This window comes from Lepidochelys kempii, chromosome 1, assembly GCF_965140285.1.
Source record: "Lepidochelys kempii isolate rLepKem1 chromosome 1, rLepKem1.hap1, whole genome shotgun sequence".
Classification (NCBI taxonomy): Eukaryota; Metazoa; Chordata; order Testudines; family Cheloniidae; genus Lepidochelys; species Lepidochelys kempii.
In genome coordinates, this window is record NC_136380.1 from 259,649,469 (window position 1) to 259,791,057 (window position 141,589).

The window sequence follows — 141,589 nt, forward strand, 5'->3', positions numbered from 1 at the left end:
TCAGGCTTTAACTCTCCCCAATTTGCAGTGTGGCTGCAGGCTAGTTAACTCAAGTGCTGCTAGTCCTCCAAAGCCTTCCCATAATTCCCCAGGACTGTATTTTCCTACCCTTATATCAACTCTCTTCTTCTGCACTAGAAGTCACCTACCAGTTTATATACATTGGCTCGACCTCTAAACCCCACAGTCCATGCGGCATGCTCCATTTCTCCACAGCGCTTGAGCAGAGAGGCAGTCCAGGAGTTCCTCATCCCAGCTAGCTGGCCAGAGGCTTACACCCACATTCTGGTGGACCTCCAGTGTGAAATCACTAAGGCCCACAATTTGGAGAGATGTACAACCCACAATCAACCCCTTGGAGAACATCTCCAAGAGGCTGACAGAGGAGGAGATTCCGTGCAGGGAAAGAATCCAAAACCTCAAGACCACGTAGCACAATGCAAACAACTCCAACGGCCAGTTTGTCAACTCCGCATCAACCTGCCCCTATGATAAGGCATTTCCCCGAGTGCTTGGCACTGTCCTGAGCATGGAGCCTCATTAGTGCTGAATTAGCTTTTGAAACCAGATGGCTGAACGGGGGGGCTGATAGGCAGGAGGAGCCAGAAGAGACCACACAGGCAGATAAACTGGAAGAGCCAGGACAGATACTTGGTGCTGCTGAAAAAATCGGATTTAATATAGCGCAGAATAATTCAGTAAAATGACATAAGCAGATCCCTTACTTTACCTTTACCTTTAAGACTGTGACTGAAAGAGAGAGCCAGCCAACAGCCCCTTAGTGGGAGCGGACTAGGAATATGCACACAATCCTCATTTTGACCAGGCTAGGTTGTAAATTATTTTACAACAATGTAATTTTAAAGAGGCTTAAAACCCCCTGGGAGCTTTCACCTTCCTCTACAGCATGGGGCACAGGTCACTTACACATTTAAACTATTGTAAATGGTGGATCCTATGTAACTTGAAGTTTTTGAGGACTTCAGTAACTCAGCCAGAGGTTGTGGTCTATTACAGGAGTGGTTGGGTGAGGTTCTGTGGCCTGCAGTGTGCCGAAGGTCACACTAGGTGATCATGATGATCCCTGTCGACCTTAGTCTATGAGGCTTTTATTAAATGCTAACATCAGCACCTGTGGTGCACTTTTTTTACCTTCCAATTTTCTGATAAAAAGAACTGGTGATCTCCCATGACCTTAATTTATTCATCTTTGAGGCCGCATATCCAATGCAGAAGAAATTAATATTGTTTGCATAAGTTGTTAGTCTGGTGAGGGAGATGCCAGTTGGTTGCTGTTTTCTTCACTGTAATGGGCAGTTCCTAATGGATAAGTGCATCAGATTTTGAAGTCCTAGCTCAAAGCGGGATCTGTTTCAAGACTCTCGCTCAAAAGGGCATTAAAATGGCTGAAATCCCAGAAGAAAAACTGATGACCTTTTGGTGAGCACCAACAGCAAGGTCAATGGTGGAAGTCCAGCTTTGGGATTTTAACTGACCTCAGAAGCCCCCAATGAATGAGTTATCCCACTTCAAGATTCTAGCTCTGGGGGACCCAGGGCTTAGCCAGACACCCCGTTACGAGGGGCTGGTATTATGTTAGGTGGTTCAATAGCCATTTTACAGGGAAGGGTGGATTATTCCACTTCCCAAGTTAAGGGACCTGCATAGGCATGAGCTCTGTGCAAACAAAATATAGGGGCCAGCTCCATGGGGGTACAAAACCGCACTCAGCACCCTTGAGGAGGGGGAGGTGTGACAGTTCTCTGTGAGTCACCTTGTTACCCCCTGCCTCCAAGATGAGGGATCCTTGCTTTTGGTACCTGGGTGTTTGCTCCCTAATACAATCAGCCTATTAGCCACTCGAGCACTCTAATCTGGGCTATGCCAGCCCTGTCTTCGCCGTGCAGTTTAACGCTAGGTGCACCCCAGCCCCTGAGACCCTGTGAATCGTTCCCCTGTGCTAGTCAGCCCCTGACGCTGGCAGAGTCTCTGCCACCAAAGAAGCAGTGTACCCCAATTAGTTCGTTTTACCGTAAACCACCACTCCTGTAGCAGGCACAGCACTTGCAATAAAACAAAAGAAGGTTAATTTAAACTGGATAGAGATTCTACTAGAAACGAGAGAATGATGGAAACAAAGGGTTACAATACAAAACAAAATCATAAAATGTGAACTAGGGCCTACACATATTATTATTACCTTTCCTATCTCATAAAGTAGGTTTTCCCTTCCAAGTTCAGACTGTTGCGGAGTTGGCTGGCTTTAGAGCAACCAGGATCCAAACTTTCACAAAAAGCACCCCCTGCTCCACAAAATGTTTCCTCAGTGAATTAATCCAGATTCTTTCCCCTCTCCATTATGTTGAAACAGTATTTTGTCTTTACTCATAGGCAGGGTGAGTCTCTGTCTGTTATAATGTTCCTTATTTTTTTGAATGTTTGCAATTGTCTCTGATGGTTTTCCATTGAAAGTCTTGGGAAAGAGCAAGGCTAGGTTATGGAGCCTTGCTTGCATCACGGGCTAACCAGTATGGCGTGACAACTCCCTCCTACTTGAATGGGCCATCATCGAGACATATTAGCTCCTGGTGACTACTCCAAGTCCACAAAGCACACTTTCCATATAGTTACATTATTTCTTAACTATTACCCATCCATACATCTCTCAATGATAATGAGTCTTGATAAGTTATGAGCTTTTTGTAGATATCTTACATGTTACCCATTATGGATAAATACCCCGCAATACATGTGTTTGGTGTAGTGAGTTTGTCCAATCTGAGACAAGAGGTGTTTGCAAAGAACAGGGAACCCTTTACCAGGGAGTCTTTGTGTCACAGGAGGGCTAGGTGACTCTCCACTCTTGATCTTTGGAGGGAGTGTCAAAGCTGCTCTAACTTGTACCGGCAGTATTCGCTTTTGATCACTAGGGTTCAGTGTGCTTCAGTAACATTCTCAAATGTCTCCTACATGGGGGGAATGGTGGCAGGAGAAGAGGCTATGCCATGGAAACAGTGAGGTCTACACCATCAGGCCATTCCCCATTCTATCACTTTTGCATCCTTCTGGCAGCACGAAAGGAACTGAGTGGGGCCACAGAATTGGCTCTCAGACTCCACAACTAATATAAAAAAGCAAATTAATATTCAAAGACTTGCACCAGGCAGGGGGTCTCTCATTGATGAAGAGATGGACAATGTCTAGTGATGGTGGGGCTCCAAAATGCTACAGTGCTAACAACAGGAGAGAGAGAAAGGCCCTGAAAGAATGATGCAGACCTGATGAATGCTTGTTTAAACTTCTGTCAGGAATTTGCCTTATTTAGCTATGCTGTTACTCAGTGTGTTCAAGATGAACAGGCTTGTCTACACTGGGGTGGGGGTGGATATCGATCTAAGTTATGCAACTTCAGCTAGGTGAATAACGTAGCTGAAGTTGACATACTTAGATCTACTTACTGCGGTGTGTCACTCTCCCGTCGATTCCCCTTGTATTTCTCGTAGAGGTGGAGTACTGGAGTTGACGCTAGAGTGATCGGTGGTCAATTTATCGTGTCTATATTAGACACGATAAATTGACCCCCACTGGATCGATCTCTGCCCGTCGATCCGGCAGGTAATGTAGACAAGCCCAAAGAAAATCAACTTCTGCTCTCTGGGGAGGGGCAGATGGGGGTTGTCATGGGATAAGAGGGAAGGTCCTTTCATGAATTGGTAACTGGTTAACTAAAAAGAAACAAAGGGTAGGAATAAATGGTCAGTTTTCAGAATGGAGAGAGGTAAATAGTGGTGTCCCTCAAGGGTCTGCACTGTGATCACTCCAATTCAACATATTCATAAATGATCTGGAAAAAGGGGTAAACAGTGAGGTGGCAAAATTTGCAGATGATACAAAATTACTCAAAATAGTTAAATACCAAGCAGACTGCAAAGAACTCCAAAGTATCTCACAGAACAGAGTGACTGGGCAACAAAATGGCAGATGAAATACAATGTGGATAGTTCTCTGAAAACATCCACTCAATGTGCAGCAGGAGTCAAAAAAGCAAACAGAATGTTGGGAATAATTAAGAAAGGGATAGATAAGACAGAAAATATCATACTGCCTCTATATAAAGCCCTGATATGCCCACAGCTTGAATACTGCATGCAGATGTGGTCACCCCATCTCAAAAAAGATATATTGGAATTGGGAAAGGTTCAGAAAAGGGCAACAAAAACTATTAGGAGTATGAAACGGCTTCCGTATGAAGTGAGATTAATAAGACTGGGACTTTTCAGCTTGGAAAAGAGACGACTAAGGGGGGATATGATTAAGGTCTATAAAATCATGACTGGTGTGGAGAAAGTAAATAAGGAAGTGTTATTTACTCCTTCCCATAATATAAGAACTAGGGGGGGTCACCAAATTAAATGAATAGGCAGCAGATTTAAAACAAACACAAAAGGAAGTATTTTTTCACACAACGCACAGTCTACCTGTGGAACTCCTTGCCAGAGGATTTTGTGAAGACCAAGACTATAAAAGGGTTAAAAGAAGAAAGGCCCATCAATGGCTATTAGCCAGGATGGGCAGGGATGGTGTTCCTAGCCTCTATTTACTAGAAGCTGGAGATGGGCGACAAGGAATGGATCACTTGATGATTATCTGTTCTGTTCATTCCCTCTGGGGCACCTGGCATTGGCCACTCTCAGAAGACAGGATACTAGGCTAGATGGACCTTTGGTCTGACCCAGTATGGCCATTCTTATGGCTTAAGAGACACATCTGATCTGTAGCACTCAGTCAAAATGAAAAGTCCATATCTGTGACTAAGGTCTGTAAAGCACAGGGGGAAATCTTGAGAGAGAGGATTGTGCAGTGATAAGATTACTAGCCTGAGACTTGGCTGTAATTCTCTCCTCTACTACTGACTTCCTGACTGTAGTAGGAAGAGAGCCTGAGACATAAGCCACAGAGGTCTGGTATGAGGCAGGACCTGCTCACAGAATCTGGCACGAACTGACCCCAAAGTGTGACTAGTATTACCAGGGAATTTGTTTACCCAATTTGTAGTTACTATGTAACTTAATTTTTTTACCAGTTTGTTTTTTGTGGGGATTTGCAGGGAGGGGTTAAGGGGGTTCCCTAGCTCATGGATTTCTGTCATGTTACATTGCGTTTCCAAAAGAGGACAGCTTGCTTACTTACCAGATCAGTAGTCGGGGGTCACCGGTGAAGTTAGATGTTTGGCTGCATATATATATATGTGTGTGTGTGTGTGTGTTCGTTCTCCCTGTGTGCTGTCCCAGCTCTGCACAGACAGCCTGCACAGCAGACCTCAAGTAAACTGTCCAATGACCACAAGATCTGTTAAGGTGCAAAGGTGCCTGGTCAGGTTTATTGTCAACAAACCACGGTAATAGCACCTGGAAGACTCTACGAGGTTACTAAGACATGTATGCCAGTGACAATGGACACCGCTCAGTGAATGGCGGGATTTTCCTTTCCCCCCCCGGCTAGACAAAGATACCCCCTCTGAGATACCTCTTTATATCCTGATATAAACAAGTTACGTACTGCCTCTGACATAGTTAGTTACTGCACCTGACGTGGCTAGTTATCACCCATCACCTTGAACATGTTGATCAGAACATCTCTATTACGAACGGTCATCCTGACCTTATCTTTTAGAAGGGGTCAGTGTGTTCCTGTTATCCTTGGGGAATGTTTTGTACCATCCTTAATATTGGGATGTTCTGGTACCACTTGATGTCGGGATGTGTTTGCGTGAGTACTCTGTGCTTAGCACTTCTTAGAAATGTGTATTTCTGCAATATCAACCCTGTTTTTGCCAGATTCTGTGAGCAGGTCCTGCCTTATACCAGGCCTCTGTGGCTTTTGTCTCAGGCTCTCTTCCTACTACAACCTTCAACAAGCCATGTAGATTCTCTGTGCTGTAGTCCCCCATATGTAAAACAGGGATAGTAGCACGGGGGTATTGTGGGGATAAACGTATGCAGATTGTGAGGCACTCAGATGCTCTGGTAATGGGGACCAGGTAAGTACAATAGAGAGATAGTCTAGTGACTATGAGGGAATGATGGGAAAAGGGAGCCCATGAGGATGATTACTAGGAGCCTGGGACCACATGAATTTCTGAGTAAGGTCCTGCTGAATGTGAGTTAAAGGTAACAGAATCTGGCTCAAAGTCTTTTCTCCCTTCAGGAGATTTTAAACAAACACCTGAACCACCCACCCCACCCACAGCCTTTCCAAATGCAATAGGATATATTTCTGTCTCAAATGTTGTGGCTGGCTTTAATGTCCATAAAAGTTTGTAGTCTGGAAAGTAGTCTTGTTCTGTACATTGTTGATCTTCAGCCAGTCAGAGGATAGGATTCTGCATGCACACATCTCCAAAACAGGTTTCAGAGTAACAGCCGTGTTAGTCTGTCTTCGCAATAAGAAAAGGAGTACTTGTGGCACCTTAGAGACTAACCAATTTATTTGAGCATGAGCTTTCGTGAGCTACAGCTCACTTCATCGGATGCATACCGTGGAAACTGCAGAAGACATTATATACACACAGAGACCATGAAACAATACCTCCTCCCACCCCACTCTCCTGCTGGTAATAGCCCATCCAAAGTGACCACTCTCTTCACAATGTGTGTGATAATCAAGGTGGGCCATTTCCTGCACAAATCCAGGTTCTCTCACCCGCTCACCCCCCTCCAAAAACCACACACACAAACTCACTCTCCTGCTGGTAATAGCTTATCCAAAGTGACCACTCTCCCTACAATGTGCATGATAATCAAGGTGGGCCATTTCCAGCACAAATCTAGGCTTTCTCACCCCCCCTCCGCCCCCGGAAACACACACACACACGAACTCACTCTCCTGCTGGCAATAGCTCATCCAAACTGACCACTCTCTAAGTTTAAATCCAAGTTTAACCAGAACGTCTGGGGAGGGGGTTGGAAAAAACAGGGGGAAATAGGCTACCTTGCATAATGACTTAGCCACTCCCAGTCTCTATTTAAGCCTAAATTAATAGTATCCAATTTGCAAATGAATTCCAATTCAGCAGTTTCTCGCTGGAGTCTGGATTTGAAGTTTTTTTTGTTGTAAGATAGCGACCTTCATGTCTGTAATTGCGTGACCAGAGAGATTGAAGTGTTTTCCGACTGGTTTACGAATGTTATAATTCTTGACATCTGATTTGTGTCCATTTATTCTTTTACGTAGAGACTGTCCAGTTTGACCAATGTAAATGGCAGAGGGGCATTGCTGGCACATGATGGCATATATCACATTGGTGGATGTGCAGGTGAACGAGCCTCTGATAGTGTGGCTGATGTTATTAGGCCCTGTGATGGTGTCCCCTGAATAGATATGTGGGCACAGTTGGCAACGGGCTTTGTTGCAAGGATAGGTTCCTGGGTTAGTGGTTCTGTTGTGTGGTATGTGGTTGTTGGTGAGTATTTGCTTCAGGTTGCGGGGCTGTCTGTAGGCAAGGACTGGCCTGTCTCCCAAGATTTGTGAGAGTGTTGGGTCATCCTTCAGGATAGGTTGTAGATCCTTGCGTTGCGTTGGAGGGGTTTTAGTTGGGGGCTGAAGGTTATGGGTAGTGGCGTTCTGTTATTTTCTTTGTTAGGCCTGTCCTGTAGTAGGTGACTTCTGGGAACTCTTCTGGCTCTATCAATCTGTTTCTGATGCCGCTGTCATGCGAGCATGAGTGTCAAGGCGTCACTTCATTTATGTCCTACTGATGGGATCCATCAATTTTTCCCACCACCAATCACAGCCATCCATCACAGAAAAGTTTGAGGTTGGATGGCTCTGAGGATTGGGGACGGGACACAGAGCCTTACACCTGCAGGTTGTCTGTTGCAGTCTATCCCCAAGTTAATAGTAATTCATGAATGCCACCACCTGATGGGCATTCACTGGCCTATGTGAAATGAATTTGTGCTCTCTGTCCATTCCTACTGGGATTTATATTTGCATAGCTGAAATCACCAACATGAGCAGGACTAACTGGTATCACTCTTTAGCAAAAGAGCAATCGAGGATTGAATGAAAGGACCATGAAAACTGACTCCCCTCTGTCTTCCTAGAGGAGGTGATTCCTCCAAGCCAAAGACTGAAGCTCTGAGCTCAGAGTCCATGTGTGTTGAAAGTTTGCACTCCTGCTACCCATGACGTATCAGTGCTGTGCATGAAGGACCAAATCCTCCGTCAATAAAATTATATCAGTTTACCACCATTGCTTGAGGGTCTCACCCAGAGATTCCAGCCACAAGACCTGTCAACCCAACACCTTTCAGCAGCACCAATTCACTTAACACGAAGCAGCATATTTCCAGATGGAGGGTTTTTAAGGCTTTTTCTTTTTTTTCCCCCTCCCCCGCTTCAAGTATTCCCTCTAAGCAAAGGCTCTTTGTTTTTCAGTTCATCCACTTTGTGATTAAGTGTTTTAATATTCTGGAAGATTTGTGTCAATATGGCATTGTATTCTGCTACAGTATTACCTAAATAATATTATATTCAATTATATATAATCATAAATATTACCTAAATGCAGTTCTAATTCCTGGAGATCACTTTCTCCCTTTCTCTTTTGTAACACTTTAAAGACATCTTTAACTAAGTTTCTTTTGTATCTGTTTACTGTAATCACCACAGCCAGGTGGGTGAGGTTGTCACCCTTTCACTGTATATTGTCCCTTTATCTATCTGCAATCTGAGACTCTCTAGATCTTGCCTTTAAATCTCTGGCTCCTAACTGCATTTCTCTGGGAAGCATTTTGTGATGCTGGGTATGAAGGATGTTCCATAAAAAGCCTGTCTTATTTATCATCAGAACAAAACTGGCTCATGGGTCTTTTTATCTATTTAGTAACTTCCCAAGAAAACAGGAGCAGGTAGTTCACCAAATTCAGCCTTGTCTCTCCCGCTTTCTTTTTTTTTTTCTTTTTTCCCCCCCAAACACTTTCTCTTCCCCCCACCCCCTTAACAATAAGGAGGGTGTTTGACATTAGTGCCTTGTTTTATTTTTCAGGTACTGTTTATCTAAAGTACTGTAAAACGGTAGAGGACGAATGTGCCCTTGTTTTCTCCAAAGTTCACTTTCACCTGACCTTTAACTATTTTTCAGTTGCAAGAGGCAAGATTCTATTCTTACATTTCTGCTTTTTTGGGTCTCCCCCTCCCCCTCCCCCTCCCAAAAAAGTCACCATGACAAGGAAGAAAAGAGATAAACACAAGATTCTCCTTTCTCTTTCCACTTTTAAGTCACAAGACTGCAAGTCAGCACAGCAGGTTCTATTTGTCATAAGCTTCTTGTTTACCGTGGGCCAAGTCACTTAGCTTATGTTTCATCTTACCCCTCTGTAAAATGGAAATAATAATCCAGTATATGATAACAATAACCTCCTTACAGAGACCTAATTCATTAGGGGTCTATGAAAGGAGGATGCCTTAAAAGCAGAGAGTATTATTATACTGCATGGGAAATTGTTGGCTTGTTTGGATTCCGAGTGATCTGCGTTTCATGGATTCTACTTAGGTGAACAACTCCTTTGGGGGGGGGGGGGCAAGGACTCTCTTTTCATTGTTTATCTGCACAATGCCTAGCACTGTGCAACCCTGATTCCTGCCTGGGCCTTGTAGTGCTACTGCAAAACAAGTAATACAAACTCACTGCATTTAGAGCTGATGAAGCCCTACCAGGTCATTTCCCACCCCTTCCTCGCCCCCTGCCAGCACCAGATGGTTCCCTATAGTATATTCCCGGTCCAGGCAGGTGCCCTGAGACAGCGGCTGCCCCCATCGCCCCAACCGCTTTTCCTGGGGGTTGTGCTGGGTGTATTCCCTCGGCTTGTACCAAGGGCTGCTCATTTAAGACACTCCCCAAAGCCCACCCATCAGTCTCCTCCTCCCACCCCTCCCAGCTCCAAGCACAAGGCATTCCTTTGTATTCCCTTCCATTGCAGAGGGAGAAGGGGGGAGAGACACCGCAAAGCTCTCTCCCATTGCTGGGGGTGGGCGGGCTTTGTTCACACGCAAAGCCCGCCCCCACAAGGAGCTGCCGCTACCTGTAGTTTTAATCTCCACCTCCCGCCCCCCCCCCCGCCCCGCGGCCCCCCAGCTCGAGGGCCGCGTGCGCTGGTGATGGCCGTGCCTAGGTGACTTCACTCCACCTCCGCCGCCCCGCTCCGGTCTTCACCCCCTCTGGGGCGGCGGCCGGGTGGGGAGGCGGGTTGGCTGGTGCTTTTGGTGCCGGAGCCGGGGACCGGGAGCCCCGCGGGCAGGGGCGCTGCTGCCACACACATGAACGACTTGCCGCAGACCTGCCAAATGTTGCCAGCAGAGGGAAGGAGAGACGCTGTCCCCAGGCTGATCTCTGCGGCGCACCAGGGCTCGGATCCCTCCCTGTGGCCGCAGGGCTGATTCAGGGGGCGGGGGGGGAGGGGTGTTATTATTATTATTATTTATTTATCATCCATTTTATTTTCTTGGCTGGCCGCCGCTGGCTCCCTCTGCTCTCCTGTCCCCGCTCAGCTTCCCCCGCCCCAACCAGCGCCGCCCCCCCGCCCCCCAGCCCCAGCCGCGCGTCCTCCTGCTCTTCCTGGGCTGCCCCCTGCACAGGGAAGCGGCGGCGGCTGCCGCTGGGGGTGGCGGGTAGCCGCGATCGCAGGCAGCGAGAGAGGGGGCGCGGGCGGGGGGGGGTGTGGGGGGGGGGGGCTGGAGGCCGGGGCTGAGCCATGCCGGGGGGCGGCTGCTGGAACCAGGGATGGGGCGAGAGGCTGCCGCAGATCTCAGCATCTCCCCGCCGGGGGCCCAGGAAGCCGAAGAGCCGCCGCCGCTGCTGAGAGCCAGCAAAGGGGGGCGATGGGTGAGTGAGAGAGACGCCCCCCCCCGACTCTCCCCCACCCCCCAACTTGCCTAACCTCCCCCGGCTTCCCATCGCCTCTCCTTCCCATGCCCACTATCCTCCGCCTCCCTCTCCTAGCTGCCCTCTCCTCTCCCCTTTGCCCAGCATCCGTCCTCCCTCTTTCCCTCTCCTCATCTGCCCTGTCACCTTCTCCTACATCCCTCTCCTTCCCCATCCCGCCCACTCCCCTGTTCCCCCTCTGTCATCCCTTCCCTCCTTACCCTCTTCCCTGCTCCTCTCATCTCTCCTTTTCCCCCTCTCTCTCCTCCTGACCTCCTGCATCCCCTCTGGCCCTCCGCACCCACCCCCAATCTGCCCCTTCCCCCCCCCCACGTGTGTGTATGTGTTGCCAGGAGCTGGGGGGAAAGTTTAAAGGGCTGATCTTGAAAAAATGAGCAATTTAGAGCAGGGGGAAAAGGGGCTGGGAAGTTGTTTGTTCACATGGGGGCTGAGAGGTTACTGGCCTCCTCTCTGTCCAAATTGGGCCAGCTCCTCCTTTCAGCATCCCTGCTCCCTCCTCACTACCCCTGCAGGAGTCGCAGGGTGGAGGGGAGGGTTTTAAAATCCCTCTGGCTCCCCTATGAGTCTTTCATTTTCTTTCCCTTTATGTGTGTGGCCTACAGCCCCTACCCCAAGAACAGCTGTAGCTTCTGCAAGGGGAAGGAGGAAATCTCAGCTCCCCCCTCCCCAAGCATCCATAGACGCAAAGCAACCTGTGTCTGCAAGAATGTACGGTGATAATGTCTTATATAGGCTGCCAGGGAGAGAGATGCTTCCCCTTCAAACACCCGATCATCCCAGCTTCCCACACAACAAAGTGTCGGTCCTGGGGAGGCAGAAGAATATGTCACAACTCCCCTAGCCATCTCTCTGCCACCCCCGCAAAACACAGCCTGAGCCACACCAAGCGAGGAGGGGAGCCTGCAACCCAGTCATTTTGCAGCAGGAGGCCCATCTGCTGCCCGCGCTCTCCGTGCCAGGAGGGTACTGACTGTATACGTGTGCCAGCCCTGCAGCATTCTATAGGGAGGAAAAGGAGTATCTGCACGGGGGCTGGGAAGGAATATAAAATACAGATAATCAGACATCGTCTCCCTTCAGTCCCCATGTCAGATTGATATAATCCCCCATCAAGGGCTGGGCACAAAGGGACGTGGGCTCTGCGTCCCTCCCCAATTCTGTAGGGCTGCTGGTAATGCCTAGGGAGTTGTTAGCTATAAATATCTCTATATTTGTTCTAAAGCAGTGTGTGTGTGTGTGTGTGTGTGCAATTTTGCCATCGCGAGATCTGTTTCTCCACACAAGCGTGACAAAGGTGATGGGGGGGGACAGAGTGTGTGCTGCAGCTGCAGACCTGCTTAGACAGCTCGCAGAGATGAGAGAGAGACAGAAAGAGAGGCAAAGCAGGAGGGATGGAGACAGTACTGAGCTCTCTCAGCCTGTGTTTTTATCAAGGGATGTCTGGTGACAACGCTCGAGAGCAGAACTTGGGTCACCAGAAAGTCCTTCCACATCTCCCAGAGCAGAACTCAGGTTACCAGGACCTCACCCATGTGAGCAGAGCTTGGGTCAGCAGGAAAACTGACCCCCAAAAGGGCAAAGCTTTGGTCACTGAGACACCCCTTCAGAGAATGGCACTCCGGTCACCAGCAAACCCCACCACCAGAGCGTGAATTCAAATCACCCCAAACGCCCACCACTACTGCCGCGAGGAGCACCGCTTGAATCACCAGGAACCACCCAGTCATGCGAGCAAATCTCCAGTTGCCACAGACTCCCACCCTGGCCTGCAGAGCTTGAGTCATCACAAACCCGCACCCCCAGTAATGGAGCTGAAGTCACCTTAGCTGGAACTCCCACTCCCCTCCCCTCCCCCCCACCCCAAGACAAGAATTCGTGTTATCTGGGTCCCTCCCTCAAACCTGGTGCTTGAGTCAATTCTGAGCACCTCTCCCATCCCCCAAGAAAAATCACTTGTAATTCCCTGTGGATGGAGCTTGAGTCACTACCAGCTTCTAAGAGCAGAGCTCAAGGTAACCTAGGACCCAAAATTAGAGCTCAAGCCAGCTGAGAACCACAGCCTGTGAGGGGAGCTCAAGGCAATGGAAACCTCACTCAAGAGCGCACCTCCAGAGTCCCCACTCCTGAAACAGAAAATAGTGAGTGTGGGGGACATGTTTTTAAACCAGGATTGGACAAAAGCAGTCCTCTGGGTCTGTTTCTGGGAATCCCTTGATTTTCCCCTCCTTTACATCCTTACAAACATCCTTTAGGCACTGAAGTAGTCCCTGTCCTTATAAACAACGGACAGGGAATGAAACCTTGAGTCTAACGGCTGGGCATCACAGAACTCCTGCTCCAATCTTTGGTCCTGCCTCTCCACCCTGAGATGGTTCTGCAGTAGTGACAAGAAATCAGCTGCAGGTGTGAGGTTCCCTCCTGCAAGGATGCTCTGCTGTACCTGCATAGCTGGGTGTTAATCCTTTGGATGTACAAGAGACCCTTCTGGAGACAGAATGCCCATCGTCAACAGAGGTGAAATATCCTGACCTGGGGTTGTGGAGAGGGGGCAGATGAATGCCTGAAGGCCGGTTCCTAATGTGGTGACTGAGCTGCTGCCTCTGACGTGTCTGGAGACACACAATGCCTTTGGTCCATGATGCTCTTGAAGCCTGCCCAAGTCTGCTGTCCGGAACACTTTGAGCCATTTTGACTGCAGTTTCAAAGCTGAGCCATGGCCTCTTCCTCACAGCAAACGTCAGTAAGGTTGGAAGAAGAAATAGTTCCCTGTGCTGTATGAACAGACTTTCTGAGCAATGCAATCAAGAAGAGTTGGTCTAAACTGGGGAGGAGGGGCGGGGTGTGTGTCAGGGCAGGCCCACAGTCATTTGGGGTCTGCCAGGAGTTTTGAAATGGGGGCCCTTGTGCCCTGCACAGGACTTTGAAAACTACACCAACTTTATGGCACTTCTGCTGAAGATCCCTGTGGAACTGAATCTTCCCTGCGGCTGCAGAGTCAGTGGACACCTATTACTAGCCAGGTGTGCATGGGTGAGTGTGACTGGACTGGTCACTTGTGCGGACAGTGTACATGTGAGGTTGAGTTCATTGTGCGTGTGTGGTATTGTGTCTTTGTGAGCACTTGTGCCTGTTTGTGTAGTGGGTGCATGCATTGTGCCTTTGTGCATGTCTGGGTGTGTATTGCGGGCCGGGGGCAGGTATGTATGGGCAAAGACTGGGAGTGTCCAATAATGCATGCATTTACTGTGTGTTTTCATGTTCAGGGTGTGCATTTGTATGTACAGTTTAAGTCTGCAAGCCCATGTGGTGTCTCTGTGTGGCTGAGCGTACGGCACGTGTTCACGATTGCGTGTAAAGGTGTAGTTGTGCATAGGCAGTGTGTGAAGCACACACGGGTACACACTCTCTCTTTCTCTCTCCCACTCCTGCATTAATTTGTTAGCCAGGCAATAAACTCTGCATTGGGTCAGGGTTCTCAGCACCCTGTGCCTGGATTTCTTGCTATTCTGAGAATACCAGCTTTAAGATAAATGCACTTTCCCTCCTCCCCTCCCCAAATGATGTCTGTCTTCTCCCGCACATCAGAGCAGAGAGAGAGAGGGAGGGAGGGGAGCGTGGTGGTGGTGGGCAGGGTGAGGGAGCTCGTGCCAGCATTCACCAGGGCTGGTTAGATTGGAGATAGGGTTATTTGCTCTGAAATGAGCCCTTTGTACATTGTTGGAATCTATGACCCAATCAGAAAGGGATGTGGCTGGAGGAGGAGGAGGAGGAAGTGCTGAAGAAGACTGGTACAGCTGACATTAACTCCAGGGCAGGAAGCGGAGGGGAAGATAGGGAGTTACCAACTGGCGCAAGAACCTGGGTCATTTCTCTGAATCAGTCCAGGTACCTCAAAGGGCCTGTCTACATTTCGAGCTTCCTGAGGTCACTGCATGGAGGGGAGATAGGCGAGCCCCTCTCCACCCCCAGCTTGGCTGGCCCCTTACCCCATCCCTGGCACTATTCATCCTGCTCACAGGGTGCAGTCTCCGGATGGCTGGAGGCTCAGCAGGGTGCATCTAGCAATGAGAGGGTTATTCTGAAGTCAGGGAATGTGCGGGGGGGGGGGGGGGAGAGGTGCAATGCAGCTACCTATGCAGGTGTGTGCTAAATGTTTTCCATCTTGCATTCACTTTGGAGGCTGGTGGCACTGACAGAACCATTCAGCGTGGGGTGGGGAAGGAGTCCCCTTCAGGATGGGACCAGCAGGCAGTGCTGAGGAACGCTGACAGAACGGCAGGGAGGGGTTACACAGGAACCACGGGCAGCGTTCCAGGTTAGGGTTGTGGTGCATTGATAGAGAGCAGCATGAGAGTGCCTGTAGGAGGAGGTGCTGCAGGCCGGGATTGTGGTGCATTGGCAGAGCTGTGTAGCAGCCCAGGACTAGAAGAGCAGTGGTTGCTGGAGGGCAGGATTGTGGTGCATTGGAAGAGCTGTGTAGCGGCCCAGGACTAGAAGAGCAGTGGTTGCTGGAGGGCAGGATTGTGGTGCATTGGCAGAGCTGTGTAGCGGCCCAGGACTAGAAGAGCAGTGGTTGCTGGAGGGCAGGATTGTGGTGCATTGGCAGAGCTGTGTAGCAGCCCAGGACTAGAAGAGCAGTGGTTGCTGGAGGGCAGGATTGTGGTGCATTGGCAGAGCTGTGTAGCGGCCCAGGACTAGAAGAGCAGTGGTTGCTGGAGGGCAGGATTGTGGTGCATTGGAAGAGCTGTGTAGTGGCCCAGGACTAGAAGAGCAGTGGTTGCTGGAGGGCAGGATTGTGGTGCATTGGCAGAGCTGTGTAGCGGCCCAGGACTAGAAGAGCAGTGGTTGCTGGAGGGCAGGATTGTGGTGCATTGGCAGAGCTGTGTAGCAGCCCAGGACTAGAAGAGCAGTGGTTGCTGGAGGGCAGGATTGTGGTGCATTGGCAGAGCTGTGTAGCAGCCCAGGACTAGAAGAGCAGTGGTTGCTGGAGGGCAGGATTGTGGTGCATTGGCAGAGCTGTGTAGCGGCCCAGGACTAGAAGAGCAGTGGTTGCTGGAGGGCAGGATTGTGGTGCATTGGAAGAGCTGTGTAGCGGCCCAGGACCAGAAGAGCAGTGGTTGACAGAGCTGTGACGGCCCCCCTCCCTATGGCAGAAGGAGATGGGTTTGTATTGGAATTGTGGTGTAGTGATACACTCCCTGAGAAGATAGAACTGGATTTCTGCCCCTCCCCTCCCATTGGACTCTGGCTGCAGCTCTCAGGAAACAGGACCTTGACTCCACAGATCTCATCAGACTCCCTGATACCACTTTGTAATGCTAACCCTTTGTTTCCCTCAAGCCTTTCCTGAGAGCAACAGGTGCCTCTTTGGCTGCAACGCCCCCTCCCCAGCCCTGAAGCAAAGGGGATAATTTTGCCCAGACACTTGCCCAATTGAGTACCCCCCCAGGAGGAGGCACAGCACTCTAGTCCTGGCTTTTCCTTTGATGTCTCCCCACTGAAGCATATAGCCTTGGGCAGGCAGAGGAAATCAGCATGAGGAAAATCAGTTTCCCTGTGGGTGGGGAGGGGTTTGTTGCATCTGGGTAATGCACTAAACAGCCACCCCAACCCAGGGTGGGATCAGCCACTGATGCAGGACTTCCTGCTGAGGCAGCTGACTCTGCACACAAAGACACTCACCTCCTGTGCTCAGCAGTATGGGGAGCCCAATTAATCAGTTGCTTGCTTCCTTGGCTGGCTCTGGGCTAAGGAGTACCCAGCCCTGTATCTGTCTGTCTGTCTAGGATTTTCTCTGTTACCCATCACTGTAGTATTTGAGCACCTTCCTTCTTTCTGCAGCAGCCCCCAGGCTGGGAGGATAGCGCTTGTCTTACTAGCTTTGGTTGGATGTGGGGAGGGGTGATTGTCCAGGGGGCAAAGGTGACTGGGGAAGTACCCAGGTGTCCTTTGTAATAATCATCACAATACTTAGCACTTCTCTGGCAAGTTTCACCTCATGATCTCAAAGGGCTTTACCAAGCATTAACTGATTTAGCCTCATTAACTAAGATACTCACCTCCCTCTGATTAATTAAGGGAAATAAGTCCTGTGAGACAGTTGTGTTATCCCTATTTTACAACAGAGGAAACTGAGGCACAGAGAGGTAGTGACTTGCCTAAAGTCTCTCCCACGTAGTGTTGGTAGCAGAGCGAGGAATAGAACTCCCTGGTCCTGACTGCTTCCTCATGAATGGTTTCATCAGTGGCCCAGAAGACACCTGCATGATTGGTGCCGCTGTGTTGATTCTGAACTGTTTTACCAGATCAAGATTCCAGCCCCCAGTCCCGCCCTCCCCTCATCTATCACCAGATCTGTTCCCCCATATTGGCTTCCCCATCAGTGCTATTTTTTCTAATTATGTAAATCCCTACAGGATAGGCCAGGACTAGTGGGGTTGGAATCAGAACCCTGAATGTATTTGGGGCTGTGGTGTAACTTTAAGTAGACTTTTTCTTTTCATAATGGCAGTTTTGTAAACCTCAGCAAGCAAACTTGAGATGCATAGAGGAAAAAATGCAAATTAGTCATGCTTCAAAAACTCTCTTGCTTCTGTGAAACCAGTGATCTATACACAGACACCTGTTGTGTTGACTCTAGCCACATTCTGGTACCTTGTTGTGGCATTAAAGCTATTGGAATTGAGCTGCAAGCGAGAGAGACAGCAGGCCTGAGAGAGAAGAATGAAAAGGAGACCCCCTTTTGGATGCCACTCCCTTTGAGAGAGGAGCTGAAGTTATGCTGCATTGTTCAGAGGCAGGAGAGAAGGTTAGGGCAGTGCTTTCTGTTTCTCTCCCACAGCCACCACCAGTGAGGCATCCAGCTGGGCAGCAGGTGAGAGGAAGTAGTTCATAGAGACTGAGTGTTTTGGGGTGGAGGAGTCTTGGATCCTCTGGCAGTTTGGTTTCCAGCAAGGGCAGCTCTTTGAAGGGAGGCTGAGCATAGCATTTGTGGTAATGACCGTGTGCTTGGTGCTGCACAGAGTAAGAAGAAACCCACATCCTGCCCTCAAGGAGCTCACAATGAGAAAGAATGAAAACATTGAGGGTGTCAGGCATCTAATCCTTCCCTTTTAGGATAAGCCTTGATACCTGTGTGCCTTGAAGGGAACATTGTGGATCATGCTTGGTTATTTAATGACCCTATTGCTTGAGAGAACATTTCCTTGTCCCTGCCCAACATTTCCCCAGGATGTATGCATTTCTGTAAGGTGGGGGTTTGCTGCAGGGAGGGGGGTAGAAGACACACCTCCTGCCTTCAGACCATCCTCCCTGCTCTCTCCGCATGCTGCTCTGCCTCTCCATTGCCTCCAATATGAATATGTCCAGCCAACCCCTTCATGTTCCAACTGCCTCCTCCTTTCATTCTCCCTGTGCCAGGGCCAAACGAACTGGGACCTCCTGCTAGCTCCCCTACTGCTTCGTGCAGGTGTGCAGATAAGAAAAAGAGATGCCATCACACCTGGCTCCAAGGAGACACTATCTGCTCCCTAAACCCCAGGGGTTAATATTGAGATTCTCTGAGCATTTTGGGGCTGGGGAGAAGTTTCCCACCTCTGTCATCCTCCTGCTGTTTGCTGCATGACTGTAGATTTGTCTGTGCATGCTCAGATACATACAATCCATACGCAGAAATGTGGTCTTGAATCCTTGTCTAACAGCAGCTTCTGGAGCTATGAGTGACGGCACCTGCATTCAGCATGGCCTGGGGAATGATGGGATTGCTTCTGCATAATTTAACAGCCTTCTGAATAATTCATAGTGCAGTTGTGCTATGGAACAGTCTTCTAGTTTCCTGTAAGTGCTGGAGGTAGCTTCCATCCAGCACAGGAAATTATTGCTCAGTGATGAGGAAGCTGTGCTTGTATTCCTATCTGTCTCTGCAGCAGCGAAAACATTGAAAGAACTCTCCAGCAGAGCACACCCAGGACTCCTATCCTAGCTCAGGCATGCTGTGCTGCAAAGTATTCTGGGGACTAGGGATGGATGGGGTGGGAGGCTCCATTGTTGGAGCTGTGTGTATGTAATAGCAGGGCGGGATGAAGCTTGGGATAGGATATATAGAGACTAAATTCCCTTCTAACCCCTAACAGAGGGAGGTTGCCATAGGCCAGATTTGGGCTCCAATTGTGGGGGGATGCAAGAGTGGCTATCTTAAAAATTCTGATTGCTAGTTCAAGGCCAGGGTACGAATAAGTTCACCATCCTGAAAGCAGTTGCTGGCCCACCAGAGTGTTTCCTGCCTTGGCAGTTCATAGAATCGTAGAACTGGAAGGGAACTTGAGAGGTCATCTAGTCCAGTTCCCTGCACTCGGGGCAGGGCTAAGTATTATCTAGACCATCCCTGACAGGTGTTTGTCCAACGTGCTCTTAAAAATCTCCAGTGATGGAGATTCCACAACCTCCCTAGGCAGTTTACCTTCATGATACAGCAGACTTTAGAGTCATCTCTTTCTCTGGTAGAATCTAAGTCAGTGACACAGAATATCTTTTAACTGGCCCTCACTCACCTTGTGTCTCTAATATTCTGGGACCAACACAGCAAATCACACAGGTAGTGTCTGAAAGTTCTCAGATTTGCTCAGTGGCCTGTATGAAATGACTGGGGGAAATTTCAGTCGTGTTCCCAGTGAACAGGAGTCCACATCACAAATATCACCATTACAACTAGTTGGTGGGGAACTCCCGCATGGGCCATGGCAGCAGAGGATGAGCCAGGCAAGCAGAATTACCTTCTTACCCCTGCAGGTGGCCACCCAGCACAGGACAAGGCACACTAGCTAGGCAATGTGAATGCAGATTGCACTGCTTGTGCTCTACAGGTGTTATAGAGAGGAGACTTCAGTTTCCAAGGATGTCAGGCCGTTATCGTTCAGCAGTCGTACAAACTTGCGTGCGCACACACGCTTCATTACCCTCTTGGGTTTGGTTTTCTTCTTCCTTCACTTCATTTCCGCTCGGGCTTCAGTAGCTGAGATCTCACAAATGGCTGGAGTTAGAGATGAACATGTTTACAACATTTAAAAGCTGATGGGGGGTGGGGGGCAGAGGGAGGAACCAAGCTGGTCATCAGAAATATAGAACTGTAAAGGTCCAATAGCTCCAGTCCATCAGGGCTAGCTACACACGTAGTACTGAGAATGAAAGCTGGCCTCTGTGTTTTTCAGCTGTGTTGGGTTAGTTTGTAGCTTTGGTGCTTTGTGAGAGATCACAAACCCTCATTGGTTCCTTGGTCTGGCAGTGCCACTCTTTTTCCTTCCTCCTCGCACTGGTCCAGGACTAAATATAGAAAATTCAGAATTTTGGACTAGAGTGAGTTTCATCCCATGCAGGGAAAGTCCATGATTCAAATCCCTCAGGGCTAGGGATGGATGGGGTGGGAAGCTCTATTGTTGGAGCTGTGTGTATGTAATAGCAGGGCGGGATGAAGCTTGGGATAGGATATATAGAGACTAAATTCCCTTCTAACCCCTAACAGAGGGAGGTTGCCATAGGCCAGATTTGGGCTCCAATTGTGGGGGGATGCAAGAGTGGCTATCTTAAAAATTCTGATTGCTAGTTCAAGGCCAGGGTACGAATAAGTTCACCATCCTGAAAGCAGTTGCTGGCCCACCAGAGTGTTTCCTGCCTTGGCAGTTCATAGAATCGTAGAACTGGAAGGGAACTTGAGAGGTCATCTAGTCCAGTTCCCTGCACTCGGGGCAGGGCTAAGTATTATCTAGACCATCCCTGACAGGTGTTTGTCCAACGTGCTCTTAAAAATCTCCAGTGATGGAGATTCCACAACCTCCCTAGGCAGTTTACCTTCATGATACAGCAGACTTTAGAGTCATCTCTTTCTCTGGTAGAATCTAAGTCAGTGACACAGAATATCTTTTAACTGGCCCTCACTCACCTTGTGTCTCTAATATTCTGGGACCAACACAGCAAACCACACAGGTAGTGTCTGAAAGTTCTCAGATTTGCTCAGTGGGCTGTATGAAATGACTGGGGGAAGTTTCATTCGTGTTCCCAGTGAACAGGGTGTTACCATACACACTGTAAGGAGAGTGATCAGGTAAGGTGAGCTATTACCAGCAAGGCGGGGGACTTTTGAAGTGATAATCAAGGTGGGCCATTTCCAGCACTTGACAAGAACGTCTGAGGAACAGGGAAAGGGGGGGGAATAGTTTTATTTTGTGTAATGACCACTCCCAGTCTCTATTCAAGCCTAAGTTAATTGTATCCAGTTTGCAAATTAATTCCAATTCAGCAGTCTCTCATTGGAGTCTGTTTTTGAAGTTTTTTTGTTGAAGAATTGCCACTTTTAGGTCTGTAATCGAGTGACCAGAGAGATTGAAGTGTTCTCCGACTGGTTTTTGAATGTTATAATTCTTGACGTCTGATTTGTGTCCATTTATTCTTTTACGTAGAGACTGTCCAATTTGACCAATGTACATGGCAGAGGGGCATTGCTGGCACATGATGGCATATATCACATTGGTAGATGTGCAGGTGAACGAGCCTTTGATAGTGTGGCTGATGTGATTAGGCCCTATGGTGTCCCCTGAATAGATATGTGGACACAGTTGGCAACGGGCTTTGTTGCAAGGATAGGTTCCTGGGTTAGTGGTTCTGTTGTGTGGTTGCTAGTGAGTATTTGTTTCAGGTTGGGGGGCTGTCTGTAAGCAAGGACTGGCCTGTCTCCCAAGATCTGTGAGAGTGATGGGTCGTCCTTCAGGATAAGTTGTAGATCCTTGATGATGCGTTGGAGAGGTTTTAGATGGGGGCTGAAGGTGATGGCTAGTGGCGTTCTGTTATTTTCTTTTTTGGGCCTGTCCTGTAGTAGGTGACTTCTGGATACTCTCCTGGCTCTGTCAATCTGTTTTTTCACTTCAGCAGGTGAGTATTGTAGTTGTAAGAATGCTTGATAGAGATCTTGTAGGAGTTTGTCTCTTTCTGAGGGGTTGGAGCAAATGCGGTTGTATCGTAGAGCTTGGCTGTAGACAATAGATAGTGTGGTGTGGTCTGGGTGAAAACTGGAGGCATGTAGGTAGGAATAGCGGTCAGTAGGCTTCTGGTATAGGGTGGTGTTTATGTGACCATCGCTTATGAGCACCGTAGTGTCCAGGAAGTGGATCTCTTGTGTGGACTGGTCCAGGCTGAGGTTGATGGTGGGGCGGAAATTGTTGAAATCATGGTGGAATTCCTCAAGGGCTTCTTTTCCATGGGTCCAGATGATGAAGATGTCATCAATGTAGTGCAAGTAGAGAAGGGGCATTAGGGGACGAGAGCTGAGGAAGCGTTGTTCTAAGTCAGCCATAAAAATGTTGGCATACTGTGGGGCCATGCGGGTACCCATAGCAGTGCCGCTGATTTGAAGGTATACATTGTCCCCAAATGTGAAATAGTTATGGGTGAGGACAAAGTCACAAAGTTCAGCCACCAGGTTTGCCGTGACATTATTGGGGATACTATTCCTGTCAGCTTGTAGTCCATCTTTGTGTGGAATGTTGGTGTAGAGGGCTTCTACATCTATAGTGGCGAGGATGGTGTTTTCAGGAAGATCACCGATGGATTGTAGTTTCCTCAGGAAGTCAGTGGTGTCTCGAAGGTAGCTGGGAGTGCTGGTAGCGTAGGGCCGGAGGAGGGAGTCTACATAGCTAGACAATCCTGCTATCAGGGTGCCAATGCCTAAGATGATGGGGCGCCCAGGATTTCCAGGTTTATGGATCTTGGGTAGCAGATAGAATACCGCAGGTCGGGGTTCCAGGGGTGTGTCTGTGCAGATTTGTTCTTGTGCTTTTTCAGGGAGTTTCTTAAGCAAATGTTGTAGTTTCTTTTGGTAACTCTCAGTGGGATCAGAGGGTAATGGCTTGTAGAAAGTGGTGCTGGAGAGCTGCCGAGCAGCCTCTTGTTTATATTCCGACGTATTCATGATGACGACAGCACCTCCTTTGTCAGCCTTTTTGATTATGATGTCAGAGTTGTTTCTGAGGCTGTGGATGGCATTGCGTTCTGCATGGCTGAGGTTATGGGGCAAGTGATGCTGCTTTTCCACAATTTCAGCCCGTGCACGTCGGCGGAAGCACTCTATGTAGAAGTCCAGTCTGTTGTTTCAACCTTCAGGAGGAGTGCACCCAGAATCCTTCTTTTTGCAGTCTTGGTAGGAGGGTCTCTGTGGGTTAGTATGTTGTTCAGAGGTGTGTTGGAAATATTCCTTGAGTCGGAGACGTCGAAAATAGTACAAATGGTTTTCCCTCCTCCCCCCCCCGCTCTCCTGCTGGTAATAGCTCATCTTAAGTGATCACTCTCGTTACAGTGTGTATGGTAACACCCATTGTTTCATGTTCTCTATGTATATAAATCTCCCCGCTGTATTTTCCACTGAATGCATCCGATGAAGTGAGCGGTAGCTCACGAAAGCTTATGCTCAGATAAATTTGTTAGTCTCTAAGGTGCCACAAGTACTCCTTTTCTTTTTGAATTAAGTATGTTAGGCTTGTTTTTTTCATACTGGAAAACTGCCCCTTTTCAGGATACCATATGTTTATCACCAGTGTGGACCAGCCACTGGAGATCTGCTCAATAGGGACCTTATTTTTAGGGGTATGGCACTGCAACCCAAAGGCTTGGTTAGCAGGGGCCTTGTCAATAAGAAATGCCTGCAAACCAGAGCAAGACTAGGTCTGCAGAGCCCATGACACTCTAACCGAGCCTTCATTTGTCATTCTAGTGCCAGCCTGGGACATTTCAAGATAAGATACCAAGGAGCTCTTCCTACTGTATTTCTTTCCAAAAGTAATAAATAAGTGAAATTACATAATAGTGCGGCTGGGATTACATTGTCAGGGTTTTGTTTAAACCCTGAAAGGGGAAATGGAGAACAAAGGAAAAATAAATAAGGCCTGTTCTTGGTCCAAGTAAAATTTCCATGAACACACACAACCCTTTCCGGAAGGAATAGCACTCTCTGTGCTGGAGGTAGCTTCTGAAAAAGAGAGAGGGAGAGAGGCAGAGGGGGGCTTGAGAGAGAGAGACTGACAGAACCCTAGAGGAAATGTCTCAGCATGGAGTCAGGTTTCTCTCTTTCCCATGAAGAAGGGGGTAATGCTTTTTGCATCAGATTGGCTGATTGCTAGACATTTACAGCAGAGGAGGGGGATCTGTAGGCTGCCAAACAGGACTCCTGAGGACTGAAAGAGAGAGAGAGAGAAAAAGGAGGAGGCGGCGGCTGGGAAATTTATTCCAAGCAGTAATAGATTGGCTACTGTGGGAACGTGAGTATGCTGCCAAGCCTCAAGTGGGGCAGTGATGGACGGGGCCGGGGTTGGAGGGCCAGCCTCTCCTTTCCTTGGCTGCTCTAATCCCACCAGTATTCCTTTTTATTTCATGGCCTCTCTTGATTGTATGTATGTATTTATTTATTTGAATTGTCTTGGAGGTTTTATTATTTCCCTCCTTAGAGATCTTTTATCTGATAGATGAAAAAGCAACTGACAGCACCTCCAAAAAAACTATGGCAGCTGGAGGCAATCCTGCTTCTCTCTGTCTAGGTTTCCATGCTATGCCCATCACCCTGGTATCTGAGCTGCTTCTTCAAGTATATGTCCGTATGGATTCCATACTGTGCTTCCTGGGTGTGAGAGCGGAGTCATTTTGAATGGCAATGTCCATTAGGAGCCCTATGCCTACTCTTGCTTCAGTGTGAGGGCCTAAAGGTCAGAGTAGCTGCAACCCTCCTTCAGTTACCACTTAGCGTCTGTGGCAATGAGAGGCAACCTGGACTGTCCAACCTGCTGCTGTTCCTTGAGCTTCAAACTTAACCTTTTTGTGAAGAAATCGCTCATCAATTTCTTATTACTCATTTATTCATTGCTCCTTCTTTTTTTGTGTGGAACATCCAAGGAAAAGTAGAGGAGCCCCCTTGTCCACCCCCTGTATGTCCCCCCACCCACCCTCCACAGCAGGTCAAGACACGTCACACCAGTCACTGGCATGCAGACTCTAAACCCACAAGGCTTAAATGCTGCCCATTGTGTGACAGTCTTATGCCTGGAATTGATGGGCACAGCAAATGTCTGTTCTGCCTGGTGGAAGGATGTAACCCCAACAATTGCTCTGTCTGCTGCTCCTTCTCATCCCACACCCCAAAACAGAGAGATGTGGCTCAAATTACATCTCAGAGCAATCCATGAAGATAGTGTCTGATCCCAGAAAAGACATCCTCCAAACCAGAGTTGAGGAGGCTAGTTACAGCATGCACCCCAGTAAATGGCCACCATGCCTCTGGTTCCAGCAGGAGGAAGAAATCTGAAAGGGTGACAAGACTGCTGGTATTGGCGCCAGGATCCTGGGTGCCAATCACCCAGGTAACAGTGGTACACAGCCTCCGTGTTGAGCGCACTGGTCTGACTCTGGAGCAAGGAGACCTGGCACATGCGCTATCCCCTTCAAGCACTGAGTGACAGAGCCCCACTGTGCATGAACGCAGTTCAGAGTGTGCAGTGTGCATACCCCACAAGGAGGGCCTGAAGCAATTTTCCAAAGGCAAGTCCTCCAAATCCTCATAGTCAAAGGACAGGAGCAAGGCACTGGCTGCGAAAGAGGCTTGGGAGACCACAGTGCCAGCACCAGAGTTGATACCGAGACCAGCCCCGGTACCAGTGCCAACCATTGAACCCTTCCCCAGACCAAGATACAACTTTGGGAAGCTGCTTTCACCCCTCCTTTTGGCACCAGAACCAACACCGGCACTGGCAAGATCAGCCCCAAACCCACAACTAGTGGTACCCCTATTCCTGGAGATGAACTTCTCCTCGCCATCTTCAAGCCAGTCCTTCTTCCCAACTGCAAGCAGGGAATCCTCTCCATTAGACCAAAATGGTACGTAAGGGGAGGTCTGGAGGTGCCCTGTACTGGGCCCTATACGTGACTGGCAGTGGATGGGCCAACCACAATCTAACCAATACCTGTATAATTTACCATAGTGGACTTACTGGGCCCACCTTCCTACGGATCTCAGAGTGGAGCCCATGGCAGGTGCCAGGGAAAGGAAGGTGGTTTATATCACCATTGGAATCAATGCCTAGTAGCCCCCCCAACCAGAATCAGATGAGCCCCCTTGTGAGGGAGCGGAGGCGACTCTGGAAATTCTCCTCCCCACCTACAGGCGTCTTCTCCTCTCTGGATGAGGCCATTGTCTTGATCCCAACACTGGCCATCGGTGACTTCAGAGCCTCCCAAGACCTGCTTTCAAGAATAGCTGAAACCTTGGACTGGGAGACAGCAGTGAGCCAAGAAAAATATGCACAAGCGTCTCAACAGCCTCACTGCTAACAAGAATTGCCCTACTGATCAGTGAGGCATATTGGACCATGGCACAACCCAGCCTCGTTCCTGACTGCTTCAAAGCAAATAGAACAGTGCTATCAAGTCCCTCCCAAGGGCTTCTAATTTTTATGTGCACCCGACACTGCATGTCGTATCTGCAGTCCAGGATAAGACCAGGGCTACTAAGGGGACTCCAAAAGATGATAACCCCAAAACACTGGACCTTTTGGGCCAAAGTCTTACTCGCCAGCCTCCGTCCAATTCTGCACCATAGAAGCAGGACCTGTTTGAGGAACACAGTTTTCTGATGTAAGAGAGGGTGACCCCTTCCTATAAGGTTCCTCCAGGACTGCAGGAAGGACCTAAGAGATAGGATCTGGGGCAGGAGGGGGGAAATGAAAGTGAAAACAGGGCTACAGGTAGCAATGAACAAGTCTGATATCACCACTCGATCCATGACTATGGCAGTCACAATGCACTGGTCCTCCTGATTACAGGCATCTGGGATTCTAATAGAAGTCCAGGTAACAATGGAGGACCTACCCTTTGAGGACATAAAGCTCTTCAGCAGCTGAATGGACAAGGTGTTCTGTTCCCTCCAGGATTCAAGGGCAATGCTAGGCTCTTTAAAGATCTACACTCCGGTGCCGTACCACAAGCACGTCTGGTACCAGTCCCTGCAAAGACAAAGACAACCATCTTGTTCCCACAGTTGTCAACTGGAATAGCCATCCAGAAAGTAGCCCTGTTATACCAGGAGGTACATGTCACCCTCCTCCTCTATCCCTCCCCAGGCTTCCTCTCAGAGGCAGCAGATTTAATGGCGGTGTTGAGAGCCACGCTAAAACCATCTCAGAGCTTATCTTTGGGAATCACCTTGCCCCTCCCACTGGGCATGGTCAGAGATTACAATGACAAATGGGTGCTAGACACTGGTATGTTGAAAACTGTGTACAAATTTCAAGCTGTCACTTTAAATCGTAAAGATTTTCCTGGTCCTGCTCGCAGGCTATGAGGCTTTATAGGGAAACGTGCAATCAGAGTGGGTGTGCAGAGAGTCAGCCAAGAGTAAGGTGGGGTAAGTTGTGCCTCTCTACTTTAGGGAGCATCCTGCCTTGTGTGTCTCTGGTTTTGGGGTTCTTGTATGTTATTCCGAATTCTAAGTAATAAAATAGTGTTACGCTACAACTTTCCAGCAAAAGTATTTATGTTTTTATCTAACTTCCCGATGTGTATGCCGTGAACATACCAGACATCACCACCCATGGTTACGCTATCCTATTCCTTTCCTTACCCTCCCCGCTTCCCTGTCCCTCTTCAAGGATCCTTCTCACAAGAGCCATTATAGAACAAAATGGCCTTCTAGCTCCAAGTAGGAGCGATGGAAGAGATTCCTCAAGAGAGCAAATCAAGAGGTTTCTGCTCTTGATATGTCCTTATCCTGAAGGAGACAAGGAGCCTTTGTCCTAGCCTAGGCCAGAGGAGGCTGAACAAATACATAGAGGTGCTTTGAGTCAGGATGGGAACTCTTGCCTCCATTATTCCATTGCTTCAGGCTCAGGACTAGTTTGTGGCCTCTTGATTCTTACAGGATGAAGACTTCCAAATAGCCATCCACCTAGGCCACTGGAAGTACCGGAGATTTACAGTAGATCCAAATGATTACCAGTACCTTTTGGACTCTCTATGGCATTGAGAGTCTTTACGACATATCCATCCCTGTTTCTCACTGAGTCATCCAACAACCCCTTTGCTCTGCCTGCTATACCACTCTCAACTGTCCATTTCTCTGCTTCGCTCAGAATCAGTGTTTTGCCTTCTTCCATGCAGCATCTTCTGCCTGGAACGCCATCCCTGAACGGCCCTGTAAAGCCACTGCCCTTTTCTCTTCCACATCCCACCTTGAGACCCACTTCCTCCAGGATGCCCACAAGAAGTTCACTAGCTAACATTAGGGCCATTTGAAAATTGGTGATGTTTATTTAGCCCACGATCTTCAAAAATGGCCCCTGATTTTGAGTACCTCAGTTAGTGTGTGTCCAACTTGTGATCCCTTGTGCTGATTTTTCAGAGCACCTGTAGCTCACATGGACCTCAACTGGAGTTGTGGGTGCTCAGCATCTCTGAAAATCAGGCCCTAGGTAGCTGTAAAAGAATTGGGAACTGTCAAAACCCAGGTTTTGTTCTTGCTGAGTCAGCTGACTCCTTAGGTTAGTTCTGCCTGAGCTTTTTCAAGGAAGGAAGGGAAGTGGTTTCCAGCAGGATTAGTTGTTTTATTTTAAGGCTTCGTAATAAGAAGATCAAAATCTTGCAGGCTCTTCTCTCAATCTGTGCAGGCCAAGTAGTCCCTTCCCCAAGTCTGTTCCTCACATCAGTAACCAAAATTTCCTGGCTCTTTCCTCAGAGCCTCAGCAATCAAGGACTTCACACAGTCTCCCTCCTGTCTATTTGGTTTCTGGAGCAATCCTTCTCTGCAGTAGCTCTAGTCCTAGTAGTGGTCCATGAGCATGGCCCCTGGCACCTCAGCTTTCTGGAGGAGGTTGCAATACCCCCACCCCTTTCTACTGCCCTCTTTTATAAGGGTCAGCTAATTAAGTTCCAGTTCTCTCTCAGGTGCAGTGGGTGTGGCTAATCAGCCAGCTGCAAGCCTCTGACCCCAGAGGAATGGCATCCTTGATACCTTCACAGTATCTCAAGTTGGACATCCCAAAATGGAAGCACCCTAAATCAGCAGCCACTTCTGAACACAATGTCTTTGTTTTAAAGACACAAGGTATCTCTTCTCCCTGTGTATCTTGCCCCGCTTCTGCACCCTTTGTATGTGGCTTATCATGTCAGACTGTAAGGTCTTCAGAGAGGTGTTTGAACACTGCCTAGTATACTGTGTATAGTCCCAGAATACTGGCGTTAAAGTCAGCGGGAGTGTGTAGAAGTGCTGCTCCCCTTCCTCTGCTAACAGCAGAAGGACAGGTCCTGGGAAGTCAGTGAGCTCCCCCTCCTCCTGCCTCTTTACTGGCTGGGGAAATGAGCATAGGGGCTGGAACTAGGGGTGCTGTTGCACCCCCTGGCTCTTGAAGTGGTTTCCATCATATCCAGGGTTTACAGTTTGGTTCAGTGGCTCTCAGCACCCCCCACTGTACAAATTGTTCCAACACCCCTGGAAATGAGGACTCATCCGGCGAGAGAATCTGAAGTGAGAGCACCAGGAGCAGCTGGTGTCTGGGTTTATGACTTGGGACTCTGAGCCCGTGGAGCAGCACCAGCGCACAATGGTCGGGGTGTCAATCAAGATGGGAGTCACCTATCTGCTTCACTCCTGGTCCACAGGATGCTCCTTCTCCTTGCTGGTTCCTTGTTCCCTGCAGATGGGGTGGGGAGGAGGGAAAGTCTGCCACCTTCAGCCCTCCCTCCCCTGGAGGGGAGGAAAGGAGATGCCGCCTCACTTTCCTAGCCAGAATCCAGGGGAAAGAAAATGGGCCTGCCCATTCCCTCTGCAACCCCTCGAGAACCCCTCTGCAACCCCTCGAGGGTGGTTAGGAGCACATCAGTTGTTTCCCTATGCAGCACACCTACATGCACGCACACTTTGGGCAGCTTTGGGGCCTTTTTGGGGCTGTGGACTCCTTTCAGCTACGTTTATTCAGTTGTCCCCATTCTCTTCTGTGCCTTCTCTCATCACCCAGCAGGATACAGTGGAACTTCACTACGTCCTGCCAGCACTTGTCCCAAAATAAAAACAAAGTGGCAAGCTTCTCCTCCTTTGGTGATCTACTTTAACCAGTACGGAAGACACATAATAAGTAACTATAATAATAATTTTTCATTGGAAACTGGAGCCAGGTGTCTTTGAGTTTGCTTGCTTTTTTCTGTACGTGATGTCAGCCTCTTCTGTGGCATAATAACCATCCTCATGGGAACCGGATGTCATGAGCAGACACTGACTTGGGTTGGGGGAGCCCATTCTAGATGGTCATTCAGACTCTTTTTTTTCTAGGACTTCAGGTGTTGGTAGAGGGAGAGGCAGAAGGTGGGAATGGGAAAGACTGTGGGAAGATGGAATTAGAGTACTGGCTTCTTGCTCTTGGATGATCAGAGAGAACCAAGCAAGAAAACTAAGGTTTGTTTGGGGAGAGGTGAGGAGTTATACAGGAGCACAGTGGATCTGCTTACACCTATGTCTTATACGTTTCTCTCTGCCAATTAAGACCCAGACTTTATGTCTAATCCACACTTCCACTATCTGTAAGGGGAAAGCTACTGTGGATGGGGGATTTGTCTGAGAGGTTGGGAAGGTCTCATATTGGCAATAAGGGAGCATGAAAACTGAGAAATAGTTATGACCAACTTGCTTTGTGCCACTTTCAAACACAAAAGGGGGCCTTTCCTTATCTTAGTACATGACAAATAAAGAGAAGAACCTTATTTGATTCCAGTGGGGCTTTAAAATCCATTTTAAGGTTTTCCATAGCACCCATCAATGTATCACTGTGGTGTCTAAATGCTTCCCAGGTAAATTAAATCTGCATAGCAAGGTCCCCAGTGGATTTGTATTGAGTTTTCTGCTCTTCTACAGCCCTGGTTTAAAAGACAATCTGCTTGGAGAATTACATAATACTAATATCACTATTATTAGTTTTAACCTAGTTATAAGATTAAGTGTAGTTATCAAAGAGAAGGGACTTGTAATGAACGCTGAAGTTGGTCACACTCAGGGTTAGACTGATGACCTCTAGAAGATCATTCCACAGCCCCTCAACCTCCAGTTCTACCAAGACTGCTTTATCTCCAGTGTTTTGTACTGGGTGTTGGGAGCTGCATTGTCCCAGAGTAATACAACTATCTTGCTGGATCCTGGATGGGGAGGTGGTTGCTAAAGTAGCTGACTCCTGACCCACTCATGACTTTGAAGATCATGGCCAAGACTTTTTTAAAAAGACAATAGAAATCAACTGGGAGACGGTGGAGCGGCTAGAATACAGAGGTGATGTGCTCACAGAAGCTCATCCCATTGAGGAAGGCTGGCAGACATATTGTATACAAGATGGAGTCTCTGCATTGCATCTATCTTAGTCCCGATATACAGCAAGATACAGTAATCTAGTCTGGAGGAGATCAACACATGTCGCTGTGGTCAGATCCTCGTCCAGGAGGGAGGAGTGGAGTTTCCTAGTAAGATGCAGGTGGAAGAAGGCATTTTGTCACCACTGCGACTACTTGGTTGTCTAGGCTTGGTGATGAACAGAACCCCATGCTCTCACTAGTTTGACAAACGGAAGGCAGCTGCCTTCAGTGGACGGGGAGGACAGCATCTTCGAAGAGTTTCTCCCCTTCCAGACAGCATCACCTCAGGCTTGCCTATGACCAATGTAAGACAGTTATTTTTCACCCAGGTGCTGATTTCTTGTGACATCCTGGTGATGGTGTTCATTGTAACTAGGGAAAATCAGATAGTTGAATGCTGCACTGTCTGCTCCAGGTGTCTCATGTTGGTAGTGAGTCAGTGACACTTTGAGGTCAGAGGTGTCAAAGTTGCAGGGAGGATGAATGACATGAGGTTTGTTGCCTTGAAGGAGGCTTTGATAGTTTCCATTAGCAGTGGAAAACAGTTGCTCTTTGCTTATTGTCACCAGCCAGGAGAGTCATAGATGGACTTTCAATTCAGTCCCTGAATGAAGGGGAACCTGATCAGAATCTGTGTGCAGCCTTGTACTGTGATCCCCCCCAGAATGTCCCTGCTAGGGTCCTAGCCACACATAGTCATTAAAGATATCATGGCATTTTTCATAAGAGCAAGAGTGTTGAATATAGTGCCCTGAATAAGTTTGTACTGGGACAATTACATTCCGTTTCCTTACATTTTTTCCCCTGCAATTTCAATTTGATAGTGTATTCTTCACTTCCTGTTCTAAAATAGCGTGTAGTGCTGCCATGGCCTATCAAACTGTAGTTGTCCACCCTAGTGATGGCTTCCTTTCAGTTGCTCTGAAGAGATCCCTTTTATATTCCTTGCCTACTTAAAAAGATGTTTTCTGGGGCACAGTTTATTCAGGGTTTGAAAGTGCTTTGAGACCCTGTGTGTGCAAATGCCATTATTCTCTCTTTGTCCCCTGAATGGACTCTGGGTGCAGTGCCTGAGATGAGGAGAACCTGTTCTAGATTTGTGTCCACCTGGTATGGACTCAACATTTAGCCTGCCCAGGACGGGGAAGAAAATGCTGAATTGGATTTCTGTGCTCCATGGAATAGATTCTGGGCAAAGTCTCTGAACTTGTTCCAGTTTGTGAGCTGCTGTTTAAGTGTCTGGGGGACATGTGGGTGAGTGGATGTGCACTAGGGCTGTTGGTGCCAAGATTAGGGGTATCATACACCTGGCTGCATGCTCTGCCTCCTCTTCCCAGTGACCTTCAGAGCAAAATCTGGTGAATTGCCAGCCCATAAACTTTGTGCATTTTTCTTCCTTGTGATCCAGGATGTGATTCCAGGATGACATAAATCAACTGATCATTTGATATTTCCCAGGGCACAGTAAAATGTAGCAAGCAACTGGGGATGTTGCGGGTGCACCACACTCCCAGCTGTTCGTTACTGCAGAGGACGCTGGCTATAGGTCCAGGCTTATCCCTGGGACCTCAGGCATGGAAACATCCTTGAGGCCCCCTCTTAAAAGAAAACAAACCCCTTGTTCTGCTGCTGGGGATTGGAGGATGGGCTGGGAGATGCTGCTGTGATGTCTCAAGTAGTTACTCAGACCTCTCTCCCCACCTAACTTTCAGAACAAATGTAACCTTTCTACCTGGTTTAACCAGCTGTGTTCTTTGTTTGCTGGGTGCCGTTGCCAGTCCCTACCGAGTCAAGTTCACTCCCAAAAAATTGTCAGGGGAGAGGAGGCTCGGTGTTCCAGTGTCCCTGGTAACTGATCATTGCTTTGTGAGGAGCAGCTAGCTGGTGTTCTGTGCAGGAACCTGAGAACCTGTCCCTAGTAGATTATTAGATATTTCCCTTTCAAATTTCTACCATGCACAAGGTGTTTTGAATAGGAAGGGTGGGGAGAAATGTCCTCCTCACCTTATGACCTGTGGCCTTAGCTGCAATTCCGAGGTGTATCTCACACTTCAAAGCTGACCTGAGGAAAGGGAAAGGAAAAGAGCACAGACATTTTTTGTCTCAGCCCACCAAGGGCAAAGAGGCTGCTCCACTCCCAGTCAGAGGAATCCCTGGTATGTGAGGAAGGAGTTGATTTGGGGGAGGGGTTTTCATACTGGCATATCTGCACTTCTCAATTTGCCTCCTTTAGAGATGTTTCGGGAAATGAGTTTGACAGTTCTCAGCACCAGGATCCCAACAAAAGGCAAAGATGAGCAGGAAAAATTGTCTTACAGGAAATGTCAGGGCTGGAAGAGAAGAGGGTACTGCAGGTTAAGATTGGGCTAACAAAGCTGCTGACAGTGGCTGTGTGCCCTGGCAGAGCTATGGGGGGGTCTCAGGACTGGAATAGCAGTGAGTGTTACAGGTCAAAATCGGAGTACATTGGCTGAGACTTGCGGACATAGGAGAGCTGGAGAGGAAATTCAAGTATGCAATTTTAGGGAGCAAAATACACTTTAATTTCTGAAAGCCTGTATCCGGGAAGGTCAGCTAGTTTCCATGAGCTATTCAAACCTTGGTCTGTTTACTGAGCCTACCACCAGGCAGGCCAGCTGTGGTGGGAGTACTTACCCAGTAGGAACTGGAATGAAATTCATAACAAGCATCACACAGACCAACCAACAGCAGCTGGATAAGAACATAGGAATTGCCACAGGGATTATGCCAAAGGTCCATCTAATTCAGTATTCTGCCTTTGATACTGAGCAGGAGGAGGTGTAGTCTTGTGCTTCCACAGAGACCTTGTACTGCATTATTATGTAGTTTGATCTACCTGTAGGACAAGTTCCTTCCTAACTGTAGGTTCTACTGACCTGGGGCTAGACTGGAGCCAGTAACCTAGAAGCCAAAGGCTCACTTTTTTCCCAGACCTAGAGCCAGAGTTTAACTGGTGTCGTATAGATGAAAGGCTCTGAATAACCCTCCTCATTCCGTGCATAAGCCTATCACCCTGTCACTCCATAATTACAGGGCTTGAAAAATCTACTCATCCAGGACAAGTAGGTATGTTTCTTGGCTATGTCCCATCCACTGCTATAGTACCTATGTTTTCATTTTAAAAACATCTAGCCTAAAGGAAACCTTCCAAATGTAAGCAAAGCAGAATGGCTTCCTATAAGACCACTCCAGTGCTTCCACTGATGGGAGGAGAGAGAGAATGGGACGCTGGTACTGTTGGCCATAGGGTGGCCTGATGGGGGTGCCACTCTCTAGAGCAGGGGGCCCTGGTAGGGTTGTCAACTTTCTAATTGCACAAAACTAAACACCCTCGCCCTGCTTCTGTCCCGCCCCTTCCCCGAGGCCCTGCCCCTGCCCCACCCCTTCTCTGAAGCCCCGCCTCTCGGTCACTCCATCCCCTCCACCCCCCCAATCATTCACTGTCCCCCCACCCTCACTCACTTTCACCAGGCCGGGGCAAGGGCTCCAGCTGGGGGTGTGGGCTCTAGGGTGGGGCCGGGAATGAGGGGTTTGGGATGCAGGTGGGAGCTCCGGGCTGGAGCCGAGGGGTTCAGAGTGCAGGAGGGTGTGAGGGGTTCGGGCTCTGGGATAGAGTTTGGGTATGGGACAGGGCTCAGGGCTGGGGCAGGGGGTTGAGGTGTGGGAGGGGGGTTGGGATGCGGGTTCAGGGAGGGGGCTCAGGGCTGGGGCAGGAGGTTGGGGTGCAGGGGCCAGAATGAAGCAGCCAGAATGTCCCTGTGGCCCCCTAGATGCAGGGGTGACCAGCATGCTGCCCTTGCCTGCAGGTGCCATCCTTGTGGTTCCCGGCCAATGGGAGCTGTGGAGCCGATGCTTGGGGAGGGGCCGGTGCACGGAGCCTCCCTGGCCCCTGCGCCTAGGGGCTGCAGGGAGATGGGAGCTGCACAAAGCAAGGGCAGGCAGGGCGCCTGCCTTAGCCCTGCTGCGCCACCGACCGGACTTTTAACGACCCAGTCGGTGGTGCTGACTGGAGCCACCAGAGTCCCTTTTCAACTGGTTGTTCCTGGCAACCCTAGGCCCTGGAGATCACCACCACCCCAGCAGAGGGCTCTGTGTGGGGACAGGGCCTACTACTAGCAGCACCCCTTCAGCAGAGGTCAGAAGTGTGCCCCACCCATCCACACACCCATACAGTGCCTTTTGCTTGGTGTGCTGGTGTGAGCAGGGGCCCCCTACTGAGTTGGCATGCACAGGTATTCAGGCAGGCTGGGGCCGCCCTGCTCCTTAATCCGCTCCTCCATTTCTGGCAACCTGCCCCCACCTCAGCAGAGAGCTCTGTGCATGAGGCAAGTATACATGGATTTTTTGAGCAGAGGGCTGGGGATTCCCAGCACTGACCTATTGGTGCAGCATTGATTTATTTGTGTGTGGGGGTGGGGGGTTACCATTAATTGATGACACACAGTTCATCCAGCAGGAGAATAGGCTCTTTGGGCCCAGGCAGTGGGAGTTGCCTGGCCAATAGGAGATTGGACAGGCGGGTCTGTGGCTTGGGAAATCAGTGCATTTGAGCCTGAGGAGCAGGCTAAGTCCTTGGGCGAGGTCAGTGGTTTTCAACCTGTGGTCCATGGACCCCTGGGGGCCTGCAGACTATGCCTAAGATTTCCAAAGGGGTCCACACCACTCTTGGAAATTTTTTAGGGGTCAGGAAATGAAAAAAGGTTGAAAACCACTGGGCTAGTGGATGTTGGGTACATTTTTCAAGCCTTGCGTAATTAACCCCTCATGTGGGATACTGTCAGCCTGATTCTCTTCTTGCACCAATGTCAGCCAGGAGCTGTATAAATCATGTCAGGCCTAGAAAATCATGAGGTATTAAAAATAATAATTTGGGAGTGGGGGGATTTCTTCTGGTTTTGAGCTTCTAGGGTTCCGGTTTGCCAGTTTCCTCTCTTCCCTCCCCCCTCCCAAAAAAACAAAACAAAACAAAAACCTGAGGTCTAAAAACTTAACTTTTTTTTTTTTTTAAAAAATGAGATTCTTGTGGGTTCCAGGGCTCCATGAGCTGAAGCTCTAAGAAATACACCAAATATTGGAGAATCGCAATAAAATCACAAGCATCGACAATACAGCAGGAGGAATTTCACTGGTGCTAATGGGGTCAAACTCCATGAGCTAGGCTGATTTACACCAGCTGAGGATTTGGCCCAATGGAATTCTACTGGTGTCAAACCAGTGCAAGCAAGAGCAGAATCAGGACAATTGTGTCAGATTTTGGAACTCTTAAGAACGTAAGAACAGCCATACTGGGTCAGACCAAAGGTCCATCTAGCCCAATATCCTGTCTTCTGACAGTGGCCAATGCCAGGTGCCCCAGAGAAAATGAACAGCACAGGTAATCATCAAGTGATCCATTCCTTGTCACCCATTTCCAGCTTCTAGTAAACAGAAGCTAGGGACACTATCCCTGCCCATCCTGGCTAATAGCCATTGATGGACCTATCCTCCATGAATTTATCTACTTCTTTTTTTAACTCTGTTACAGTCTTGGCCTTCACAAAATCCTCTGGCAAGGAGTTCCACAGGTTGACTGTGCGTTGTGTGAAAAAATACTTCCTTTTGTTTGTTTTAAACCTGCTGCCTATTACTTTCATTTGGTGACCCTTAGCTCTTGTGTTATGAGAAGGAGTAAATAACACTTCCTTACTTACTTTCCCCACACCAGTCATGATTTTATAGACCTCTGTCATATACCCCCTTAGTCATCTCTTTTCCAAGCTGAAAAGTCCCAGTCTTATTAATCTCTCCTCATACAGAAGCCGTTCCATACCCCTAATAATTTTTGTTGCCCTTTTCTGAACCTTTCCCAATTCCAATATTTTTTTTTTTTTTTGAGATGGGGCGACCACATGTGCACGCAGTATTCAAGATTTGGGCATACCAGGGATTTCTATAAGGGCAATATGATATGATGATTTCTGTCTTAACACTTCTGTCTTCTGAAGTGTTCTTAATCCTGCACACCCTCCCCCCACTCAGGCTTCCTGTGTCTGTAATGATATTTGTGCATGGCCGTAAATCATTCCGCCTCAAAGATCTTTGAAGTTAATGATCAACTGAATGCTTCACAAACATAAACAAACTGGATCAGCGCCCTTCTTCTTTCCCTGACAACCCCTAGAACCTTAGTAAGCTGGCATCTTGATGCAGATACTCTTTGTCCTGTGAGGCAAAATAACTGCACTTCTTTTTGTCTTTGCATGGTTTTACTATGCAGTGATACAGTGTCTGCTCATATCTGCTTCACAGCCTGGTGAGGCCCTTAATAAATACACCAGGCTCTTTAACTTCCTTGCCCAGCACATGCGGGACAGATGGATGAAAATTCTGAACTGCTCTGTGAGTTTTGAGAATGGTAGCGAACATGGTGCCAGTCACAACTGTTTGAGGTGTGAATACTCAAGGAGTATCCCAGGATCATTCTTGGAGACTGAAGATGTACTGTTAGGAATGGGGGATTTGAAGTCTTTGGGGGGCTCCTGAAAACCCCATAGGGCTTGCTTGATATAGGCTCTGAGGGGTAGGGGCTGGGGGGAATCCACCTAAATATATGGAATAAGACAGCTGTCTGCTCTGAGGGACCATAAAGGGTCCAGATCCATTTAAATACTGACATATAAGATAACACAGTCAATGAAATAGCCACCTAAAACTTTTATTCCAACCTAGGTGCACGCCCTCCTCTCCTTCCTTCCTTCCGCCTCAGCTTCAGTCTATGTATTTTGTGTTCCTCGTTGCCGTAGTAGTGGAACTCTGGACTTTGCATTTGACCGTGACTGCAGTAAGATCAGTGCTCCTTCTTGCCTCTAGCAGAAGTGCCTTCCATAGTCTAGGGCAGTCTTCTGCACGATTGGGTGAGTCTCACTGGTTCATGTAGCTGTGGCAGGGGAAGAGGTGCTCTCTCACGTGGTGGTCTCAGGTAGGGCTTTCACTGCTTAGACACAGAGATTTAATTGCACTCAGTATTCCAAGGAGGAGCCAGTGTAAACCGTGGAGCAGCAAGATGATGTGCTTGTGGCGGTTTACAGTAATGCTCCAGCTTGTCTGCTCACCTTTGTGTGAGTTGAAGTTTTTGTAGATGGTTTGGTTTTGTTTTCCTTAGAGCCTGAGTTTCAGAGGTAGAGGCGATCCCTCCTCCACCCCCAGTCCCACCCTGGTGTTCATCTAGTGGGGTATGTGCTTTTGCATAGAATTTCATGCTGTAACGAGGGGTCCAGTCCCTTTATCATGATGGCAGGTGGTCTGCTCCTGGCCCATGTTCCCAGCCCCCCCCAAACCTGCTGACCCTTGGGGATAGGACATGTCTACGTTACCGGCTGGATCAACAGGCAGTAATCGATCCAGCGCAGTTCGATTTATCACGTCTAGTCTAGTCTAGGCACGATAAATCGACTGCTGAGCGCTCTCCCGTCGACTCTGGTACTCCACCAGGGCGAGAGGCACAGCTGGAGTGGATGGGGAAGCATCAGCTATCAACTTACCACAGTGAAGACACCACGGTAAGTAGATCTAAGTACATCAACTTCAGCTACATTATTCACGTAGCTGAAGTTGCATAACTTAGATCGATTTCCCCCACACACACTGTAGACCAGGCCCTCGCAAGAGTGAATGCCTTTTCCTGTGTGGAATGGTGGGGTAGGGATGGAGGAGAGGTGGGAGCTCATATCTTTTGTCTGGATTTTGCTCCTTACTACTTTCCCATCTGACAACAGCTCTCCTGTCCCACTCTTAGACGGGGAGACTAGCAGCTGGATAAATGGGATGGACAACATATTTTCTATTGCCTGGAGAGAGGGAGTGAGCACTTCAAGGTTCCTTTGTGGTCTGTCTTTTAGTCTCTTGGACCCATCACCTTGACACGATGGTTCTAGCTGTGATAGCTGTTTTTATTTTTACATTGCCTTGTGTCAAGCTTCCTTCCCCACTCTGAACTCTAGGGTACAGATATTGGGACCTGCATGAAAGACCCCCTAAGCTTATTTTTACCAACTTAGGTTAAAACTTCCCCAAGGTACAAACTGTTTTACCTTTTGTCCCTGGACCTTATGCTGCCACCACCAAAGTGTCTAACAAAAAAAAACAGGGGAAGTGCCCACTTGGAAACGTCTCCCCCCGAAAAATATCCCCCCAAGCACTACACCCCCTTTCCTGGGAAAGGCTTGATAAAAATCCTCACCAATTTGCATAGGTGAACGCAGACCCAGACCCTTGGATCTTAAGAACAATGAAAAAGCAATCAGGTTCTTAAAAGAGAATTTTAATTAAAGAAAAGTAAAAGAAAAACCTCTGTAAAATCAGGAAGGGACAGAGTAGTCAGATTCAAAACATAGAGAATCCCTCTAGGCAAAACCTTAAGTTACAAAAAGACACAAAAACAGGAATATACATTCCATTCAGCACAACTTATTTTATCAGCCATTTAAACAAAACAGAATCTAACGCATATCTAACCAGATTGCTTACTAACTCTTTACAGGAGTTCTGACCTGCATTCCTGCTCTGGTCCCAGCAAAAGCATCACACACTCAGAGAGGACCCTTTGTTTTTCCGCCCCCCTCCAGCTTTGAAAGTATCTTGTTTCCTCATTGGTCATTTTGGTCAGGTGCCAGCGAGGTTATCTTAGCTTCTTAACCCTTTACAGGTGAAAGGGTTTTTCCTCTGGCCAGGAGGGATTTAAAGGTGGTTAGCCTTCCCTTTATATTTATGACACCTTGGTCCAGAGGCAACATGTTCAGCCCCTAACACGTAGGGGATGGAAGGCAAAGCAGTTGAGTAACAGTCCAGTAGCCCAATGGACTTTAGATGGACGGGAGAGAAAAGGTGAGGCCAGAATAATTTTTGAGACTCTCCCTGCTCAGCATTAAGTAGCTTTTCCTGGGAGTGAGAGGATTTCTTTAGGACATATGTTGTGGATGATCCTCCAAATGGTTTTGGGGATTCAGGTATCTCCCATACCCCAGAAATTGAGATTATTAGCTAAATGTTTTTATGGCCCCTTCTCCCATACACTCCACTCCAATCACGTCTTCTTTTCAGCCTCTACCTTCTATTCTCCTTGCCCCTCATCCCAACCACTCTCTAGCTCCCCCTTCCAGCAGTCCCCTAACCTTTTGGTGATATACCATATGAGTGAGCTCTCTGTATTTTGTCCCCACCTTGCCATCTGCTCTAATTAAATCTGCTGAGCTTGGAGACTTCATTGGATCAGAGGTGCCCAGAATTCTACTATGCTTCCCATCCCCTTACCTGGACACTAATGGCATGTTCTAGAATATATCAGGTCTAAAGACAGTGCCCAGGCCTGGAGAGGTCAGATTTTCTGAACTCCAAGAGGGAACTCAGCAAAGGTGGCAGGCCTGGTGAGAATGGGAGGGAGGGAATTGGTTTGGATTAGATTTGAGGGAAAGATTCCAACTGGAGCCTATTCTATCTGAGTTTGGACCTCGCTCTGGTTATATCCTAGGCTTCACACAATATTCTTTTCCTCAGTGGTCCAGGAACCTTTTGCAGCCAACTAATAACTGAATGTTACTTTTCCCTTTGGCTTTTCTTCAGGATGAAGATGAGACGCCACAAGCTCTTTCTGACTCTGTGCATGGCTGGTCTCTGCCTCATCTCCTTCCTGCACTTCCTCAAGGCCCTCTCTTACGTCACTTTTCCCCGGGAGCTGGCTTCGCTCAGCCCCAACCTTGTCTACAGCTTCTTCTGGAACAATGCGCCTGTCACTCCGCAGGTTAGCCCTGAGCCAGGAGGGCCGGAGTTTCTCCGTACGCCGCTGTACTCCCATTCACCCCTGCTTCAGCCCCTACCACCCAGCAGGGCCAGCGAGGAGCTGCACAAAGCTGAGTTTGTACTGCAGGAAGACACGTCAGAATATTTTGTCCATACCAAAGCTGGCGGCGTCTGCTTCAAGCCAGGCACCAGGATGTTGGAGAAGCCACCAGCGGGCCGAACGGACGAAAGAGAAGATGGCGCTGCTTCGGGGCACCCAGCTCGCAAGCCGCTGAGCACCAGCGGCACAAAGCGGCGCAAGTGGGTGGAGTGCGTGTGCCTGGCTGGCTGGCATGGCCCTAGCTGTGGGGTGCCCACTGTGGTCCAGTACTCAAACCTGCCCACCAAGGATCGGCTGGCACCACGTGAGGTACCCCGGCGGGTCATCAATGCCATCAACATCAACCATGAGTTCGACCTCCTGGACGCCCGTTTCCATGAGCTGGGTGATGTAGTGGATGCCTTCATAGTCTGCGAGTCGAACTTCACGGCTTATGGCGAGCCGCGCCCGCTAAAGTTCCGTGAGATGCTCCTCAATGGCTCCTTCGACTACATCCGCCACAAGGTGCTCTACGTCTTCCTTGACCATTTCCCTCCCGGCGGGCGCCAGGACGGCTGGATTGCCGATGACTACCTGCGCACCTTCCTGACACGGGACGGCACCTCCCGCCTACGCAACCTGCGCCTGGATGATGTCTTCATCATCGATGACGCGGATGAGATCCCGGCCCGCGACGGCGTGCTGTTCCTCAAGCTCTACGATGGCTGGACAGAGCCTTTCGCCTTCCACATGCGCAAGTCCCTCTATGGCTTCTTCTGGAAGCAGCCCGGCACTCTGGAGGTGGTTTCTGGCTGCACAGTGGGGATGTTGCATGCTGTCTATGCCACGGACGGGATCCGCCTCCGCCGCAGAGAGTACTACACCATGCCCGGCTTCCGGCAGTACGAGAACAGCACAGGCCACATCCTGGTGCAGTGGTCACTGGGCAGCCCCCTCCATTTTGCTGGCTGGCACTGCTCCTGGTGCTTCACCCCAGAGGGTATCTACTTCAAACTGGTGTCAGCCCAGAACGGGGACTTCCCCCGCTGGGGCGACTATGAGGACAAGCGGGACCTCAACTACATCCGGGAACTGATCCGGACTGGTGGCTGGTTCGACGGCAACACCCAGGAGTACCCCCCTGCTGACCCCAAGGAACAAATGTATGCCCCAAAGTACCTGCTACAGAACTACCAGCGATTCCACTACCTGCTGGAGAATCCCTACCGGAGGGCGGAAGGGGCTGGGTGGCGGGAGCGGGACTTGCATGGGAAATGGGAACGTCAGCGCAAAGGGGAAAAGTGAGGTGTGTCTTTTATTTTCCTTTTTCATTTTGTTTCCAGCCAAGGTGCGTAGTTTCTCTGCATTCTCTGCCCTTCCGGGAGTGAGACTTGGGGTGGGATTCCCAGTCATGCTAATGAGAGCCAGAGGGAAGAAGAGGAAATGGGAACTGGCCCTGTAGAAGGCAAAAAGGCTGTGGCGCACCCCTTCAACCTCGCCTGCAGGGTGGGGAGATCTTATCCAGGGGGCAGATTTTCCTATATAAGGGAGGGTGGAGGGAGCAGCTGCTCCCACCGTGGAACAGGTTGCATGCACATGTGCATCTGGACTTGTCAATGAGCATGTGAGTGGGCGGGCGAATGTATGGTCATGTGCATGTGAGTGGATGTGTGTGTCACGTGTGTTCATATGAGTTTGTGTGTACATGTGCAAAAGCATCTCTATAGGCATTTATTTTTTTACCTCGGTAGTCTTTAAAATACAGCCTCTCCCTACCAACCTCGTGTCAATGCGTCTCTGATGGGCTCCCCTCTTTGTCTGACGTGCTGCCAGTCCTGGAGCTTGCAGATAAGAGAAGAGGGGTGGAACACAAGTGCTTGTACTCCTTCCCTACCCCCACCTCACTGTCGCTCTGCACCCCACACCTTAGCTCTGCCCACAAAGCCTCAGGCTGTGTCCCGGCAACCTGCTTTCATCAGGGGAGCAAGCTGCAGGGGTCTTCACTAGTTTGATTGTGTGTTGTGTTCACAAGTGTGTGGATTAGTGTGTGCACGAGTGTTAATGTGCATGGATTTGGCAGGTGTGTGGCAGAGTGCGTGTGTGTGAGAGAGAGAGAGGTAGGAGCGTGGCAGGATTCAGAAGCTCTGCTATCTACTTCGGGGTTAAGGATATTCAGGGAACCCTCTACAAGCCTGCTGGGTATAGGGGGAGGCCAGGAAGCTGTAGGCTCAGCGTGCCAGTGCTCCATAAATGGGCCTGTTCAGAACCAGCTCTGGATAGGGGGGTAAGAATAGGGACAACCTTAGGGAGGAGCTGCTGGCAGTATCTGTGGCAGGGAGCCTCCCTCCCCAGTATAAGAATACTCCACAAATGCCGGTTAATCCTCTTCTCCCTGGAGTAAAAGGGAGGGGAAGGGGAAATCGCAACCCCCTAGAGCCTAGCCTGGGTGTTGGGGCCAGTGGGATACAGGCTGCATCCAGGCACAGCACCCACCCCAGGGACAGGGAGAATCAGCTGGGGGATTACTTCTGGAACGCTGCCGCCTTGTGGCTGGGAGGATGCGTGAGCCAGACTCCTTGTCTGGACTGTGTGGAGAGTCATGCAGTGAGGAGGGGAAGTGACAGTACTGGATTTAGGAGCCGAACCAATCGCAGCCAGCGAGCTAAGCTCTCCGTCCCTGTTGTCCCTGCACTGGGTTTTTAATGACAGGGCTTGCTTCTTTCCTCGGCTGTCTTGGTTCTTTGGGGCGACAGCCACCTTCCCCCTCTCCTAGTTTGAGCAAATAGCTCTGTAGTGTGTGTGGAGCCCGATCTGTAGCATGTAGCAGGGTGAAGTACAGTGGGAACCTATGTTATTCTTCCAGCTGAGAGAGTACGCTAAAGAGAGAAATGATGGAAGCATGATTCCACACCCCCTTGTTTGGAATAAGCATGGGGGAGAAAAGGGAATGTTCCCTATAAGGAATGATCCCCCGCCAGCCAGGCCAGCCGTGCTGAAGAGAGGGGGCTTTCTTTGCCAATGGGAGTGTAAATCACCCTGACCATCAGGGCTCACCACCCTTGGTTTTTTGCCTGGATTCCCATTTCTGCTACTCTCTTTTCCCTGTATGCTCCCTCCTCCATCTGTCTGGGGGAAAGTGACAGGTCCTAGGGCTCAGTTCTCAGGTCGTGGCTTCCTCCTGATCCTATAAGTATTTCTAAGGTTCTTATCACCTTGGAATCTATTCCTGTAGCACTTTGAACTAACTGAATTCCTTTTTTCAAGCAGCTGTGGGTCCAAAGTAGATAGAATGACATAATGCACCAAGATTGGAACCCCTTGGTTCTTGACAGATCTGAGCTATGTTTAATCCTATCTCACTCCTAGTCCCCATGACACCTGCTCAAAAGAGGCTAAGCATCAGTTTGCTTTATACCCAACTGCTACCATCACCCACTACAGTCTGCTCCATGAGATCATTCAAGGCTGGCACATGGAATAGGAGAAGGTGAACTTTCCACCCTCACCCCTGGGAGAAAGCTGTGGCTGAGCGTCAGAGGCATGACCCATCAGCTAGGGTGTGAAGGAGGCGTGGTTCAGGCCGAGGGGTGGTACCTCACAGGGCAAGGTCTACAGGCCCATCGGCCACAGAGAGTTCATGACTATGGTGAAGGAACTCTCGTGACTTACAAGAACTGGAAGGTGATTGCAAAAGGAGGGGCATACGTTAGAGGAGAAGGTCTTTGCAGCAGTGGGCATAGCACAGCTGGGCAGTACTACAGGCCCAGGTGGAGGCAGAGGGAGAGCACCGTGCATCAGTACAAGGGCCTGGTGCAGGATACTGCGGAGAGGTACAAAGGTGCCCACACATTGCTCATTTTCTTTCATTCTTGAAGAAATAGTGAGAGCCCAGAACCTGCCCTCAGACCCTCTGCTTTGACTCCGCCTTTCCACAGGAACAACAAAACAACCCAAAGTCCAGTCCCTGCTGACTGGAGGGGAGAGAGACACACGCTATATATATATATCTTTGTCTGCAAACTCCATAATGCTGGGAGGTGCTCAGCTACCTTGATGGCAGGCACCATATAGCTAGAACTTGAGTCCCTTCCTTGCAGCACAGTCCTAGCCACTAGCCTGGGGTGGACTGAGGACATCCGGTTAATGCCAGCAATCTTTCTGGATAGGAAGCGATGTGGGACCAAGCCGACCACAATACATCCACAGTACTGTACCACCTCCCCTGGCAGAGCACCTTTTCCCCATTTGCCCCTCCCCTCTTCCACTCTCTGGGCTCTCTGGGGTTTGCATTGCACTGCAGGGCGTGCTTGCCTTGTCTGGGGTTTTGCAGTTTCCTGTTGTGAATTTCTAATGCACCTATTGCTGCAGTAGCTAGGCCTGATCTAGTACAGAGATATAGTCTGCTCGTTCCCCTTCCCTCCCTTACTTCCTCACTGGCCCTCTTCCCTCTCTTGCTTTCATTTCCCTCTTCTCTAACAGCCCCTCCCCTGCCCGCCAGGCATGAGGAACAGATCCCACTATAACTGGGTACGAATTGAGCTCCTTTGGGGACTCCGAGAGGGCAAGCTGTTCCAGAGTCCCCCTCCTCACTAGTTAGTTAGAAATGAAACTTGAAACAGGCTTCTGTGTTGAGGGACTTTCAGGAGAAACGTGTTCAGTTTTACTCTTCATATGAATTATTTTTGTAATTGTTCAGTTTAAAGCCAAACCAGTTTATATTATGGTATTTACCTTGCGTGGCTAATCCTCTCCCGATTGGGTTTAGAGAAATTGACCTCTTGTGGATTTATCATCTTCCACTTTCATCGTCCCTTGCAGGCTGCTGGGTGGGATTTTGGGGAACTAGCTCTTGCTGGTTGATTTCTCAGGCCAGCAGTCCACCCCAGCCAGGCCCTGAAGGAATGGGAAGCAGAGGTTATATATGTAATTTGATCAGATGGCTGGATGGGTGCCTGTAGGAGGAAGACAGAGATTAAGCTTGAACAAGGAACAACACAAAAGTGCAGGGTCTCAAATTGTGGCAAGGGAGAAATGGGTGTGATGATAAGGATTGCTCCAGAGCCCTCATTCCCACAAACCATTGGTATGAGCAATACCAATTTGATCGTGTCTTGATCTGGCACTGAAGATGTTGCAATGGAGTCTATGCAATGGAATATATCTGGGGCATGGTTAATGACAAGAGGGAACGGCTAGGAAGAGATCACAGCTGGGTTATGTGCTATTTGTTGCAGCAATCATAACTGAGAATGAGTAGTACAGCTCACTTCCTCCTTTGCCAACAAACTCTTCTTTGACAGCTGCTGCTTCGCTTATGGTTAAGTGTCTTTTCACCTTTAACCCCTCACTACCCTTCTTAATTTGAACCACGGATAAGGCAGCCTCTGCAATTTCTGGGGCTTACACTCTGCTGTGTGTCTGTTTCAGTCTGTTGTGTTAATGTCCCCTGCTCCTTTGTAGTTTTCAAGGCTCTCTCCTCCCATCTACCCACATTAAATCCTGAGAGGCGGGCTATTTCCAGGTTATTTATAAGCGAGGATGAGGACATGGTGTTGGAGCAGGTGGGTCCCCCTTACGGGACAGACTAGCTTGAAGGTGCTTCTCCCTATCCCATCAGTGGAGCTTGTGGAAAACCTTGGTGATGCTCAGAGCCAGATTGAGTATGATATCCCTAGGGGAACAAGAGACAAAGGATGGGATTGTTTTTATGGCTCTGTGTTTATTATGAAAAGGAAAACATCACAGTTCTCTACTTAGTGCTCTTTCCTCCAATATTTGCAGTATGTCCCTGGGGCTGAGGTATTCCCTAGAACTCCTGTTTGCCTCCAACTGGGGGACACACCGCAACATATCATTTATACGCTGAGCGTGGGCAAATGAAGAAGCTCTGATTCATCCCATTAATGTGGCAAGGCTGGGGGAGCTCAGAGCAGCATTTTCCCCAGTTATCCTCAAGCAAGGTATCCTCCTGAGACCATAGCTTCTTCTCACACCCTGGAACCATCCCACCTTATGTCCCTTTGTCACCCCCTTTCTTCATTAACTTTCATGGCTGCTGCAGATCTGCACTGTGAGGAGCCTGGAGCTGGGCATTCCTGGTCCTGTTAGTAAACACTGGTTAGGAAGGCAGTGGGCAAGGGAAAGGTCATCCTGGATTTACAGACCTAAAACTGGGGAGGAGGGGGCAGAAGGGGAAGGGACCCCAAATCCCTTAGTCTTTGTGTTCAGAGCTCAAAAAAAAACCCAAACCCCAACCTTCAGTCTCTCTGAGAAGTTGGAGGAGCTCACCCTTAATGTGAAAATAGAGGAGTATAAATGTGGGCTGGAAAAAAATGGGAGGGGTTTTACCCCCAAATGCCAAGAAAAGGGAGGAGAGTACACATACACTGGGAATATCAGAGCTGCAACCAATGATATAGAAAGGAGGAATTAAAGGCCAAAAGCCAAACTGAGAATTCAAACCACTGTCCATTCTCATTCCTGCAGGAATGATCAAGCAGTATCCTCCATGGAGCAATGCACTGGCATTCCCATGGGACTGATGGTACCCAGGAAACTGACTTGTGATGTTGCCTGGAGTGCCCTCTTTTGGCAAAAGAATGCGTGGACTTGCCAAAAAACCCAACAACCCTGTAATTTATAAACACCAGTAACAATTAATTTTTGTAAGGATGAATCAAATGTACATTCTGAAATCATTTTCTCTGTAAATGGTTGGATTTCATTTCACCCTTAAAGGGATACTTTAAAAGGAGATGATAAAAATAATAATAAAAAATTTACAGAGTATGAAGGGGAACCAGATGGTGTTTGTAGCTGCCTTTATTTCATCCCACATGGTCAGGAACCCATGGAAAAGAGGCAAAGAGGATGCTGCCTCCGGCTGTGGCATACATCTGCCATTCCTGAGTAACCGTGGACCGCTTGGGAGCTTTAACACCCGAACCTTTGAATGCAGACGCAATATTCTACCCAGTGACTTAAAGGAGCAACCACTCTAGCTCAGCCAACAGAGGGAGTTCATGCACCCCACTGAGCAAGTCGGATATATTTCACCCAACGGAGTCCAGTGCAGTGTAGGCATAATCCCATGGATGATTTCTGGCAACTGTGAGCCAGGATTTCTGTCACGTCTGTAATAATATTGTTGGCTAGCAGTGTCCTTTTAAACACTGAACGTTATGTAGTGATAGCCCAAGGCCCCATAAACGTCTATAGGGCTAGAAGCCCCTCCTCCCTTAATCAGGCCTTGCAACCCTTTGAGGGAATGGCTGTAAAAGGGTAGGTCTGATATATTTCCTTCACCCAGGGCAATGGGTCCCCAACCCCTGTTCACCTCGGGACAGCCCGTACCTGAAAGAGGGGCTTCGCTAGCTCATCCAGTTGCAGGAACTGCTACACAAAGTGTGACACACTCAGGGCTGATGTATTCCAACCAATAAGGAGCAATCGTAGCACACACATGACAGCCGCTCCATCCCTGTAGCATAGACACACCGCCCCCAGTACACAGGTCAGTGGTCGGAGGGACCTATAACTCCTGGGGGGATTCTGCACCAAAAAAATAAAAACTTTTTTTGTGCACATTTTAAAATTCTGCAAGTTTTATTTGTCAGAATAGCACTACATAATCACACCAGTTTCAACTGCTTTGGTAATTTATTTCAAAATACCTGTCAGCAAGTATGGCTGTAACAATACAGACACGCACAAAATTTCCCCCAGGAGTAGAGAGTTAAAGAAACCCTTACGACCACCCAGTTCCTGTTTCTCTGCCCCCTTTTCCTCCCCAGAGCCCAGCCATGGGGCCCTCATGGCCCAGATACCCACCCCCCTCTTCCCCCAGAGCCCAGCTGCAGAGCCCCCCTGGCCCAGATACCTGCATGCCCTCCCTCCAGAAGCCCAGGGATCCAGAGGGAGAAACAGCCTGATGCTCACTCCCAGGCTTGCATGGAGTTTCCTATGTGCCCCCCTCTCCTTCCCTCAGGCATGCTGGGAACTGCAGGTGTCAGGAACCCTCTATGTCCCTCTCCCTCCCCCCCCTCCCCGCCCCGGCAGTGTCATCTATATGCAAGCTGGGCTCTGCTGTGTCCAACATCCCCTAATGGTGGCTAGCAGCTCCGCAGCCCATTTCTGTGGGGGAAAGGAAATTCTGCACACACGTTAATTTCTGCAAAATCCTGCTTTGAGCAGTGGTGCAGAATTCCCCCAGGAGTAACCTATTAAGCATCGAGCAGATCCATCCTATGGCTTTCTTGCTTTTTCTGTGAGCAACAGGCTTTCATCCAGGGCAGGAGCCAGCCTGGAGATGACAGAGAGGTTTCAGGCCTCTTGCGAATTTCAGCTGTGCTGGGGGAGTACCCCTCTCATTGTCTGCCCGCTCCACCTTCCCACCTCCTGGGGTACAGCGGCCAGTTGCAGGCACAGCTTCCTACCACTTCCCGCAGCCACCTGACTCCATTTTCACAGCAAAGGAGGGGAAGCAAAAAGAGCTCAGCAGCTGGGGTTGGCTCTGTTCCCTCCTCTTCCTGCTTCTCTGCACCTCACCCTTCCCTCCCTGCAACATCCCCACTGAGAAGCTGGCCCCCCAGTCTGGCAGAGGACAAGGGGACCCTGCTGCTGTTGCCCCTGCCCCAGGCCTGGGAGAGTGGGGGTGAAGAATCTCAGGAGGAGCAGAGGTGGGGCTGGGGAGCCTGAACTGATGCGGGATAAGGGGTGGGTGGGGGCTAGGCTGGCAGAAATGATGGTGGGGGGAGGGGGCTGGGCAGATGCAGGAGGGGGGAGGGATGGGCAAACCTGATGAGGGGGTAGAACTGATATGTGGACTGTGGGGGACAGGATGGCTTTGAAGGTTGGGAGCAGAATTCACTGCTAGGCAGAGGAGAGATGGGGGCAAGCGTGCCTGCAGCAGGGGCCCGTCACCTCTAACGCACTAGGGAGAGTGGGCCACACACGCATGCGCGCAATGAGCAGGAAGAGTTCAGAAAGCAAAAGACAGACCAACAAAAACCACAATAGAATATTCGTTTAAAAATCTCAGGATTTTGGGAGCAATCATGATTTCTGCGCGGTGGGATCTGGACTCAAGATTTTTTTTTTTTAACTCCATGACTGGCTCTACTGCAATGCTGATGCTCATCAGCCCCCAGAGAAGCTGTTGGTTGATATAGCTAGAAGTACAGTGTTCTTAGACATCCATTGCAATCCACCAGCCCACCTGCCAAATCAGCTAGCCTTAAAAATGGATGGTGCAGAGTGTCAGGCGCACACCTGGCCGTTGCTGACAATGAAAGCTGCAGGGGCTATGGCAGGATGAGTAGAAGGGCCACCGCCTGGGGTCCAGAAGACTAAGGTGTGGCCCCAGACAGAGCCCCTGCAGCTGCAGATCTTGGTGGCAGAAGCAAATATTCAGATGAGAACTTCAAATTCTAAAGATGAGAAAGGTTCCAGGTGCTCAGCAATTGACCAGGGTGTTTTGACCCTGGGATAGGTGAGGCTCATTCCCAAGGGACAGGTGACAGCCTCTACTGTCCTTAGAAAGGGAGCCTGGTCCAGATTATCTGAGGCAGGGGATGAGACCTGCTCAGTAGAGTAACCCAAGCGACCCTGGAGAAGCTGTGCAGAGCCAAGTTCTCTTTTCATTATGAAGGACAGGTTGCGCTGGAATGGGCTTGCCCTGTGCCTGAGCCTTGGAAAGTGGTGTGGTTCTGGTGGTATCTGGCAAATTCTTCCCAGTCCTTAAAAATCAGTTGGAGATGGTGTAAAACGCTCCCTGATCCATGCCCATATCTGCAGCGGGTCTCCACCAGAACAGACTTGCCTCAAAGATTTAACAATCTGAAGAGAGTAGATGGTATAGGGTAAGTGTAGAACAAAACAGAGGAGGAAGGGGAAGACAAGGATGATCATACAGACAGGAACACAAGATTGGCCTATGTACAATCTGGAGGTTGCAAAGTTGTTTGTTTGATTTAAACAAGATAAATGAACAAAAGATATTAATGAATCTCTAAAAGGCCACCAAATCTGTAAAGCCATTAAACGTAGCTGTAGATGGGAAAAATGCTATGAAGGTACAAAGTATTATTCATTATTCCACTTTTTTTGCCTCTTACCTTCTCTTTTTGATCAATTGTTACCATAAATATATCACTTATCTATTCTTGATCTTGGTCCTTTAGACATTTCTTTGGGGATATGAATTTCCCTCAACTCCAGGTCTGTAGATAAGTATTAAATACATTCTCAAGAGTAAAGAACATCAGTAGTTTCATATGCTTAAAGTTAGTAAATAGTTTAGCTGATTATAGGAGGGTCTGCTTCTGGTCAAAAGCTCTGGGAAGCTTTACAAGTTGCAATTCAGGTCTTGACCATAAGGTTTTCCTCTGCCCTGTGACAACTCCATTCTATGGCCAAATGGAACTCTTTATTTTCTACTAAGCAAGTTATTCTAAGGATTGATAGTGGAAGGTGATCAGTGGGACCACCCACATGCTTAAAGTTAGGCATGGACTTAAGTGCTTTGGTGGATCAGGGCAAAGGCACTCGTCACCTTGCAGATTTGAGCCGTGTGTGATTACTCTGGTAAAGCAAGTAGAGATTTCACTAGCTTATTTGAAACTCTGGCCATTTGCATGGAGAGATACAGAGAGATTATGTGCTTCTCAACTGTATATATATCATGCTATTGACACAAGGGCCAAATTATCTGCTGGTGTAAATGGGCACTGCGCCACTGGTTTCAACAAAGCTGTGCCCATTACCCCAGCAGAGAATGTGGCCCAATTACTTCATGGTTAATAGCATGGATAGAATTTAGGACCCTAGAAAAAAGACATGATGTGACTGTCAGATTGATCACTTACATAACTGTATTCAAGACTCTAGCATCCTTGTTTTGAAATATACTGACAGCCTGAGAAAGGGGCTTTGGGTGTACGTGAAAGATAGCAATTTAGATAACCAATCAGTGCTGGAGTGAATATAGTTTGATGACTTTTTTATAGTTGTCCTAAACTCTCTAGTTTTGGTAAAAATCCATGGTGTACTGAAAAACAGACAGGATAGGCGTTAAAGAGATGATCCATTTAATTCGATTATTACAGACAAAAATATGTAAGCTTCTCTACTGAAGTGCATCGCTTCTCTCAGATTAAAAACTAACCTTCCATGTATTTTATATGTATTTGTGTATACACACGCGCACTTGTGCTTGATGGAATAAATTATGGCTATATTGCTCTCTAAGATTAATGATGAAGACATGGTAGACATAGGAATTGCCAAGCCAGATCAGAACAATTGTCCACCTGGTCCAAACCTCCCTTTCTGATGGCGGCCAGCACCCAACGCTTCAGATGTAGGTGCAAGAAATCCCATCGTGAACAATGATGGAATAGCCTCCCCATAGTGGAAGTTTCTGTCTATCTCTTCTCAGTCATAGGGTATGTCTACACTGGACACTTCAAAGCACTGCCGCGGGAATGCTCCCGCACCAGCGCTTTGAAGTGCGAGTGTGGTCGCACGCGCGCGCTGGGAGAGAGCTCTCCCAGCCCTCCTGGTAATCCACCTCCACAAGGGGATTAGCGCCGAGCACTGGGAGCTCCGCTCCCAGCACTCGGAGCCTGTCCACACCAGCGCTTTAAAGCGCTCAGACTTGCTGCGCTCAGGGGGGTGATTTTTCACCCCCCTGAGCCAGTGAGTTAGAGCGCTATAAAATGTAAGTGTGAGCAAGCCCATAGTGCCATAGAGTTTAAGACCAGAAGGGACCACCAGATCATCCATTCTGACCCGTATATCAGGAGCCACCCACACCACCCAGCTCTTGCACACTAAACCCGACAACTGAAATTAGGCCAAAGTATTACAGCCCACAAGAGACTAGACTATTATGTGTCACAGGCAGACAGCCAGGTGCACCAGTGCCTGAGCCCCCCATAAAGGCAGGGAAATGATTATGTGAGATATACCCAGATAATCCTGGCAAGTGACCTGCACCCACACTGCTGCACAGGAAGGTGAAAAACCCTCAAGGTCCCTGCCAATCTAACCTGGGGGGAAATTGCTTCTCGACCCCACATATGGTGATCAGTTAGAGCCTGAGCATGTGAGCAAGAACCAGCGAGCGGTTTAGCTTATTCCCAGAAGTATAAGAGTTTATATCTATTATGATTTTTTTAATCCTATGTAATGTAACTGTGGACGTTCTCATTATCCAATATCAATGTCCAATCCCAGTTAGAATCCTACTACACTCTTGGCCATATCCATATCTTTTGGCAGTGAGTTTCACAGGTTAATTATAGAATCATAGAAATGTAGGACTGGAACGGACCTCAGTAGGTCCCCTGCACTAAGGCGGGACTAAATATTCTCTAGACTACCCCTGATAGGTGTTTGTCTTAGCTGTTCTTAAAAATTTATGACAGAGATTCCACAATCTCCCTAGGCAATTAGTTCCAGAGTGCTCAACTACCCTTACAATTAGGAAGTTTTTCCTAATGTCTAACCTAAATAATCTTTGCTTCAATTTAAGCCCATTGCTTCTTGTCCTGTCCTCAGTGGATAAGGAGCACAATTTATCACTCTCCTTTTTATAACAGCCTTTTATGTTATGTTATAACAGCCTCCCCACTGTGTTTTTTTTCTCTGGACTAAACAAACCCAATTTTTTAATCCTTCCTTGTAGGTCATGTTTTCTAGACCTTTAGTAATTTTTGTTGCTCTCCTCTGGACTTTCTCCAGTTTGTCCACATCTTTCCTGAAGTGTGGTGCCCAGAACTGGACACAATATTCCAACTCTGGCTTCATTTGTGCTGAGTAGAGTGGAGGAATTATTTCTTGTGTCTTGCTTACAACAATCCTGCTAATACAAGGGTTCTCAACCTGGGGGTCGGGACCCCTCAGGGGGTCGTGAAGTTATTACATGGGGGTCACGAGCTGTCAGCCTCCACCCCAAAGCCCGCTTTGCATCCAGCATTTATAATGGTATTAAATATATAAAACAGTTTTTTTAATTTACAAGGTGGGGGGGGTCGCCCTCAGAGCCATGCTTTGTGAAAGGGGTCACCAGTACAAAAATTTGAGAACTGTGCTAATACATCCCAAAATGATGTTTACTTTCCCCCACCCCCAACAGTATTACATTGTGATTCATACTTAGTTTGTGGTCCACTATCACCTCCAGATCCTTTTCTGCAGTAGTCCTTCCTAGGCTGTCTTTTCCCGTTTGTGTGACTGAGTATTCCTTCTTAAGTGTAGTATTTTGCATTTGTCCTTATTGATTTTAATCCTGTTTATTCCAGACCATTTCTCTAGTTTGTCAGGATCATTTTGAATTCTAGTCCTGTCCTCCACAATGCTTGCAACCCCTCCCAGCTTAGTATTGTCCACAAACTTTAAGTGTTCTCTCAATGCCATTATTCAAATAATTTATGAAGACATTGAATAGAACCAAATAAGCTAATTATGCCTTTTGTAAAACTGTATTCCCTTTTATCAGGTTTCTTTCTAGTTTCAGTGATGTCTCCTTGTTGAGAGAGGATTACTATGTGCACATAATTTACCTTCTTTATATCATTAATCATTCTGCATACCTCTGTCATCTCCCCTCTTATTTGTCTCTTCTCTACAAACAGTCTCAATTTTTTCAATTTCTCCTCCTGTGGAAATTTTTTCATATATCTGAGCATTTTCACTGTCCATATCTGAACACTTTCTATTCCTGCTATCTCCATTCAGAGGCACAGTAACCACAGTGAGCATAGTATTGATTAAATTTTCAACATTATCTTCTATCCTGTTATTTATAAATCTTAATATGGATTGAACTTAAAGTAAATGATGACCATGAGGTCCAGCAATCTTCCCACCTTAACAGGGGAAAAGAAAAAGAGACAAATGTACAGTATAATTTTTTAGGCTAATGGAAATTTAGCATGACAGTTTGATGAATTAGATTTGATTGGGTTAAAAGTTCTCTTGTATATTTTTATTACCTCTAGTATAAGATATTTTATTATAACCTTATGCCATTTTATGTTCTATTACTTTAAGAACATTATCTGGATGTATTATGACTTATTTTTTAATTATATGGTTTTAATTATGTTTAGAGAACAGAGTTTTAACAATCCCTAAAATACAACTTAAGACCTGCTGCTCCAAAAAGCACAGGCCTCTACCTTGTGAGCTAGAAGAGACTTTCCATGAGTCACCTTTTCAAATTCATCTCCATGGTGAGCCAGCCAATAAAGGACAACCTGAAATCACACAGAGAACACTCTCACTTACTTGCCGAGGCCTATATTCAGTACAGGGCAGTGGTGCACATAGGTCCCACTTCAGCAAAGTACTTAAATACATACTTAAGGCCTACTGAAGTCAATGAGACTTAAGAAAGTGCTTACGTGCTTTGCTGAATCAAGGCCTTATGCACATGTTTAAAAGCACATAAGTAATCCCATCCCTAGCACTCAAACACATGCCTACCTGTAAGCATGTGCTTAAATACCACCAGTGTCCTTAAATGCTTTGTTGAACAGCAACGGGAGCACTCATCTGCTTACAGTTAAAAACATGTGTAAGTGGTTTGTTTATTTGGGGCCATACACATTAGCTAGCTCAGTGGTTCCCAAACTTGTTCCGCCACTTGTGCAGGGAAAGCCCCTGGGGGCCGGGATGGTTTGTTTACCTGCTGAGTCCGCAGGTTTGGCGGGGGGCTCCCAGTGGCCACGGTTCGCTGCTCCAGACCAATGGGAGCTGCTGGAAGCAGCGGCCAGTACATCGCTTGGCCCGCGCTGCTTCCAGCAACTCCCATTGGCCTGGAGCGGCAAACCGCGGCCACTGGGAGCCGCTATCGGCCGAACCTGCGGATGTGGCAGGTAAACAAACCGGCCCGGCCCACCAGGGGCTTTCCCTGCACAAGCGGCGGAACAAGTTTGGGAACCACTGAGCTAGTACATTAGGACTTGTTGAAAAAATGTACTTTAAATATAAATTTACGCTACTATTTAAAAAGTTGGGAGGATTAATCAATTAGCCTGGGTTCTTCAAATGTATACCTCCTTGCTTTTTTACAAGGGCACAAAGCTTAGTAAGATGTTTATTAATGAAGTGGAATTAATTTTTTTTTTTTATAAATGGTCAAGATTTTTGAAACCTCTTTAAGAAAAAGAGTTGACTAGATTATGTGGGGAGTCATTAGGTTTTTGGTTGACCTTGCCCATTCACATGGAAGACAGCATGTTGAACAGAGAGGGAGAAATTAATAGAGCCCTGCAAATCCGTGCATATACGCAGATCATTTTTGCAGATCGCAGATCAAATGCGGTTACAAATTTTGTATCCACACAGGGCTCTAGAAATTAATAACAGATTTAGAGACTATCACCAGCAATGGTATTTGCATGCATTTAGAGAGATGGAAAAGATTGTTGACAACTTTTTTGTTTAACTTTTCCTATTGTACAGGGGTAGAGAGTGCTCTGCTTTCAAAAGCAATCTGTGTGAAAGGAATACAAAAAGCCATTTGGGACATGAACTCTGGAGCCTCATCTACACTAGAGCAGCATTTTGGTGTAGCCAGTCTAGGGTTGCTGTTGAATATGAAGCCATATTTTCTGTACTGGTATTTGTATATGTAAAGTATAGGAATATCCTAGAAGCATTTCAAGAAAAACATTAAATTGAGTGTTTTGTTCAATGGGAAGGTTTAAATGGGAAGTATGTTTCTAGACAGAACTACAGAGAGAGCTGTTAATTGTGGCTCTCACTTGATGAGCAGGTCTAATCAACACAGTGCTTAAAACAGTAATGGCAGCTAGTGGCTCAAGGACGCTAGAGCTCCCAACATTGCTAACACCGGTGGAGCTGAATCAGTGCTAGCAATGGCTTGTCAAATTTCCCTAATGTAGACAGAGCTGTAGGTACCTGGAGAACTAGAGAAGTTCTGACATTACAAAATATAACAGGCTGAGAGGGGGAATGGTTTTAAAGTCAGACAGTTTAAAATTACACATATTTACCTCTAATGCCTAACAAACATTTAGCTGAAAGGATTATTTTGTAAAAGTGTCAACACTCCTAGCCTTTCAGTTAAGGTTTGAGAGTTCACAATAAGCATTTCTGAGAACTAGGGTAACCAGATGTCCCGTTTGTAAAGGAACAGTCCCATTTTTGGGGTCTTTTTCTTATACAGGCGCCTATTACCCCCCACCCCCATGCCATATTTTCACAGTTGCTATCTCAGGGGTGGCCAACCTGAGCTTGAGAAGGAGCCACACTTTACCAATATACATTGCCAAAGAGTGACAGTAATAAGTTAGCAGCTCCCCAAGAGCACCCCCCCCAACTCCCAGCGCCTCCTACCCACTGGCAGCCCCACCGATCAGCACCTCCCCTTCCCTCCCTGCACCCCGATCAGCTGTTTCATGGCATGCAGGAGGAGGAGCAAGGGCATGGCAGTCTCAGGGGAGGGAGCAGGAAGGGGTGGAGTGGGGGCAGGGCCTGTGGCAGAACCTGGGGTTGAGCAGTGAGCACCCCCTGGCCCATTGGAAAGTTGGCACCTGTAGCTCCATAGGAGTCGGTGCCTACACAAGGAGCTGCATATTAACTTCTGAAGAATCACAGAATATCAGGGTTGGAAGGGACCTGAAGAATCACAGAATATCAGGGTTGGAAGGGACCTCAGGAGGTATCTAGTCCAACCCCCTGCTCAAAGCAGGACCAATCCCCAATTTTTGCCCCAGATCCCTAAATGGCCCCCTCAAGGATTGAGCCCACAAGGCTGGGTTTAGCAGGCCAGTGCTCAAACCACTGAGCTATCCCTCCCTCTCCCCAACCCCCACATGGGGCTCCGGAACCACAGGTTGGCCACCCCTGTGCTATCTGGTCACCCTACTGAGAACCCCCAGAAGTTCTCCAGTGAAAACAAACAAACCAACCCTGACTTAGTTACTGGTATTTCTAATATTTAAAAAAGCAAGAAAAAAATTAAAAGAAAGGAAGCAAATAATCTTTCAGGCTTCCTTTATATATTCAAAATAAGGGAAAAAGGGGGGGCAAAGGCAATTTAAATAAATCTTTTTTATTGTACACTGAGCATATATTTGTATTGGACCCAAAGAGAGACAATAAACATGGAGCCCTCTCCCACAATTTGTACAAAGTCACTTTTCAGAGCAGAACCGCACTTTAACACAAGCTAGAACAAGACTTCAACAGCAACCGTCCAGCTGCGGTTTTGAAAGCAAGTATTGCACACAAACTGGGACTTGCCCAAGAATAATTTCAGGGCGGAACAGACAAAAAAACAACAAAAAAAAACCGTTGACCTTTTGCTGTCACCTTAAGCAACACAACAAACACTCCCTTCCTTAACCTCACAATCCCGATGCAAATTTACCGCCCGCACCCCAACAAACACCAAACGATAAAGGATCTGAATCTTAAGAATTTGCGAAGGCATCTCTTGTTCCACCTGATTGGATCTGAGGGTAAAGAATGAGTCTGTTTGTTTACACAGGGCAGGCCGAGAACTGGACTGGCGCTCTTCCATTGCCGAGTCGGACACACGAATGAATGCATAGGAAGAGAGGGGAAGTGACAAGAAGGCCTGCACCCGAGCCTGGCAGGCCCGCTCAGCCCAGGGAGAGCTGCAGGGAGGCGCGCGGGGCTTCCCGCTGGGGCTCGCCCACGCGCCAGTGACGTGTCACGCCACTCAGGACAGGTCTGGGCTCTGCCACGTCCCGCCGCCGGAGGGGAGGGGAGGGGGGGGGCAAGCGAGGAGGGACCAAGCTGCCCCCACTCGCGCTGCGTACAGCACCGCCGGCCGGATGGGGGCAGCCCTGAGCGCCCTTCCCCGCCTCGCGCCGCGATGAGCGGAAGTTCGCCCTCCCCGCGCGTACCATCTATGCTCCCGCTCGCTCTCGCTGGTTGGCCGCTCGGGGTCGCGCCCCGGAAGCGAAGCGGCCATGTTGCTGGGTGACCCCGGGGAAGCCGTGCCGGGAGGGAGGCTGCGGGGTGGGCGAGAGTCGAGGGACTGAGAAACAGCTCCCGCTTCCCGGGTGAGCGGGGTCCCGGGCGAGGCCCCTCCCCACGCCCCGCCGGGGGTCGCCCTGCAGCGAGCCCGGACCCCTCCTGCCCCCAAACCGCTTTCCAGCGTCTTGTTCCCCCTCAGGGATCCCGCCCTGCGCTGCTCCCCGGGGCCCTTCCTCAGCCCGCAGAGGGTTCCGCCCGCGCGGGGTCTCCCCCGCCCCAGCAGGTGGCTTCCGTGCAGCGCCTGGCAGGGGAAGCCCGGGCGGAGGCAGGCGCTGGCGGAGCTGATCCAGGGAGTCTCGGTGGGGCCGGGGGGGTTTAGTGTCGTGCTTAGGGGGGGTTTACAGTGTCTCTGTTTTGTGTTGTTGCCTCTTTCTGCTTTGCTGGCAGATAGAGTGAGGTTGTTCTCTGCCCCCCAGTAGGGATCTTTTCCTCTGCACTAAGTTTCCCGCTCTTTCCCCGATGGAAATCCATCCCCTTGGGTTCCCCTTTCCCAGTGGCTTGTGAAGAAAGTATCAGGGAGACTTGCACGGGGGAGACGGCGAAATGCAACTGGGAAACAAATGTTGACTTTCACTCATCCATTTTTCTTCAGTTTGCCTTCTCCTGCATCTGTCCCCCATGGCAGCGTGGTCCCGTGAGGCAGTGCTGAACCTCTATCGCGCTCTGCTGCGCCAGGGCCGTGGTCTACGCTACACCGACCGTGATTTCTACCTCGCCTCGATCCGGCGTGAGTTCCGCAAGAACCAGCAGCTGGAGCGGCTTGAAGACAGAGAAAGACAACTGGAGAAGGGACAGGCCTTCCTGAACAATAGACTGGGAGGGTTGGTTTAGAGTCTTTGCCTCCCCCTGCTCTTATCCCGCTTCCTTCTTTTCTCCTTCCAAAACCGTTAATCTTCCTGGACAGATGGTTAATATCTTCTGCCCACCACAAATGTGAAGAAGAAAGTCCAGAGGGTGCCTGAATATCCATCTGTACAAGCAGTACTCCGGTGTTCCCCTCACAGATGCATTAAGCCTTAGGTAGGTCATTCGCAGCCACATAGTATGCTTTTTGTTGTTTTTTGTTTGTTTTATTGCAGGGTTTCTCAACCCATGAGTAGGGACTCAAAATTATGTCGTCGGAATGTTTCAAAGGGTCATGTGGCAGCTTCTGTGGTTCCCATCGTACAGGGCTGGTTGGGCTCACCTCCCTGCTCTAGGCACTGCAACCTCTGGGTTCCCAGTGCCACTCAGGTTTGGCCCAGCTGTCATGACGGAAGACTGATTAGGCCAAATTTGAGTGAATTGTACTGCAATCACATGAGCCAGGTCACAATGCAACTCATACAAATTTGGTTCAGCTGGCGTCATGGGGCTAAACCTGAGCAGGACTGCAACCCTGGAGTTTGCAATGGCCAGATCGGAGAGCCAAGCCCAGACAGCCCCACAGTAGCAGACGCCACTGTGGGGTAAGTGCTTGGCAGGATCCAGCCTCCCCCAGGGTTAGGATACGACCAAAACCACCCCAGGGCAGGGCTATAGCAAGAGCTGGGCGAGTGGTGCAGCTGCCCAGGGAACAAAGCTGTGAGGGCAGCTTGGGCCAGCCCTGCACAGCAGATCTCGGGGGAGGTGTACCACCTCTATCCCAACTCACCTCAGTGGGCTACCCAGCTTGTCTACCAGCGGGCAACCAAAAAATCTGGGAGGTGGGGGAATATGACCCCACGTGGTCCCCTCCCACATCACCTCTGGTAGGGGGTGCAAATATGCTTGCTTCCCCTGGGCACTAGAATGCCTAGTTACAGTTCTGCCCCAGGGCCTTCATTCCCAGACTATTTACTGGTTGAGAACCACTGTTTTAGTGGTACCACTGTGGACAGCTGCTACATCTTCTGTATAGTGACTAAAAGTAATGCAACTGCAAACTCCTCAGCTCAGAGACCATCCTTCTTGAGTTCTTGGAATTTTAAGTGATTTTGGGAACTGGTTCAGAAAAACAAGTGTAGCCATTATAAACTGCCTAAAACATGGTGAATAGTGTGCCTTTAGCCAGTTCTAAAGTCAGTATAGCAGAACTGGCTTTAAAATAGTTTTGAAAAGTTCCCTAGTGCAGCTACATCCTTGATGAATCTGAAAAATAGCAAGTTTTAAAGTGATTAAAGAAAATACTTTTTGTACACATAATTAAGCAGTGGAACTCATTGCCATTATATACTACTGAAGCCAATAATTTAGTAGGATTCAAAATTACACGTGCATATGAATGAGAACAGTGGTTCTCAAACTGTGGGTTGGGACCCCAAAGTGGGTTGGGACCCTATTTTAATGGGGTCACCAGGGCTGGCTTAGACTTGCTATGGCCTGGGGCTGGAGCCCGACCCCACCACCTGGGGCCAAAGCTACAGCCCAAGGGCTTCAGCCTTGGGTTTAGGACTTAGGTTACAGGCCCCGTGCCTGGGGCTGAAGTCCTTTGGCTTTGGTCCAGGGTGGTGGGGCTTTGGCCCCCCCCACCCGGGCGGAGTGGGCTCAGGCAGGCTCAGTGAAGTTTGAGAATCCCTGAATGAGAACATTTATAGTTACATTGCATGTGATCTTTGTATAAATGATAAACCCTCATGCTTTAGGGTGTAAACTCCCAGAGATTAGGAAGAAACTTCCCCTATGAGCAGGCTAATCCATAATTGCTCATTATGGGGCTTCTTGCATTTTCCTCTGAAGTATCTGGTACTAACCACTGTCAGAGAAGGGATACTAGGCCTTGGGTGTTATCTTGTACAGCAGTTCCTTTGTTCTTGCACACCACTAGAATAATTCTGGTTTGTTTTTTTTTTGCCCCTATGGACAACTAGATTGTAGTTTCTGCAATTAGATGCAATCCTATAGAAGGGGACTAGGACTCTCTAGTTTGGAAAGGAGATTAAATGGCATAGGGGCCAGTCCCCTAGTACAGGTTTCAGAGTAGCAGCCATGTTAGTCTGTATCCGCAAAAAGAAAAGGAGGACTTGTGGCACCTTAGAGATTAACAAATTTATTTGAGCATAAGCTTTCGTAAGCTACAGCTCACTTCATCAGATGCATTCAGTGGAAAACGCTGAATGCATCCAATGAAGTGAGCTGTAGCTCACAGAAGTTTATGCTCAGATAAATTTGTTAATCTCTAAGGTGCCACAATACTCCTTTTCTTTTTCCCCTAGTACAGTATTCAGCTGATTAAAGGGAAAAGACATAAAAGGTAATATGGTTTAACATATAATTAACATGTAGAAATCACTATTGCAAGACATAACTGAGGCAAATATGTTAGAGAGATTTTAAAAAAAAGCGTTAGATAGTTATGTGGTGATCCAGCTAGACTATGCTAACTGTGAGGAGAGGCAGAGGCAAACCAAGACAAAAGGAATCATTTTAAATTTTTATAATTTTATAGGGGAGAACCCCAAAATTGTACAAGGAACTTAAATAATATAGAACGTTACCAAAGACTACTTGTAATAACAAACTGTGTTACCATCTCATTAACCTTTGGGAACTTGTACATGTTATTCTTCCTTACTCTATGCAGTTAGTACCAAATACATTGTTATTAAGAAGAACAAGAGATTATTTAACAATATACAGTGTCGCTTCAGGGAAGAATCAACTTTTCCTCTCCTTGGCTGCAGGTCCAGCTCCACTCTTGCTTCCCCTTGGATTGGAGTACTCTTAAATTTGGTGTTCCTGTGGCTGTATCTCTTTTCATCGAGTTTATCCACAAGCAGGGTTTCTTCACCTAGAGGGCTCTTACTTATCTATTGGGCACCTTTCAGTCCTATTCCTTCAATAGATGCTCAAACAGTCATTGCCTCTGTTAATATAATTTAGGTCCTTTGTGGGTGGGAGTCATATTTACTGTTTTCAGGATCTGTTTTCATCTAAAAATTTTTTGATCAATTCCATTTTTCACCACTTATATTTCCTTTCAGTTTTTTTCCCCCTTGATACACTCTCTCTGGTAAGTCTGTAGACTGTATTTCCTTCTACTTCCCTTCTCTAACAGTGCCTGCTCACATGCCCAGGTCTGTGTATTTTTCTGCTTCTCCTGACCTGAAACCTTTCCTATTTTCCTTCTTTCCTCGTTCTCAGTCCCCTACTTTTATTCTCTGGTTCTTTTATTTTATCACCTCACCTCCTACCCAGACTCCAGTTCACTTGCTACCTCAGCATCTAGATTCTTCTTCTCTAACAGCTTTATTTCCACTGCTCCCCCACTACCCGTCTGGGTGGATTCTGAGCCCCTTCCTCAGCTTTTGCTGCCCTCTCATTTGCTGTCTCCCCAGGACAGCATTCTGTGCTGCAGCGTTGCAGGTGCTAGTACTAGAGTGAGGGTTACTACATTTATGTGTAAAGCCTCCGCAATGACCCAGGCGAAATGTCAGGACCTGTTAATCATCATGCTTCAGGTCATAAACTGAGAGCTGGAGTGGAAGAAGTTTTCCCTGTGACTATAATACCATGTAATTAGGGACATTAAAGGGGTTTTATTTCCTTTCTCTGGAGAGTCTGACATTGGCCATTGTCGGAGGCAAGATAACTGACTAGACATGGTCTAAGCCAATGTGGCAGGAGGCAAAATACAGAAATAGATGGACTACATCTGATTCATTGTGGGAAATCCTAACTTCCAAAGAACAGTGAGCAATGGACTGGGGAGATGGAGGTTTAGATTGGTGGGGTACAGCTTTCTGACAAATCTGTTCTCTCCTCTCAAGGTGAGATGGCAGGTGCTGGAGAGCGCAAGGGGAAGAAGGATGACAACGGCATTGGCACAGCCATCGATTTTGTGCTATCCAATGCCCGGCTCGTGTTGGGTGTGGGCGGAGCTGCCATGCTGGGCATTGCCACTCTGGCTGTCAAACGAGTAAGTGTGAGGAGGGGAAGTCTGAGGGGAAGGAAGATGTGCTTGTGTGGAGGAGGGGCATGGAACATTAGAACGGAGATAGTGAAGGTAACAAGGTGAGGGGTAGAGAGATGAACACTGAGGAATGTGGGGATGGGAAGGACCCAATGAAGGGCTATGGGCTGGTTGCTTCCTAATGGATGGGGCACTTAACAAACGTAACTTCTTGCGTCCCTGTGATGCCATTTCAGATGTATGACCGGGCAATCAGTGCTCCCAGCAGCCCCACCCGCTTGAGTCAGTCAGGAAAGAGAAGCTGGGAGGAGCCAAACTGGCTGGGGTCCTCATCACGTTTACTGAACCAGGATATGAAGACAAACCTAAGCCGTTCCCTACAGACCCTCCCCACTGACCCTTCAGCTTTAGACGCAGGTAATAAGCAGTGTGATACCTTCAACATTATAGCAGCTGCCCTTTCAATCCTGTTACCCCCTCTCCAGGTAAAATTGAGATCTTTAACCAACCTCTAAGGATCACCAGTTTTTAAGGTAGAATCTGCAAAATAATAACTTGGCACAGAAGTTTACCTGGTGTCCAAATCTGTTTCCGCAAGCAGGCCAACTCCAGGATGGCTTTGGCATTTGCTACTGAGGGAGCAGCAAGAAGCTTAATGACCAGGGCATCTAAGTCAAGAGCTGAATTATGTCATCTGAAGTCATTAAATGGGCTCTGTCATCCCCCAAAGGTGCGGTAGTTCTCTAGGAGCTGAATAAAGGCATTACAGCAGCTCTTAAAATTATCTCCTTGAATACTGCCTGAGGAAGGGGTACATTATTTCCCCTGGTGCTGGGAGGGCTGCTTCAACCAGAGAGAAGTGCTTCAGTATGAAGAGGTGTTGTATCAATGAGATCTGAGAAGGTATCTGTTCAGGTCTAGCTGTCAGATGGAAGGTCTGGGAGAGAGATCCTTGGGAAATCTTCTCTCTTTCCCAAGAAACAATACAAGCCCTTGACCTGCAGCGTCTCTTAGGTCTTCCTGCTTACCCACCTGCTCTGGCCTGCCTCCTGATCTATGATGGTAATACAGCCCCGGCAGACATACCACCTTAAATTACTGTAACTGCATCAGATCTCACAAGCTAAACTGCATTGGGCTTAGTCAGTACATTGTAGGAGCCCTTCAGGAAAAACTCAGGTGCTGGTGATTCAGGGAGGTGTACTCTGTCCGTTCATTGTTCCTGCATCATGTTAGAGGCACTTGTGCTGCAAGGGCTGCTGTCTTTTGGATAAAATTTAACAGGCGCTGCCCACTTACAGTCATCAACATAATTTCTTTTTTGCAAGATATGGGGTGTTAGTCTCATTGTCCTGGTTAAATTCCAACTCAGGGAACTTACTGTCTGCCCACCTAATTCCTTTAGTAGTCATTGTTGAAATTATTCACAACTTTCTCCTACTATGATACTCATAATAAAGCCTGCAAAATGACTGCTAAATTCCATCCTGGAGGGGGCTGCACTTCAGCGCCACCAAGTTATTTCTGTCAAACGTTTAGCAATGAAATGTTGGGGATTATGGGATTTCTCTCTCTTGCCTGGCAGATGCGTTCCTACCTGCAAAGCCCAAACCGTCTGCCAAGAGGAGCCAAGTAGAATTGAAGAAGTCGCACCTCCGCCTGTCCCTGCAAGAAAAACTCTTTGCCTACTACCGGAGGAAAGTGGCTATCCCTGCAGAAGAGCAGGCCCGGGCCAAGCAGGCAGCTGTAGATATCTGCGCTGAACTGCGTAGCTTCCTACGTGCCAAGCTGCCAGACATGCCCCTGCGTGACATGTACCTCAGTGGCAGCCTGTACGATGATCTGCAGGTAACTCATTGGAGTGTGGTAGCCATTATGCTGCAGGGTGACTGGGTAGAGGTATTTCAGGCTTGCCTGCTGGCTGTGCTGCTTCAGTACAGCATTCCTGTTTAAAAAGCCTTCCGATGCCGCATTTCCTGGTAATATATTTGCCTGTCTGTTTTTGCAAAACAGACAGGCAGTTCTGGCTGTGTCTGTAGAACATCTGCCCTTTACTGTCTTCATTTTTTCCTGTCTGACTGTCCCAGTTCCTTCTTTCTCTGCCCCCTTTGTATTTTCCTGCTCTGCCTCTGCCACATCTCCATTTTTCTCTATCCTTCCCCACAGCACTTGCCTTGCACGTCCTCCTCCAAATGTGTTGCTTCCCTCGGAACTCTTGTATATTCCTGTAAGCCTTTCCTACTTTTTTGTGTTTGTTTTGTTAACACATGGCAGAGTTGAACTGGAGAGCAAGCTCTGTTGTAGATCACTTTGATGCAAAAATGGCTACAGGCTACAGTGAGTGAGTCACTTCTGAGGCAGCACTGAATCGATGCTCCTGGATGGAGTGCTGCATGTCGGATGCAACTTAAATCTGAGGTTTTAATCACATATGATCATTAAAGATCCCAGCACACCTTAAGAGAATGGGAGATTGACTGTAGCACCTGCGCCAGATTCTATTGTGGGATGATTCAGATTTGACAACTTAAGCTCTCCCTGCAGTTTGTCAGTTATTCTCCAGTTGGTGTCCCAAACTGTTGTGTAATGTTGCTGTATGCTGAAACAACTGCCACATCATACCCAAGAGGTGGATTCAATGTAGTGGTATGTGAAACAATCCGTTTTGTAGTTGGTATATCCATTTGAGTTCATAAGGTGCATAAAGATCTTTCAGGCAAACGCTGAATAAATACCAAATTTCAATATGCCCTGCAGTTTTCCCCTGGATTATGAAGAATGATCCCTCTGCATGTTTCCTGATGAAAGGAAGGCAGAGAGTCCCACTTAGAAAGAGCCTCTTGGATTCCCATTTGAAGGAAGATGTGTGGTGAGCAGATAGGTAGCTTTATCCCAGCAGGTTCAACTGTTATCTCTCGCCCTTTTTTCCCCTCTTCTGACAGGTAGTGACAGCTGATCACATTCAGCTCATTGTGCCTCTGGTCTTGGAGCAGAACCTGTGGTCATGCATTCCAGGTGAGGACACCATCATGAACATCCCTGGCTTCTGCCTGGTACGTCGGGAAAACCCAGAATACTTCCCCCGTGGGAGCAGCTACTGGGACCGCTGTGTGGTGGGGGGCTACCTCTCCCCCAAGGCTGTGGCAGACACCTTTGAGAAAGTAGTAGCAGGCTCCATCAATTGGCCAGCCATTGGGTCTCTACTGGACTATGTGATCCGTCCGGCAGCGCCCCCAGAGACCCTGACATTGGAAGTCCAGTATGAGCCAGAGCGGCACCTTCTTATTGACTTCCTACCATCCCTGGCACTGGGTGACACCAACCTGGTGGCCAAACCCCACCGATTGGCTCAGTATGACAATCTGTGGCGACTGAGCTTGCGGCCAGCGGAGACAGCTCGCTTGCGGGCCCTGGACCAAGGCGATTCTGGCTGCCGTTGCTTGTGCCTCAAGATTCTCAAAGCTGTGTGCAAGTCAAACCCAGCACTGGGCCGCCTCACTGCCAGCCAGCTCACCAATGTCATCCTGCACCTGGCCCAAGAGGAGTCTGACTGGTCCCAAGATGTGCTAGCTGACCGCTTCCTGCAGGCACTGAAGGGCCTGATTGGCTACTTGGAGGCTGGTGTCTTACCCAGTGCTCTGAATCCCAAGGTGAACTTGTTTTCAGAGCTCACCCCTGAAGAAGTGGATGAGTTGGGCTACACCCTCTACAGCTCCCTCTCAGAGCCACAGGTCTTGCTGCAGACGTAATGGGACTTTACATGGGAGAATGATGTTGGGGTTGTCTGGCCAAGATGGACTTTGTTTGACTCTTACTAAATGTTACCGCACCCCTCCCCCCCTCTACCCCCCCAAAACAAAACAAAACAAACCCCACAACCTTTTTCTTTAGGCCATCCATACTTCCTGCTGTGAAGTTGGTGCTCCCGCTGGATTTCTTGGTGCTACTGGTCCAGTTCCACTGTTCTCTGTCCCAGCTGTTATCTATTGACTGGGGGGATGGAGGGGAATCACTGAGCAGTGTTTGTTCTTAAGGCCTGCTGCAGGTGTTCCAACCTTCTACCAAAACACTGTGCCCTCTTTTCCCTATGCTAATTGCTGCAGGGAGTGAACCCCTTCACTTCCTTGTTAGAGTGGGTGGAACTGGGCCAGTGAATCCAGTGTCAATTTGAGCAAACTTATTGTTGACATCTAGTATTTTTTTCCACTGTCTGACTTCCCCCCCGTCATGTGTTTCCTTCTGTTTCACATACCTTATTGTTTTCCTTTCCTCTCTCTCCCACTCAGACCCAGAAGTGCATAGCAGCCCAACTGGGATTTTTTAATAGGACTGTGTATAGCAGTGATTGTATTACAGAGTGAACTCTGCATGATGATTGTACAGGCAGTATTTAGGGGTGTAAGGCTTGCAGGAGAAATATGCACATGGCTGACGTTTCTGCCAGTGTGGAGTCCAACAGCAGTCTCATCCTTGGTATGTTGGGTGTATGTGATCAGTCAAAGGTGCACCACCACTTCAAGTATGTGCTGGTCCCACTGAACCTGGGAAGAAACCGTTTGCATGTACATCCCGCCCTCATGAGGCTGAGGAGGGAGTGGGGTTTGCCATTCCTGGCTAGCAAGATCCATTGGGTGTTCCTGGTGGAATTGCCTTAGAAATCAAGAATAGTCAAGGTGGGACCTCAGATGTGCAGAGTAAGAGGCCGAATATAGGGCCTATTTTCTAAGTTTCCCTCTTATAGCATCTCTCTCATGCCATTGTGGTTTTTTACTCTCAGTAATAAGTGGAAGCAGGTTTATACAACAGAAGGGTTTGCGATAGACACACATGGATCAGATTGTCATCTGGTGTAAATTGGTGAAGCTGCACTGAAGTTGATGAAGCCACACTGAATTACACCAGCTGAGGATCTGGCCCATACATACTAAGTGCAGTATTAGTGCCTAGTAGCCATCTAGGAATGAGTTACTGGGAACAGGAGATGAAGGGTATGTATCTCTGTTTTGAGAGGAGGGGAAGGAAGGGGAGAGCTGAGGTAGATCTCCCCTTCTGTGTTCCCACAGGTTAAACTTGTACTGTTTGCAGTGTAAAGTCATTGGGACAGTGGGGCACATAATTCACATGTCCTCTGTTTGGTCTTGCTGTGGGTGGATTTCTGCAGTATTTCAACTTCCACTGCCATTTTGTGCTGTTCTTTCTCTGCTGTCCTTCCCTGCCTGCCTCCAGATGATTATACAGCTTTGAGGGAGTGGCCAGGCACACAGCTATATCTCCTGCATTGCAGGCATGAATCACCTATCTGCTTGGGACTACACAGCTTCGTTCCTGCTGCCACCCTCTGACAATGGTGGGGCTCTGTCTGTCTTGAATGACAAGTACTACTATTCTGTGTGCGTGCAGTTTTGGAGTTGTCTCCTTTTCCTATTTTTAATACCCAGCCTTTCTATTTAAAAGCAACACAAAAGCTGAGGAGATGAATTGCAATTTTGGAGACTCAGGAGAAGAGATCTGAGACCTTATTTTATTTCCCTCTTAAAGGTGGTGCAGGGACTTGTGATGTAAATCTCAGGGGTGGAGTCCCAGCAGAGAGACTTAGGCCATATTTTCTAATTAAAGATGGTGCTGGTAAGATGATTCCTAGGGATGTGCATTTATCCTAGGACAGGTTTTCTCAGGCAGTCAGTCCAGTCTAACCAGTTTGTCCGACAGTATTCAGTGATAAATGCAATGTTACATTTTAAATTTTTAACCCCTAGACGACTGCTACTTTCTAGGCTGCTAGCCAAAAGCTCGGAAAGCTGTGTGTTATATAAAATCTGTAGTCTCCAAAGAGTTAACAAATTGACTTTGTGTTATTTTATTTTTAACTTTTGCAGCAGTCAGTGTTGGGTGTGGTGTTGGTTGTTTCTCGCTCATGTTCGTGGAGTTTACCCCTTTTCCTTTCTTGTTCTCGCTGTCCTTCCAGTATCAGTCTTCCTGCCATGAACACAAACAGGTGAGACTTTGAGTCCCTTGGAGGACTGAGAAACTCACCCTCCCTCTAGTTACTTTAAGGTCAACAAAGCTATTAAAATATCTGGGGATGGATGGATTCCCTCTGTGCATTCATCTCTGCAGTGTTCTCACCCCCCTCACTTGGTGCCGACTCCAATACAATGGCCTTGACATAATTGAGTAATAGCATGGTCAGGAATTATCAAAACCCTACAAAAAAGGGTGAGACAAGAATAGGGGGAAACCAGTGTCTGGTTTGGCTTCGGAAATCTTCCCTGTTCTTGTCAAATCCCTATCTTTATATAGACACTGTAAGCGAGCCCTTTGTTTCTTTCTGGCAACCTAATGATTAATGTTTTTATGACAATTTCTTGTTGCTCCAAAGTTGAATTTATGTATCAAATGGAGATTGAAGCTGTCTTTCTTTTTCTCTCTCCTGCAAGACTTTGTTCCATTTCACTTCAGTCACTTTCATCACTTCATCTGTTCAATTCTGAAATGTAAAACTTTTTCCCCACTGATCTAGTTGCAAGGATGTGGCCTCAGCTTGGTTCCTAGGGAGCCAGGTGCTCTCATCGTGCAGGCAGCTACCACAACTGACAACAATCGCCCCATTGTTGGCAGTCTCAGCATAGGCCAAAGATATAATGGGTCACAGAGCTTGAGTTGACCATGTGCTCCACAGAGAGTAGTTAGATCAGGTCAGGGCTGAGGCATGAAGGATGTGGGGGAAGAGGGGGAGGCCAGTGTGCTGGAAGTTGACACTCATCTGCATCCATTTGTAAGAGTTGTCAAGCTGGCATCTATCAGTGTTAAAATTCAGTAAAAAATCTAGTTGTATTGAGAGGAGAGTAATAGCCAGGAGCGCTTCTGAGACTTACCCATTCATGGGCTACTTTCTATATGAAATTAAAATACAGAACAAGGATGCCCAGAATAAAATGTGAATATTGCAGCTCATGGCCACTTCCCCAGTTCAAGGAAGGAAGGGCAGCCCATGGAGACAAATGATTGTAACAGGATCAGAACCCAAGTCTGTTGTTCTGCACTCTTGGCTCTGGGAATGCCTTGGTGTGTGTTGCTATTGCTGGGGTCACATATAAGATTCTTTGTGTTCCCTGTAACTTCAGCGTGAGGACCAACTAGCTCAACTGCAGGTTTTTACTGCCATTGAGCTCAATCGTTAAATCTTTTAAGTTATTTGAAGATTTTTAAAATTAAAAGCAATTATGTAAAAAGACTGCCCTTTGCCTCTTGGCAACCTGCTGGTGTGGCCCCTGGTGTCACGGAGCCTGGGTGCCCATGTTATGAAGTGGGCGGTTGATATGCCCCCATATCTCCCAGGCTGTGATATTGTGGATTGGAAGGGGGAAGGACTAGTGCATGATCTGTGACAGAGTGTGTGGAAATACTGAAATAAAATAACTTTCCACAGAATGTTGGCTATCTCTGATACATGTGTAGCCAATGTCTTGCCTCCTTTCTCTGTTCATTCCCAGTGCCAGGGCAGGGGAAGACTTGCCTGAAGCACCCATTTTATAGACAATAGTTATTATAAAATCTAGCATTTCTCTAGCACTTGCCTTGAAGGGTCTTAATGTGGTTAAGATAAGGGTCTCTTGCCCCTCACTGATTTGCAGTTCCACCTGCCACTCTTCTATCTCAGAATGTCAGCCATCTGCAAACACAAGAACATCTGACACAAGAACTTGGGGTCACCAAATGAAATGAATAGGCAGCAGGTTTAAAACAAACAAAAGGAAGTATTTCTTCACACAATGCACAGTCAACCTGTGGAACTCTTTGCCAGAGGATGTTGTGAAGGCCAAGATTATAACAGGGTTCAAAAAAGAACTGGACAAATTCATAGAGGATAGGTCCATCAATGGCTATTAGCCAGGATGGGCAGGGATGGTGTCCCTAGCCTCTGTTTGCCAGAAGCTGGGAATGGGCAACAGGGGATGGATCATTGATGATTACCTGTTCTGTTCATTCCCTCTGAAGTACCTGGCATTGGCCACTGTCAGAAGACAGGACACTGGGCTAGATGGACCTTTGGTCTGACCCAGTATGGGCGTTCTTATGTTCAATTGGCCATGAGAGAGCAATGATCAATGCATTGCAACGTTATTGCCCCTGGCAGCCTGCATACATGAGTCAACTGAGAAGGACTCCTCCTTAGGGAGTCATGTCTCCTCCAGTTTCTCTGAAGTGGCAGTGAAAGCTCATGCCCCTGCATGGGCACATCTGCTTCTGTTTAATGTGGTTTCACGTGCTTCAAGGGCTTTCTCTCTTTTGATCTTAACTTTCCAGTTCTGACATGCATCCTTCCTCACTGACTTCTTTCTCTCTACATGCCACTTCTCTCGTATTCTTCCCCCTGCCAGATGCAATCTAGCTAAGGGTCATGCTGGCACAGTAGGGAAGACCTCTTGCCACTGACTCATGTGACTATTGGAGTGTTGGACATGAAAAGATGCCATCTTTTGACAGATTATACCAATCTCCCATCAACCTAATTCTGGGACCCTGCAGCAAGGTACAGAAACTGCTCCATAAGCTTCACACCTCATTAGAGGCACCTGTGATTAAGAGCTTAGTTTTCTTGAGGGAAAGGAATACTAGTTTTTTTTTTATGGTTAGTAGGTTTTTTTTTTTTAACAGATATTAAAAAGGGAGTTGCAATTGTAAAGGTTTCCCAGTTTGCTTGGGTTTCTTGGCAGCCTAGTTTCAGTGAACGAAAGAGAATGAGCAAGAGCAAGCCTTCATTTGGGGCTGCCTGGTGCTTTTATAGAAGCAGTTTGTTTGTGCAGCCTGCCCCAATGAAGTCTGCTTCTGATGTGACGCTCAAGCACACTGGCCTTGAAAGCGTGAAGCTTGCCACATTTTTGGAATTTAACATCTAGCATCCTGGCATAACAGCTGTCCCAGCATTTTTTGTAGTAATTGGCTGCAGTAGCTGGGAGAAAGTCTCTAGCTCAGGTTCTGCTGAGCTGGTGCAGTCTACAATGACTTCTTCCCAGCCTGGACAGGAAGTCACGAGCATCATCGTTACACCAATTGAACCACTCCTCCAACTCATCCCACAATGCAGTGCTTTGTATTTGGTAATTGCCCACAAGCCCTGCTTTTTTGGGACTGGGCACCAGAGGATGATTGCTTTCAGAATCTCTGACTGCACTGCTTCAGCGGTTGTAACATGGATGTGGATGTGCTAGCTGCACTGTTGGAAGGATAAGAGATGGAATCAGTTCATGCAATCCAGTGTCCCAGCAACAGTTTCCTTGCTGAGTGTAGGAAAGGCAATTGTGTCTCTGCCCTCATCCCCAGGAAAGAATTTTCTATAGTATCTGGCTGGTGAATCTTGCCCCTATGCTCAGGGTTTAGCTGATCACCATATTTGGGGTCAGGAAGGAATTTTCCTCCAGGGCAGATTGGAAGAGGCCCTGGAGGTTTTTCGCCTTCCTCTGTAGCATGGGGCACAGGTCAGTTGCTGGAGGATTCTCTGCTCCTTGAAGTCTTTAAACCACGATTTGAGGACTTCAGTAGCTCAGACATAGGTGAGAGGTTTTTCGCAGGAGTGGGTGGGTGAAGTTCTGTGGCCTGCGTTGTGCAGGGGGTCGGACTGGCTGATCATAGTGGTCCCTTCTGACCTTAGTATCTATGAATGTGCTGGACTTGCTTCATAAGCAGTGTGAGACATTGCCTTCCACACTTTCCCAAGCAGTAAGTCAGTCCCCAGAAAGGTGAACTGCTCAAAGCGAGATGCTCGCTCTCTCTGTGATCGCTCAATATATTGCAAAGATTAAAAAGAACAGTTGCCAACAACTGGCTCAGATCAGTTAGTATTACACTCTCTGATTGGTGGGATAAATTCTCTTTGGCTATACACCCAATCAAAAAAAATCAGAGTGTGTGTGTCTTTTCAGATTCCCCAAACTTACCAGAATTGAGCTCTGGTGAATCTCCAGGAGAAAATGTCAAAGCCAGGGGTCTTCCATCAGAAATGACTTGCAGATTGCCCCCTGGAGTTCAGCCTTGAAGACAACTTCATGGTGGGAAGAAGCTGCTGCTGCTGCAGTGGAGCATAGAATGAGTGGGCCACTGAGAGTTTTGTGGATAATAAACACCTTGAATCACACCCCAAAATGGGCAAGTTGCTAGTGCAGAATACGGAGCAAAGGAGCTGGGTTCATCATACTGGGCTGCCCTATTTAAGAGGCGAGTAGCTATTTTTTGTACTAGTTCAAGCTTCCGCATGCTCAAGTAGAGTCTTGAGAGTTTAACTGGCTTAATGGTTTAATGATTTAAATTTTGCTTTTGAATTGCTTAGACGCAAGTGGTACGAACTGTGCTTTCAACGACTACACCAGGATAAATGACCTGCAGCATGGCTGTGGCTGGCCTGAGTCAGCTGAGTTGGACTCATGGGACTCAGGCTGCAGGGCTAAAAATTGCTGTGTAGATGTTCAGGCTCAGGCTGAAGCCTGGGCTCAGGGACCCTCCCCCAAATGTCCACACAGCAATTTTTCAATCCGGAGCCCGAGACCCACAAGCCCATGTCAGCTGACCCAGGCCAGCCACAGGCTTTTGTAATCCCTGTGTAGACATACCCTAAATCAATTAGGAGGATATGTGGAGTGGAGGAATCGGACACAGAGTATTTCAGTTTCAGGTCTTAGATTCCAGTTTAGCTCAGTTGTGCTGGAAGATTATTACTATTGGAAACTTTGAGTATCTATGTGAAATTGTTATACCAATAAAATAAAAACCAGCAGGATCTTTTTAAAGGGGAAAAGGCAAAATGCCACATTTATTGTGACTACAGAAAGAATCATAGTAAGCAGTTAGTTATAGCTTTAACATTCCATTCAATTTCATATTTATTCACACATTCATTCATACACACACAGGTTCTGCAAGGTAGTTATCATAGTTATCAGCTTTAGAGTTGTTCATGCCAAGCCACTGGCCAGGTGGCCTGGACATGAGGAGGGAACAGGGCCTTGTCAGATGCTCGTCTGATGCTCCTGGAGGTTGGTTTGCAGAATCAGACCCCAAAGTTCTCACCTTCTAGAGTCCATTTTTATAGGAATTTCTTCCTATGCCAGTCTATGGGAATTGCTTCATCATGCTGTTGCTGAATCAGTCAGCAGATGGCACATTCCTGATGGCTCTGTGCTGCCAGATGTTATCTTGTTCTTTGGTTCTCCCATCCTTGAGACTGTTGGGTGGATTCCAGTCTGCCCTCTGGGGGTCCTCTGGTTATTTCCACTTGACGCCTTCTTCAGGTGATGGACACTGGATTCTTAGACTGGCACTTCCGTGATCATTCAGTTATTATCCACACCAAGCATCCATCCACATACATCCTCTATCTCTGTTTTAATCACAATTGATAACAAAGCGAGATGAATACAACAAAAGGGCGGGGAGTCTCTGGGTGCTGTTTCTGTTGTTACAGAGTATTACTTTGAGTCTCTCTCTCTGTGTGTAGTTGTTGTTACAAAGAATTGCTTTGAGAACAGACTCTGTCTTAGAATGTACTAACACAATAGCAGCTTGCAAGTTTCACACAGAGAGGGAGAGAAACAGCACCAAAAACCAAGAGACCTCTTAATTAGTAATACCCTGGAATTTAAACTATGGGGAATCAAACTCATTTGTGATTTTAATACAGAACTTCTTTAATATGATTCAACATAATGAATTGTTGGGTATCTCAATCCCATTCCTGCTGGGATCTTTGCTCACATTACAAAAACCACATCATTGACACTACCAGACATTGCTGACAGTCTCACGGGAGAGGCCAAGGACTGAATGGGCCATGAAGACTGGACTCTCATCCTTAGAGGTGGGGTTTCTCCTGTAGGAGGAACTCAGGTGGGTGGTTGTGGGAAAGAAAATTTTGGGAGAAACTGTCCGTATTCTGTAGATGATGGGCACGTAGCTATGGCCTCACAGTGAAATGGAACCAAACTTACTTTTTTAATTTTGGCTTCACCATTCTATAGCTTAGTGTTAAGCAAGAGGAGACATGTACCTGACCTATAGCGATGATGATAGCCATGTGATAAATGTTTGTTGTACACATTTGACCACCTCATTTTCCCTCTGTCTGCTAATCTCTTTCTCCAGGATTTACAAGCACATCCCCAGCCCCAAGGCAGCTACCTTTTAAAAAAAATCAGTCCACTGGAGCAGTGTTTCCTCTTGAAATATTAATCATGCTTATTTCTTAGCGTTTTTCATCAGTAGATTCCAAAGCGCTTCACACTCTTTAATGTATTCATTTTCACAACAACCCTGTGAGGTAAGGAAGAAATATTATCCCTGTTTTACAGAGGGGGAACTGAGGCAGAAATGGTATGTCAACGTTGCAATAAAAGACCTGCAGCACAGCCATGGCTGGTGCAGGTTAGCTGACTCAGGCTCCTGGGGCTAAAAATTGCAATGTAGATGTTCGGGCTCAGGCTGGAGCCTGGTCTCTGGAACCCCGCGAGGTGGGTAGGTCTCAGAGTCTGGGCTCCAGCCTGAGTGTCTATGCTGCAGTTTTGAGCCTTGAGCCCTGCGAGCCTGTCAGTTAACCCAGGCTCAGACTCGGTGCCACAGATTTTTTTATTGCAAAGTAGATGTACCTAGAGAGGCTAAATGACTTACCCAAGGTCATGGCAGAGCTGGGAATTGAACCCACTTCCTAGGCCAGTGCTCTAACCACTGAACCATCCTTCCTCTCTCAAATGGGCAATTTTCCTCCCAATATTATCCTGGCCTGTGGTGACGGGCAAGATTCAAGGATCTCAGGATGGGCAGGAAAATATTTTCAAGATCTTAAAATGTCAGGATATTACAACTAATATTTCCTGGTTTTAAAGGTCGACAGATGGGAGATTTGCGTTCTTTTCCCATGGAACCCAGCACTCAGATGTAGCTCTGAAAAGGCCCTTAAAGGCTTTTTTAGGGACCAACCATTATATTAGAGATGTTTTACTTTTACTGAAATATCTCTCAGCCCTGTTCAGCTGGGCTTATGATAATGAAGGCTCCTGACTCTAGAGCTACAGGGAGACAAGAAACAATCCCAATGACATTTTAAAATGGTCTTAGAATAGTTTTTCTAAAACATATATGGCGTATGCAGAATCAAAGCTGGCAGGATGTAAAGGTTTTATTACCATTCATCTGAGATGATCTGCAGTACTCACAAGTGACATAGCCAGAAGTGAGTTAGGTGAACATTCCAACCGTGCTAATAAAATCTTTATAATGCAACATCAATCTTTAAAAAATTTCAAAGGTTTGAAACAAATTGATGAAGTGAAGCAGTAGGGCAGTGAACATTTGGAATGGTTCTCCTTTATGTAGGAAGTGTCTAATCAGAATCAAGACTGAAAAAAATGGCTTGGTTTACAAAATTTAAACTTCTCATGCACTTAGTCCAGTGCTTAATTTGTAATGAAAGAGGTGCTGGAACTCAAGCAATTTTTGTACTTTCATAACGGATGTGACAAGCCCAGAGGTGCCAGGGCTATGAACTGCCAAGTCTAGCTGTGCCGGGGCTCAGCCCTGGCAAGCCCTGGCACAAATTAAGCACTGTCTTAATTCTTCTGAAATACTAGTGCAGAGGGCAGTTTTTAACATTTAAAATTACTCTAAAACCCAAAAGTCAGATAGACTGGTTCAGTATCACGGACCCACGTAATGAAGTATTGCTAACCTAAGTTTCCCTTTAAAATTAAATTCTAGCCATGTTCTTGATGAAGAGCCTTCAGAGTACAAATAGATTGCTGGGGCTGAAAGTGGCACAATTGGTATGGTTTTTAAAACTGTAGTTATTCATAATCCCTGTTGACTTCAGGCCAGTTTTACGCTCTTGTCTGCCACTTCATTCCCCGCCTATCAATCTTCACATCCCCTGGCACTGGTAGATTCTTCACCCCTCTGAAGGGGTGAGTAGGCCGTAGTACTCGTCCTGCTAGCCCCCTGATTTCAATGGGTCCAATTCTACAAGGTGCTGCCTGCCCATGGCACCCATGGTGCTGAGCACCTTGCAGGATCAGGACTTACACTGGCAACAACAATACTGCCACCCCAGTGGATTAAAAAAAAAACAGACCAAGGGCACCTGAAAAAAGGTGAGAAATTAGCAACCCATGATTCCCTGGGTGTCCCATGACAATCTGCAGGAGCACACTGCCTCAAGATTTGGAATGCTTAATCACTGGCTCCCCCTTCCATTTAAATGAAGGGGGAGCAATGGCCATTAGGAGCAGCACGTCGGCACAGTTTGGTAGTAATGGCACCCTAGCCTTATATTATTGCCTTCAACCTCTTGAGGCAATAATATAACCTCTTGTTTAACCCAGGATCTAATTATTGCTTCAGATGCAGGAACCACCTTCATGTTATCCGAACTACATATTTATTATTATTTTTAGGCTCCTGCTTGTTGACATTATCAATACTAACTGAGGCCCTGTGATAGGACATGGTGAAAGCAGTAAATCAGGTGGTGGTTGTAACAATACAGCATGCAGCTTAACCATGCTTTTGGACTGAAATGACACTTCAGTTAAAAACATTGAACTATACAAAATTAACAGCACATGTAAAATGGATTCAAAACTGGCTAACTGGTAGGTTGCAAAATGTAATTGTAAACAGGGAATCATCATCAAGTGGGAGTTTTTCTAGAGGTGTCCTGCAGGGATCAGTTCTTGGCCCTAGATGATTTAATATTTTTACCAATGACCTAGAAGAAAACATAAAATGATCACTGAAAAAGTTTGCAGCTGACAAAGATTGGGGGAGTGATAAATAATGCAGAGGACAGGTCACCAATGCAGAGCAATCTGGATCACTTGGTAAGCTGGGCACAAGCAGACAACATGTATTTTAATACAGTTAAATGTAAATGTACACATCTAGGAACAAAGAATGTAGGCCATCGTTACGGGATGGGGGACTCTATCCTGGGAAGCAGCAGGTTATGCTTATAAGAAGCACACAGGATCTTTTTCAGAGAAAAAGGCAATATGCCGCATTTATTGAGAATACAGCAGCACACACCCACATCCCCCCCAAATGATGTTTATAGTTACCAGTCCAGAGTTTGGATGAATCTAGTGGACAGCCAGATTGGTCGCAGAGGGGAGCCGGGCTCTGTCGGTTGCGATCCGATGCTCCTGGAGTTGTGGCAAGATGAACCCAAAGTCCCATGGCCAAGCACCCTGTTCTTATAGTCTTTTTTTTCTCTGTTGAAGTCTATGGATTTTGCAGTGTCAGTTTGTGACCGGTTACTCCTTAATTGGTGTTATCTTTTGATGTTAACATTCCAAAACACCTCTGAGATGGTCATTCTGTCCTGGTTTCGATTTAATCAATTGTCCTGTCTTTAGGCATGCCAGCCTCCACCTCAGAGTTGTCAATCTGCCCTTCCTCAATCATGGATGCGCGTTGATGGTTCTCTGGTGTTAAGTCTCTTCACTCCTCTTTCCTTGACCATCTGGCTATAACAATGGCCTTCACACCTTATCTTTGCCTGAGGTATACATTCCTCATTCACACAGTCTTTTACAGAGACCTTCAAAGGTATTCATTTTGGAAAGGATTATATGGTTACTTACACAACTTAGTTTGCAATGCATACAAGAAGCAAGACCTTATAGCAAATTTTTATTAAAGTTAATGTTTAAAATCAAATTTACACAAGCTAAGAGGGAAGGTACTGTACGTCTGGGGTTGGGCTTGGGTTATGGGGGATTGCAAGTATCGGTTACAAAGTTCACGAGGTACATACCACATAACTAGCATAGATACAGATTGAGGTGTGGGAGTTTTTAAAGCGTCAGTGGATAAATGGGCTCGGGTACGCCACCCATGGAATGTATTAAGAGTCCAAGCCAGTACTGGTGAAGAGAATAAGTACATGGGTGGGGTGCGTCCCTTGGTCATCAGGGAAGGAAATGGGTTATTTCCCTGGGTGGTGTTCTCGATTACTCGACCTGGTACTGTTGGTGTCCTGTGATGTGTTCCGTGTAGATGTCTCTGGACCACCTGATGGTGTCGGACACGATTAGCTGTCTCATGAGCCGGGTGTAGCGTCGACTGACTCCGCAAGCTCTCAGTACCAGCTCATTGTGGGGGTCCCATGCGCCCAGGGTGCCCACGACTAGGGTATGGATCTGGACCTCTTAGAATCTTGTCCTAAAACAAAAGGGTGACCATAATCAGTCATAAGGATTGTTCTGGTCTGTCCCTGCCTTAACATCAGTACAGTCACTGGCAGTCTGTCAGATGCATTTCTACCAGTGCCCCAGAGGGTCATTCCTTTCTGCTATTCAAAAAGGGTGGCTGGCGGGATGAAATTAAGTCATACATTACTACATTATTAAACCTGAAATACAAATATAAAATCCCACTCCTACAAGTGATCCTGAAAAAGAATTGAGGGTCATGGTAGATAGTCAGCTGAACATGAGTTCCCAGGACGCTGTGGCCAAAAAGGCTAATGGGATCCTGGGATGCATAAAGGGGAATTTTTAGTAGGAGCAGAAAGGTTATTTCACCTCTGTATTTGGCACTGGTGCGACCACAGCTGGAATACCATGTCCAGTTCTGGTGCCCACAAGTCAAGAAGGATGTTGATAAATTGGAGAAGGTTCAGAAAAGAGCCATGAGAGTAATTATAGGATTAGAAATAGTGTTAGACTCAAGGAGCTCAATCTTGTTAGGTTAACAAAGAGAAGGTTAAGGGGTAACTTGGTTACAGCCTGTCAACACCTACATGGGGAACAAATATTTGATCATGGGCTCTTCAATCTAGCAGACAAAGGTATGATATGATCCAGTGGCAGGCAGTTGAAGCTAGACATATTTAGACTGGAAATAAGGCATGAGGGTAAGAGTGAGGGTAACTACCCACTGGAACAATTTACCGAGGGTCATGGTAGATTCTCCATCACTGGCAATTTTAAAATCAAGATTGGATTTTGTTCTAAAAGATCTGCTATAGTTCAGAAGGAATTACCTGAGGGAAGTTCTATGGCCTGCGTTGTACTGGGGGTCAGACTAGAAGATGACCACAATGGTCCCTTTTGCCCTTGTAATCTATTAACTTAATTGTTCAGGCTCGCAGGGTGTTGGTTTGTGTGATGTACCTTTTCACCTCCTCAGCATGTTTGAGTTATTTTGGACTCTCAGTCATTGCAAGGAAATACAATTCCATTTGTTTCTGCCAAAAGAAGGAAATTGAAGGCTAGGAAAATACAAAACCCCTCATTTGCTAAATGTTATTTGCTGCCAATTGTGGCTTTGCTAGGGAGACTCATGTGTGGGCAAGATGTGTAATGTTGAAAGACCCTTCCCACTAAGAAACCTGCAGAACTTTTTGCTTGTGCCAGTTGGTTACCAAATGGCTGATACGGAAAACTAACTGTTTTATAGATTGTGGGTTATCAATGGACGTGTGGCACATCCAGATCAGTTCAGTATGGAAAAATTTAGATGGACGACCAGGATTGTTTCCCCTTTCTCTATAAGAATTGAACTTTAATCTGTAAATGTAATTTACAGATTCAATATTTAATATTGAAATGATATTTACATAACAGAAATGGGAAATGTAGGGCAGTGAGTGGGTGGTTAAGCAATGGATGATTTATGAAATAATTTATGGGTATAGCAAATACAGTGAATTAATCCAAAATTATATAGTTGCAGCTTGTGGCTAACTTTTATTTATTTGTAGATGATAAAATCATAATGTATGTGGTTTGATTCTTAATTATATATATTTACTAATCAATCTAAAGATAAGATGGGAAGTCCTGATCCTGCAAAGCAAACCATGAGGGTTGACTAAGATTTCAGAAGAAAAGATACATCTGATATCTTAGACTCTGAATGTTCATATTGAGTGTCAGGTTAGGAATTGATGACAACTGAGCATTAAGAGGATTTGGCTTGACCTATCTTGTTTTATGGTAGTTTCCCTAGAAATTGGGAAAGAGATTTCCAGCTAATGTCAAATTTAGTGTAAAAGTGCTTTCAGATCCCCTTTCAGCAAGCCTTACATTGGCAGAACTTCTATTGGCACTGCCTAGACTAAGGAGTGCTAAACACATTATTTCCTCCTTCAGGAGGTGGATCCCCTCCTGGATATCCCCTAGTTTGCCCTGGGGGGGGGCAAGATTTGCCCTCTCCAAGCAAAAAATGCTGCCAGATCTGCCCCCAGACACACTTGGCAGATTCCCCATGGATCCAAAATAATACTGGGGCATCTGCAGCAGACCACAATGACACTTTCTTGGGGCTCTCAGAACTTGTTACCCCTCTGCCCGGGCTAGCCTGTCTCCCCAGTCTGTTAGCCACCCCAGACAAACTTCTCAGGAATTTACCAGCCTTTGCTTTGCCTTGCAGGTAACTCTTGGTGCACCCCGGTCTCTGAGCCCCCTTGACAAGCTTGGTTGCCTGTGGTATTCAGCCCTTTTCACTGGACACTATCAGTAATTACCAAGTCAGCTGCCTCCAGAGAAATAGTGTACACACCCGCTTACTTGATTCACATTTACGATAAAAGAAAGAGAAGTTTATTAACAAAGATAGAGATTCAAGTGATACTGAGTAAAGATAATAGAAACAGAGATGGTGACAAATAAAACAAAAGTATAACATGTTTCTGTGAGACTGAACATAACTTTAGCAGGCTAAAATCTTGGTCCAAGTTAAAGCATCTAAAGCATTCTCCAAGCATCACCAACCACATAGCCAGAATCCAGGTTTCATGGATATGAAAAGTGCAGGCCTTTTTGCTCCTTCAGTGATGCACCAGTAAGAACTTTCTTTTCCTCCTTTTTATAATCCAGACAACTTTTGAACTGTACCCCTTTGAAGTGTATCCCCAGATGAAGTTCTTCTCCCCTACTATTTGTTCTTCGGTGTGCTGAGGTCACACTGTCTTTCTCATTCTCCTGTTAATGTGTTTTTCCTGTTGACTTAGTAAGCAAAGGAAGCTTGCTTTGTGTTGATTTACACAATGCTGGATTTACATCAGAGACCTAGGCAGGCAGGTAAATCAACATTCTTTTGTCCTGGGAAAAACTTGTTTATCTACCCTACCTGGCTACATAGTTTAAACATAAAAAGAAAAGGAGGACTTGTGGCACCTTAGAGACTAACCAATTTATTTGAGCATGAGCTTTCGTGAGCTACAGCTCACTTCATCAGATGTTTACCGTGGAAACTGCAGCAGACTTTATATACACACAGAAATCATGAAACAATACCTCCTCCCACCCCACTGTCCTGCTGGTAATAGCTTATCTAAAGTGATCAACAGGTGGGCCATTTCCAGCACAAATCCAGGTTTTCTCACCCTCCACCCCCCCACACAAATTCACTCTCCTGCTGGTGCTAGCCCATCCAAAGTGACAACTCTTTACATAATCAAGTCGGGCTATTTCCTGCATAGATCAAGGTTTTCTCACATCCCCCCCACCCCCATACACACACAAACTCACTCTCCTGCTGGTAATAGCTCATCTAAACTGACCATTCTCCAGGTTTAAATCCAAGTTAAACCAGAACATCTGGGGGGGGGTAGGAAAAAACAAGAGGAAACAGGCTACCTTGCATAATGACTTAGCCACTCCCAGTCTCTATTTAAGCCTAAATTAATAGTATCCAATTTGCAAATGAATTCCAATTCAGCAGTTTCTCGCTGGAGTCTGGATTTGAAGTTTTTTTGTTTTAAGATAGCGACCTTCATGTCTGTGATTGCGTGACCAGAGAGATTGAAGTGTTCTCCGACTGGTTTATGAATGTTATAATTCTTGACATCTGATTTGTGTCCATTTATTCTTTTACGTAGAGACTGTCCAGTTTGACCAATGTACATGGCAGAGGGGCATTGCTGGCACATGATGGCATAGATCACATTGGTGGATGTGCAGGTGAACGAGCCTCTGATAGTGTGGCTGATGTTATTAGGCCCTGTGATGGTGTTAAAACAAAACAAAAAACAAAAAACAAAAAACTAAAAACAAAAAACAAAAAACTTAAAACAAAAAACAAAAAACAAAAAACAAAAAACTTAAAACTTAAAACAAAAAAACTTCAAATCCAGACTCCAGCGAGAAACTGCTGAATTGGAATTCATTTGCAAATTGGATACTATTAATTTAGGCTTAAATAGAGACTGGGAGTGGCTAAGTCATTATGCAAGGTAGCCTGTTTCCTCTTGTTTTTTCCTACCCCCCCCCCCCCAGATGTTCTGGTTTAACTTGGATTTAAACCTGGAGAATGGTCAGTTTAGATGAGCTATTACCAGCAGGAGAGTGAGTTTGTGTGTGTATGGGGGTGGGGGGGATGTGAGAAAACCTTGATCTATGCAGGAAATAGCCCGACTTGATTATGTAAAGAGTTGTCACTTTGGATGGGCTAGCACCAGCAGGAGAGTGAATTTGTGTGGGGGGGTGGAGGGTGAGAAAACCTGGATTTGTGCTGGAAATGGCCCACCTGTTGATCACTTTAGATAAGCTATTACCAGCAGGACAGTGGGGTGGGAGGAGGTATTGTTTCATGATTTCTGTGTGTATATAAAGTCTGCTGCAGTTTCCACGGTAAACATCTGATGAAGTGAGCTGTAGCTCACGAAAGCTCATGCTCAAATAAATTGGTTAGTCTCTAAGGTGCCACAAGTCCTCCTTTTCTTTTTGCGAATACAGACTAACACGGCTGTTCCTCTGAAACCTGTCATAGTTTAAACATAGTTACATAGTTTAATACATACATAGAGCTTCTTGAATAATGCCCGTACATACATCTCACAAAGCTTATGACTACCACCCCGATATAAGCTTTCATTTGACATCCTACATTACATTCTTTATCGATAAATACTGTAACAGCAATGTATTAAATGTAGTGAGTTTGTCAGGCTTGATAGCAGTTGCTATTACATGACAGTGAACCCTTTGCCAGTTGGCACTGAGGGATTCTTAGGGTCACACAAAGCCCTCTGCTTGGGGGCTGTGGGGCCCAAACCTAAAAGGGATTTAGATGCCTAGCACCCACTGAAATAATTGAGAGCTAGGTGTCTCAGCCCCTTTGAAGATCTGGGCCTGAGTCTCCACATTGGTTCCGCCACTTCCTCCTTCCCTGCCCTCTCTACGCTCCCTACTAACCGAGCTGCACTGCCAACCATTCTCCCTTGCTGCGGCTGCCCTTAGGACAGTGCTCCAGAAAAGAGAAGTCTTGAGCTAGATACGTAAATTTTGTTTCTAGGGGGTGGAGGAAAGAAGATGTGCTTCCCACCGCCCTTCTTTGTGGCACACCCAGTTTCCACATAATAAATAATGGCATGGCTGGGGGAGCAAGGGAAAGTGGAGGCAGGGCTGGCACTGAAGAGAGAGGGGTCAAGGGAAAGCGGGGTGGTGCTGAGAGCAAGGCTGGCACGTGGGGGGAGGGACTGGGAGAGCAGGGGGGCACTGGGGACAGCGATGAAATAGCAGGGAGGGGGCAGTGGGAGGCAGGGCTGGCACCTCACCCCATGCAGACCCTGGACATTGTATGTATATACAGCCTGTACAGTGTGTGTGTGTTAAGGTTACTATGGAAGCATTAACTCTCACTTCCTGATGTTTGTATATTTAAATGAATGACAGGAGTGGCGTTTGGCATTTTTACTGTGTGTGTATTTGTTTAAAGAAAAAAGAAACCACTGTTTCACTTTGTAATGTTATTTAAATTGCCAATGCAGGCTTTGCAGTGAGGTGAATGGAATGTGAGGGGTGACTTCCCAGTTGTTGCTATGGTTTGGCCAGAGAGTTTTCTGCAATGTTGTTATCAAAGGGGCAGCACATCACTTCACATTGTTGTCATTATTTATTATGATTTGTGTTAGTGTAGCATCTTGGAGCTCCAGTCACTGACCTGCTCTGCGCTGTGCAAACACAGAACAAAAAGATAATCTCTGCCCCAAATCTCTCCCTAGGGAAAAGATAAAAAACCAAACACTTTAACATAGAGCCTAGCATTTGTAGAAAATTGTGGGCTTTAGTAAAATAGTAAAGAGAGTGTGTGAACATATCTTAACATTTTCCTTCATGTATGTAGCAGCAGCCCCTCACCCTGGTAGGCTGCTAAAGAAGGCGGGGCAGTTCTCCCTGCTCTGATGTCACATGGCCTCTGTCCGGCAGTGAATTCCACAAGAGTAGACCCTGGGGCCTTTTGAATCCTCTTAGGGGTTCATGTATTGTAGGTGCATGTTTTATCTCTGGTTTCAGAGTAACAGCCGTGTTAGTCTGTATTCGCAAAAAGAAAAGGAGTACTTGTGGCACCTTAGAGACTAACCAATTTATTTGAGGATGAGCTTTCGTGAGCTGTAGCTCACGAAAGCTCATCCTCAAATAAATTGGTTAGTCTCTAAGGTGCCACAAGTACTCCTTTTCTTTTTGTTTTATCTCTGCATTTCTAAGGTACCCTTCACAGTAACACTTAGTCAAGAACACTGCAGCCAGCTGTTCACATTTTAGCAGGTATTCACTGACGATGCACATCAATTATTTAATTGTTTATAATTGTATAAACCTTTTTTATCATAAAAATGATTTCTCCCAAACTTACCAGGCTTGACTGCACTGCATACAAGCCACATACCTCCTAGGAAGTCTCTGTTCTGAGGTTTTTGAGTTAACGGTGAGAAAAGACTCTTGCATTTCTCAGTTTAGAAAACATTGTTTTCATTCTCACATCAATGAAGAAGCAACCACAGGATTTTTACTTAAAAGGGAAATTTTTTTTTGGTCTGATATGAATTGTCTCCACCAAGGAGAAATGTTCAGCAAATTCTGTGCAAAGGCAAATGGGTGGTTTAACAATTAACATGGAACTCTGTATGATATCTTATTTATACAAGTATCTAATAAATGATGATGTATTACAGTCATTTAGGAAACTGGGAAATAACCTTGAAGTTAACCAAGGGCTGGGGTTTTCGGGGTTTTTTTGTTTTTGTTTTTTTTGGCTGGGGAGAGATGGAAGATTTCTCTCTGGAACCTTTCACCAGTACAAATTTCATGCACAGAGAAGAAGACCAGGCAGATAAAAAAACAGGCCAATCTGGGTGAAGTTCCTTCTTGCGCATTTCATGTCTGCTTATATGATTTTTGCTCAGATGTACAGTGACTCATGGAAATCCATAATTATCTTTTCAAGAGGAAGGGTACGCTAAGTATTTACTTTCCATTGATTTAGCTATAATGACAGCTTTACAATCACCTTTTTATTTTTACTTAAAAGGGGTAAGGGAGGGGGAGGCAGTCGAGGTTGGGGGATGTCAAAGCCTTCCCCTCAGCCAATCCCCATGCTGCACTGATGTCCACCCACCTACCCATCCAATCCCGTTTGGCTTCTTTGAAAGCCAGTGTCTCTCCTCAGTTCTCTGTACTGAAGCTCAGTTAGCTCCTTGACGCATTTTTCAGAACAGTCGTCATGGATCACTGAACTGTTATTGTGATGTCTTCTGAGATGGAGTGCATTCTCCCCTCCAATGACTCAAAATGTTATTTTGCTTTTAAAAGAAAAAAAATCCCTTGTATACATGGTACCTTTCCATTCAGCAGAGCTGTTCCTATTGTGCATTCAGAGTAATTTATGCTGACTTTAATGATGATTAGGTTGTACTGCTTTCTTGCTCTTCTGCTGGCTCTGCAGGGCTGAAGGTGGGAGCTGGACTGCATTTGTCCTTGTGGGTTATCGTAAAATTGTTTGCTAATTTCCAGTGTGTTACAGCTGTGCAAACCCAATGACGGCCATTAGGTTCCACACATGTTGCTAAGGCCATAACTTGAAGAGGATATGGCTGCTGCCAGAAGTAGCTGAGGGCACAAGTTTGTCCTGCAAAACCTTTATTCCTGATAATGATGCCTGAGCAGCCAAAAAACCAGCTTGACTGCCAGAGCCCTGGCTGAGTTTCTAAGGTTGGCCTTATGCAAAAACATCTAATTATAACTGAATACACCTGAGTCAGCAAGGGAAGGTTGGGGGGGGGGGAAGCAGGGCTGGCACAGCTTGGGGGAGGAGCCATGGGGGAGCAAGGGAAAGAGGGGGGCAAAGCTAGCATGGCAGGGGGAGGGGCCATGGAAGAGCACAGTGCACTGGAGGGCAAGGCTGGCACAGCAGGAGGAGGGGACAGCCCAGGGGAAGCGAGAGGCACAGTGGGGAGAGCGGCAACAAGGGTACTGTGGGGCAAGGCTGGCATGGCTGGGGGAGCAAGGGAAAGTGGAGGCAGGGCTGGCACTGAAGAGAGAGGGGTCAAGGGAAAGTGGGGTGGTGCTGAGACTAAGGCTGGCACGTGGGGGGAGGGACTGGGAGAGCAGGGGGGCACTGGGGACAGCGATGAAATAGCAGGGAGGGGGCAGTGGGAGGCAGGGCTGGCACAATGAGGGAAGGGGCATTGGGGCAGGGCTGGCACAGCAGAGGGAGGATGCTGGGGGCAGGGCTGGCACAGCCGGGAGAGGGGCAGAGTGGGGCAGGGCTGGCACAGCCGGGAGAAGACAGTAGGTGAGGAGCAGTGGGGATGGAGCTGGCACAGCAGAGGGAGGGTGCTGGGGGGGCAGGGCTGGCACAGCAGGGAGGACAGTAGGGGAGTGAGGGGAGTGGGCAGGGCTGGTATTGCAGGGGGAGAGCAGGGGCAGTGATGGCACCACAGGGGGAAGGGCAGTGGAGGGGGAAGAGCAGGCATGGTGAGGGGTTGGCACCGCAGTGGGGTGGCAGAGCTGGCATGGCAGGGGGAGGGGCAGGCATGGTGGGAGTTGGCACCGCGGGGGTAGAGCTGGCATGGTGGGGGGCTGGCACAGCAGGCGGAGGGGCAGTGGGGGGAAGAGCTGGCATGGCGGGGGCAGTGGGGCAGGCACGGTGGGGGCGGGGCTGGCATGGTGGGGGGCTGGCACAGCGTAAGGAAGGGCAGTGGGGGGGCAGTGGGGGCGGGGCTGGCAAGGCTGTCCGGGCCGCGCACGTTGCAGCACCCGGGCTCTCCACACAGGCCCCCTGGCTCTGCCCACCCCGCCATTCAGCGCCGAGGCGCAGCCCCTCTCCGAGCTGCGGCTCCCGCCGTTTGCGTCTTTCTCTTGCCCTAACCAATGGTAGCCCGCAGCATACGTGAACGCGCGATATCAGCCAATCAGCGGTTTACAAGACCACGTGGTATTCCCTGTGCCGTGCTGAGCTCGGAGCCCGTCTTTGGCCTGGCTCAGCCGGTGGCGCTGTGAGGCCCCGCCCCTGTCTGTGCGTGACGTCACGCCTAGTCAATAAGGTACAGTGTTAGAGTGGGATAAAATAGTCCCTGTGATCCTTCTGCCGAGTGTTCGCTAGCCCCGACCTCTGCCGTGTGCGAGACCAAGATTCGCGGTGCCTTTAGCCAGGCAGGGGACGGTAGCTGGGCACAGAGCCCTTCGAATCGTCCAGGCAATTTTGAGCGCGCGGTGAATGTGGCGGAAGGATACAGTGTTACCGGGTCTCATTTTGTGGGGGAAGACAGGCGACAGCTATATAAGGGGGGAGCGCGGGACGCGCCCTCTCATTGTCTCTCTGTCTGTTTAGGCCTCTGGGTGGTTGAGGGCGTGGGCGCAGCTAGGACTCGCTTGACCCGGAGGAGCCTCGCTGCCGCCGCCATGGCTTGGTAACGGCGGCAGGGCCAGCAGCGGCATCGGCCAGTGCAGCGGGCGCAGCAACAGCAGCGGCGTCCTCGGCCCATCCCCGGCGTCTGCAACCATGGCGTGAGTACGGGGGTGGGGGCAGGGCCCCCGGTCCCCCACCGGGCATGATCTGGCCGAGCGGGGGAGGGGATAAGGCGCTGAGAAGGTCTCCCCTATGTTGGCGAATGGTTTTTCCCCCGGTGGGGGGGGAGGGCTGAGAATGGTGTAGTCCGTAGCGAGGGAGTTGGTCTCTCGCGAAGGGGGGGGGGGGAGGAATGGTCCGCTCGAGACGTTCTGAACGTTCCATTGCACGTTTCCATTCCCTGTTAGGGAGTGAGCGCGTTACTGGGAAATACCATATTGAGGGGGTGGGGTGAATTCCTCTTAGCCCAGGGAGAAACTATTTCGCATAGCCAGGGCTGGAGCGCTCCATCCGGGGGGGGGTCGGCACATGGTTCTGGAGCCCTGAACTCTGTCTCTCGCCGCCTCTCCACGCCGAGCCTCTGGAGCTGCGCGGGTCCCCAGGGCTCGGGTCTCGGGAGCAGCGCTATGGCCGCAGCCACGGACGGGGCAGGCTGCTCGTTCAGCCTCTCGCCCAGCTGCCCCACGATTCTGTAAGCCCTGGTTGAGTTTCCAGGCGGCAGCCCATGTTGTCCTGAAGTGTCCTCTTCCGAGCTGCGCAGTAAGCGCTCTCCTCCCCTGGCCACTGGCCGGGAGTCCGAGCTGTTCAACGCCTCTCGGCTCTTGGATGCCAGCAGCTGCCGGGAGTAGCCCCAGTGGAAACGTGGCAGGAGGCACAAAATGGCCGCCTATGTATAGGGTGGGGAGAGAGGCCCAGGAGCAGGAACATGAAATGGCTGCAGCTTGGCTTCGGGCGCAAGAGTCCTGCTGCGCATGAGTCACCGCAGAGTGGTGGGTGGGGCATATGGACAGTAGCTATGACCATATTTGGTCACGAGGAAACTTGAGTGGCCCTTTTGTTAAGACTTAATAAGCACCATGTTAGGTGTTACCATATGGCCCTGTTGTGGGGATAGAATTCTGAGATAGGCTTGGACGGGGTCAAAGTGCAAAGAATGTGCCTGACAGGAAAAGTGAGATCCTGAAAAGGGAGGCAACCCCAGTCAGCTTAGTGTTCCATAACCTGGTTTTGATAGTGGAATGTTTTTGTTTTGTTGAAAGTGACATTTCTACACCAGTGGAGAACAGTCAGTATTTAAGTCAAATCAAACACAAATGGCTGTTTCTGCTATATAACAAATCATCTTTTATCTTTGCTCCAGGTTTTTCAAACCACCTCACAGCAGCATTGCTGTAATTGACAAAGACACCTACTCATCTTCACTCTTTGACAAAAAAGCATTAAAACATCACCAGGATGAGCCTCTTGAACAACGAGATGCCGTTGGGGGATTTACTGCCCCCCTTCAACCAGTTGTCTTCGGTGGCTGAGGAAAGCCTAGGACTTCTAGATGACTACCTGGAGGTGGCCAAGCCCCTCCGTTCGCATGGGTTCTCCAGCGACAAGGCTAAGGCAGTCTCCTCCAATTGGCTGGCTGTGGATAGTTTGGGCAAAAACACAGATAACAGCCAGGGTAATGCATTACTTTATTCACAAAGGAAATATATTAATTTGGATCAGTTTAGACTAGGGAGTATTCCCATCTAGTGTCCTATCATTAAATGTTTGCATATCACTTAACATTCTGCCATTGTTATAATTAACCAGTGAGCTGTTTAAATGATGAAACAGCAGTGTCTGTTTAGAATCGAGCATCTCCCTCCATGTTCCACATATGGTTCAGAAGCCTATACTTTGGGGAAGAGTCCCACAAGATACGAGAATGTTGCTGTCATTTGCTTTCACTTACCTCTTAGAAGTCTCTCCCCAAACACTTCAATTCTATGTAGAGATTGGAGGAGCCAGAGAAAAGTGGAATGTCATAAGTCACTATCAGGGTTATTTTGTCCTGTATGGTAGAGCCCTGCAACTCATCCCAGAACAAATGATAAGTATCAGGTGGGAAAACAACCAGACCCTCTTGGAGTCAGGTTGGTGCAGCCTCTTGTCCTGCCAGAAACCTCAGTCCACAGCACAGTGAGTGTGCATGCCAAAGAGTGTCTCCTGCTAGTGGATGGCAGGAGCAGAGCCACGAAGCTGATGATTGATGTACTGTTGTGCCAACCCAAGGGGCACATATATGAGAGCTGACCCCATGGGCATGAAGCAGTGGTGGTGCTGGCTTGGGGTTAGGTCAGAGAACAATTTGACCCCCCCCAGTCAGGTGGGCTTGGGTCCAGTCTGGGTGAGGCCTAAAAATTAGGCATAAGCAGCCCTCTGCTGTGCAGAACATATGAAAGTGATGGCAGAAGAATGTTGCAAGTATTAGATTTGATAAATTTGCATGTGAAAGTTTAGCAACAAGGGGATGGATGGAGGAAAAAATAAGCAAAATATTTTGCATCCTGAGTTTTTTCAGAAGGCTTGAGTTGATTGAGAGTGACTGTTGTTCTTTTATGGTAATTAAGTTTCTGTATGTTGCAGAGGATGCCTTCTCAGGCATGGATTGGATGGTGGAGAAGATGGATCTGAAGGAATTTGACTTTGATGCCCTGTTAGGAATGGATGATTTGGAAGCCACCGTCTCTCCAGACGAGCTCATGGCCACGTTGGAAGACACGTGTGATCTATTAGACCCTCCTACCCAGGAAATTCACGACAAAGAACCTCCACTGATAACTGACCCAATCATCCATCACCCTGAATCTCCAATTGGAGTAGATCAGGTGGCCTCACTCACTCTCCTTTTGTCTCTTCCCCTCTCCCCAGGATCCCTGAATTCCACTCCAGACCAATCTTTTAGTTTAGATCTAGGCAGTGAAGTTGATGTACTGGAAGGAGACAGAAAGGCAGAAGCCACCACATTTGTGGTGGTGTTCCCCAAGTTGGAGAAAGAGGAGGAAGCCCACTCAGATGATAGTGGAATATGCATGAGCCCAGAGTCTTACCTGGGGACCCCCCAACAAAGTCCAACCACCTCTGTAGAATCTCTCAATGATAGTCAGTTTCCCACAGACCCCATTTGTGATTCAGTGCGGTCCAAACCATATGATCATCCTGCTGAGAAGGTAGTGTCAGCAAAGGTGAAGGGAGAAAAAAGAGCTGATAAAAAACTGAAGAAGATGGAGCAGAATAAGACAGCTGCCACACGTTACCGGCAGAAGAAGAGGGCAGAACAGGAGGCCCTGTCTGGGGAGTGCCAGGAGCTAGAGCAGAAGAATGAGGCATTGAAGGAGAAGGCCGATTCCCTGAGCAAAGAAATCCAGTATTTGAAAGATTTGATTGAAGAGGTCCGCAAGGCCAAGGGCAAAAGAGCCAAAGTCCCCGAGTAGGGTAGTCGGTAGAAGTTCTAAGTGCATGTACATAAGAGCTTGATGCTAAAAGTTGTGTATTATTGCCTAATAAATTATTTAATAGTAAGTTGGGTTTTTGTGTGTCAGGGAGGGGTGCACTTGAATGAATGGATCATTTTTTCTCACTACAGTCTCTGGCTGTCTATAAGCAAGAGTTTGGTAGCCTCTTAGACTCCCTAGCTAATGGAATGGAGACCATGTTTAAAATAAATGAGCTGCCCTGCTACTGGAGTAGAATTTGGAGACTGCAAGCAAACTGGGATAGGGGTTTGGAGGAAGACCCAGCATGCTGTAGATTTCCAAATGCACTTCACTGCTTGGCACTGTTTTCAAGCTTTGGCTCTTAATCTACTAGGTTGATCCATTTACTTGTGACTTATGTCCGACCTGAATCGGTGCACGTGACACAATAGCTGTCATACAGGAAGCCTCATGAGAGCTAGAACACAACTGCAATGTTGAAGTATCTGAAAAATGTACTTACTAGGTCCTTAAAGGGGCAAGGTGAACATAAAAAAAGCATTTTCTTGAAACTAGTACACTTTTTCTTGTTTGCTTTTGTAGCAACAGAAAATGTGGTTCCCCTAACTTAGTCTCCTATTTAGAGGTGTACTAGCTATAAAACTTGCAGACAAGTGATTTTCCAAGTTGATGCTATCCATTTAAAATAGCACAACTTGATACATTTATTTTTGGAATTAAGGGGATCTGTTACTACTTGGAATAGCTTTAGACATGTCCATTTCTAAAGCCCCAATTTAAGCTAAATTAGACTGATCAGAAGTGAAGTTGATTTATACATATTCATCAGGCTGTCACTGATGTGACCGTGATTAATCTTCATGCTAGTCAACTGAAAACACTCAAATGTTTGTATTCAGAACAGCTGTGGTGTATTTTCTGTTACTGGCATTTGAGGAATCACTAATCATTGGCAGTAGCTTAAATGGTGGTTACTCTACTTTTCTGTTGTATTAGCATATAGCTGTGGATACAAATTGCATATGGGGGGAGGGGCTTAAACTGGAAAACAAGTCCTGGTAGAGGCATGGAGATGAATTCTGTCCCACTTGACTGAAAGTCTAAAATGGAAAATACTGGTTTGAGTCTGACTGGATGGACAGTAGAACCTGAATGACAAATACTTAGGAATGGAAGTTGTAACTGAACTTCTGATTGTGAACTTCTGGTTCCAAATGGGGTGTATGGTTGACTGGTCAGTTTGTAACTAATGTTTGTAACTCGGGTTCTACTGTACAACGTTTGCTACATTGGCAGTAGGATTCTTACCCATTTTTTTACTGTGGTCATAGAAGCAGTTGTATCCACTTCATAGTGTAACAAAAATAATAGGATAGTGCTTTTGCTCCCTACTTCCTGTTTCTTGTGATGAACACCCTGGCTACAGCAGAGGTCCCCAAACGGGGATGCGGAGGAACATTCGGGCCTGGGCCAGCCCATGTGGGAAGAGTGGGAGTGCCACCCAGCCCCACTCCACCCCCAGCTCTGCTCCAGCTGTGGCTCCACTCCTGGACCCAGATCTATCCCCAGCCTTGGTTCCCCTTACCCCTGTTGAGCCCCACCCAGGAGTGGGGTGGGCAGGAGGGGTTGGGGGAGAGATGGGACTGTGAAAAGTTAAGGAAGCACTGGTTTACAGCATTTTTGTCATGGGCATTTACTACCTGCTAATTTTGGCTTCATGACATACTTGAATACTGAATTAGCTTTTGAGCTTGAATGATCCCTTTCAAACCACTTTTAAACTTATTTAAACTCTTAGAGCTAATTTTAAACAACCTGTGGTACTCTTCAAGAGGGATGGCAGTAAAGTGTTCTGGCTAAATTCCAGATTGGTAATTGACTGCCAAAAATTATGTTCATATGAAAGCTACCATACTGTATTGCTGGCCCAGCAATTCCTGCTGCATTTAAACCAAAACATAGTTAAAATTACTGGTCTTTATGCAGAATAAAAGGTTTTATGACTACGTACTAGGCACAGCAACAAGACAGTCCATGCCCTGAAAAGCTTAAAATCTCACAGTAAACTTTGGGGAAACCTAGAGGATGGCATTACTTGGTACTGTCTATGTTTTAGGTATATCTGTTCATGCCCTTTTCAAGTGGAATCTTTATGCCATAATTGCTTCTAGCATTTTTCAAGAAGGCCTACGGTGGAGGCTTACCTCAGATTGGAATGGGTAGACTGAATGGTAAATTTCTTTGAGAGGGAGAGGGGTGGGAGAGCCCTCAAACCAAATTTAAATTTATACTTTCCAGTGCATGGCTGGTACAACTTAGATGATTTCCTAGAGTGGGTGAAAAGAAAAATGAATCCTTATATTAGCCTAAAATTCACAAGCAATTAAATATACAAGAAGTGACCCACTTCATGAACAAAATTTTGCTGTAACCTATGTTCATGAAAAAGCATTAGTAAATGTGTGTGGAGGGAACTTCTAAAACTTACAGAACTTTTACTTCTAGATCACCGCTTCCCATCTGGGGCCCTTGATACACAAAACCAGCCATCTTTGCTTCTTTAGAGAGGTGTCTAGGGCTATGTGATGGGGTGAACTCACCCCACACTGGATGGGGAAGGATTAACTTTTCACTGAGCTGAGGAAGCCATGTTCTTGCTGGGCATGCTCCAGATGCAGCTCAGCTCAGTCTGGGTGGGTCGCTGGGGAGGAAGGACCCACCCTCCTTACTGGCTCCAGCCTGGGAACAGCTGGAACCCTCCTGACTGTGGAAGCTGGAGCCACGGAGACCCAGACTGACACCCAAGTGCCTGTGGATGTCCAAGAGGGATCCGAGTCACTTGTAAATGCATGCAGCAAATAGCACCGAGACCTCAACTACAGCTCCAAAAGGTATGGTAGGAAGTGGCCTGGGAGGGGGGCGGGGAACGACACACTAACCGTACTGTTGGGGTCCTGGGCTGGGACCAGCTGGAGCAGGGTGGGCCTGGGTCCTCCTATGCCTGCTGCAACACCTTCCCCAGGTGGTGGCCCATCGAGTCTCGTCAGTAGGCCATACTGCCCTGCGATTCAAGGCAGCTCCATTGACTCTGGCTGCTAGGCTGTGCTGCCCTGTGAATCAAGGTGAACCCCTTTGACTCCAGCCACTAGATCTCATTGCCCTGCCAATCAGGATAACTATATTAACTCTGGATGCTAGGCCTCACCTCCCTGCGTACCAGGGTAATTCTATTGGCTTTGGCCACTAGGCCCCACTGCCCTGAGAATCAGAGTTACCCTCTCGATTTTAGCCCTTAGGTCTTACCAACTCAAGGTAAAGGACAGTTTGAGGGACAGGGACACCAACCCCATCACAACCACCCTTGTGTTCTCTGTCCTGTGAGTTTCAGAGTAGCAGCCATGTTAGTCTGTATTCGCAAAAAGAAAAGGAGGACTTGTGGCACCTTAGAGACTAACTGATTTATTTGAGCATAAGCTTTTGTGAGCTACAGCTCACTTCATCGGATGCATTCAGTGGATGAAGTGAGCTGTAGCTCACAAAAGCTTATGCTCAAATAAATTGGTTAGTCTCTAAGGTGCCACAAGTACTCCGTTTCTTTTTGTCCTGTGAGTGGGTCAGTGGGTACTCCCTGGCTGCTTTATCTTACCAGGAGCCTTTGACCTCCAGGAGTTACCTAAAAAGACTTTAAAAGGCCACCTAGGGATTTACTTGGGGACTTTTTCACTGTCTAGAGCTGGCGTGGGCAAACTACGGCCCTTGAGCTTCCACTGAGGAGCAGGGTCTGGGGCTTGCCCTGCTCCAGTGCTCCAGGCGGGGAGCAGGGTCTTGGACCACTCCATGTGGCTCCCGGAAGCAGCAGCATGGCCCTTCTCCAGCTCCTATGCGCAGGGGCAGCCAGGGGGTTCTGTTTTGCATGCTGCCCCTACCCCGGGAACGGCAGCCAATGGGAGCTAAAGGAGCGATGCCTGCGGACAGGGCAATGCACAGAGCTGCCTGGCTGCGCCTCTGCATAGGAGCCAGAGAAGGGACATGCCGCTGCTTCCGGGAGCTGCTTGATGTAAGCACCGTCTGGAGCCTTTCCCCATGCCCCAAAACCCTGCCCCAGCCCTGATCCCTCTCCCGCCCTCCGGATTTCTCGATCCCAGCCCGGAGCACCTTCCTGCACCCCAAACTCCTCAGCCCCACCCCAGAGCCCACACCCCCAGCTGGTGCCTGCACCCCTTTCCGCACCCCTACCTCCTGCCCCAGTCCTGATCCCCTTCTGGCCCTCTGAACCCCTCAGTCCCAGCCTGGAGCACCCTTCTACACCCCAGACTCCTCATCTGCACCCCCAGCTGGAGCCCTCAACTCCCCTGCACCCCAGCCTGGAGCCCCCTCCTGCACCCTGAACTCATTTTTGGTGCCACCCCAGAGCCCACACCCCCAACCAGAGCCCTCACCCCCTCTTGCACCCCAACCCCAATGTTGTGAGTATTCATGGCCCGCCATACCATTTCCATTCCTAGATGTGGCCCTTGGGCCAAAAAGTTTGACCACCCCTGATCTAGAGACTTATTTAGGTCCCAAGCATAACCTTCTTAGTAAAAAGATCTCCGATTAGCTAGTGATTCTTCAAGTTTGTGTGACTTTTCCAGTTGCCCACATTTCAGTAGAGGGGAGAGGCAATCTCACTTAGAAAGCTGAGCCCTAGATTCCTCTAAAAGAGTCTCAAGAAAGTTTGGAACGCTTGTTTGGGCATGGGTTGGTGATGTGTTTTACAGAATTCCCCACTAGTCTACCCATTCTAAGAAATGGGGAATCCTTGCTGTAATTGCCCTCTTACCAACAAATGTTCGCTTTTTTGGCAGCAGGTACCCAGACTAGCAATACTAGTCTAGTCCATGTTTGCTTTTCCTTGGAATGTTCCTCTTGGCATGTGCTTTCCCTCTTCCCAGTGCTCATATGGAGGTTTCCTGCTTGTCGTAAGGACTCCCTTAATCCTAGTTGCCTGAGACTGGCAGGCTTGCTACATGGACTTGCTGATGCTTTTCCAAGAGATTAGAAGTCCTCTGTTCCTAGGCTAAGACCTTTGTCAGCAGGGCCCAGTAATGTTCTCAGGCCCTGACACTCACATTTCTCGGCCTGGTTTGCAGTAAGACACTCTTAAAGGAGTTGTACATTTTTGATAGGGTGGTCCAGACACTGCTGTACCGACAGCAAAAATGATGACATCTTTTGTTGTCTATTGTGTGGATGGTTCTGTTCCAGATGATGCAGGAAAGAGGGTTTCCCCGCCCCCCCCCCCCAGCTAGATGGACCAGAGTGACAGCCATCTTTGATTTCCTGAAGAAGGTTTCTATCAAAGGCCTAGTCTCTGACCCTGCTCAGGGTTCTTGCCACTGTGTTCAGGAGTCTGTTTGGGGATCAAGAGATCCTCTTATCTGGTATCAGTATTACTGAAGTCCACTCTTCAGTTAGCTGCCCAGTGTCTTTGAGGAATCTAATACTTGTTCTCAGATTATACAAACCTCTCCACTTCACAGCTCTGCAGTCCCTCATCCTGAAAGTTCCTGAGTAACAATAACTCTGGGGAGAAGAACAGAATGGAAGAGCTACCTGCACTTGCCTGTAGTCTTCCCTATTTGATATTCCCTAATGACCAAGATGTCCTTTGCATGTGTTCTTGTTTTTGCCAAAAGTCCAATCCTCCTCTCATCTGATCCATGCACCAAAGTATCTGTCTTGTCCTGACCCAGGAAGGAAAATGCCTGGCACACCTTGGGCCTCAGCAGGGCCCTCAAGGGTAATTAGACAGACGAGAAGCCTTCAGGTGAAATGGATCCCCCATTTCCATCTCTTCCAGGGTTTGGGGAAAGACCTCATCATGTTCAGATACATCCTGGTCAAGTGGATCAGGTCTGGTAACCAGGAGGCTTATGAGGCCACAAAAGTTCCCTGCCAGTGAGACTTAGAGTCCATGACACTGGAGTTACCTCCTAGGCCAGAGACGGGAAGCGTCCATAGCTGCCACCTGGTGTTTCCTGTACTCTTTCACTAGACACTATTGGCTAGGTTCACTGCCCTTGAGTACAGTTGCTTAGGGTAGGGTTTCCATGTGAAAAGCTCTGCACTCAGAAGGGGTCAGGTTCTCTTTCTCCCTCCTCCCGCAGCCAGCAGCTTCCTCTTCTCCTTCAGCAACTCTCTTACCTCCCTTCCTTGGGTGTCTTTCTATAGGGTGTACAGTTATACAGAGCCCAGCCACTGCTGTGTCAGCCAAGCCACTGAAAGATAAATCCTACTCCCAATTTTACCTTCTAATTTTCTTTCCATGGCTCGATGGAGACCACACAGATCCCCATGCTGGCAGGCTTTGATGAGAGACTCTCCTCTGGGAGGTAGACCAGGCTAATACATTTTCTTCAGATAGGGACTCAAACTGGAGAAGCAGAAGGAGCCCCAATGAGTGGGAAAATCCTGGATGCCGACTAGTCAGTATCTTGTCTCAGAGCAAGGGAAGATCCAAAGTCTGCACAATCTCAACTGAGCCACAGAAAACACATTAGCTGGTAAGTTGGTCTGTAAAATGTTTTTGTTTCACCTTCCTTAGAGTAAACCCACCAAAGAGAGGGAGTCAAACTCTGTCATGGCATGTGAATAAACCTTCTGTGTTCCCATAGCACTCTCCTAGAGCAAAACTAGATGTTTTACTCAAAAGGATGAGTGTAATACAAGAACCCAGATAGAATACAAACATCCCAATCTCCTACCACTGAAATACAATCATCCAGGGGTAGGGAGATCAGAGCTGCAGACAAACAGGGAACAGCACAACACTTCCACAGCTCTTTTAAAGTAATTTCTATTTCTCCCCCTGCTTCTTTCAGGAAAACTACTTTTACTTTAAAAGAGGTGTGGGGGGAAAAAACCCTGCTGCTTTCTGTGTCTGACTGCAGCTTTGATCATCTTGTCTTCAGACAGGTCATCAAACTGATGCTAAGGCTGCCTCATGGGCCCATATTTCAATTACATATGTAACTTTCAATAAATAATTCTTAGTCATTTAGTCATGCTTTTAAACAGTATCTGTAGATTGGAAACTTTATTCTTCCATTGTAATTTTCATAAATTCCAGGGCCAGAAGGGACACTTTTTTACTCCTGCTGGAATTCTGCACCTCTGTGTAATGCAGAATTAATGTTTCCTGGAGAATTTTATTTTTCATGCAGATTTTGAGATTTCCACCAAAATGCTTCCTTTTTCCAGTTTTGCTTGTTTCAAATTATTAGTTACATATACACATAGTGTCTTTGCGCACACATGAGCACTTTGGCTGTGTGAGCAGCGAGGCTCAATGTAAAAACCTTATAGGGTACTGTTAAATTAAATTGGTCGTGACTTGTGTTTGTGACCCTCCCTTTTATATTCCCTGCCAGCCTGAACCCACCTATCACTGCGTGCGCGCACACACCCAGCGTTCCCACCTGCGCCTGGCACAGGGGTGTGCATACCACCTCCGGAGACAAAGGGGTTTTGGCTGACAAAACATAACCCCCCCCCCCCCCCACACACACACACACACTCTACCCTGGGTCTCCCTTCCCCCATGCTAACCATCCACTATCCTACAACTAAACTATTGCTAACTCACCAACTCCATTTCCGCTAGTGGCATGATCCAAAAACCTTACGATACACACACAAGCTTGAACTTGGACAACACATGACAAACACACAAAACAGTACTTAAGAATGCTAGTGCCCTCTTAGGCCAGGTCATTACAATATGTTTGTATAATGACTTTGTTTAAATTAAATATTTAATTTCACTGAAAGAGAAGATAACTGTTAACAAAGATACATCAAGTTCTGTATTAATATGCCTAGTAAGGAATCTATTTGTCAAAAAACATTTCCTGAATCTTTTTTTGTTGGCTGTATTGTTAGACATACTTGCTGACAGGTATTTTGAAATAAATTGCCAAAATTGAAACTGCCGTGATGATATTGTGTTTTGGCAAATAAAATGTGCAGAATTTTAAAGTTTTGTTGCAGTATTCCCCGAGGAGTATATTATGATCATCTAGTCTGACCTCTTGAATAACACCGGCCATAGAACTTCCCCAAAATAATTCCTAGAGCAGATCTTTTAGAAGAATATCCAATCTTGATTTACAAATTATCAGTGATGGAGAATCTACCACAACCTTGGGTATATTGTTCCAATCTTTAATAACTCTCACTGTTAAAAATGAAAAGGAGGACTTGTGGCACCTTAGAGACTAACCAATTTATTAGAGCATAAGCTTTCGTGAGCTACAGCTCACTTCCTCAGATGCATATCGTGGAAACTGCAGCAGGCTTTATATATACACAGAGAATATGAAACAATACCTATTCCCACCCCACTGTCCTGCTGGTAATAGCTTATCTAAAGTGATTTCCAGCACAAATCCAGGTTTTCTCACCCTCCACCCCCCCACACAAATTCACTCTCCTGCTGGTGATAGCCCATCCAAAGTGACAACTCTTTACACAATGTGCATGACAATCAAGCTGGGCTATTTCCTGCATAAATCCAGGTTCTCACATCCCCCCCACCCCCATACACACACAAACTCACTCTCCTGCTGGTAATAGCTCATCCAAACTGACCACTCTTCAAGTTAAAATCCAAGTTAAACCAGAACATCTGGGGGGGGGGGGGGGTAGGAAAAAACAAGAGGAAACAGGCTACCTTGCATAATGACTTAGCCACTCCAAGTCTCTATTTAAGCCTAAATTAATAGTATCCAATTTGCAAATGAATTCCAATTCAGCAGTTTCTCGCTGGAGTCTGGATTTGAAGTTTTTTTGTTTTAAGATAGCGACCTTCATGTCTGTGATCGCGTGACCAGAGAGATTGAAGTGTTCTCCGACTGGTTTATGAATGTTACAATTCTTGACATCTGATTTGTGTCCATTTATTCTTTTACGTAGAGACTGTCCAGTTTGACCAATGTACATGGCAGAGGGGCATTGCTGGCACATGATGGCATATATCACATTGGTGGATGTGCAGGTGAATGAGCCTCTGATAGTGTGGCTGATGTTATTAGGCCCTGTGATGGTGTCCCCTGAATAGATATGTGGGCACAGTTGGCAACGGGCTTTGTTGCAAGGATAAGTTCCTGGGTTAGTGGTTCTGTTGTGTGGTATGTGGTTGTTGGTGAGTATTTGCTTCAGGTTGCGGGGCTGTCTGTAGGCAAGGACTGGCCTGTCTCCCAAGATTTGTGAGAGTGTTGGGTCATCCTTTAGGATAGGTTGTAGATCCTTAATAATGCGTTGGAGGGGTTTTAGTTGGGGGCTGAAGGTGACGGCTAGTGGCGTTCTGTTATTTTCTTTGTTAGGCCTGTCCTGTAGTAGGTAACTTCTGGGAACTCTTCTGGCTCTATCAATCTGTTTCTTTACTTCTGCAGGTGGGTATTGTAGTTGTAAGAAAGCTTGACAGAGATCTTGTAGGTGTTTGTCTCTGTCTGAGGGGTTGGAGCAAATGCGGTTGTATCGCAGAGCTTGGCTGTAGACGATGGATCGTGTGGTGTGGTCAGGGTGAAAGCTGGAGGCATGCAGGTAGGAATAGCGGTCAGTAGGTTTCCGGTATAGGGTGGTGTTTATGTGACCATTGTTTATTAGCACTGTAGTGTCCAGGAAGTGGATCTCTTGTGTGGACTGGACCAGGCTGAGGTTGGTGGTGGGATGGAAATTGTTGAAATCATGGTGGAATTCCGGACCCATGGAAAAGAAGCCCTTGAGGCAAACACCTACAAGATCTCTGTCAAGCTTTCTTACAACTACAATACCCACCTGCAGAAGTAAAGAAACAGATTGATAGAGCCAGAAGAGTTCCCAGAAGTTACCTACTACAGGACAGGCCTAACAAAGAAAATAACAGAACGCCACTAGCCGTCACCTTCAGCCCCCAACTAAAACCCCTCCAACGCATTATTAAGGATCTACAACCTATCCTAAAGGATGACCCAACACTCTCACAAATCTTGGGAGACAGGCCAGTCCTTGCCTACAGACAGCCCCGCAACCTGAAGCAAATACTCACCAACAACCACATACCACACAACAGAACCACTAACCCAGGAACTTATCCTTGCAACAAAGCCCGTTGCCAACTGTGCCCACATATCTATTCAGGGGACACCATCACAGGGCCTAATAACATCAGCCACACTATCAGAGGCTCATTCACCTGCACATCCACCAATGTGATATATGCCATCATGTGCCAGCAATGCCCCTCTGCCATGTACATTGGTCAAACTGGACAGTCTCTACGTAAAAGAATAAATGGACACAAATCAGATGTCAAGAATTGTAACATTCATAAACCAGTCGGAGAACACTTCAATCTCTCTGGTCACGCGATCACAGACATGAAGGTCGCTATCTTAAAACAAAAAAACTTCAAATCCAGACTCCAGCGAGAAACTGCTGAATTGGAATTCATTTGCAAATTGGATACTATTAATTTAGGCTTAAATAGAGACTTGGAGTGGCTAAGTCATTATGCAAGGTAGCCTGTTTCCTCTTGTTTTTTCCTACCCCCCCCCCCCCCCCAGATGTTCTGGTTTAACTTGGATTTTAACTTGAAGAGTGGTCAGTTTGGATGAGCTATTACCAGCAGGAGAGTGAGTTTGTGTGTGTATGGGGGTGGGGGGGATGTGAGAACCTGGATTTATGCAGGAAATAGCCCAGCTTGATTGTCATGCACATTGTGTAAAGAGTTGTCACTTTGGATGGGCTATCACCAGCAGGAGAGTGAATTTGTGTGGGGGGGTGGAGGGTGAGAAAACCTGGATTTGTGCTGGAAATCACTTTAGATAAGCTATTACCAGCAGGACAGTGGGGTGGGAATAGGTATTGTTTCATATTCTCTGTGTATATATAAAGCCTGCTGCAGTTTCCACGATATGCATCTGAGGAAGTGAGCTGTAGCTCACGAAAGCTTATGCTCTAATAAATTGGTTAGTCTCTAAGGTGCCACAAGTCCTCCTTTTCTTTTTGCGAATACAGACTAACACGGCTGCTACTCTGAAAACTGTTAAAAATGTATGCCTTATTTCCATTCTGAATTCATCTAGCTTCAACTTCCAGCCATTGAATTGTTATACCCCCTCTGCTAGAGAAACTTTCCTTTAATCCCTTTCTTTGCACTATTTGTATGCACAGTGAATACCATTCTGTGATGAGCCAAAGGAAGAAAACCATTTTTAAAAGGGGAGGAAGATGTAGTCTTAGACTTCCTTAGAGACCGACTGGACAACTGATAGCTCTTCATGTGCTAATTTGTTTTATATTTTGTCAGGATTCATGACATTTTGTCTCATCGCCTTATCTCAGATCATACTTGTTTAAATTGGTTCTTCTCTGTTTACAAAAAGGGCAGTTCCTCTGCCCAGCAATAGAGAGAAGTAGGGAAATGGAGCAAGTTAAATACACTTTATCTGTTGCACTCTGAGACTACCAGTCCCTGCATATAGTTGGCAGTTTAATTAAGACCATTTTGAATTCTGGGTGTGTGTGTGTGTGTGCTGGCTTTGAGTATTTCTGGGTTTCAGCGAGGGGGTGTGTGTGTGTGTGTGTGTGTGTGGGGTGGTAATGGCACAGCTGACTCAAGGGAGGTACAGTGTGGGCAGATGCAGGCTTCACACAACTCTCCTCATGCGCCTCAAGCTAGGCATGATGCATCCCAGCATATTCCACTCCTGTTCTATTGGCTGAGTATAAGTCATGTGTTCATATATATAACTCGTATCAGGGTCCCTCCCCCACTCTGGGGTACTGGTGTGGGGACCTGCATGCAAGACCCCCTACGCTTATTCTTACCAGCTTAGGTTAAAAACTTCTCCAAGGCACAAACTTTGCCTTGGCCTTGAACCGTATGCTGCCCCCACCAAGCGTCTTAGACAAAGACCAGGGAAAGAGCCCATTTGGAGACGTCTTCCCCCCCAAATATCCCCCCAAGCCCTACACCCCCTTTCCTGGGGAGGTGTGAGAATAAACAAGATGAGCACAGATCAGCCTTGGATTTTTAAGACCCAAAAAACCCACATCAGATTCTCTAAAAAAAAAACCCCAAAAAAAACAGAACTTTATTAGAAGAACAAAAAAAGATAAGAGAATAACTCTGTAAGATCAGAATGGAAGATAATTTTACAGGCAGTCAGATTCAAAACATAGAGAATCCCTCCAGGCAAAACCTTACATTACAAAAAGACACAAAAACAGGAATACACATTTCCTCCAGCACAGCGAATTTACAAGTCAAACAAAGAAAACCTAACACATTTTTTAGCTAAATTACTTACTAACGTTACAGGAGTTGGAGAACTTGCATCCTTGATCTGTTCCCAGCAAAAGCATCACACAGACAGGTAAAAGCCTTTTTCCCCCCTTTCAGATTTGAAAGTATCTTGTCCCCTCATTGATCATTTTGGGTCAGGTATCAGTGAGGTTACCTTAGCTTCTTAACCCTTTAAAAGTGAAAGGATTTTGCCTCTGGCCGGGAGGGATTTTACAGCACTGTATACAGAAAGGTGGCTACCCTTCCCTTTATTTTTGTGACAATACAGGCAGGCTGCAGTCTTCTGCAAAGCTGTTCTGACCATGTGTGCCCTCTTTCCCACCACTTTATTTCTGCTACTGTTGCGTGCCGATAACTTCCTCTTCAATCTATTTTTAGATCCAGGTGCTTGTACTAGTTCTCTGTAAATACGAATAGAAAAGCAAACCACCCCTAAAGAAGCCATCCGTCTCCTTTGCTGTCCTGAGAAAACAGCTGCACTCCTGTACCTCGTGTGCAAGCCCGAATCCCCACTGCAGCTTTGCAGAGTGAAAGTCAGGGTGATAAAATCCGATTAACCTCTCTTGGCAAGAAGCCCAGAAATAGCAGCAAGGACAGACTGCCCTTTGGGAGATGAGCACTCCCTCTTAGTGCCATTGAACTGCATTAACCAGCAGGATAAGGCAGGATATTCTGGTCAGACTATTTCAGGCAAAAGCCATAGCCTGGCAGCCCAACCCCTTCCCCCTCTCTCATCCCAGCACAACCTTCAGTCTACTCTCCAGAAAGCAGTCAAGGTGCCTCTTGAGCAAACAGATCCTTTGCCTCTCTTGTGTTTCCTGGTGTCTTATTCCACTATGTGATTTGGTTCTGCCTAAATTCCTGGTTTCCCCTCACCACCTTCCTTTCGAGACTGTCCCTCCTTTCCCCTAACCCCTATGTAACAATTCTGCTACTGATTATCAACTTCTTTAACTCTGAAAGCCTTTTTGGGGGCAACATTTATCTTCCAGTGAGAATAAACCTCATTCCTTTTATTTTTCCCATATCACTTAATCCTCCAGACCTGGTAACATCTGCATTGAATATGTACAGAGTAACTATTTTCCAATTTGTGCCAATTTTTTAGCCATTAAAGGTGTCTGGGTTCTGGCTACCTTGGAGACCTCCTCTCTCCTTCTGCATCATACTTTCAGTAGAGAGCCACTTAGGGTATGTCTACACTACGAAATTAGGTCGAATTTATAGAAGTCGTTTTTTTAGAAATCGGTTTTATATATTCGAGTGTGTGTGTCCCCACAGAAAATGCTCTAAGTGCATTAACTCGGCGGAGCGCTTCCACAGTACCGAGGCAAGCGTCGACTTCCGGAGCGTTGCACTGTGGGTAGCTATCTCACAGTTCCCGCAGTCTCCGCTGCCCATTGGAATTCTGGGTTGAGATCCCAATGCCTGATGGGGCTAAAACATTGTCGCGGGTGGTTCTGGGTACATATCGTCAGGCCCCCGTTCCCTCCCTCCCCCCGTGAAAGCAAGGGCAGACAATCATTTCGCACCTTTTTTCCTGAGTTACCTGTGCAGACGCCATGGCACGGCAAGAATGGAGCCTGCTCAGGTAACCGTCACCCTATGTCTCCTGGGTGCTGGCAGACGCGGTACGGCATTGCTACACAGTAGCAGCAACCCCTTGCCTTGTAGCAGCAGACGGTACAGTACGACTGGTAGCCGTCATCGTCATGTCCGAGGTGCTCCTGGTCGCCTCTGTGAGGTCGATCAGGAGCGCCTGGGCAGACATGGGCGCAGGGACTAAATTTGGAGTGACTTGAGCAGGTCATTCTCTTTAGTCCTGCAGTCAGTCCTATTGAACCGTCTTATGGTGAGCGGGCAGGCGATACGGACTGCTAGCAGTCGTACTGTACCATCTTCTGCCGAGCAGCCATGAGATGTGGATGGCATGCAGTCCTTCTGCACCGTCTGCTGCCAGCCAAAGATGTAAAAGATAGATGGAGTGGATCAAAACAAGAAATAGACCAGATTTGTTTTGTACTCATTTGCTTCCCCCCCTCCCCTGTCTAGGGGACTCATTCTTCTAGATCACACTGCAGTCACTTACAGAGAAGGTGCAGCGAGGTAAATCTAGCCATGTATCAATCAGAGGCCAGGCTAACCTTCTTGTTCCAATAAGGACAATAACGTAGGTGCACCATTTCTTATTGGAACCCTCCGTGAAGTCCTGCCTGAAATACTCCTTGATGTAAAGCCACCCCCTTTGTTGATTTTAGCTCCCTGAAGCCAACCCCGTAAGCGCCCCTCCCAGCGTCAGAGCAATGGCAAACAATCGGGCATCTGAGAGTGCTGTCCAGAGCAGTCACAATGGAGCACTCTGATGGGGCTAAAACATTGTCGCGGGTGGTTCTGGGTACGTGTCGTCAGGCCCCCGTTCCCTCCCTCCCTCCCTCCGTGAAAGCAAGGGCAGACAATCATTTCGCGCCTTTTTTCATGAGTTACCTGTGCAGACGCCATACCACGGCAAGCATAGAGCCCGCTCAGGTAACCGTCACCCTATATCTCCTGGGTGCTGGCAGACGCGGTACGGCTTTGCTGCACAGTAGCAGCAACCCATTGCCTTCTGGCAGCAGACGGTGCAATACGATTGGTAGTCGTCCTCATCGTGTCCGAGGTGCTCCTGGCCACGTCGGCTGGGAGCACCTGGGCAGACATGGGCGCAGGGACTAAATTTGGAGTGACTTGACCAGGTCATTCTCTTTAGTCCTGCAGTCAGTCCTATTGAACCGTCTTATGGTGAGCGGGCAGGCGATATGGACTGCTAGCAGTCGTACTGTACCATCTTCTGCCAGGCAGGCAAGAGATGAGGATTGCTAGCAGTCATACTGTACCATCTTCTGCCAGGCAGGCAAGAGATGAGGATGGCATGCAGTCCTTCTGCACCGTCTGCTGCCAGCCAAAGATGTAAAAGATAGATGGAGTGGGTCAGAACAAGAAATAGACCAGATTTGTTTTGTACTCATTTGCCTCCTCCCCTGTCTAGATCACACTGCAGTCACTCACAGAGAAGGTGCAGCGAGGTAAATCTAGCCATGTATCAATCAGAGGCCAGGCTAACCTCCTTGTTCCAATAACAACGATAACTTAGGTGCACCATTTCTTATTGGAACCCTCCGTGCAGTCCTGCCTGAAATACTCCTTGATGTACAGGCACACCCTTCGTTGATTTTAGCTCCCTGAAGCCAACCCTGTAAGCCGTGTCGTCAGTCGCCCCTCCCTCCATCAGAGCAACGGCAGACAATCGTTCCGCGCCTTTTTTCTGTGCGGACGCCATACCAAGGCAAGCATGGAGGCTGCTGAGCTCATTTTGGCAATTAGGAGCACATTAACCACCACACGCATTATCCAGCAGTATATGCAGCACCAGAACATGGCAACGTGATACCGGGCGAGGAGGCGACGTCAGCGCGGTCCCGTGAGTGATCAGGACATGGACACATTTCTCTGAAAGCATGGGCCATGACAATGCATGCATCATGGTGCTAATGGGGCAGGTTCATGCTGTGGAACGCCAATTCTGGGCTCGGGAAACAAGCACAGACTGGTGGGACCACATAGTGTTGCAGGTCTGGGACGATTCCCAGTGGCTGCGAAACTTTCGCATGCGTAGGGGCACTTTCATGGAACTTTGTGACTTGCTTTCCCCTGCCCTGAAGCGCATGAATACCAAGATGAGAGCAGCCCTCACAGTTGAGAAGCGAGTGGCAATAGCCCTGTGGAAGCTTGCAACGCCAGACAGCTACCGGTCAGTTGGGAATCAATTTGGAGTTGGCAAATCTACTGTGGGGGCTGCTGTGATGCAAGTAGCTCACGCAATCAAAGATCTGCTGATATCAAGGGTAGTGACCCTGGGAAATGTGCAGGTCATAGTGGATGGCTTTGCTGCAATGGGATTCCCTAACTGTGGTGGGGCTATAGACGGAACCCATATCCCTATCTTGGCACCGGAGCACCAAGCCGCGGAGTACATAAACCGCAAGGGGTACTTTTCTATAGTGCTGCAAGCTCTGGTGGATCACAAGGGACGTTTCACCAACATCAACGTGGGATGGCCGGGAAAGGTGCATGATGCTCGCATCTTCAGGAACTCTGGTCTGTTTCAAAAGCTGCAGGAAGGGACTTTATTCCCAGACCAGAAAAAAAACTGTTGGGGATGTTGAAATGCCTATATGTATCCTTGGGGACCCAGCCTACCCCTTAATGCCATGGCTCATGAAGCCGTACACAGGCAGCCTGGACAGTAGTCAGGAGCTGTTCAACTACAGGCTGAGCAAGTACAGAATGGTGGTAGAATGTGCATTTGGACGTTTAAAGGTGCGCTGGCGCAGTTTACTGACTCGCTTAGACCTCAGCGAAACCAATATTCCCACTGTTATTACTGCTTGCTGTGTGCTCCACAATATCTGTGAGAGTAAGGGGGAGACGTTTATGGCGGGGTGGGAGGTTGAGGCAAATCACCTAGCTGCTGGTTACGCGCAGCCAGACACCAGGGCGGTTAGAAGAGCACAGGAGGGCGCGGTACGCATCAGAGAAGCTTTGAAAACCAGTTTCATGACTGGCCAGGCTACGGTGTGAAAGTTCTGTTTGTTTCTCCTCGATGAACCCCCCTGCCCCTTGGTTCACTCTCCTTCCCTGTAAGCTAACCACCCTCCCCTCCTCCCTTTAATCACCGCTTGCAGAGGCAATAACGTCATTACTGCTTCACAGTCATTCATTTGTTATTCATTCATCACACAAATAGGGAGATGACTACCAAGGTATCCCAGGAGGGGTGGTGGAGGAGGGAAGGAAAATGCCACACTGCACTTTAAAAGTTTACAACTTTAAAATTTATTGAATGACAGCCTTCTTTTTTTGGGGCAATCCTCTGTGGTGGAGTGGCTGGTTGGCCGGAGGCCCCCCCACCACGTTCTTGGGCGTCTGCGTGTGGAGGCTATGGAACTTGGGGAGGAGGGCAGTTGGTTACAGAGGGGCAGCAGTGGCAGTCTGTGCTCCAGCTGCCTTTGCTGCAGCTCAACCATACACTGGAGCATACTGGTTTGGTCCTCCAGCAGCCTCAGCATTGAATCCTGCCTCCTCTCATCACGCTGCCGCCACATTTGAGCTTCAGCCCTCTCTTCAGCCCGCCACTTACTCTCTTCAGCCCGCCACTTCTCCTCCCGGTCATTTTGTGCTTTCCTGCACTCTGACATTATTTGCCTCCACGCATTCGTCTGTGCTCTGTCAGTGTGGGAGGACAGCATGAGCTCGGAGAACATTTCATCGCGAGTGCGTTTTTTTTTCTTTCTAAGCTTCACTAGCCTCTGGGAAGGAGAAGATCCTGTGATCATTGAAACACATGCAGCTGGTGGAGAAAAAAAAGGGACAGCGGTATTTAAAAAGACATTTTATAAAACAGTGGCTACACTCTTTCAGGGTAAACCTTGCTGTTAACATTACATACATAGCACATGTGCTTTCGTTACAAGGTCGTATTTTGCCTCCTCCCACCGCGTGACTACCCCCTCAACCTTCCCCCCTCCCTGTGGCTAACAGCGGGGAACATTTCTGTTTAGCCACAGGCAAACAGCCCAGCAGGAATGGGCTCCTCTGAGTGTCCCCTGAAGAAAAGCACTCTATTTCAACCAGGTGACCATGAATTATATCTCACTCTCCTGAGGATAACACAGAGATAAAGAACGGATTTTGGTTGAATGCCAGCAAACATACACTGCAATGCTTTGTTCTACAGTGATTCCCGAGTACGTGTTACTGGCCTGGAGTGGTAAAGTGTCCTACCATGAAGGACGAAATAAGGCTGCCCTCCCCAGAAACCTTTTGCAAAGGCTTTAGGACTACATCTAGGAGAACCGCAAATGCCAGGGCAAAGTAATCCTTTCACATGCTTGCTTTTAAACCATGTATAGCATTTTAAAAGATACACTCACCAGAGGTCCCTTCTCCACCTGCTGGGTCCAGGAGGCAGCCTTGGGTGGGTTCGGGGGGTACTGGCTCCAGGTCTAGGGTGAGAAACAGTTCCTGGCTGTCGGGAAAACCGGTTTCTCCGCTTGCTTGCTGTGAGCTATCTACAACCTCCTCCTCCTCCTCATCTTCTTTGTCCCCAAAACCTACTTCTGTATTGCCTCCATCTCCATTGAAGGAGTCAAACAACACGGCTGGGGTAGTGGTGGCTGAACCCCCTAAAATGGCATGCAGCTCATCATAGAAGCGGCATGTTTGGGGCTCTGACCCAGAGCGGCTGTTCGCCTCTCTGGTTTTCTGGTAGGCTTGCCTCAGCTCCTTCAGTTTCACGCGGCACTGCTTCGGGTCCCTGTTATGGCCTCTGTCCTTCATGCCCTGGGAGATTTTGACAAAGGTTTTGGCATTTCGAAAACTGGAACGGAGTTCTGATAGCACGGATTCCTCTCCCCAAACAGCGATCAGATCCCGTACCTCCCGTTCGGTCCATGCTGGAGCTCTTTTGCGATTCTGGGACTCCATCATGGTCACCTGTGCTGATGAGCTCTGCATGGTCACCTGCAGCTTGCCACGCTGGCCAAACAGGAAATGAGATTCAAAAGTTCGCGGTTCTTTTCCTGTCTACCTGGCCAGTGCATCTGAGTTGAGAGTGCTGTCCAGAGCGGTCAGAATGGAGCACTCTGGGATAGCTCCTGGAGGCCAATACCATCGAATTGTGTCCACAGTACCCCAAATTTAAGCGCTAATCCACTTGTCAGGGGTGGAGTAAGGAAATCGATTTTAAGAGCCTTTTAAGTCGAAATAAAGGGGTTCATTGTGTGGACGGGTGCAGGTTTAAATCGATTTAACGCTGCTAAATTCGACCTAAAGTCCTAGTGTAGACCAGGGCTTAGAGGCACTCTCTAAATTCAACTTCCAGTGTGGGGCGGGTCCTTGGATCTAGTATATGCTTCCTCTTTTGTACCAACAAAGCTTGTATTAACTCTGAGTGCATGTCAACATTGACTCTACCAGTTTGCTTTCCATTCGTGTTGTAGGAGGAGTGTCAGCCACACCCTGGCTTTATGGACCCGATTCATAATAGGCTAGCCCAGAGGTGGGCAAACTATTGCCCGTGGGACTGTCCTGCCTGGCCCTGGGGAGGCTAGCCCCCAGCCCCTCCCCTGCAGTCCCTGCTCCCCCGCAGCCTCACCTCACCATTCTGCCAGCATAGCTGGCTGCGAGCTCCTGCTGCTCTGAGCAGCATGGTAAGGGGGCAGGGAGTGGGTTGGATAAGGGGCAGTAGGTCCTGGGAGGCAATCAGGGGATAGGGAGCAGTTGGGTAGGGTGGAGGAAGGTTGGGGGGGGGGGGAAAAGGAGGGGTTGGATAGGCATGAGAGTCCCAGGGAGGCCTGTCATGGGGCAAGGGTGTGGACAGGGAGCAGGGGGGTCCTGGGAGGGGGTGGTCAGGGGACAAGGGGCAGGGGGGGTTTGGATGGGTCAAGGGTTCTGAGGGGGGCAGTCAGGGGGTAGATAGGGGGTGGGGGCCAGGCTGTTTGGGGAGGCCCAGCCTTCCCTACCCAGCCCTCCATACAGTTTCACAACCCTGATGTGGCCCTTGGGCCAGAAAGTTTGCCCACCCCTGGGCTAGTCCAATACTAAACTCCCAGGGATGCTTTGCCCTGTAATTCCTCTGCCAGAAGTAGACCACTACCAGACTCACATGTTATTTACATTTATATTAGAGATGCTGCTGCCTTTCTCCTCCCTGTGGGGAGGGGAAAAGTTATCCATAAAGATGGCAACCCCCTAGCTTTAGCTATCTTTATTTTCTGCTGCAGCATACTCAGCCAGTGGTGCAGATCTGGGACCAGAGCCCGGAGTCTAGCCACAGTGAGCTCATCCAACTCAGTACTCACCCCACAGCAGTAGGAAGAAATCAAGTGTGGGAGCACACAGCTAAAACAGAAGGGAATGCACTCTGACAGGATCAGCTCTTCCAGGCTGAAGAGCTTCTGTCAATGGAAGCCAAGGGGAAATAGGAGCTATGTAAAAGTAAAAGCACCCAGGCCACTCCTTGCACACTAAAAGCCTTCCTCCCTATTTCTTGTGGGGCACAGCTTGGCCTGTAGGTGATGGCTGAGTGAAGCAAGAGGCTCTTCTAACCCCGCTTTCTCAATGCCCCACAATGGTCATTCACTAGCATTTGCACATTTAATATATTTTATATTATGAAGTCTGCTGTGGTTCTACACTCCACTGTCCAAAATGCTGTTCCTTCAGCTTATATTTAGTGAGCAGTGGCTTGTAGGGATGGGGAAGAGGACTCACTGGCCTGCTCAGTCCAAGCATCACACGTGGCTGGGCTATGCTCTTCCACTTGATGGACAGAAGCAAGCCTGAAGAGGCCTTCACACTTGTTGTAGGATCGAGATAAGTTAATACAGGCAGAAACAGCAGAATTAGTTGGAATGTGTAAATACATGTTTAAATTGTTCTTAGCATGTCTCATGGTTACAGGGCTAGCTACACGTCTGTTCTCTTCCTGGTCTGAGTGTACTCCCTCAGGTGTCAGGCCTTGTGACTTCACCTCTCCTGGGGAGCAATTCCACAGTTCTCACACAGGGCCAGGTCTCGGAGTGGATCACCTGTTCTTACCCAGCAGATCCAACTGGATTCAGCTCATATGGTTCTTTCCTTCTGGAGTCTGTGACCAGCAGCATACACACTGACCAAATAAAACTAAAGTATTGTTGTTAAGAAGGTTAACAGTAGGAACAAATAATTTAGAGGACTTCAAAAAACAGCTGTCTCCCTGCATATCACTTTCCGGTCTCCCAGTAGCAGCCTAAGAAAACCTAACTTCTTCAGCCTCCCCCATGGGTACCTGGGTCAGTCTGGTGCCCCTACCCAACCACCTCCTCTCTTGTGAGGAAGCCCCTTTTTAAACTGCCCAACTTCTTGTTCTTCATTCTCAGACTTGGGCCCCTCTGGACAAAGCTAGTTTTGCAAGTTGGCTGGAAAGGAAATCCTCTAAAGCCCTCACAGATCTGGGCTGTGACGGGACCATGCCCAAATAGTTAAGGGTTTGCTTGCTGAGGGCTAGAGGGCTGCCCAGGCCTAATTTTTAAGCCCCCTTGACCCCCAGCCTTCCTTCCTAACCTGAGACAGTGCCACTGCCTCCAGCCCAGAGTAGCTGCATCCCCTCAGGGGACTCAGCCCTATGGAAGGGTGGCTTATTTCAAGGTGTTCTTTCACTTCCTGCTTGTTTTTCCTTCCAGCCCCTATTAAACCAATCTTCATACAATAAACACCCCAGTAACCATGGCAACATACATATGCATACCTTACAGAGCAGCACCACCACCACCACAGTATGTATGACACCTTTATTTTAAACAAGATGGCAAACGAAAAATGGCTCTCTCTAAACTTACTCTAGCCAACTGGAAACAAATTCAAAGTACAGTTAAAAAAAAAACACCAGGAAAAGCTACTCATTGCCATATACATTTTTCTGTTTCTGCACCAAGAACACGTACAAAAGAAGGGAACTGGTCTTTGCACTGCTCTAGTCTGTCTGCAGAAGAGAGAAATGAGTAATTGAGAAATCCCCTTTCCATCCTCTTACACAAGAAGTTCCAAGCAACATGTACAATAAGGAACACTAATACCCAGAATTAGCTGTATTTGGTCACTACAGCTTCCTGTTTCAATAATATCTTGGCTTCCCAAACCTTGCATTTCTGAGAAATCCTCCCCCACTCTCCATCTGGTCACTGTGTATTGCAGGTAAGTGGGTGTAGAACACACCAGTGAGGAAAGAGGAGCAACAGGAACAAATTTGGGGATTGCAATGAGAATGAAAGGAAGAGAGTGTACAGGGCTGCTCGACATTGAAGCTCAGCCAGCCTATTTTACACAGAGGCAATGATTCACATAATTAATATTTGGGCTACTTTTTTTGAGGGGGAGGGAGGGGAGGGGACACTCATTCTTTTTACCCCTTTGTTTTCAAGTGGAGAACAAAGGTCCTTTCTGGGGAGTATAACAGATGGCAAAGTAGCCACCAACCCTCCAGAAACACATTGTATAGGGGTTGCACAATGGACAACTTCCCCATCTGCTGGCCAAACTACATGTTACAACATCCAAAGCATTTAGCATTAGTATTTGGGTAGGAGAGAATTGCCTCCCTTGACCCAGCATCACAATCACCAGCCAAAAGTTCTCAACAGTAAACTGCCTTCACCTTCACCAGCTGGTGTTTGCAAGGCAGGGAGGGGTGGGTATTCTCAGGGGAAGTGACAGATAGCCACACTTAGCAGGTTTGGGACAGAAGAGCTGAAATGTGGGTTAATATTAGGGCCAGCTGTACTATGCAGCAACACTACCCCCATGTGTTTAGTACCCTGATTTAATGGGCTTGAGTGTAAACTACCAGCTGTATAAGGAGATTTGTGGGAGCGAAGGCTGGGAGGAGTCCAGTACAGAAGGGTTATTTCACTTCCACTCAGCAGTCCAATGAAGGAAAGTAGAAAATATCCATATATTAACATGGAGCACAGAGACCTTTCACACAGCCCTAAAACAGCCTAAAAAGAATTGTGTCTGAATGACCTGTTTCACCTCTGCCAACCCCACCCTATTGGAATAATTATTCTACCACAGAGGTACGCAAGTACATTCTCTGCCATAGTGACTACTGTTCAAGCACCATAAGCCTACATGGCATTACACAAGGAGAAAAAAGTGAAGGTCCTTGCCTGATGGAGATCATAACCTAAACAGAGGTTTGAATAGTACTCACATCTTCTCCTTCCTAGAGCATCCTTCCTTTTTCTGATAATTTGTTCCGGCTGCTCCACAATTCAGCTCTAAATAGTCTCCTGTGTTTCCCGTAATGAAACCTGCCACTTTAAGCTGTCTTTTCCAAAACAGATGGACAGAAGGATCCCGTCTCAGAGGAGCAGAATTTGCATCTGGCTTGAATGAAGAGTCTGCTCTACTCCAGGAGAACATGAGTGAGGTGCTGGCTGGAAGTGGGCAGTAGACCCATGATGCACCCTAACAACATGATCTCCCTGGATGCTTTTGAGTCTACAGCATCACATCCCATGCTAGTAACTAACAAATTCTGTACATGTGTGTGAAATCTTGCATTGGACGTGACATCTAAACATATGCTGGCAAGAGGTATCATCCCACTCCCCTGGTCTCCCATCCCAAACAGGAGGACACGGTCAGTCCCATGCTCTGAACACTCAGTTTTGGAAAGCCTGGAGCTGCAAGAGTTCTCATCACACTGCTCCAGCTCGCCCAAAGTATTCTCTCTCAAACTTCTGGAAGTCTTCCTCCGTGAAGACAGTGCCTTCAGATTTCTTCTTTGGCTTCTTTGGGGGGCGGTCTCTAGATTTCCTGCCCCTATTCTGGTTGAGAACCTTCAAATAATAGGAAGGAAAGATTATTACAGCCTTTGCTAATCCAGCCCCAGACACAGACACAGTATAAACTACTGTGCCAGTAATCCAGTCCTGCTATTCCAGTCCTGGCAATGCAGAGAATTAAGACAGATGTTTACTAGGGTTAACAAAAGCTTGTGTTTGGGGCAGCAGCAGACTCCACTTGGGTTTTTGGGACTAATGTCAAAGATGGTCTCAGCTCTTTTGCTGCTGAGGGCCTTGAAGCCAAAACCAACTGCTAGGGCTGAAAGCTTATCACAAACTTTGTTAAGAAGAACGGGAGATTTACAGCATCCCTTTTGACTGCTTAGTTCTCTTGCTTTTGGTTTCGTTGAAACCCACAGGCATTTATCTGAAGACAAACAACAAAACATATTCCCAGGCAGGTGGGAAGTACTACCCAAGGTGCTGGGAACTGCTTCTCAGTTACTGGCGAGCTGCTCACAGCAGAACAGGTTTCCCTGCTGAGCAGTCATTGTAGTGTCTAGGACAACTCAACAGGGAGAGGGGGAAGCATGGTCTAGTGGGCTATGCACAGGACAGAGAAAGTTAGTTCTGTGTTCTCAACCTGGCTCCGACACCAATGCCCTGCACAGCTTTGGTAAAGCCTTAGTTTCTCCCTCTGGAATATGGGGATACCACCTCCCTCTGTAGGGGAGTTGTGTGACTAGTACATATGACACTATATATGCTGAGCTATTAAATAAATGTCAGCTACTTAATACACGTTTGTACTTTTTCCAAACCTGTCATGCAGATATAAAGGAAACAGAGCAAAACATTTCCTTTTTCCCCCAGTTTACTTTTTACACCTGACAGACAGTAGTCGGTTTCATTAGCTTCCCCAGTTGTATGGGTCTTTAAAAATCAACAGGGGAAAGAAACATTTTAAGTGATAGGAAAACAAAATCAAAAACAAACAACAAAAAACACAAGGGGCACCACATGTAGCAACTGGAATTATTAACTTTTTTTAAAATTGTCAACTTGACATACACTCATTGGTTTTATTAAAGAGAGATATGGAGGACTGGGGATTTAATTGGGGATTGGTCCTGCTTTGAGCAGGGGGTTGGACTAGATGACCTCCTGAGGTCCCTTCCAACCCTGATATTCTATGATTCTATGACTGTAGACACACAATGAAATACAGGTTTGAATAAGGGGAAAAGGACTGTGGGGAAGAAATGGGTCAGAGAGAGGTAAATTTTAATGCAGAGAGTAAGGTTACATGATTATATTAATGTTGCCAACTACCCTGAATTCTATTATTAAGGGGAGAAAAATGAAAATAACCCAGAATTATTGACTGCACTTATAAAACAGAAGATTCTATTGGATAACCCAAAATACACATTTTTCTGTACAATTAGTTATGTTTTGGGAAAGAGGCCTTATAAAATCATCTTGCTGGATCTCCCCAGAAATCCTAAGGCTGGCCCTGGGCATAGTTGTGTGATCATTATAGATCATTTTGGGACCTCAGGGTGGTAGTGCAGTAAGTTATTTTGTAAACACACCCAAAAATACTAAGGCCAACATTAGCTGCCACCCAAACTCATTTTTAGCATTGACCTGTGCCTCAGGTGTTCACCAGTCTCCAAGGTGAATGACGCGTGGGAGCCACTTCCCCTTTCGTGGTATTCTAGGGAACAAAAACAGGACTCCCTTGCCTGCTGCGTGATGGTTTTGTCCACAGTGAATCGGCCCTTCGTCATGTACTGCAAGTTCTTCTTTAAGTGATCCACAGCCTGGTGCTTCCGATACTCCTCTGGTAAAGGGCAGAGAGCAACAAAACATCTCTGTAAGTGTGTACTGTATAACAACTAGCTGACGAGTACAGGGAGCCAGATGGGGGTATCGCAGCCAGGCTATGACACTATTGCTGGGGGGTGTCTCCCTGTGCATCAAAACTTTGTTTGAGGAGTCATGGGGACAGGATATCCAGCAAGAGACACACGAGGTAACCCGGATAGGATTGTGATCAGGGCCCCCGTGGTGCAGCCAGGCATAAAGAGGTTCCTATGGAGCCCCAGTCACGAGCAAGCAGGCCTAGGAGGTAGGGTCACCTGCATGCAACAGGCTGCTCCCCCCACAAAGCTGGCAGCCCCGAGAGAGCTGCCCTCCTACTCCAAGATGGCCTGGGGTGATAGCACCCCCCCCCCCGGCTCCTCGGGGCCCCGGGGCCGGGGTGTTTCAGAACAGCGGGTTCTCCTCCAGTTAGTCCCCGGTTTCTGTGCCCAGCCCCCTCCCACCAGCAAGGGGTAGTGGCGGCGGGGAGGGTCTCCGTCACCTATCGCCGACTTGGTGACTTTGCCCTTGGCCGTGGTCTTGTTCCTGCCAGGCCCCCGAGCCGCCTTCCTCCTCTTCGGGGCTGTGCGCGGCCGCTGCTGGGGGCTGCTGAGCCCGGGCTGGTGCCCTGCGGGGACGGGGAGAGAGACGTTAACGTGACCGCGCAGGTGACGGATCTGAGCCCCGCTCAGGCCTGGCCCCACCCGCCCACTCACCCGCCGCCGCCGTCATCTCCGTCTCCAGCAGCTCCAGCCCCTTCCTCAGCAGGGAAGCCGACATTCTCCCCACGTGGAGCCGGTTTCCGCCTACCGATGCGCCGCCTCCTCCTTCGGCCCTGCCACACTTCCGGTCCTCCGCCGCGCCGCTTCCGCCGGCAGCCCCGCCACACTTCCGGTCCTCCGCCGCGCCGCTTCCGCCAGCAGCCCGGCCACACTTCCAGCCTGAGGATACACCGCCTCCTACTTCAGCCTCGCCACACTTCCGGTCTTCCGCCACGCCACTTCCGCTAGCGGCTCGGGCACAGGCGCTCGGGACAGTCATCGGCACTCCCCGCCCCGCCCGTCCCGCACATGCGCGGAGGGCGCGCTGGGCCCCTGGTGGGTGGTGGGGAGGCTCTCACAGTGGTTCTGGGGAGGCAGAGAGCGCGGGGCGGCGGCTGCCCCCTCCCCCCCCAGCAGCGTGAGGGGAGGCCCAAGGGCAGGAAACCCCGCTCCCCCCACCGAGATGCCACCCCGGGTTCTCCTTCCCCCGCCCCCAGCTTTGTGGGGGGAGCAGCCTGCTGCACGCAGGTGACCCCTGCTCGGGATTGAGGCTCCCTGGGAGCCTCTCTGCGCCTGGCTGCACCATGCGGGCCCTGATCTCAGTCACAGCATCCTTACCTGGCGCTTCTCCTGCCAGCTCTGCCTGTCTCGCTCACCTGCCCAAGTTGGGCCAATAAAAGATATTCCCTCACCCACCTTGTCTCTCCTACCCCGCGAGTCTCATACTGGGATTGCAAACTCTTCAGGGCAGGGGCCATGGCTGATTTCTTTGTATATAGCCATCACAATGGGGCTAGAGGCCTGTAGGTGCTGCCACAGGGGAAATAATAAGTAAAACGAAAATAATACCCTGGTATCGTGATTTTCCAGATCAAGCCCCAAAACCATCCCAGTCTGACTCCTGAGGCACAGAATTTAACCTGGTCAAAAATTACATTTATTATTCGTTAGTATTTTACTTATTTATATTACCCCCCTGACAGAGACAATGTTATTGTCTTCTAAGTTCAGTCATCATTTGAATAGGTGGTCACAGAATTATTTGATTTTAGCCAATGCTAACGCAACAAGATGACATGAGAGAAGAAGGGGAGGGGTTTATGCTCCCTTGACAAGTGTGCTCTTAAGGCCCAATGGGGAAAAAAAGATACACTTGAAGTTTGCTTCCATTATTTTTCATGGCAAAAATATTTTACTAACAAAAGTGCTACTGTAGACAAAGCCCTAGTGAGCAATGCAAAGCACTTCCACTTTTCTTCTCTGAACCACCAGGGGCTGAGAGCATTGTTCCCACTGTTATGGCTTGTGTAATGAGCATTCAGGAGTCAGCCTGGCTGAAAAGAAGGCACAGCACTTTCATTATACTTCTCGAACTTTTTAGAACATAATGGGCATGCTGAGAGGCTTCCCATTAGCACAGTCAGCCCCATGTGAGATCTATCTTTAAATCCCCCTAAAACAACATAGAAGTAAGCTATCAGCATGGTCAGTAGATGTAACATTTTCCAAAGTCGTGTCATTAATTCATTGTAGTGTATTTCAGTCCTGTTAGTGTCTGGGAGATTTTTCTCCAGGCATGACTGTTAAAGTTCCTCTTGACTGTATTCTGACTTCCCTTCATAGGTGCCTGGACTTGTCAGCCTTAGCAATGCTGGTGTCTGTAATGATTCTACAATGGTTCCTGTCATGCTTCTGCTCTCACTGACACAGATTTTCTCATGACCTTTTCTGTTCCTCGAGGAATCCAGTTTTTGTCTATTTTCCCAAATGCCAAGTAATATAATTTTTTCAGCAGTTCCCTTAAAAGTGTATTGATCATCTGTACATTTTAAATTCATTTTGCTTGTTTATCATCCCCTTAAATCACTGTTCATTCATAGGGTACATCTGCACTGCAATAAAAGGCCTGCAGCACAGCTGCGGCTGGCCAAGATCAGCTGACTTGAGCTCACAGGGTTCGGACTGTGGAGCTAAACATTACATTATAGGCATTTGGGCTTGGGCTGGAGCCAGGGACTGAAGCCCTGTTAGGAGGTTGAGTGTCAGAGCCTGGGCTCCAGCCCAAGCCCCGAACGTCTGCACTGCAAGTTTTAGCCCCGCAGCCCAAACCCCATAAGCCCAAGTCAATTGACCCTGACTCTAAGACTCAGTGCCGCTGTTTTTTATTGCAGTGTAGATGTACCCACAGAGTCATAGATTTTAAGACCACAAGGGACCCTTAGATCATCTAGTCTGATCACAGGCCATAGAATTTCACCCAGTTACCCCTGTATTGAGCCCAATAATTTGTATTTGACTAAAACATATCTTCCAGAAAGGCATCCAGTCTCGATCTGAGGACATCAAGAGATTGAGAATCCACCACTGCCCTCAGGAGTATGTTCTGATGATTACTCGCCCGCACTGACAAAAATGTATGCCTTAGTTCTCTGTGGTGCCTGTATTGGAACTGTTATTTTGTTTTATCCAAATCAGCAGTTAAGCCACCTTTGTACAGTTTAGATAGTTAGATAGTAGATAGTTTCTGTTGGACCAGCAGTTTACTTTTTAAAGTTTGGTGTTAGGTCTCTTTGTCTTGGTATTTACAAAAATTGCTCAGTATTTAATTATGTTCTTTACGTTCCCCAGCTCATATTAGAATTTCATCCAGTATAATTCAGCACTTTGTCAACCTTTCAAAAGTCTGTGCAATTGCTCTTTGAAATGCTTCTGGGGTGGAATGAAAACAGAATGGTACTCATTTAAATGTACAACTTCCAAATAAGTCACTAGCTTATAGCTCGACTCATCTAACTTTACAGCAAAAAATGCATGTCCTGCATCTCATACTGAGACTGTCTTTTCAAAGCTGGCGGGGGGGATGAAACAAAGGTTCTCTCTGTCTGTGTGATGCTTTTGCCGGGACCAGAGCAGGAATGCAGGTCAGAACTCCTGTAAAGAGTTTTTGAAGCAATCTAGTTAGATATGTGTTAGATTCTGTTTTGTTTAAATGGCTGATAAAATAAGTTGTGCTGAATGGAATGTATATTCCTCCTGTTTTTGTGTCTTTCTGTAACTTAAGGTTTTGCCTAGAGGGATTCTCTATGTTTTGCATCTGATTACCCTGTAAGGTATTTACCATCCTGATTTTACAGAGGTGATTCTTTTACCTTTTCTTTAATTAAAATTCTTCTTTTAAGAGCCTGATTGATTTTTCATTGTTCTTAAGATCCAAGGGTTTAGGTCTGTGTTCCTCTGTACCAATTGGTGAGGATTATTATTAAGCCTTTCCTAGGAAAGGGGGTGTAGGGCTTGTTGGGGGGGGGAATATTTTGGGGGAAGATGTCTCCAAGTGGTCTCTTTCCCTGTTCTTTGTTTAAAACGCTTGGTGGTGGCAGCATACTGTTCAAGGACAAGGCAAAGTATGTACCTTGGAGAAGTTTTTAACCTAAGTTGGTAAGAATAAACTTAGGGGGTCTTTCATGCAGGTCCCCACATCTGCACCCTAGAGTTCAGAGTGGGGAAGGAACCTTGACAGCACATCCATACTTTATTTGGCTCTTTCAGTTGCAAGGTTGGAATTGTCCCACCGGATAGGTTGCTCTAACTTTCCAATAGTTCCCAGCTTTTCCATGTTATCAGGTTAATTTTCTGCTTCATTTCTGAGGGCAAATGGAAAGTTTCCTTCCTGGATAGATTGCTGAAATTTCAGATTTATCTATCTTAATGTGGTACTTTCCATCCAGTTAATCTAGGTCTTGGAAGGCATTTGAGAATTTTCCTATTATGCTGCCTGTGCCCTCTATGTGATTCTGTTCCATTTATAGTAAGCATCTTTTTAGTAACTTTCACCCAACATGGGTTTTTAACTGTATAGCAGGGTGTCAATGTTGCTAACTCCCATAATTTTATAGCAGGTCTCATGATATTTTGGTGTTTTTGTTAAAGCCCCAGCCCCTGGAGTTAGATGATTACATGAGAATCTCAGCTTTCATTTTTTTTAAAAAGTCAGTTTCTAGCCCTAATGGTTGTGGAGAAAAGCAGATGTGGCCCAAGTGAAAAAACAAAGGCAAATAAAAAGACCCTGCAATTTATTATTTTTTAAAATTAATTGTTTAAAGCCAATCTTATGGTGTTTTGAAGGCTCGACTCATGAATTTTGAATAAATGGGGTTGGCAATACTGGTGGGTATATTGACATTTGTTCTTTGGAAAAAGAAAAGGAGTACTTGTGGCACCTTAGAGACTAACCAATTTATTTGAGCATAAGCTTTCGTGAGCTTTGTGTGTATATAAAAAGATCTTCTACACTTTCCACAGTATGCATCCGATGAAGTGAGCTGTAGCTCACGAAAGCTTATGCTCTAATAAATTGGTTAGTCTCTAAGGTGCCACAAGTCCTCCTTTTCTTTTTGCGAATACAGACTAACACGGCTGTTACTCTGAAACCTGTTCTTTGGAAAATGAGAGACATGGATGTTTAAATCAATATGTAATAGGTACTTACAATAGGCACTGGTACATTATGTGCAGAATATGAAATATGCTTTGCTTTAAATAGCAGCACCATTTCATTAACTACAATATTACGCCATTCCATTGGAATAACGTGGCTTTATGAGCCTACAGCCAACTCTGCCCTTATTAATATTTAGGTGTATTTGCCAACCCGAAGCAGTTTGTGCTGAAGTCACTCTACCTCCAAAGAGCTATGGATCACTGCGTTGCTATTCTCCAAGTGTACAGGCATTCTGGCCTTTTAACTGTGTGACACGTATTTGAAAAATGAGCTTTCCTCCCCTGAATATGAACAAATGCCAGTCAATTCTTTGGTTCGTGTTCATGAACACATCTAGGGCACAGGGAGTTCTGCTGGTCAGAAAACCTTTTATTCTGGTTTGGATTATTTTGTTTTACTTCATTTCTATTTTCAAAGTCCTACCACCTGCACTACATGCTACCCATTCTGTACCAAGCCACTGAGTCTGCATGTCACTTATATCATTGCTTCTACAAATCTCTGTGGCTCAGGTTAAGATTAAATCAGTTTCCTATGGTGCCGGATGCTGTACATACATGTAATAGAAGACAGTCCCTGCCCTGAAGAGCGTGCAGTCTGAAGAGAGCAAGGGTAGGAGTAAGGGAGTATTTTTATCCCCATTTGAGGAGGAACAGAGATTAAGCGACTCATCCAGGGTGTTGGTGACAGAGTTAGGAACAGAAGCCAGTGCTCATGTGGTTTACAGCACTGGCCTTGAACTCAGGATCATTCTCTCTCTCTAAGTGCTGCGGTGTTGGTAGATACTGGGAGCACAGAAAGGTCCTGCATAGTTACACCAGAGCTAAGTGCTGTGTCAGTAATAACCCAGAAGTGATACAGAGTCAGCACTACTTCCAAGTGTAATGGAACCTCTAGACTTCACTCTGAAAGTGCCTTCCAGAGCATCTCAAACTCTGAACTTCAGAAACACTTATCAGTATTGAAAAGCCCAAGGAGGCCTAACTTTTTTCACTTTAATGGGTAACTGGGCAGACTGCTTGAATCTTGCTGAGGTGGTTATTCTGCCTCCTAGTCGTCTGGATCTCTGTTAACACCCTGAACTTCTTTTCTTTGGGTGAAATCCTGACCGCACTGAAGTCAACAGGAGTTTAGCCATTGACTTCAGTGGGGTCAGGATTTTACCCTTTACCTTCTAGGCCTTGGCCTTCTTTCTTCTTTGGATTTCAGACTGTCCTTTCTCCTTTTCTTCACTCTGGCTTTAGGCTTGCCCTTTCCCTTTTGACTAGTCTCTTTGGCTTTGGATTTGGCCCGTTTCCTTCCACTCATCTGCGACTTTTGACTTAACCTTCTCCTTCTTTCCTTTAATTTGTTTGACTTTATTTCCCTGGCTTTCCACATTCTCTTGTTCAGGACTCTGGACAATGCTGTCACAGTCTGAGACAGACTCACCTCTGAAAGTGTTCTGGGTTGGGGACATGCTGATGAGTGCCAGAGAAAGCAGGGACTTCCAGAGAGGGGACTGACTGCATTTAATGGTAGATTCTTTTGCAAGAGAAATTTGCTGAAAGCCTGCCCTGGCACTTAGCTTTGGGATTACTTGGCTTCTGATAATAGAACCAGAGTCTGGTCGGCTCAGGGATGGCTTTATCTTAATGGAGATAATGATCCTTATCTTCTTATGGAGAGTGCTTTGACATGTAGAGATGAAATGTGCTATGGTAGGACTGAGTAATATGCTCTACACGTGCTTTTCTTAAATGGTGCGAGGTCAGTTATTGTTATTGTCAGTTATTGCACCACTTTCAAACCAGTTGCAGGCTCTGTAGCTAGTTCCTAGCCCCTGTGCCCATTTGGATGCTCCATAGGCCTGGACTAGACTAGCCTTTACAAACAAGTCCAGGGGTTTGCAGTTGTGAAGCTGCTGCAGCTCCAATGCTGCTCTTCGACCTCTAGGGGCCACTGTGCAGAGCAGGGTGTGAGGGGGCAGCCATTGCTCCCATCTCTGGCTGCCCCAGACCCTTCTCCTTGCTGAGGTCCCAGCTGTTTCAGTGCAGAGCAGAGCTGGTACAAGTGGGGTGGAGTAGTGCAGTGCTGGCAGTGGCCTGTCCTCCCCATGGTGCTGCTGCAGTGACTGAAGGGGGGTCATGTCTCCCCCTGCCAGGCTTGGCACTCGGGAGAGCTGCCTGGAGACAATCAGTTGGGGGTGCGAGGGGAGTCCCCTCCAGCCCAGTGAAGATGGCCCTGGAGGTAGCTGCAGGGTGGGGACAGGCCTTCCCCTGCATGCGCTGCAGAGGGGCCGGCAGTGCTTACAGTGGTCTGAATGAAGTGGGGGTTTAGCATAACCTGGGATCAGCAGTTTTGCTAAGACAGTGCTTCAAGTGCACCCCTCAGCAGCAACCCACCCTTAGGTGCTGGGACTAGGGGTGCTGGGAGAGCTGCCACCCCGTCTGGCTTGAAGTGGTTTCCATCATATCCAGGGTTTACAATTTGGTTCAACGGCTCTCCACACCCTCACTATACAAATTGTTTCAGCCCCTGAGGCCCACTCAATTATTGCCAGGTCTGGGGCCCCTTGCAGCTCCCCCCCTACACTTTAAGCCCTGCGGGAGGGCAGGTTAGCAGACCAGCTGTGCCCCTGCCAAAAAGACAACAGTCAGTAGCACTGGGGGAGACTCTCTGGGTCATGGGGTTGAAGGGGGAGGCAGGGCTGTATGCTTAGGGGTGATGTTTACCCCAGCCCTACCCACTGAGATTGTCCCATGGCTCACTGACAGGCTTGCCCAAGGGGTGTAACAAGGGAGTATCATTTGTCAGCCCCTGGCAGTTAAGATCCCTATTGGCTCCATGGGTAGCGTTGTCCTGGACAAGGGTTCGGATGCTGGAGATCTGAGCTAATTCCTCCCAATAATGCCCCCCCTGCTGCCTTATTCTCCTCGCTAGGGACAGCTGAAGCTGGCTGTCGGGAGCTGTAACTTCCCCCATCTGTTTTCTCTGAAGGTGAAGAAAGAAATGATGGATTAAAGTGGGGAGAAAAACCCCAAGCTGGAAACTTTTGAGCTGGACTTGTGTGTGGAGCTGCTACCCCTTCATCACTAGATGTCGCTGTGAGGCAGGATTTTCAGGTGAGCCGGGCTGCTGCGCTTAGAGCGGAGGGCCCACCTCAAGCCAGGGTCTTGCTGGGAATGGAGGGGGAGAGCAGGAGCAGGGTTGGCCTCTTCTGGATTTTGCTCCTTCCACCTCGGTGTTGCGTGTGTCGTCAATAAGGCATTGCAGGGAGGGAGGCATGTGATCTTGGCTGCCTGTGGTTTCCTGTGACCAGATCCTGCCTTTTGTAAACACCTCAGAATATTGTCTGATGGCCAGCGGGGTCTTGAACCAGCCAGCACCCCTGCAGCACCAGCTTCCTCTCAGCAGTGCCCACCCTGGAGTGCGATGGTGCGAGCTTCCTCTCAGCAGTGCCCATTGCATACCAACTACAATATCAGTTCCTGCCTGGAGTCCCTAGCTAGCACTCAGCCCTGGATTACTGCTCCCATCTCTGTACAGTGGACTCACATGGATCGCCCCTCCCACACACACATACAGCATGCTACACCTATTGCAAAAGGCAGCAGTGCATTGCCCCGCTCTCCCGGGCTTTGTGAGACCTCCAGGGAGCCCTAGTGCTAGGGCAGAGTGCTGGGACGGGAGCAGAAGAACTGCGGGATGAGTGGGGCATGTCCGTGCTTGGGAGAGTTGGGCCTGATCTGTGCAAACTACTCTCCTATCCTGCTGCATTTCTGGAATCATTAGCTGGAAACAGAGCCAAGTCATAAACATTGTGCTCTGTCTCCATTACCAAACCAACAGTGTGATTAGCGAGATCAAGCACGCGGACCCAAACACCCATTTAGAGTCTGTTGTGCGCGCACACTAAGGAGGACATCCAATTAAACGGACAATGGGCTGCCTGCAATGAGGGGCAGAAGCCGGTGCAGATACGTGGCGTACCCCACATCTGTATGTCTCACTTCCCAGTTCCCGAACACAGTGTGTAACCTCCCTGCCTATCTGTTTTTGCCATTCCTTTTCCTTCCCTTTGTGTTTTTCATTCTCTCCATTCTTCATCCCCTCTCTCTGTCCATCTCTCTACATCGCCCTGCCCCTTTATCCTTTTCTGATTCCCTCTCTCCTGATCTGTCATCTCTCTGCCTCTCGTTCCTGCCACTGGGGTTGGCCTTCAGCACAAACTGCTTGGAGTCTCTTGCTTTTTTTGAGGGGAAGGGAGTGAGCTGGGATCTTGCATTCATTCTGCAGCTCACAGCCTGGCCTGACCTTTCTCCTCTGGTATCTGAGCTGGAGAAGGAGAAAATTCATCACTTGGTCTACCCTTCCAGCAGCTGGAATCGTCACAGATCCTAAGGCCAGCCTTGCCTCTCTTTCTCTTGCTTTCCCTCTGTGTCTTTCTTCCCCTCCCCCATCCTTAGCAGTGTGTTACTGCCCTGTGGCACACTCTGACCTTCTCTCTTCCTACATAAAGGAAAGACGGATAGGTTCTGCAGAAGGGAAGTAGGAGGGTGGAGATGCTGTCTCTGCCCTTGCCCTCTCTGACTGGGATGCCTCTTGTTCTAACCTTGAGTTCCCTGTCTCTACACATCCCTCGTTTTGTTTCCCTCTGCCCCAGATTGGAGATGGACCCCCATGGCCACTTTCCCCTGCTCAGAGGGATCTCCAGCTCCAAGCGCCTGTTGGCCATGCTGTAGGGGCAGAAATAGGATGACCAAGAAGCTGTGAATCAGCAATACGCTGTTCTGGCAGGAGACTTGGAGAATGAAAGTGGTCACGTGGGGGCTAATGTGATTCTGTTGCTGGTTTGTTCCCTTGGAAGCCAGGAACAAAGGAAAGAGAGAGATGTTCACAAAACCACCAACCCAGCGAGGGATCGTGAGCCTGGTCCTTATCTCACTAAGCGTAACTCCATCCATCTCGGTTGTCTTTGTCCTGATTTACAGCAGTGTAAGAGCACAAGCAAGCTCCAGTGTGGCTAGGTCTATACCACAGTCTCAGCTTGCGGAGACATACCTGAGCTAGCTAACTAGCTGTAATCTAGCTAGCTCATGTACCAGAGCAGTGAAGCCACAGCAGTGGACCTTTCAGCCTGGGCTCTATGAGTCCCTGCAAGGCCCTGGGTAATTACTCGCAGGGCTAGCCCAAGCTGAAGTGCATGTTGCGGTGGCTTCCCCGCTTCAATACCCAAGCTAGCTAGACGAAAGCTAGCTCCAGTCTGTCTGCTTGAGCTGCAGTCACACCCCAGATCATAGACAGTATAGACCTAGCCTGTGTGTGAAGGAACATGCTTGCTTAGGAGTAGAGTCTCCGTGCCCATGTGTTTGCACATTGATAGGGGTGTGGATCAGAATGTATGGCTTTGCATGGACCTCAGTGTGCGTCAGTGTTGACTTTGTACACGGCCCTGGGTGGAGTCTGAGGGGTTGTTGGTGTCCGCGTGTATATCTGAGGGTGTGCGTGTGTCTTGTCTGCACATGTATCTGTTTGCATGTGGCTGTATGTGTGTGCATGTGTGTACATCAAGGAAGGAGAGAGGTATGGAAGGGGTGGGAAGTGAACCTCCAGCACTCTGTGGTGGCCACCTGTGTCTTGGCCGGCCCACGTGACTGGGGAAGAGCACCATCAAAGTTCCTGTGCCCTGCAGATCCCAGGGTTGCGGCTGCTCCTGTCACTTGTGCTGAGCTGCGCAGTTCTGGGAGAGTGCCAGGTGGGAGACAGAATACGACTCTGCTTGATCAAGTGCCAGGGCGCATTAACGTTCGCTCTGTCACAGTGCGGCACAGTTAATGCCGGATTCCAGCAAATGAAGGAGGGCAGAGGGGTTGAATGGGGTCAGCAGCTGGGCAGGTGGTGGAGGGAGGCTGTCTCTGCACAGCCCAGATGGGTAACACTTGAAACCTTACCTAGGGGGAACCTGCAGCTGCTTAAGACTCTCCCCTCGGTAAGCCGTGCTGCCATGGAAACGTCCCTAAATGGTCTGCACTAGTGCTTTGTTGACACAGACAAACCCGAGACTAGACTGCTCTGGGGACAGGGTCCAGAGCCTCTCACCCCTTCCAAGCGGGCCTGAGTTGAGGGGCTCGGGAAGGGGGGGACACGACAGCATCGCTTTGGGGATTGTAATGAGTGTCAAGGGGAAGGGGAGAGCAGCCGGCACAGAGGAGGCGGCGGCGGGATGAGCCCTGCGGGGCCGTCTAGAGCCGACGATGCAGAGCTAATTGGCAGAGTGGGCATTGCCGTTTAGCAAACGGTCAGGCGCCTTGGGCAGACAGAGAGCTGCAACTGGTAGGACAGTGGTTGAAATGGTTTATGAGCCTTTTGGGAAGAGTTCTGTAGGAATAAGGGAGAGGGCACGGATCCAGAGGGAAAGTGTCCTGGGCTGGGGAGCTGCGAATGCTTCATCTACTCAGCGTGTGCGTGCGTGTGGCATATAAACAGAAACAGCTCCTTGCAGCGATGCCCCATCAGTGCCAGCTGAGCAGCATGAGCTTCCTCACAGCAGGGCCTTGTCTGGGCCACCCAGGCACCCGCGTTTAACACCCCATTGGCACAGCGCCCCCCGTGCCTGTTGTGGGTGTCTTGCCTTGCTTGGGCATCTCTTTGGGCTAACAAAATCCTGAATATTTCACTCTTGCTGAGTCCCAGCCTCCCCCCCCCGCCGGGTTGTTCTGCTCCTTCCCTGTGCCCACTAAACAAGCTGTTTCCTTCCAGCATTGCCCGGCTGTGGCACTTGCCTCTCAGGGGAATAGTTAACAGGTCAGCTAGTGTCGAGGGCTTTGCTGGGACATCCCAGCCAGGCACGAATAGCCAGCTTGCACACTGGTTACCATCCACCCTCCTCCTTCCTGCCGTCCCTTGCGGGTGAGGTGGGGAGGAGGTTTTGCAGATGTTGGGGTTCACCATGGGGGTGGATGAGGCTGCACTTGTGTTCTGGGCCATCCCTTTCTCAGCCTGGGCATTCTCTCCTCTCTCCGATTCGATCTCCCTCGCCCACCTAGGCGTCCTGTCACTTTCCAATTGAAAAGCCAAATGAAATTTCCAGGCGGTTTGCAGCCTTTATGATTCACTTGTTTGTTTTCCTCCCTTTCTGTCTCTCTCCCATTTTTTTTATTTTTAATTTATTTCTCTCTCTCTCTCTGTCTTTTCACTCCAGCCACCTGCCTGCTTTGAATTTAGTTTGCACCAAGGGCAGGAGAAATTCATTTTCCTCTTTTCTATTTTATACAGTGTTTTATACAGTGGGGTTTTTTTTCCTACTGCAGAAGTAAATGGAGGTGCTGTGGAGATGTGTGCTTTTTCTCACCTCATCCTGCTCTTTCTTAACTACTTGCCCCACTGCTGAAAACATCTGGTGATCACTACCCAGTGTCTCTTCCTCGTCCCAGCAGTTCAGGGGAACCCAGTGACAATAAATTGGGCCACCGAGTGTCCGAGCAGGGAGTGGTAGTGTTAGGAAGCTCACAGTTTGCAGAGGATCATTCCACATGTCTAGCTCCTTGTGGGGCACAGAGGTGAGGGATCTCCTGGTGTGAATTTGATGCTGGGCTGGAAGTGCACTTTGCGGCTGAGCTGGGGCATGTTCTGGGGGAGGGGGAGCTCATGCTGTGAGTTGGGTGCTGGGTGGTTGAGGAACTTTATGCTGTGTCGGAGCCGTGATGGGCACGTGGGTGATAAAGTGCACCATGATTAGACCATTTGGATGCACCTGGGGAAGGAAGCTCACGCTGTGGCTGAGCCGTGCCATTCCACTGGGGCGGTGAGGAAGCTCACGCCATGGCTAAGCCATGATGGGAGCCGCAAGGAGGAAATCCATGCCATGGTGAGCTGTGGCGGGGCAGCAGGGGAGGAAGTTCATGCCATGGGTGAACCAAGCTGCAGCATTGGAGTGAGGAAGCTCACGGAGTGGCCGGACCATGATGGATAGTGGGGGTGCACAGCATGACAAGACCCTGAGAGGGCATGCATACAGCTTGCCCTGGGTGCACTGCAGAACTGTGTTATGGTGCTATCTTTTACTGTCAGGAAGGCGTACAACTTTCAGTGAGGGGGAACTGAACGGGAAGCAACTTCCAAACTTAGGTGACCCAAAGATGGATGTGAGTATGTATGTGTGGTGCTCAGTTGCATGGCATATTTCTGTGATCTGGTGTGTGTGTGTTACCTTTTAGAAAGGAAGACTCGTTTATCGCAGCATTCTAATTGTGTCCCATTAAAATGTAAATTTGGGTTTATGCATTGAAATTGTCAGTAACATCACCATGGCAACTGGAGTTGGAGGGTGGGGAATTGGAAGAGGTGGGACTGTGCAGCTCTCCTCAGAAGCCCTGTCGAGTAAGTCCAAGTACCTGAAACCCTCAGATCTGAACAGTCCCTGCCAGCGGACGCTGGGGTAGTGCTGAAGTTCTCCTGGTAATAGTGGAGTCACCATCTTGGAGCAAGCCACTGACTCATGTAGTCCAGAGGACCAAGTCTAGCAAGAACCAGCTCTGGTCCTTCAGAGGACAGTGAACCCCTCCCACTCTCCCCCCACTCCCCACTAATGCAGCCAGGGGAAAATCCTTACTGAGCCCCACAGGCTTCTACCCTCAAGTGCTAGGTTCCAGCATCCCTTACCAGAGGGAGTAGATACTATTACAGAGCATTACAACCTCCCCTTATAAACTCCCGGCCAGACTGCCTGCCCCGGTGGCCTCCTGCAGCAGTGAGTTCCATATGCTGGCAGTACTCTGCATAAAGTGAGTACAGCTTTTCCTTTGATCATTTCCCAGTGCCTCGTGCTCTCCCTTTGTGCTTGCGTGATGGGGGAGGGTGAAAAGGCGCTGCTGATTGGTTCTCAGTGGGGCCCTCATCCCGTCAAACACTGCCGTTGGGTCCCCTCGAGCTTGTCCCCCTTCCAGCTTCACAACGAACCCCGACACTGCTTGAAAGTTGTGATCATTGAGGGAGCTGGGGGCAGGGGCAGGGAATGCTGAAGGAGGTGAGACAGGAGTAGAGCACTGTACTGTAAAAGAAGAAATTGTGAATCTCTGCATTGGTTGTTGACTGAAAATCTAATAACTTTGATGGCCAATGACGCGTGAAGGGTTGAGTCACAAATAGGTCCCCTGTGCTACTGCAGATGCCCATGTGATGTCTCCCCTGCCCCTCCCAGTTAAGGGGTTCAGAAGGCCTTCTGGCTGCCTCCTCTGGGGCTGGGATTTGATCTCTGTTTGTTTTCTTCTGTGACCCAAGAAATCTGCTCACAAATGTGTAAATACAAAAATAATGTGTTGTCGATGATCCAGTGAGGGTTTGCGTTGTGGTAGCCGGGCTCATTGACTGGTGGATTATTGTCTCCAGAGTCCTTTGTGGAATGGGGCACAGAGATAAATATCCCCTGTGGACTTGTAGCTAAGCCATGGGAGACCCCAGATTCAGGAGGGGCAGATCTGGACTCAAGCATTGCCAAGCATGCCGGCTTCTCTGTTTAGGAGAGACAGTCTCCTTCCCGCTCCATGCCCCTGAAACACTGTCCTGCTCTCCTGTACTGCAGTGCACTTAAAAGCTGTGTCCCTATTTCCCTCCCCAGCTTCCCTGGTGCATAGATTTCCAGTGTGGGCAGATACATGTGCTGCCTACGGAGGTGAAGAGCTGACACTTCTGTCTCCTAAGTGAGTGGTGGCATGAGTGATTTGCTGGCTTGTTCTCTGGGACCCACCGTGGAGGTCTCTCCCCCTCTGCCTTGAGAGGGTCATGTTTATACAAAGTGTCTCCCGGGTGATCTGGGTGGGGTGAGCAAGGGCCTGGAACCCAAGGAGTCAGGGATGTGAGCTCTGCTACCCTCTGATCAGCCACGTCACTGCATTGGGGAGACAGTAACCCCAAAACGTGAACCCTGGTTGGAATTGGGGCATGGGAGAAGGAAAGGCCTTTAGCATCCTGGCTCCCTCCAGGAGAAGATGGGAAGCGGGTGGGGGAGGAACAGTGGGGAAAGATCTGCGAGGTGCTAGTACCATGGCACATGAATGGCTGAGGCTGGCATGGCAGGGAGAGAAACCCTAAAGGAAACAAAGGCAGGGCAGCGACAAGGGAAATACCTGCATCAGCCTTGGTGGGAGAGGTGGCATCTCGCTAGGTTCATCTCTGTTCTAACGGGTTTGATGAGTTCAGTAGCAGGTGAGGCCATACAAAAGGAAAAGAAAAGGCTCACGGATTTGTGACACAGAGGAAGGGCTCTGTTCAGGTGTTTAAAATAAATGACACTCTAGAGGGAATGCGCCAATGAATGCTTTAAAGCAGGAGAGGAGGGCTCAGGGAGGGAGAGAATGTGGGACAAAGAACAGGAGAGAAAGGGAAAGAAAAAGAGCGAGAGGAAGAAAGGAAAGTGAGAGGCAGAACAGGGAAAAGTAGCCTCTCAGACAGACATTCCTATTCCCCATGCATTATCCCACTGACATCCTGTTTACTCTAGTGATGAGCCAGGCATCTCTAGCATGGAATCTCTGCCCGGCATTATAGCTCATGATTTCTGTCTCTCTCTCTCCCCACCCCTCTTTTTAAGGGAGAGCATTTGGGTCATTCTTTTCTCTGCATCACACAGAGGGGTAACAGAAATGTCATTTCTTACCTGGCTGAGGTTTCACTGAGAGTGAAGATTAAACATTTGCCTCTCGAAGCAACAGAGTTGTAATCTAAGGAATAAGCCCCACGGTCCCACTTTGAATAATCCCAGACTAAGTCTGCACTCCAATCAGAGGTGTGATTGCAGCATGTGTAGATGTAGTCTGGCTAGCTCGGGTATCAAGAGCAGTGAAGCTGCGGCAGCATGGACTGCAGCACGGGCTGTACAAGCCCACCAGGGACCCAGGGTATGCGTATGGGTAGCTAGCCCATGCTGCTGTGGCTTTACTGCTATTGGTACTCATGCTGGCTAGATCAAAGCCAGCTTGGGTACGTCTACACGTGCTTCAATCACACCTTGGAATGCGATGTAGGCATCCCCTAAGTGGTGAAACAGGAGCAGAGATCGGGAATGGGGGGCTCAGGAGCGTTCACCTTGAGGCCACTCATTCCCAGTGAAATGAGTTGGTGGGTCTCAGTGCAGTTCCTGCTAGGCAGACGCTTGCCTCACAAAATGCACCCTCATGAGAGGATCTTGTTGGAGGGAGCCCCCTTGCTGTCCACCTTAGCAGACAGGCCAAGAACTGAACTGGCTTGGACCCCGGCTCCCATCATCTCCCTGACAGTGACCCTTTCAGACCAGGGCCACGAGCCACCCTCCACCAGCATGGCATTTCCTTTACACCTTCTCCCCTCAGATGCTGCGAGTTGTTACCTTCCCAGGGCAGATCTACCTTGCTGGCTTTTTGTGTGTGGAGCTGTAGGGTTTTGCCCATACCCCCCGTCTTGGACATACTTAGAAATGTCTCTTGGGGTGTGTTGAATCTGAGCTGGTCTGATTGTCAGGGGCATGAGTGACAGCATGTGTTGACCTGTGACCTGCCCACCCACTTTGCCATGTGGAGATAGCAACGGTGTGATCAATGGCTGATCAACCTAGTCTTAACCTAGTGCAGCATATGCTCGCTGATGCCGAGGAGTGCCCGCTTGCTCCCCTCCTTGCTGTCAGAAACAAGTCACTCGCAGGCTGCTTTGCCGACACTCCTTCACCGGTTCTCCCTTGTCCTTGAGAAAGTTGTAAGACGGGCTGCTCTGGGGAGATGCAAACTTTGAGGCTGGAGTTTCCTGTGACATTTTCAGTGGTTCTAAAAAAGAGAATATTCAGCACCACCTTGGAGCTCAGCACGGGACGCGTGCGTGCACACACGTGCGTGTGTGTTTGCATGCAGCAGAGGGAATGACTCACTGGGCCCCCTCCTGGTTTTCAGACCCCCAGTCTGCCTCCCACTCCCTGTCGGGGCATGTTTTCTGCTGCTGATGCTCAGAGTGCTTTGATTCCAGAGACACAACAAGGCTGTTGGCGGGGGGTGATTGCGAAGGCGGGGAGTGGTAGAGGAGAAGCAGGTCACCTAGTATTTGGCCCGTCCCCTGCCCTGGTAGCAGGCAGTGTGATCGGGAGAGCGGGGTCAGAGCCCTTAGCAGTCTTAACTGGGAATTGGTCCTGCTTTGAGCAGGGGGTTGGACTAGATGACCTTCTGGGGTCCCTTCCAACCCTGATATTCTATGATTCTATGATTCTTCAGGCTGTGGGAGCAGGGTGTGCAGCGAGAGCTGCCCTGGCATGCCTGGATGATAAAGGGAGCGAACACCAGGCTGTGCAGAGCGTTGCAAAAGTTTCCATGACTCTGCTCCCCCTTGACTATGGTCTGAAGAAGATTGGACAGAACCTAGAGGAGTCCCGAAATAAACCCATCCACCCTCGCAATCTCCCATGCAGCCTATTTCCGGCTTTTCTAATTGAGCCTTGATTGACGCTGTCTCGTTTCCATGCCGAGTCTCCTGTGTAACTAAATCATTAGTGTAAATTAAATTTCGATTATTTTTTAAATCAGCAAAAATAGTGCTGTTTAATTGACAGCAATTATTTCCAGTGTTACGGTAATGAGTCAAACGCGAAGCATTCTGAGCGAGCACTGGTTAAGATCGCTGGCAAGGGGGAAGAGGGACCCAGCTGACCCTGTCTGTGATGTTGAACAGGCTGGCAGCTGCAGGTGGCTGTGAGGGCATGATAGGTGGTTTCCTACCTGGGCAGTTCCCATGGGGCCAGGTGTGATCTATCCTGCCCCTTCCTGGCAAATGTCCTGCCACACCCTGGGAGCTGGGTGCAAGCTGTTAGTCATAGTGGGAGGAGCAGACAGCTGGACCTTGTAAGGGAGGGGATAAAAGGAGGAGCGTGGGCTCTCGGAGAAGCCTTTGCATCCAGGGAGAATTTCACTCCCACCTGGACCTTGGCTGGTGAGGATCTTGTGTCTCTGGCTTAGTGGGACATGGCAAAGGACACTGTTAGGACTTCTGGAAGTGAGTAACATGATGGGGCTGCAGTGTGTTCTTGCAGGGGGCTGTTACTCTGCTGAGGCTGGGGCTACTTTTTGGGGGCACAGAAGTGGCCTGACCCCATGGGGCGTGCACAGGAGGCCTATGGAAAATTGGCTAGAGAGAGAACCATACTGTGACTTGATGGAGAACAGGTGTCTCCTCAAAGACACAATACATTCCAAAATTTCCCTTCCCTCAAACTAGCAGGACTGGGTCATTCCAGCCACAAACCTGTCCTGCTGTCTATCAAACAGGAATCCTGGCACAGCATTGCCTCTGAGCTCGCTACTTTTCCGTTTGTGTCTTGCTGCCTGTCTCTGGGAAATGCTGCCCATGACCTCAGTCATCATACCTGTGTCAGCTGCACAGGGCAGGAACACCTGGGGCCCCCTGTCCACTGGTGACATATCTTGGGTACGTTCTGACAGGTAGTCAGGACTCATTGTCTCTCTAAGAAACCAGGAAAATAAGCTTGCGTCTGAATCCCAGGTGCAGAGAGGGTCTGCCTGTCACAGGCAATTCAGATCCTGCACTGCTTGGCAATGTTGTTTTCATTCTGCAGGCTACTATTCATCCATCTCTCTCTCTCTCTCTCCTCCCCTTCATTCTTCTCTTTCCCCCTCCTCTCCTTCTTTGGTCCTGAGCCTCCTCATAACAGATACTGGCTGAACTACAGTGTGTTTTGGGGATGCAGTCAGACATTAAGGATCAAATTATGCCATGTAGGCACTGGTCCAGATTGGAGACAATTGGCACAATCCCTGTCCAAGCCCCTTAGCATGTAGGGGGAGTGTGCACGCTGCACTGTGGCAAAGAATGGCGTAGTCTGCTCCCCTTTGCTTGGTGTGCGTGGGAGCAGGAGCTGCGGGGACACAGAAGGAGCAATCCCTGTGCTCACCCAAATGCCAGGGCTGGGATTATCCTTGGCCCTTGCCTGTGTGACAAAGCCCCAGGAGGCTGTGAGGTTTGAACTCTAGACCTAAAAACAGTAAGCCTCTATTGCTTGAGCTGAAGGAGCATCTCTGTTTCATTGCGGGCAAAAGCAGCCTCACCAGCTTCTTGTGTGGCCCATCCACAAGAAGGAGACAGAGAGACACCAGGTTAATGTGGCTTATACATGGGGTGCTCAGGGTGGGTGTGGCTCCATCAATCTGCTCAAGAACCCAGGGGACAATCTGTCCCTAATATAAGGATTGTTCTGAGAATGCCAAACTCCTTCCACCTGGGACCAAAATCTAAATTTGAACCCACGTACAGGGATGGAGTGCCGTTGCATATGCCTACTTGTGCCATTCTGCTGCTCTAACCTCCCCAGACTTCTGCTTCTTCCAAGGAATCCCAGGTAGCCTGTTGCCTCCTTGGAGTTGCAGAAGTACCCTTGGAAACTGGTTGCAGGATTGGAGGTCTGAGAGAGAGTCACAGTGAGTTGGGAAGCCGGCAGAGGAGGTTTGGAAATGTGGGGAGTAAATCACAGCTGTGATGAATTTGACCTAATCTGATCTATCAGATTTCTAACATGCCCATCACTGGAGTATTTAGCACAAGAAAGTGTTCTCAGCGAGCTAGGTTCTGAACATGTGACTGATGACCCCCTTTCCAAGGGGTCATTCTAACCAGAAGTGATGTGGTCACACAGTTAGAGCTAAGGAACTGGGACTCAGGAATGTTCTGGTTTCTAATTCCAGTTACTGACTCGTGTGACCTCTGGTAGATGAGGGTAACTAGAATCAGACGTGCTTCTTCCTTTGGTAGGATAAGCTAGGGGCCACTGGGCTGGGAAACTGCTGACATTGGCTTTGAATACTACCAGCATTTGGGCAGATCCAAAGCAGCACCCTTATTTCAATACCAAGGCTATGGAAAGCTGATTCACAGAGCACATTGCAGCCTGGGATCCCAGGCAGTGTTTCCTTTTCAGCACCATCCCTTTGGACAGCTCCCCAGAGACCATCCCAACCTGTCCTGGAGGGAAGGACTACAGCCAACATTTGATGTGCAGTTTTTGAAGATCTGTTTATTTGCATGATAGCACTTTTCCTGTAATATAAAGCCTTGAACATCCAGGTTATTGGGAGGCCATGTGCTGGGGCAAGTCCGGTTAACAGCAATATTAGTGCAATGGTTATTGATGGGGTGAGTGGTGTGAAGGCCATGTTATTGGCAGGGGGAGTGTTGGAGCAGGCTGGGTGAGGCTAGGTTATTGGAGGAGTGCATTTAGGAGAGGGCCATCTTATCCATGGAGCAATGGAATAGCTGACTGTGGTTTTTACCTGTGGCGTCTCAAGTGGCTTGCCCAGAGTCTCACACAATGACTTGGTTGCAGACACTGTGCTGGGATGCTCCGTACAAAGAGGGCATTGTTCCAGAAGTTTGATATTGGTAAAAGCAGTGTCAGATTAAGGCAGGAACCTGTGGTTATCCGGATCTGGGCCTTGAATATGGAGGAGGCCTCAGAATTTGAGAACATGGAGGACTGGGCTCCAAGAAGGCACCACTTGCTGATGTTGCCATTGCAGGTGCTCACGCTGTTGGTCTGTCTGGCTCTGTGCGGGGGTCCATCAGTGCAGTTCCCGCTGCATCCAGCTCTCGGCCAGCAGGGCTCTGCCCCCATCCTGTTTCCGGCCGGCACTGGCTGCGAGCTGTGGTGCCTGGTGAGTGCAGGCAGGTGCCAGGCGGCAGCTAGTTACGTGTTGCCTCTGCTGCCAACCCGTCAGCCCTTGACGTGCTCCCCCTCTCGCTGTCCTCTGCCTGCTTTGCCCTTCACTCCCCCAAACCTCGCTGCTCTTCCATATCCGCCCCGGCAGGAAGCGTCCCTCTCCCAGCACTGTGCGGAGAACCAGCCCCTGGTCGGAGCGTTCAGCTCACCAACAGCCTGGCCAGCAGGCTCCTTCCTTCCCCCACTGCCTCTGGCTGGGCTGGTGACCCGGAAAAGCCCAAGATCCTCTGGCCCGGGGTGCTGGCCAGGAGGAGCAGAGCCCTGCGTGTTCCAAAAGCCCTACACAGCGCTGGCACGGGGAAGCCTCACCACCCCCCAGGGAAGCTCTGGAGTGACTGGGGGTGGGGGGAAAGTGATTTCCAGCCTGTTTGCACCCCAACCCTGCAGACTCCCCAGCCCAGGGGCTTAGCACCCTCTTCACCCCTCCGTGCCCCAGGTCCTGCCCTCAGGGAGTGCAGGGCTGCTCTGTCCCCTAAGCATCCTCCCTGCTAGACCACCTCTCTGGCTGGGTTTGCTGAAGCCCCTGCAGTCAGGTTCCCTGGGTCCTGGTGCATAATGCATCCTTAGGGCTTAACCCCTTCCTGCCTGTGCTGTAGCCGGGGGACAGGAGGCAACTGGGTTATGTCAGTGGCCAGCTGCATCCTGGAGGTGTTAGCTGCTTTTCAACACTGTGGGAGCAGGAAGGGACAAGCCACAGAGGAGTGGTGGGTGCGGGGGAGAGATGAGCTCTGCAAAGACATGGGCCAGTTCATCCCTTCCCCCCTCCCCTTCTCCCCTGTAGCTGGAAGCAGCTCCTGCTCCTGCCCCTGCCATCCTGCACAGTGCGGAAAGGCTGCTGCTGGCCACATTGTGGTGTGAATCCTGGCAGAAATCTGCATGCCCCCCTACATGTTGCCTCGGGAAGATGCAGCTCCAGTTAACAGGAGAGGCAGGTCCATCCTGGGGGCCCAGCCAGGCACGCAGGACGGAGAGTGCCGGGCAGGGAGGGTTGGGTCGGTCACCCATGTGACCCCCACCCATGTGAGATGGGGGTACCGGGTGTGTGTGTGACCTCTCCCCGTGTTTGTGTGAGAGGCTAGGGGAGTGTGTAAAATTCTTGGTGCCCTGAAATGTTGGTGTCTTAATCCACCCCTGGAATTGCTGGGTCTCCCTGACCCCTTCGTCACTCAGTTTGGTTCTCTCCTGACTATGACTTGTTTGACTTTGCGAGTAAGTCTGTCCTTCTCCTCCCCCGGAGCAGGCTAATCTTTCTCATTAATAATGAGACAGATAAAAGGGCAGAAAATGACCAGCAAAATGCTTCTCTGACACCTCTGATGGAGTGGGTGAGCCAGATCTCCAGGGTGGAAAGCTTCCATCTCCCAAGGGGTTTCAAAAGATACCACAACCTTGATGGAAATGGACAGTCCCTGCCTAAATCAATGCCAGTGCGATATGCTTAATGTGAGCAGTGATGGATAGGTATCCCTGGGAGAGAGGCGAGAGACATTGGCATGGGGAGGTGACAGGAGGCTGCAGGGACAGCCATGGTTACAGGGCAGCATCTTCCCTCTTATTTTTATAGAAGATTTTGTGGAGGATAGGACTCATTTTAGTCTCCTGATTTGCACTGCCAGACCCGAGTGCAAAGTGCAAGGGACAGACACAAGGGTCCCACAGCTGAATGGTTTCTGAGAGGGAGAGCAGTTAGGCCATGAACATGGAGCAAAAGAAAAAAGCAGTGAATCAACCTTGAGTAAAAGAGAGAGACGCAACCCTACAGACTCTTACAAAGGGGGCTTAAAAGAAGCATCCTGGTCAAGTGCAGGGGTTCTCA

General features: G+C 48.2%; 5 protein-coding genes across 14 annotated transcripts; 4 read left to right on the top strand and 1 right to left on the bottom strand.

The window, feature by feature from the left end:
• Window positions 1-10,798: 10,798 nt before the first annotated feature.
• MGAT3 (beta-1,4-mannosyl-glycoprotein 4-beta-N-acetylglucosaminyltransferase) lies at window positions 10,799-48,035 on the top strand. 8 transcript variants are annotated; one of them, XM_073326800.2, is made up of 4 exons: window positions 10,805-10,885; window positions 28,910-29,069; window positions 29,980-30,096; window positions 40,976-48,035. In XM_073326800.2, the coding sequence occupies exon 4, from the start codon at window positions 40,977-40,979 to the stop codon at window positions 42,534-42,536; it is 1,560 nt and encodes a 519-aa protein (XP_073182901.1). In that variant the 5' UTR covers window positions 10,805-10,885; window positions 28,910-29,069; window positions 29,980-30,096; window position 40,976; the 3' UTR covers window positions 42,537-48,035. The 8 variants fall into 8 exon arrangements, with proteins under 8 accessions (XP_073182899.1, XP_073182901.1, XP_073182902.1 ...); XM_073326801.2 differs by having other exon boundaries at window positions 29,983-30,096; XM_073326802.2 differs by lacking the exon at window positions 29,980-30,096.
• MIURF (mitochondrial elongation factor 1 upstream open reading frame) lies at window positions 10,801-60,101 on the top strand. Of its 3 annotated transcripts, XM_073326811.1 has the most exons (3): window positions 10,801-10,885; window positions 58,756-58,959; window positions 59,863-60,101. In XM_073326811.1, exon 3 carries the CDS (start codon window positions 59,889-59,891, stop codon window positions 60,099-60,101), a length of 213 nt encoding a protein of 70 aa, XP_073182912.1. In that variant the 5' UTR covers window positions 10,801-10,885; window positions 58,756-58,959; window positions 59,863-59,888. The 3 variants fall into 3 exon arrangements, with proteins under 3 accessions (XP_073182912.1, XP_073182911.1, XP_073182913.1); XM_073326810.1 differs by lacking the exons at window positions 10,801-10,885; window positions 58,756-58,959 and adding an exon at window positions 59,174-59,296; XM_073326812.2 differs by lacking the exons at window positions 10,801-10,885; window positions 58,756-58,959 and adding an exon at window positions 59,359-59,569.
• A 101-nt stretch (window positions 60,102-60,202) lies between these two features.
• MIEF1 (mitochondrial elongation factor 1) lies at window positions 60,203-81,753 on the top strand. Its single transcript, XM_073326809.1, has 5 exons — window positions 60,203-60,290; window positions 63,998-64,146; window positions 64,377-64,557; window positions 65,726-65,988; window positions 67,083-81,753. Exons 2-5 carry the CDS (start codon window positions 64,003-64,005, stop codon window positions 67,887-67,889), a joined length of 1,395 nt encoding a protein of 464 aa, XP_073182910.1. The 5' UTR covers window positions 60,203-60,290; window positions 63,998-64,002; the 3' UTR covers window positions 67,890-81,753.
• A 7,945-nt stretch (window positions 81,754-89,698) lies between these two features.
• ATF4 (activating transcription factor 4) lies at window positions 89,699-93,315 on the top strand. Its single transcript, XM_073326819.1, has 3 exons — window positions 89,699-89,915; window positions 91,118-91,429; window positions 92,380-93,315. The coding sequence occupies exons 2-3, from the start codon at window positions 91,213-91,215 to the stop codon at window positions 93,225-93,227; spliced, it is 1,065 nt and encodes a 354-aa protein (XP_073182920.1). The 5' UTR covers window positions 89,699-89,915; window positions 91,118-91,212; the 3' UTR covers window positions 93,228-93,315.
• A 21,509-nt stretch (window positions 93,316-114,824) lies between these two features.
• On the bottom strand, window positions 114,825-119,834 carry RPS19BP1 (ribosomal protein S19 binding protein 1). Its single transcript, XM_073336546.2, has 4 exons — window positions 119,510-119,834; window positions 119,296-119,421; window positions 118,676-118,773; window positions 114,825-116,981 (listed from the first exon to the last, which is right to left on the bottom strand). Exons 1-4 carry the CDS (start codon window positions 119,832-119,834, stop codon window positions 116,841-116,843), a joined length of 690 nt encoding a protein of 229 aa, XP_073192647.1. The 3' UTR covers window positions 114,825-116,840.
• Between the last annotated feature and the right edge of the window lie 21,755 nt (window positions 119,835-141,589).

What these genes read in the sequence shown, in the direction of transcription:
- ATF4 (XM_073326819.1), top strand. Translation starts at nt 91,213, where the DNA reads ATGAGCCTCTTGAACAACGAGATGCCGTTGGGGGATTTACTGCCCCCC. An exon ending in AAACACAGATAACAGCCAGG is followed by an intron (nt 91,430 to 92,379) that starts GTAATGCATTAC and finishes TGTATGTTGCAG; the next exon opens with AGGATGCCTTCTCAGGCATG.
- MIURF (XM_073326811.1), top strand. Translation starts at nt 59,889, where the DNA reads ATGGCAGCGTGGTCCCGTGAGGCAGTGCTGAACCTCTATCGCGCTCTG.
- MGAT3 (XM_073326798.2), top strand. Translation starts at nt 40,977, where the DNA reads ATGAAGATGAGACGCCACAAGCTCTTTCTGACTCTGTGCATGGCTGGT.
- RPS19BP1 (XM_073336546.2), bottom strand. Translation starts at nt 119,834, where the DNA reads ATGACTGTCCCGAGCGCCTGTGCCCGAGCCGCTAGCGGAAGTGGCGTG. An exon ending in GGAGATGACGGCGGCGGCGG is followed by an intron (nt 119,422 to 119,509) that starts GTGAGTGGGCGG and finishes CCGTCCCCGCAG; the next exon opens with GGCACCAGCCCGGGCTCAGC. An exon ending in AGTCACCAAGTCGGCGATAG is followed by an intron (nt 118,774 to 119,295) that starts GTGACGGAGACC and finishes GCCCTTTACCAG; the next exon opens with AGGAGTATCGGAAGCACCAG.
- MIEF1 (XM_073326809.1), top strand. Translation starts at nt 64,003, where the DNA reads ATGGCAGGTGCTGGAGAGCGCAAGGGGAAGAAGGATGACAACGGCATT. An exon ending in CCACTCTGGCTGTCAAACGA is followed by an intron (nt 64,147 to 64,376) that starts GTAAGTGTGAGG and finishes ATGCCATTTCAG; the next exon opens with ATGTATGACCGGGCAATCAG. An exon ending in GCCTGTACGATGATCTGCAG is followed by an intron (nt 65,989 to 67,082) that starts GTAACTCATTGG and finishes CTCTTCTGACAG; the next exon opens with GTAGTGACAGCTGATCACAT.